Genomic DNA, 138,520 nt, shown 5'->3' with positions numbered 1-138,520 from the left:
ATTTGACATCACAACACAAAGCAGAGGTTTGTAACAGCAGTAGTGTGTTTGAACTTGGGGCTTTGCGTAAAAGATGTATTTTGTTGGGTTTTTTTCTTTTAAAAGATGTAATTTAATAAATTATGTTAGGAAAGCTGATTAGCAATCTGAAAAAACAGTTCGACACTGGTGGATTTAAAAAGACTAAAGAAAATTATTTTTTAAAATACAAGTGAATGTTCTCACATCATCAAAGAGAAAGTAACATTCTAAACTCAAATTGCTAACAGCGACAAATTTTGTAAAGCTAAAAACTTTGGGGAAACGTGAATGAATAAGCGTGATGACAATTCATTCTAAATAGTCCGCACAAGTTAACGGGAAATATGGAAGGTCATTATATGTACGTTTCTGAAGGACAGGATTTGACAGTTCACCTCATGTGAGGAAGATTTTTCCATATTATTTTTAATCAAGTAAATGCAAAAGGAAGAACCGTTTCGCCTCATTACTACCTAGAAAAATGGAAAAAAACACAGATTGCTGATGAACACAAACAAGACTGTGAACCTAACACCCTCATACAATGCTGCTGCCATTCTAGGTTGCTAATCACTGTAATTTGTCCCAAGCAACAAAAATTTTCATGGCCTCTGGCCTACACAAGGGCATGTATAATATGAAAGAGTATGTAAGAAGAAAAGTATTTATTAAAAATTACTATAACAGCAAAAAATACATACATGAAGAATAACATGAAATGTGAAAAAAATTTTCAAGGATAATGGGATTACAAGTATATTTTTTTAAACAAACGAAGTTTTTTACTTTTGAAAACATCCTTAACTGGGTGAAAGAAATTCACCTGGGGTTGAGGCAACAGGTCTGGGGTGACTTTTACATTCTGTAATGTGATTATACGGCCTTTATAATGAAAAAGGCAAATGTGGTTTTCAAAAAATCTCCCCAAAGATTATTTGTATAGAAAAAAAATTATTATTTGGGGGGGAAAATTGTAACACCTTAAATATATCCTGTAAGGGGCAGAAATAAACCTACTCCTGAGGTGATCACCCCCAGATACATGAAATCCCAAGGGCAGGGCAAGCCTGACTCACATAACAGTCAGACAGACCCTGGGTTCCAGCAGAGGGCAGACAGGAGGCCATGAGGAGACTGTGGGGCTGGGATCAGAGAAGGCTCCGGAGGTCAGACAGTGGCCAGCTTAGCTGGTAAAGATGAATGTTCAAGCAGACTTGTTTACAGTCCTGTGGGGGGCTCCCCTTGAAGGGCAGAAGAGAGAGTAGTGGTGAGTTGGCCTTGATCACCAAAACCAGGCTGGGCACTCCAGGCGGCCAGGCCCAGGGCAGCGTCTCTGGCTCCAGCCTTCGCAGCTTTCTCCCCTCCAGACAAGTGAGACCCACTGTGCCCGGCCCCAGCAGACACAAACCGTCTGTCTGGCACAGACTTCCCTTGGGTATTGAGACCACAGCTCAGAAGCAAGAATCTGTGTTTTTAAAATAAACAACCTACTTCTACTTCCCCTCCCCCCCCTCACCGCTATGACCACCCACCCCATTCTTTTCACCTGATGGTTTCTTTGCTGCTTATCTGGAGCATTCAGGATCACTCATGCTCTCTGAGCCCGAGGGGAAGTGATGTCCGGGGGTAGGCACTGGAGCTGACCCTGACTGGCCAGCCTCCGTCCTGCTGGCCTTTAGGGGAAGGAGGCTACAGCCTGCAAGGCCACCCACGATGTGGACACCATGCACCATCAATCATGTGATCAGACATTAGAAAAACTGCTGAGAACTCCAACACTCCTCAGGTGTCCATCCTGGGGACGGGGATGGGGATGGGGATGGGGATGGCCGCCTGTCTTGCCTGCTTTCCCCAGCATGTAATTGATTTGGGAGACAAATTCTTGACAGGAACGGCCCAGACATACGCATACCTGACTGTCCACAACCCATACCCATTTTCCAGCTCCCTGGGGATCTCCATACCAAGGCAGCAATTCGTCCATTTTCTCAGAACGATCCTGGCTAATTATGATAGTATCTCTTTGACGCCCTAAAGCATCCTGTTATGGATCATAAATTATTTCATCATCCTACCTCAAAGAGCATCAAGCTGATTACATATTCATGTCCTCCTCTGTTCCTGACTTCAAGGTCACAGTACTCACACAGTTTAGTCCCTAAGCAGAGAAACCCCTATCTTCAGCTCCTCTCTGCTGACATCTGTGATGTTACAATTTTACTTAAAGCCAGGTTCAGTAGCACACACCTGTAAACCCAGCACTCAGGAGGCTGAGGCAGGAAAATCATGACTTTGAGGCCAGCTTGGACTATACAGTGAGTTTAAGGCCAGGTTGGGATGGATATACAGTGAGACCCTATCTCAAAACAAAACAAAATTACCACTTGAATAAATCCTCTCCTTTCTTTCCCACTATCAATAATCTTATTTCAGAAACAAACAATTAGAACAGTCTCCTATGGGGTCTCCCTATCTTGAGCCTCCCCCCTCTCCAATCCACTGGGATTTCCAAACATAGGCTGATGTCTGGTGTCTTCACCACCCCACCACGCCACTGCACACTACCTACAGAATGAAATCCAAACCGGTCATGATCTGGTCCAACCACCTTGCCTGTTTCAGTCCTTCCACCCTCCTCCTCCTCTAAGCTAAGCTCACGTTCCTCCCTGTCTCAGCATCCTTGCTCCTTTTACTCCCTCCTAGTCCCACCTGTCCTCTCTATTCTGCCACCATTTTTGACTTTTGGGGAGAGGTTTTTTTTTTTTTTTTTTTTTGTCTTTTCTTTTTTTGGTGCTGGGATCGAACCCAGGGCCTCACGCATGCTAGGCAAGCACTGTACCACCGAGCTACATCCCAGCCCCATTTTTGACTTTTGGCTCTGCCCTAGCACTGACCCAGTGTCACCCCCTGGGCAGCCTTTTCTGGTGCACTCCTCCCATGAGAAGTAAGCTCTAAGTGCACTGTGTTTTCAACATGCATGACTGTTTGGCTGCAGGCATGATAGCCACTGCACATGCTCAGTGTGGCGCTCTCCTGCCTCGGCCATGGACCTGGAAGGTCATCTCTTGCAACGCCTCCAACAGTGCCAGCTACAAGGAGGTCGCCATTCATAAAATTGACAATACACATCCAATTTTCAACACATTCACCCAACACACCAGTTGCTCAGTCCTGGTGACAGCTGGAGTGACTGTGGGAGGATGCATCACTGTCACATTAGCTCCAACACAGCATGGGGGGGCAATTCCCTAAGAGGAATTCAAGTGTAACGGGAGTGCAGCTCTCCTGGAAGAGAAGGAAGACGCTGTCCCTCCCCCCTCCTCCAGCCCCACCGCCCCATTCAAGGTCAGACTTAAGGAACACTGGTCTCCATGACTTGGTTCATGAAGGCTCTCGCCCCGCTCTAAGCTCCTGACTCTCATTTAGGACAAGTTTGCTGCTTCATTAGATGTCATCTTGTGTGATCCATGTTCCACGTTCTGGGTAGGTTTGCAAGATGGGCACAACAGGGAAAAGCAAGATTTGAATCCCAGGCTCTTGTCCCTTTCAGCAGGATAATCCCACTACACCCCTTGCTCTCTGGCTTAAAACCCTCTCACAGGGCTCCATGAGGACCAGATTTGGACAGAAAAGCCACGTAGGAGTAAGACATTTAGCCCTCGGTCTCAGGAGGCCAAAAGTGGGTGAAGAGCTCTGGGGGCCAAAATCCGATCAGAAGGCAGACCCCCAGGGCTGGCTCCCCACCCCTCCTGACCCCGGAGGGCTCCAGAAAGCAGAGCTCCTCTTTCTTGAAGAACAGGTGAATGGAGGGAGGTTGAGGCACAGAGCCCTCCCTCCTCCCCAAACGGCTTCATCCCAGGTTCTGTCCCCTTGCCTCTAAGAAAAAAACAGCAAGGTGGAAACTGAGAACAGACTGGGGATCCCAGGCACCACCATATCTTGCGTGCGACCTGACATCAGAGCCTCCCCCAACCCCAACCCGATAATATAACAGATCAGTAAAAGGAGGCGACAGGCCAGGCTCGCCCTGGAGGCAGAGCGCTCTGAAGACTTTTCCTCGAGGGCCCAGTTGTGAAATCCCCTGTGTCCCTCCCTTAGGACCATTCTCACCCCCCCGAGCCTGCCCCTCCCGCCCGCCCTTCCTGCCCACCCCTTGCCCTGGGCGGGTGGCGGTGGCAGGAAGGGAGGTGGCTGGGCACTTGCGTGAGCAGCAAGCCCCCTCCCTGCTCAGAGCCGCTCCGCCTGCAGCGTCCGCACAGGCCTGGTGGCCGGGCCATGACCCCCAGCGAGCCCTGCAGCCCCAGCCCGGGGCCGATGTGGTGGGACTACTCGGGCTCGGGCGCCCTGGAGGAGCTGGAGCCGTGCCCATCGTGGGAGCTGCCCTATGGCTACGCCTACATCCCCGCGCTCTACCTGGTGGCCTTCGCCGTGGGCCTGCTGGGCAACGGCTTCGTGCTGTGGCTGCTGCGCCGGCGGCGCGGGCCGCGGCGGCTGGTGGATACGTTCGTGCTGCACCTGGCGGCCGCGGACCTGGGCTTCGTGCTCACGCTGCCGCTGTGGGCCGCGGCGGCGGCGCGCGGGGGTCGCTGGCCCTTCGGCGAGGCCCTGTGCAAGCTGAGCAGCTTCGCGCTGGCGGGCACGCGCTGCGCAGGCGCACTGCTGCTGGCCGGCATGAGCGTGGACCGCTACCTGGCCGTGGTGAAGCTGCTCGAGGCGCGGCCGCTGCGCACCCCGCGCTGCGTGCTGGCCGCGTGCTGCGGCGTCTGGGCCGTGGCGCTGCTGGCCGGCCTGCCCTCCCTGCTCTACCGGCGGCTGCAGCCCGGGCCCGGGGGCGCGGGCAGCCAGTGCGGGGAGGAGCCGTCGGACGCCTTCCAGGGCCTCAGCCTGCTGCTGCTGCTGCTCACCTTCGTGCTACCGCTGCTCGTCACCGTCTTCTGCTACTGGCGCATCTCGCGCCGCCTGCGCAGGCCGCCGCACGTGGGCCGCGCGCGGAGGAACACGCTGCGCATCATCTTCGCCGTGGAGGGCAGCTTCGTGGGCTCCTGGCTGCCCTTCAGCGTCCTGCGGGCCGTCTTCCACCTGGCGCGGCTCCGGGCGCTGCCGCTGGCCTGCCCTCTGCTGCTGGCGCTGCGCTGGGGTCTCACCATCGCCACCTGTCTGGCTTTCGTCAACAGCTGTGCCAACCCGGTCATCTACCTCCTGCTGGACCGCTCGTTCCGCGCGCAGGCCCGGCACGGGGTCTGCCGGCGCGCGCGTCGCCAGGTGCGCAGGATCAGCTCGGCCTCGTCGCTCTCCAGGGACGACAGCTCAGTGTTCTGGGGCCGGACCAAGACGGCGAGCACTACCTCGGCCTCCTGGTAGCCTCCCCAGGGCGACGGAGGTGGGCAGCAGTGGGATAGAGGTCACAGGGAGGGGGATTGTGCCCCTCCCCCATGTGCCTGTGCCCCTAGGGTCTCCTCCAGCAGCCTTCATTCTGTAACCTCCAGAGCCCTTCGAGCTCCCAACCCGGCTGCTAAGACTGTTATCTTAGCCTGTGTGCACCTGAGTTGATTTTTCTCTAGTTCATTCGAGAAAGATCTTGGCAGGCTGCTGGTGGCTCGCGTCTGTAATCCCAGCTGCTGTGGTGGCAGAGATCGGGAGGATCGCCGTTGAAGGCCAGCCCCAGCAAAAACCAAGACCCTATCTCAAAAAATACCCAACACAAAAAAAGGGCTGGTCAAGAGGTTCAAGCAGTAGAGCACCTGCCTAGCCAATGTGAGACCCTGAATTCAACCCCCATACTGCCAAAACCAAAAGAAAAAGAAAAAGATCCTATGAGGTTCTTTTTCACCAACCAGAATACCCAGCCCAGACTCCCAAAGGCCACACTCTTGACTCTGTCTATGTTTTCTCTGGTCTCCTTCAAAGCCTCTGGCCTCTTAAGAAATTCCTTCTCTAAATCAGACCTTGCAGCCCTCTCACTCTCCAGAAAATTCTGTAGAACATGAGAACCAGCAGCTCTTGTGTACTGGGTTCTAGCACCAGAAAATTCTGTAGAACATGAGAACCAGCAGCTCTTGTGTACTGGGTTCTAGCACCAACCAGAATACCCAGCCCAGACTCCCAAAGGCCACACTCTTGACTCTGTCTATGTTTTCTCTGGTCTCCTTCAAAGCCTCTGGCCTCTTAAGAAATTCCTTCTCTAAATCAGACCTTGCAGCCCTCTCACTCTCCAGAAAATTCTGTAGAACATGAGAACCAGCAGCTCTTGTGTACTGGGTCATCTTTGCAGCGTTGTTGGCTGGATGGTTAGTCACCAGCAAGTCAAAGCTTACCAAGGACATGGAAACTAGCCCTGGTGTGAGTCACCCAATTTGCTCCTTCTGACAGGTCCCCAGAAGTGGTGCCTGCCTTGGTTTTGTATCTGGTAACCCTCTCCCCTCTGTGGCAGAGCTGCAGGACTCACCCTGGTAGTTGTTCTGGCCTTTCCTCTGGATCCAGGAATCCAAAATCTCCCAGCAGGTGTTCAGATTCCCCATCATTCAGCCAGGGACCCCAGATTCTCTTGTGAGCTCACCTTTTTCAATAAACATTTTCGCTAGCCCTGGCTTGACAACTGTGTCATTACTTGAGTAGTGAGAGTGAAATGAGTGTCAGGAGGCGGTTGGCACCCTCAGCCAGACAAAACTCAACTTGGTAGTGGAGGCAGACTTCAGGATGATGGGGGTTTGTGTGATGTGGGGACTGTGACAGCCAGCTGCATTTGAGTGGGCACCATAATTCCTCAGAAGGGCAGGAAATTGCTTATTCTTACTCTTTTTAAGGGTATTTCACACTTTGAATGTCATAGAATGAGACTAAAACAAAAAAGGTGCATGTCACCCTGCCAGGTGTCACTTCAATGAGGAGATGTATCATTTTGATTTTCAAATGTGCATTGGAACTTTTCCTACCATTTGAGAGAACGAGTGTTTGGGATTAGCTATTTCAGATTCTGATTTATCCTTTGAGGTTTCTCGAAGGCTTGGAAATTCTCTGCTTGTACTTTTGATTTGAGAAGATTTGGCCTACGGAGATTTCAGTCAGTGCAGGAAGGAACGCAGTGTTTCTACTGTTCTTCAGAAGGAGGGCCTAGCCAGATCCCGGTAAGGCCATTCTAGAAGCTCGGGCTCCAGGGAAGTATCCACACATATCAGTGCTTTGATGCTAGGTTGGTCTGAATCCTGGCTTGCTTTCTCAGGCTGTTTAACCCCACCACACACACACACACACACACACACACACACACACACACACACAACTTACACACACACACACACACACACACACACACACACACACACACACACACACACCTTACACCACCGCCTTCTCTCCAGCATTTGGGGCCGTTGAGTTGGAGCAGATTGACCATCACAGTCCACCTTGACCCTGCCTGTCAAAAAGTGAAGCTATGCACTCTCCTCCCACACACCCTGCAAGCGGCAAGCCTTGCAGCCTGTGGGTCACCTGGGCCAGCAGGATGTATTTCAGACACTTTTGTATGTGAGAGCTCAGTTACATCACGGCCCTTCCTATCCTCACCATGTGCTCCCTAAGGTAGGAGCTGCTCTGTTTGCTATGGCTGAGGCCCTGGAGCCTTCAGGATAGGAAGGTTGGCCCTCATCCCGGCATGCCTGGCAAGATCCGGGTTTCCAGAGCAGGTGCGTTTCTTGGCTATTGGGACCACCACCACCACCACCACCATCACCACCACCAAGTTCTCCTGCTTTCCTAATTGAGCTCCCTGAAGACAGATAGGCTTCTCCAGGCCTGGAGGCTTTCCCTCTCCTTTCCTGCAGGAGGTACTGAAGCTCAGCTTTTCTTTCCCTTTGAGCAGAGTACTGAACTGGTCTCCCATGTGTTGTCCCTTGGAAATGCCTTCCCATATTCAGGCCAGCGAGGAAGATGGGGCACAGATGTAGGAGCCGGCTAAGTCAGCACTCCCTTGGATGTTCCTGGGGCGGGAGGGGGGCAGGGGGGGATGGTAACAGGCTGTAGGTTCCTTAAAAAGCAATTGTCCATCTATATCGAGAGCTTTAACAATGTCCATATCTGTCCCTCCAAGATGTCTGTACCTTTGACCCTCAGTCACTCTTCTAGTGCAGTAACACTAGATAATAAAATTTCGATGCACTGAGTTAGAGAAGTTTTTAAAGACTTAAATCTGGAAGGAAACAATCTAAATGTCCAAGAATAGGGTTATGCCTTCATGAGTATGCCTATTATGCAAATTTGAAAACGTCACTTGATACTTGATGTTGAAAAAAGGTAAAATTGCAGAAGTTAAATGCACTCTCACACTTCAAGCCTGGAAGTTTTGTTTAAGGAAACCATTACATGTCTCCTAGTCCTTTTGATAAAAGCTACATTTTGCTCTTTTCTTTTTCATCTCCCAATTTTTTTCTTTTTTTTTTTTTTTTGGCAGCACTAGCACTGGGGTTTGAACTCAGGGCCTCACGATGGCTAAGCAGGTACTCTTACCACTTGATCCACTCCACCAGCCCTTTTTTTGTGATGGATTTTTTTGAGATAGCATCTTGAGAACTGTTTGCCCAGGCTGGCTTCAAACCATGATCCTCCTTATCTCTGCCTCCTGAGTAGCTAGGATTACAGGCGTGAGCCACCAGTGCCCGGCTCATCTTCCGAGTTTTAAACATTATAGGTGTGACTCTTTTCTCTCCGTACTCACTAATAGAACATCACATATTTCTTTGTTTATTGTTTGTCTCTCCTGCCCCCCCCCAAATCAGAATATAAGCTCCATGATTGCAGGGAGTTTTGTCATTTGATTCTATGCTTTGTCCCCAGTGCCTGGAGCAGGGACCGTCAGGACTCTGTCTTCATGTGAATAACGTGGTATCGTGTGAAGAGTAAAAGGAAGGATGATATATTTTATGTATGATACAATAGCTGCATCTTATTAACAGGCACAAGAGAAAGACTAGAAGTGTGAACAACGGTCACATTAGAGCAAGAGGATTATGGAGCCTTTTCCTCCTCCATTTTTTATTTTCAAATTTTTCTATAAGCATTTCTTTTTTTCCTTTTTTTTCTTTTTTGGGGTACCTGGGTTTGAACACGGGGCTTTGCACTTGCTAAGCAGGCACTTTCCAGTTGAGTCACACATCCAGTTATGAGCACTTTTTTCTTTTCTTTTTTTTTGTGGGAATTGGGTTTGAACTCAGGGCCTACACCTTGAGCCACTCCACCAGCCCTTTTTGGTGATGGGATTTTTCAAGATACGGTCTCTTGAACAATTTGCCCTGACTGGCTCCAAACTGAGATCCTCCTGATCTCTGCCTCCTGAGTAGCTAGGATTACAGGCGTGAGCCACCAGTGTCCAGCAGTTTTAAGCATTTTTAAGGGCAGTTAACAAATAGCAAAGTTGCCAACACACAAATCTAAGATCACACCTGGGTCCTGGCTCCCACTGCCACAACCAGCTGCCTGTCCCCAGGCACGTCACTCACGCTCCTGAGTCTTCTAGTGTCTTCCTCTAAAGATGGAGCTGATAATATCTGCAGAGGCTGCCTCACAGATCAGAGGAAATCGTGGTCTTAAAAGTACTTTGTAAGCGTGGTGTTGTACACCAACCCACCACAGAGCCACCTTCAGACTAGTGTTCCAGGCCTGCTCCCCATCTCCTCACCTCAGCGAGAAGGCAGGGCGGCCCTGGGGTTTTGAAAGGTCAGCATCTGGCAAAGCCTGGCCCGTGGGTCCTGTGTGGTTCCGATTTGCTTCTTGTGACTAATTCTGAACTTTCTCCTCACCTCCCTCGACCCCGTGAGTCTGTTCTCAGGGCACAGGATGGGAACCAGGCCCGACTGATGAGTGATCTGGGGAGTTCAGAAGGCTGGCAGACCAGGGGCACCCGGCACTTGCTGATGTGTGATATGACTCAGCCTCTCTCTCCCCACTCTGGGGGCAGAATGAGGACCCTGGACACTTGTGAGGACATCTCACTTCTTAGAGCTTCTCAGATCTAAGGCCCTGTTCTTCCTTGGCTGAGTGGCCTGCAGGAAGCTACTTATACTCCCCCAGCCCCTCCAGCCTCAGTCAAATGGGCAAATGAAGAGAAGCCCAGGAAACACCATAACTAAGAGGGAAGGAGGAAGCAAAGATAGGAAATCACTCCTCCCCTCTGTTATCTTCAGAATCAAAAAGCACTTACCGAGTCTGTAAATAGCCTGAGATTTGTTTTTATATATGTCATGAATCTTTAGAGCTACGCACTCACTTTGTCCCTTCTAAGAATGAGGACACTGAGGATCAGAGATGGAAAGTCACCTGCTTCCGGTACTAATAACAAACACCTCTATCTGTGCAGCCCATGGCGGACTTTTAAAACGCACGTGGTAAAACAAGCCAGGCACACCTTCCTGGGAGCCCCACGCCGGATCCTAGGAAGAGGAAGTCACGCAGGTGGTTAGGCTTACCTGAATTCTTTCTTTTCTAACAAAATATAAAGCCTATTGCCCAAGATTTCCTCAGGTCTCCACTTCTGAAATTGTTTTTACCACAAAAACGGAAAATACAATATCAAGAGTGAAATAACTCGAGATTCTCCACTGCCTTGGAATAATTTTCATTTTTTATGCATCTTCTTTCTCTGTCGAGTTCACATGATGCAGTGCAGCTATGCTGGGTTCTGCCTTTTTAGTTTGGAGAACATTGGAGACACTTTTCTATGCCTCAATAAAGAGTTCAGAGTAGTTACTCTGGAGGTAGAGACAGAAGGATCACGAGTCCAAGGCCAACCCAGGCAAAGTTAGTGAGACCCTATCTCAAAAAACAAAATAAAAAACCCAAAAGGACTGGGGCATGACTCAAATGGAAGAGTGCTTGCCTAGCATGCATGAGGCCCTGGGTTCAATCCCCAGTGCCACACAAATCAAAATTGTCATTTTTGAAGCCTTCACTCAGTAGATAGGACACAGGGAAACTAATAACCATTCTCCTGTTATTAGATATTTAAGTCGCTCAGGAGGTTTTGCTGTTATAAATATGCCAGAGTGAATAACTATCTGATTCAGACAGTTTTGACTCTGTTTCAAGCTGAATAAAAACCCTGTTGTGGCCCCCCACCCTCCTTCAGGCTCTTCTGTGTAATTCCATCACCCCCTGAAAAAATTAAAACCTCTTCAGCACTTGCCTTGGCCTTGTGAAAATTCATTGAAAAGCACTTTGAAAAGTAGCATAGCACACCAATGAAAGTAAGTGCTTGTTAAGAGTCCTCCAGAGGAGTTAAGTGCATAGGCTCTAGGGTCACTACCTGGGTTCAGGTTCCCACTGTACTTCTCACTGTCTCAGTGACTTTGGGTAGTCACCTCTTCCACTTCAGAAACCTCATCTGTAAAATGGAACTAAAACTTCTAACTCATAGAGTATGTGAGAGAGTTGCTATATGAAGTGTTTAGAATTATCTCACACATATTATCAGGAGTAAAACAAACAATAAAAATACTTTCTGAATGAAATTGAATTTGACCATGGTTTTGAATTTCTCTTCTAGGATTGGTGGAGTAGCTCAAGTGATAGAGCACCTGCCCAGCAAGTGTGAGACCCTGAGTTCAAATCCCAGTACCACCAAAATAAAATAAAATAAAAAGTTTGAATTTCTCTTCTCATTCATTCATTCAACAAATTTTATTTGCATTACTATGTCTCATGGCCTTCCAGTATGTTAGGCCATGGGGAAAATAGACTCCCAATTCTATAAAAATGACAATTGATAGATAATTTGAGTCTCCATACGTCACAAAAAAGATGGAAAACGTGTGCTTATTATATAAAAGAGAGAAATAAAAGCCATGTGGACCTTAGTTTGGGGTTAGATGTTCTTTTTCTCTTTCCATGTCTTATTCTTGAACTCAAACATTGTGTAAGGGACTCTGTGAGGTGAATCAGTCACTTCATGTGTAACTGATTTCCAGAGAATCAGTTGGTCCGTGTGTCCCAGAGGGGAAGACTTTGGGTAGACCAAGGACACTGACTCTCTAGGCTGGGAATTTCCTGTCAGAGCCCAGAGTGAGCCCTGAGATCAGGAAACCGAGCACCTTCCCCACAGTGACCCTTCTGCAGAGGTGCTGTGTCCAGTGCTGGACCGTCTGTCTGCTGCCCACAAGGTCCCAGGCACTGGGTAAAGGGTGGATGAAGAGACCTCTCTGATCCCATCAGCTCATAGAGTCCAAAATCCCATGATAGCAGACCAGCCTATTCTCCACAGACTTATCTAGCATATTGTTTTTCTTTAAAAAAATTATAAAATGTACCCATGGAAAGGCTGCACACAGCCATCAATTTAACATTAAACAATCCTCCACCCCTTGCCAAAAGAGAGAATTCACCCACTACTGTGCAGAAGATCATCAACAGGAGGCCAAGGAGAGAACTCACATCACTTATGCAAATAAAATATGTTCATCAGTGTGCTTAATAAATACCTTCAGTTAGGACCCCGTGTCGTGTGGTCCTGCACCAAGAGAGCTTTGCACACACATCCTTCAAGACACTCTGTCTGAGGGAAAGAACTGAGCAAGTCTACCAAGGGCTCCCTACATGCTGGACTAAAAGGGAAACCATTCTAAAATATAGTAAAACAATAGGGATGTCTTGATGGGGTTTTCTCATATCATGGGCTGAATTTGGAAGATAGATTAAGACAGGTATAGTGGTGTATGCCTCTAATCCCAGAATTAGGGAAGCTGAGGTAGGAGGATTGGGACCCTGCCTCAAAAAGAAAACAAAACAAGATAGATCAATAAGAAGGTGATTGATAATGTCATATGAAGTTTATTGCTTATTAACACTACAATTATTCCAGTAGAAATAGAAAAATCACCTTTTGCAATCTCTAAAAACAATAACTGAGGCAGGCAACAATCGTCGGTGACTGCAAATACCACTGGTCCAGGCTCATGGGGAGCTGGGCGAGATGCCACATGTCACCCCAGAATATTTCCTGGTGCTGAGAGGGGAAATGCAAGCTGATGCTGGAACCGTCAAGCTGTGGCCACCTCAACCAGCTGCTCAACTTAATAACACTATTCAGGACAGCCAGACGTTACCTGCTTCCAGCAGAGGAGCGGGATGGTGCTCAAGGTATTCTTGCCCAAAACAACGACCCTGAATATATACGAGCCTTTGGTGGTGACTTCCAGGTGACAGGAAATACCCAGGCTTGTAGCAAGTTAAATGACAACACAGGGACGAAAGCAGATAAGATACCGAATGAAGGACATCTCATGGGAGAACAGACCTAATTTCAAGTCACAGACATGGTTACAAAATGTGCAGGAGACCCTGCTCAAGATTAAAAGAGCCAGCCGGGCACCTGGTGGCTCACACCTGCAATCCTATCTACTCAGGAGGCAGAGATCAGGAAGATTGCAATTCGAAGCCAGCCCAGGCAAATAGTTTGCAAGACTCTATCTCAAAAAAAAAACCCTTCCCCCAAATAGAAAGGCTGGTGGAGTGGAGCTAGACTTAGGCCCTAAGTTCAAACCTCAATACCACTAAAAAACCCCCAAAATTAAAAGAGCCAAATGCCATGTGTACACCTTACTTGGGTCTTGGATCTATATATAAAGAAGACAACGTTAAAAGACAGTATGGGGACACTTAGGAACTTGATATTAAGAAGTTATTATGGGGGACTGGAGTCATGGCTCAAGTGGTAGAGCACCTGCTTTGCAAGCACGAAGTCCTGAGTTCAAACCCCAGTGCCACCAAAATAAAAAAAATGTTATTGTGGAGGTGGGGGTGGGTGTGGGGCTCAAGTGGTAGAGCATCTGTCTAGCAAGTGCAAGGAGCTGAGTTCAAACTCAATATCACCAAAAAAAGTTATTTTGATAATAACAATCACATGATCTCCTAAGAAAAATGTCCACTTATTTTCTGAGATACATTTAGAAGTGATATGCACTGTGCCTGGGATTTGTTTAAGGTATTTCACCAATGGCAAACATAAACAAGGACATATAGGGACAAGTTAGTGATTACTAAGTGTGGGTGACGAGTAAAGGGGAGTGCCTTCCACAGGCAGAGCTCTCCCACTGAGCTCCACCACCATCCTCCAGTAGAACACTTCCAGGAATGCATTTATAAACAAACAAGTGCAAGTGTCCTGACCTCAGTGAGCCAATCACAGAGAAGTGGGGACAGGCCTGGGCTGGGGTCAGAGCTCTGAGGGAAAGGGAGGAGGTCACACATGGCCAGGTTAGGGGCCGTTTCCATTGAAGTAGACAGCTGTCTGACCTCGATTAAACCCACCTCCCCTCAAAACACACTCTTTCTTATCATGCTGAGTATCTCCAAGAGAAGCTGAAGGTGTAAGGTACTAATTTGTTTCTGGTTAACCCAGCATGGCCAAGGCCCAGGCCAATACGGTAGAAGTTTGGCCTTTGAAGCTTCTAGTCCTTGAACCACAGGAAGTAGAACTTGGTCACTGGTAAGCAGGTTTGGATCATCAAAGAGGTTAAGTCAGAAATCTTATTATTGTTTACCTAGGGGTTAGATGTGAGGAAGAAGAAAAACCTTATTTTTTTTAAGCCTAAAAATATAAGAAAACATTTTTTAAAAAATCTAGCCAGGGGCTGACAGAGTGGCTCAAGTGGTAGAGTGCCTGCCTAGCAAGAGTGAGGCCCTGAGTTCAACCCCCAGTACTGCCAAAAAAAAAAAAGAAAGAAAGAAAAGAAAAATCTAGCCAGGAACAGTGGCTCACACCTGTAATCCCAGCTTCTTGGGAGGTGGCAATCCGGGGGGACCTTGGTCCCAGGCCAGACTGGGTAAATAGTTAGCATGACAGAATGTCAACAAAGAAGCAGGGCGTGAGAGAGCACATGAGTAGTCCCAGCTACACGGGAAGCAGAGGTAGGAGGATCACTGTCTAAGGCCGGGCACTGGCAAACATTTGAGAGCCTATCTGAAATATAACTACAAGGAAAAAACAGGTTGAGGGCATGGTTCGAGTGGTACAGTACCTGCCTAGCAAGCAGAAGACCCTGAGTTCAAACACTTGTACCACCAAAAAAACCCCAAATCACTACAATTTGGTTTTTTTTAATTTTTATTTTATTCATTTGTGCATACATTGTTTGGGTCATTTCTCCCCCTTCCCCCCAAACCCCCTCCCTCACCGCCCCCACTCCCCCCCTTATCCCTCGCTACCCGGCAGAAACTATTTTGCCCTTATCTCTAATTTTGTTGAAGAGAGAGTATGAGCCATAATAGGAAGGAACAAGGGTTTTTGCTGGTTGAGATAAGGATAGCTATACAGGGAGTTGACTCACATTGATTTCCTGTGCATGTGTGTGTTACCTTCTAGGTTAAATCTTTTTGATCTAACCTTTTCTCTAGTTCCTGATCCCCTTCTCCTATTGGCCTCAGTTGCTTTTAAGGTATCTGCTTTAGTTTCTCTGCGTTAAGGGCAACAAATGCTAGCTAATTTTTTGGTGTCTTACCTATCCTCACCCCTCCCTTGTGTGCTCTCACTTTTATCATGTGCTCAAAGTCCAATTCCTTTGTTGCAAATCACTACAATTTGTTGAGTGAGCATGACACTTTGTGTGAACCACACTCCTGCCCTGCTTTGCCTTTTATCTGCATGATTTCATCATCCTCACCACAGCCAGAGGAAGAGGGGGTTCTCAGAGCCCCATTTTACAGATGAAGAAACCAAGCTCTCTGACTCCATATTCCTTTTGGTTTTGCAGGGCTGGGGATCCAACCTCGGGCCTTATGCATGTTCGGTAAGTGCTCTGCCACGGAGCTAAACTCCCAGCCCCCAAACGAATATTTTTAATGTCTCTCCTAAATCATGTGCTGAGCTACTTAACATCATAATGTGCAGTGATTGAAAGCCTCAGTGGGGTCAGGTGCTATCTTCCAGGGACCTTAGCCTCAGGCCTTTGAAAAGTGCAATTGTTATAAATGATATTTTAAAAATTATAGAAAGATACTGATAAGACTGAGCTCCCACACTGGGCCCAACAGATCAACCCAAAATGGAGTCACTCATACTAAAGTTCAAAGCCACCAAACCAAAAACTCAGTTGTTCATCTGCTCTGAAAAATCAAGAGATAGAGACAAGAGCCACACCCCCAAATAGGCCAGTTTAGTTGGCTTGATAAGGAAGTCCTGTAAACTCTAAGAGAAGTAAGCAAAGTGGCCTGGCGTTAACTACTTGCTTTCTGTCTCCTTTCTGTCCTCTTCAGCACTTTTCTGCTGTGCTATCCCTGTCCTCTGCTCAGCTCCTGGGGAGGGCATTTTCTATTGTGTAGAGGAGATTCTGCCCTGCTCATGAGTCACAAATAAGAGTGAGCTAGATCATTTAAATTTGTCATGTTTTGTCTTCTGGAAGTAACCCAATAAACAACCCAGCCCTCAGTGGGAGCCAGTGGCCTCTCTGCATCTGTTGCAAGTCTTGTCTTCAGCCTGTAGCCCTGATGTGGCACAAGCTCCAGGATCTGTCCCAGAGACCAGGGAATTCTCAGGGAGGAAAGGGCAGGGCCAGACTGGCCATCTACTGTGTGCCACCTGACTTCAAGCAGGTGTGGACTTGAAGGAGGATGCTGGTGGAGGGCTTGGAGCAGAGTATGCCCCAGAGCCTGGAAGTCTGTCTGGATGCAGCCCCAGGACAATGTCTGCCTCCCCACTCCTGTATTTAGCTTTATCTTTGTACTGGTATTGTTTTTCACTCAATTCACTTTCTGTCCATAAAGTTCCAAATTCTCTTTGGGTGTCCAGAAACAAAAGAGAGGATGCTGAGAGCCCAGTAGAGCTTGCTGGGCAGGTGTCCCAGAGGGGATGGAAGGTAGGCAGGTGGCTTGGGTTGAGAGGAGTCAGCTTTTGCCCTCTCAAGATGAGGAGTCTGAGTCTTCACCAGCAAGGACACAAGAAGCAGGAAGGGTCCCAGGCTGCATTAAGAGCCTCTAGAGCACTTCCTTCTCCCCCACCATCCCCAAGGTTATCCTCCAGGGCACACAGAAGACCACTGATCCAGACCAAAGGGCAGACCACTGGTGATTGTCACCCCCTGGTGGTACCCAGGGGAGAACAAGCTGCAACTGGAGTTTGTATAGGTAGGGCCAGTGACCTATCTGGACACCCGCTTGAGGTCCCTGATGTTCTAGAACAGCCTAGGTAGCCAGGATAGAGGGGCTAGAGAGAAAGAAAGAGAGAAGGTGAAGGAAAAATGAAAAAAAAAGGATGGGGAAATGTGAGGAGTGGATCTCTTAACCTTTTGGACAAGACCTAGAAACATCTAGAAAGCAGCCCAAAACTGCTGACCAGAGGGTGCTGGTGTGTCCCGGGGGAGACCTCCTTTCCCACCTCATGGAACTCAGGGACTGGCCTGAGCTTGCCCTCCAGGACTCAGCGTCCTGGGCCACAGTCTGGGAGCTCTCTTCCCTTGTAGCAACTGAGCAAGGCCACCTCGCTTGGCCTCCTAAAGTCATTTGTCTGTGTTTTGTGGAGCTACTCACTGGCCTGCAGCCCAGCCTGCACCTCCGAGAGGGTTCTGATCCAGATGCAGAAGCCGCAGGGCAGTGCCCCTCCTGCACCTGCCCGGCTGAGAGCTGCAGGATGCGGTCAGGAGAGGAAGCAGGGCCTTGGCCCAGTCATTCTGGGGTTTTCAGAGAGTTCTAACCAGGGAATCCACAGGGCACTGTCTGGGTTGCATGGCCTCTCTCCGCCCATCTCCCCATCAGTCCCTGGAGCCAGGGAGTGAGAAAGGACAGGGGTAGGCATGCGCCCTTGCCAGGCCTGAGGACAGGGAGGGACAGCAGGCCCAGGAGAGCTTCTGCAGGGCAGGGCAGGGCAGGGTAGGGCAGGGCAGGGCAGGGCAGGGCAGGGCAGGCAGAGGTCTGGTAAATTCCTCCACCTTGTGCATCGGAAACCCATTCAGGCGCAAACAGAAGCTGCCCAGCTGCCTTGCAGCTTGCAGAGGCTCAACTGTGAGATCCCACTCTGCCCCTTGTTTCCTGATGCCAGGAGCTCAAACTTTTCCCACTACTCCTCCCCTTCCTGGGAACCCCAGTTGATAGGGGATGGCCCTTGTCCCCTTCAGCCAAAGGAGAGAAAGCTGATGGGACTTAGCAGTACTCCCAAATGGCACCTCCTGCCCCGTCTTCTCCAGGCTGAACCAGTCCCTTCACAGTGAGGGCTTTGGTTTCTGCTTCCAAGATACCTACTTCTCCAGCCAGCTTCTTTCTGTGTCCGGTTCCCAGCGCTCTACTGCTGGATGGAGCAGCACCCCAAACTCCAAGCCTAAAGGTTGTCAAAAACACATTTTATTGACTCTTTGGAGTTCTTAGTAAAATAATCAAACATGTCCAAATTAGATTTTACCTAAAAATTTAGATTTCCAGCTTTTGTTTTTAAAATGGAAGCATCTTTCTTGTAACTGACCCCTTAAGACAGAGCCTGCATTTTCTAATCTACCGTATTCCCCATCATGCCGTTTTCTACTCACTTTCCCCCATCACACACTCACTCACACCCACCCACACCCACACTCACATCCACACCCCCCCAAGCTCAGGTATGAATTGCAGAGCTGCAAACAAAGTCGGATGATATTCAAATACCAGAGTTCTTAAAACCTTACCTACTTCATTCCTTAGCCTGATAGGGTCCTTTGGTATTTGAAGCTTTTCAACCACAAGAATAGAATCAGAAAGACCTGTCTTCAAATCCCACATCAGTTACTGACTAGTTGTGTGGCTTTAACCCAGTTATTCAGCACCACTGGGCCTCAATTTCCTTATTTGTAAATGATGATATTAGTGCTACAAATGTCAACCTACAAACTCAGGTTTGTCTTAGATCCACCCCCCTCCCCCCGCCGCTTTTTTTTCTGTACAGGGAGGCCTTTTTTTGTGACAGGATTTTTTGAGATAGGGTTTCGCAAACTATTTAATCTTAGTCCATTTTGACTTTTGCAACAGAAATACCCAAGACTGAGTAATTTATAAAGAGCAGAGACTTATTTCTTACAGCCTTGGAGCATGGCAGAGAACATTTCATGGTGAGGCAGAGCAAGCCAGCTAGCCAGGGCCCCTCTTCCTCTTCTTATAAAGCCACTAATGCCATCGTGGGGGCTCCACCCTCATGATTTCATCTAATCCCAATGCCCTGCCAATGACCCCACCTCTAGTGGCCATCAACATATGGATTGGGGGATTAAGTTTCTAATACATGAACTTTTGGGGGAACATATTCATACTATAACACAAACTGGGCCCCAACCTGCTGGGATGTCAAAACATTCCAGTTTCTTATGCAGAATCCTGAAGGCTGCCAGCACTGGTGGTTCACGCCTGTAATGCTAGCTACTCAGGAGGCAGAGATCAGGAGGATTATGGAGACAGCAGGGCAAATTGTTTGGGAAGCCCTATCTCGAAAATATCCAAAACAAAAAAATGGCTGATGGAGTGGCTCAAGTGGTAGCATGACTGCTTAAAAAGCAGTGAGTCCCTGAGTTCAAACCCCAATATTGCAAAAAAAAAAAAAAAAGAATCCTGAAGGCTTAGGGGATCCAGGAAGTAGGATGGGGAGCTGACAGCTTAGTTGCTGTAGCCTGCAGGGGTCTTTTACAGACTGTGGAGTTGGGCGTGGAGGGCAATGGAGGGTGGTGTTACTGCTTCCTAGAAATGTCAGAACCCGTTGGGGCAGGAGATCTGGAGCCCAAAGTTCCAATTCCCATTCCTGCTGAGTCCTGTCATCTCCCAGGGGAACTGTCATGACATGGTGCTCAGGGCACACACCATTTTCTTTCCCATTTCCAGCCTATCCCACCTCTTCCCCAGCTCTCAGACACACATCCCTGCCTCTGTCCATCAGCAACCCAGCATTGTCTCAGTAACCTTCAGGAAGATTCTGTCTCCCATCAAGAGAAAAGGTAGAGGTGAGTGGAGAGGAGGAATAGGAAACAGGTCAGGATTCCAAAAACCTTCCCTATCCCATAAATAGTAATAATACGTCCTTTCAAAGGCACTTTACCCTGTGTCCACTCCTGCCTTAGATGTTCCCAGAATGCCGTTCCTGTGTTCTTTTCTCATTTTATACATGCTTCTATTAATAGCAAACGGTGTTTCCAGAAGGTCTTGGTTCTTGTGCTCTGGCATGGAATAATCCAAGCAGAACACATGGGTGGAAATGGGGTTTATTAAATATTAGGGAAAGGGAAATACAAGGGCAGTATGGTAGGGTGCAGGTGGAGTCTGCTGGCAGAGACAGTGTGCTTTTCTTCTCCAGGTGCTTTTAAAACTTACACTAACCAATGGGAAAGGCAGACTCACAAGATTCCCATCCAATAATCAGTGAGTTGGGAGGGGCATGGGTGGTTCCCATGTGAGTGGTCTGGGCTGTACCTAAGCAAGCTACATATGAGTCCCAAATTTTCCCTACTTTTAGCCTGTCTCATTCTCATGCAATCTTACCCAGCCCCAGAAATGCATCTCTGTAAAGGCTTCCCATGGCAGAAAGCAGGGAGAGGGGAGAGAGATAATGAGTGATAATAGAGACAGTGAGTGCTACAGTGAAACAAAGAAAAACCAGATTTGGGGAATGTCTTCTCGGGTAAGAGAAGGGTCACCTCACCTCAGAGGTTAAAGTGGCCAATGAAATAGCATGTGACCATGTATGGGACAAGCTGTACCCCTCCATTTCTGTAACCTGCTCTAGACGGTATATAAGAAAGGCCTCCTTTGTTCTCAGGACTCAGCCTTTGCATGCAAATCTGCAGAGTCGCTGCTGGCCTGCTTAATAAACTTGCTTCTTGAAAGCTTTGCTGTCCCATCTTTCTGTCTGAGCCATCCTGCAACATTCTTGGGGCTCATAGCCAGGATTTGGAGGGTGGTATTTTCACCTACTTGTCGCTGGTTCAGCATCCCTGGCCCTCCAGGAGAGCGGCCACTGCCAGCCACCACTGGACATGTTGATCCAAAGGGAAGGAGCCTCTCTCCTGGCAAACTAGGGAGGCGAGTTCTGGTTGCACAAAGAAACCTGGAAAAGATCAGGAACCAATTTGGGAGCCCTCCTGATGATTGGTAAGAACCTGATTTCCACTTCAGAAGACAGAAGGGGAGTCTGATCAACTCCCAAATATACTCAAGTGACCACCTTTTTGACGTGAAACCGTGTCTGTGAGGTTCAGGGAGCAGAGTGGAAGTACTGTGCTGTGTGAGAGTGTGTGAAAGTGCGAGCCTGAGACACAGCCCAGCTGCAAAGCAAGTGCAGAGTCCCAATCCGAAGGTCTGTGGCTAACTCATGGTCTGGGGTGAGCCCTAACAGAGCCTCTGGTCCAGGGTTTATATGAACTTACTACAGCTAAGAGATGCCTAAATCCCCTCAAGGAGAGTGGCCAGAGACAGACAAAGCGAGTGGTATTATGTGTTTTCCACTGTGTGTTCCACTTTGTTCCCCTCACCTCCTCCCCACAGCACTCATCCCTTCCGTTTCTGTTTCTGTCTTGACGTATGGTAATGGGAGGAATGGGAAGAGGTCAGAGTAAGAGCATCCCCCTCGAGTGCATGCTTAAGGAGCTCAAGAGGGGATTTAGTGGAGATTACAGAGTCAAGTTGACTCCTGGCAAGCTTAGGACTTCTGTGAAATAAACTGGTCTGCTTTTGGTGTAGGATAGCCTTGAAGGGGTTACTAGATAAGGTCATAGTCAACAGAGTTTTTGAAGTGGTTGTAGGGGATCCTGGACATCCAGATCAATTTCCTTGTATTGATTGCTGACAGGCTGCAGTCCTCAGTTGGCCCACGTGGCTAAAGCTCCACCTTAGGAAGCATGTAGGGTCATGGTAGCCAGGGTGGCCAGAGCTTCCAAGTGCAGGGAAAAATGTAAAAAGCCAGAAAAACTCCCAGAGGAGACCCTGCCCCCTCCATGTGCCACTGTACCCACCTTTGCCACTGCCATCTGCCCTTCACCTCCACCCTCAGAGGGGAAGCAGCATCTGATCAGGAAGCCCCAGCAGCAAATATTCCTTCAAGGACAGACCCAGGAGTCCTTGAGACTGTAACAACTCCACCTTTCTCATGCCTACTCCAAGCCCACCAGTCCTCACTCTGCAGCTCCCTGCAAGAGTGGCCCCTAGGCTCAACCAGGAGCAGTTGAACAGTCCCACTATGGGCCTAGCCTCTCCCCCAGGACCCACCACCCAGCAGATGCTACTGAGAGAGGTTCAGGACCTAATATATCATGACAAGCACAATCAGATACAAGGAGGAAGGCGGACATTTGTCTACCAGCCCTTTATCACCACAGACTTCCTAAATTGGAAGCACCATATCCCCTCCTTTGCAGAAAAGCCTCAGGCTCTGATTGATCCAATGCAGCCCACCATCCAAGCTCATAAGCCCACCTGGCCAACAGCTTCTTCTGACTCTATTTAATATTGAGGAGTGACACCATACGTATAACCTTGGTGGCTTTAAAGTGGCAGGAAGATCATGCCCCTATGGACACTTTAAATGTCCAAGCCAATGCCCAGGGCCAGTTCCCTGAGGAGGACTCCCACTGGGACCCTAATGATGACCAACCAAGATTACCAGGAGCTTGAACATTGTCAGGAGGCATTATTAAGGGATATAAAGGAAGGGGGGTGAAGGCCATGAGCCTGACTAAGACAACAGACACCCTCCAAGGGCCAGATGAGCGCCCCAGCCAGTTTTTGAAGGGCTATGTGAGGGCTTCCACTTGTACACCTCTTCCAACACCCACAGAGGATGATTAATGCAGCTTTGTCAGCCAGGCCCAGGGGGACATAAAGTGAAAACTGCAAAAACTTGAGGGTTTGCTGGTATGAATGCCAGACAGCTTCTAGAGGTGGCCACAAAAGTCTTTGTCAATCAAGATCAGGAGGCCAAACGAGAGGCTGATAGAAAGATGAAAAGGAAGGTGGACTTCCTTGCTGTGGATTTATCCAAACAGTCAGGTGGGCCCCAGCATGCAGGCCGTGGCAGAGGAAGATGCAATCCCTGTGGACGGCAGTCAGTGCCCCTGGAACAGCCTCACCCTAGAGAGGAACTAAGGCAGGACCAGTGTGCTTACTGCCATCAAGAAGGACACGGGAAAAATGAATGTTCCCAATGGCCCAGGGACCCTCAGAAGGCCCCCCAGACCAGAGGTAGAGGCCAAGTTATTGAAGGAAAGTATCAGCCTGCTCAGGGGAGAAGCAGCTCCTGGGAGGAAGAATTCATTGGACTGGCCACTTTTGAGGATTATGAGGAGGACTAGGATGGACTGGGCTCCATTCTACTGGGCTGTCATGAGCATATGGTCCGTATGAAAATAGGGGACCATACCATTGACCTAATGGTGGACACTGGTGTGACCCATTTGTTTGTAACCCAACCCACAGGCCCTCTCTCACAGACACATGCAACCATTGTCAGGGCCACAGGAGATCAGACTCGCCACCCCTTCCTTGTATCTAGAAAATGCAATCTTGGAAAACATGAAGAAAGGCATGAGTTCCTTTACCATCCTGATTGCCCTGTGGCCTTGGTGGGCAGAGATTTGTTGTGCAAACTAACGGCACAGATAACCTTTGACTCTAATGGCTCGGCAGCTTTAAAGCTTAGAGGACCTGAAGCCAAGCTTCTAACCCTCACGGTTGTATAGGAGGAGGAATGCGCCAAGATTCTAACCCTCACGGTTGTATAGGAGGAGGAATGGTGACTCTATGCCTCTAGGAAAGAAATTCCTGAGATGCCTGAGCTTCCCTTTAAGATCCCAGGAGTACGAGCTGAGGACACCCTCCAGACTGGCTTGGAACATACCTCCAGCAGTGGTAGAATTAAAGCCGGGAGACATTTCTGTTAGTCAGAGGCAATACTACATTCCTCACAAGGTGCAAATTGGGATCCAAATCTTGACAAACTCCTGAAGTATGGGATCCTTTGGTCTTGTCAGTCTCCCTGGAACAACCCCTACTGCCTGTCCAAAAACCAGGGACTGAAGACTTTAGGCCAATTCAGGACCTCCATGCAGTCAATTCAGCAACTCTTAACTTACACCTTGTAGTCCCAAACCCATACACACTTTTGGGCCTTATTCCAGCTGAGGCAAAATTCTTTACTTGCCTGGACCTTAAATACGCATTTTTCTGCATCTGCCTGTCCCCACAGAGCCAACCCATCTTTTCCTTCCAATGGGAATATTCTAATATTGGATAAAAGGGACAATTGACTGGGACTCAGTTACCACAAGGCTTCAAAAACTCTCCTACTATCTTTGGGACTGCCTTGGCATCTGACCTAAAGGCTTTCTTGGCCAACCAGCATGGCTGCACACTCCTCTGGTACATAGATGACCTTCTGTTGGCTGGACTAACTCAGGAGGATTGTATGGAAGGAACTCACCTCCTTCTCTCCCTTTTGTGGAAGGCAGGATATAAGGTTTCCTGAAAGAAAGCTCAGATTTGCCAGGATACTGTCAAATGCCTCAGGTTTCACTTGTCACAAGGGCAACATAGACTGGGCCCTGAGAGGAAACAGGCTGTCAGTTCTATTCCGGCCCCGAGACCCGTGGACAGATTAGCAAATTTCTAGGAGCCACAGGTTTCTGCCTGATCTGGATCCTCAATTACTCTCTTGGCAAAACTCCTTTATGAAGTCACAAAGTGTGGAAAACAGGAACCCATGATATGGGGAGAGGAGCAAGAAAAGGCCTCAAAAGAGATTAAGGGGGCACTCACAAATACCCCTGCTCTGGGGTTGCCAGATGTTTTGAAACCCTTCTTCTATATGTACATGAGAGATTGGGAGCTGTAGGAGTCTTGACCCAGCTGCTCGGTTCCTGCCACTGCCTGGTGGCCTATTTATCAAAGCAACTTGATGCAGTTTCCCAAGGCTGGCCACCCTGTCTGCTCACCCTGGCAGCCACTGCTGTCTTGGTGGCTGAAGCAGACAACATACTTTGGGACAAGAGCTCACAGTCCGAGTTCCCCATTCTGTTTTGACTCTTATGGAATATAAAGAAATTATTGGCTGACAAACTCCTGAATGGTCAGATATCAAAGCATGTTAATGTGAAAACCCGTGTATCGGACTAGAGGTTGTCAAGTCTCTAAACCCAGCCACCCCATTGTCAGTTGATTCAGGCCCCCCAGCCAGACTGTTTAGAGGTTATGGAGAGGTGTTCTCCAGCTGGCTGGACTTGACTGACCAGCCTATCACTTATCTGGATATTGAGTATTTCACGGGTGGCAGCAGCTTAGTCTGCGATGGCATATGTTTTGCTGGACATGCAGCAGTGACTCTGGACACTGTCATTGAAGCACATCTGCTGCCAGGTCAGGACCACTGCACAAAAGACTGAGCTCATTGCTCTCACACAGGCACTCCAGCTCGCTGTAGGAGTGCAAGCAAACATCTATACTGACTCTAAATGTGCCTTTTCTACCATTCATGTCCATGGAGCCCTATATAAAGAAAAGGGGCTCATTAACTCGGGAGGAGAAAGTGTCAAGTATGGACAAGAAATTCTGGAATTGCTGAAAGCTGTATGGGCCCCTAAGGAAGTAGCAGTCATGCACAGTGGAGGGCACCAGAAGGGGGAGGCAATAGCTGTCAGAGGGAACTGAAAAGCTAATAGGGAAGCCAAGCGAGCAGCCCTCACAGGAGGACAAACCTTAGCCCCAATGAAGGCTGGCTTGTTCCCGTGCCCCTTACCTGAATGGGACCCATGGTATACTTCACAAGAACAGGCTTGGTTTGAGACTGAAGGAGGAAGTTTCTTGCCTGGTGGGCTGGTGGGTGGTGGAAATTTGCCGGTGGCCGTATTGCAATTCCAAAGTCAGTGGCTCCCACATTTGTCAAGCAGTTCCACAAAGGAACTCATTCAGGGTGAACAGCTCTCAAGACCACCTTGGCCCAGTATTTTTATGTCCCCAAGCTCTCCAGCATAAGTAAAGAGAGTATGTGAGAGGTGCAGTCTGTGAGCCAAAACAATCCCTGACAAAGGCCAAGAGTGCCACCCCAGGTGTGAAGTGTTAGGAACTCCTTTTGAAAACCTGATTGTGGACTTTACTGAGATGCCATGGGCCAGAGGATGTAAGTATTTGCTGGTGTTTGTCTGCACCTTCTCAGGATGGGTGGAAGCCTTCCCTACTTGGACTGAGAAAGCCTGGGAAGTGGCCAGATGTCTGTTAAAGGAAATCATCCCTCAGTTCAGAATACCTGTGTCTATTGGATTGGACAATGGGCTGGCTTTTGTGGTTGAGGTGGTACAGTTGGTGGCTAAGGGCTTAGGAATAACTTGGAAGCTACACAACACCTAATGCCCCCGGAGTTCAGGGAAAGTAAAATGTATAAACAGGACTCTAAAATTGCAATTGGGAAAACTATGCCAGGAGACCCACCTACAATGGGATCAGTTACTGCCCATAGCCTTGCTCAGGATTAGGTCCAGCCCCACCAAGTGGACGGGTCTCTCCCCTTTTGAAATTCTTTTTAGGCATCCACCCTCTTTAGCTAAGGGTCTGCGAGGGGACCTTAAGGAAATAGGTGACCTCACTCTGAGACAGCAGATTCAGGCCCTCCATTGACTCACTCAAAAATCAATGATTAGGTAAGAGAGAGGCTCCCTGTTAGCCTGACAATTTCCACACCCTTATAAACCAGGGGATGCTGTCTGGGTAGAGGAATGGAATATTCAACTGCTGAAGCTCCACTGGAGGGGCCCTTTTGTTGTTTTTTGTCCATCCTCACTGCAGTTAAGGTAGCAGAGATTGTTCCCTGGATCCACCACAGCCGAGTGAAGCCAGCTTCCCTCGAGTGGGAATGTATCCCTGATCCAGGCTCACCATACACTGCCTGTGCCCTCCCCCAAGAGGACCCTGCTTCCCAGGAGAAAACAGGAGACCATGGCTCTAGTCACTCTGGACACTGACTAGTCTATGCACAGCAGAAGCTTGAGGAGTTGCCCATCTCACCTTTGAGGATGAGTCCCCTCCATGTTTTCTTCTTGCTAATCCTGGTCAGCTCTCTACCTGGGGACTCACGCATGCACACTACCTGAGTGGGAAGTGTTGTTGCCAAAACCCTGGTTTTCCATACTTATTATTCCTGTGCAAGCGCCATTGTTGGGTCATGCACCCACAGCCATACCTCCTACTCAGTGTCCTCCCATGATAACCAACAGATCTGTTTCAAACCCATCTACTGCCCTTGAGAGCAATGACTAGAGGTCCGAAGCTTCACCAGCACTGGGGAAGCTTGTTAACCGCACCCAGGTTAGTGACCCCAACAAACCTGTGTCCATATACTTTGATGTGTGTGCTGCAATAGCTGAAAACACCGGGCCTTACAGTAAATGTGAGGGGCTAGCCTGGGAAAGGACCTACAGGTTAAATGACAAGTATATATGTCCAGAAGATACCCGTGGGACATCTGGTTGTGTGTACTATGAACAACTCTACTGCCCTTATTGGAGTAGTGAAAGGTGGGCAACTTGGCTTAAAAGGGGAGGCCCATATCTCACATGGAACTGCTGCTCTTTCACAGAAAAGGGTAGCAACCTCTGACTGCACTGCTGGTGCCTGCAACCCTGTAAATTTCACTATTTTCAACTTCAATGAAACAGGCTGGGAAATTGGAAAAAAGTTTGGCACTTTAATCTATGGAAAGGGAACAGACCCTGGCACTTTGCTGCATTTTCAACTCATCATGATCACTCATGAGAGCTCCTCACACCAGGCCTTTCACTCCTTTTATGAGGAGATACAAAGTGAGTTTCCCATCTCAGTTAAAGCCAAAACCTGTTCTTCTCTCTAGCTGAGTCCATAACACAAACTCTAAATGTAACTTCGTGTTATGTTTGTGGAGGAATGAATATGGGAGACCACTGGCCATGGAGGCAAGAGAACTAAACCCACAAGAGCCCTTTAATGAAACCACTCTCCTTAGGCACGGGGAGAGCATTTGGATCCTAAAAAAATCTATTATTGGAAATTACTGTATCTCCCATCCAAAAGGCCAATTCTCCACCCCAGTAGGGGACTTGATCTGCTTGGGACAAAAGTTTTACAGTGATCCTGCTCAGAAGACTCGGTGGTGGGGGGGTTCTCAATCACATGGAGCCCCAACCTCACCCGTGGCTGGTTGGCTAGGTTCCCTAGGCTTGCAATATCCTGGAATAATCTGACCATGAACACTGAATGGCGGGCGCCTAAGGGGCTGTGTTGGATCTGGGGGGAATGAGTTTACACAATCCTGCCCAATAATTGGTTCGGATCCTGTGTGCTGGGCACATTCCAGCCTTCTTTCTTCTTCTCCCCCTAAGACAAGGTGAAAAATTAGGAGCCTTTATATATGAGGAAAGGATAAACAGGAAAAAGCGAGATGCCCTACAAATAGGGGACTGAAGAGACGATGAAAGGCCTCCAGAGCGGATCATTCATTGCTACGTAGGCCGAGGACCACACCATTCAGCTTCAGGCAGTGGTTGAGATTGTAACTATGAAACAGCAAAATCCCTTAACATATTAGCCAAACAACAAACTAAAATACACAAGGCCATCTACCAAAACCGGTTGGCTTTGGGCTATTTGGGCAGGGTATGTGGAAAGTGCAATCTGAGTGACTGCTGTTTACAGATTGATGATGATGTCCCTTTGCAGACCTAGAAGGGATGGAGTCCCAATGACCTGTTTGGGGGCTGGTTCTCAACCTTGGGTGGGTTTAAGACCTTAACAGGGTCAGTATTCCTTGTTTTAGGAGCATGCCTGGTATTACCTTGCTTAATCCCTGTGGTACTGCAGTCCTTTAGGACTGTTATGGAAGCCACTATAGAGAGGAAGACAGCTGCTCATGAAATGACACTGTGGGAATAAAAACCCCTAGATCAAGATGGTGCTCTTTGACCCAGAAGTGGGGAGCATCAAAGGGGGGAATGTGGCAGGAAGGCAGGGAGGGGGAAGAGAGATAATGACTGATAATGAGAGATAATGAGTGCTACAGTGAAACAAAGAAAAACCGGATTTAGGGAATGTCACCTGGAGTGAGACCAGAGAAGGGTCACCTCACTCTAGATGTTAAAGTGGCCAATGAAAGAGCACGTGACCATGTATGGGACAAGCTGTACCCCCCATTTCTGTAACCCGCTCTAAGTGGTATGTAAGGAAGCCCCCTTTGCTCTTGGGGCTCAGCCTTGGGATGTGAATCTGCCGAGTCACTGCTGGACTGCTTGATAAACTTGCTTCTCGAAAGCTTTGGTGCTTGTCTCTCTGAGCCATTCTGCAACATTCCAAACCCTTCTATCCAACCTTCCTTGAGCTTCAGAGGCCCAACCAGACTGCTCACTGACATTATCACTAATATCCCAAAGTAAACACACCTCAAATGAACTCTTTAGCCAGAAACCTGGGAATCCCCAACCCCTCCCTGTTCCTCACTGCTCAGGTCTTTAGTCAATCAGGTACAGATTCAGGCCAGGTCTACCCGCTAAGAAGCTCTTGACTCACCCCCTTCATCCACTTCCATCTCCCCCTACACCCCAATTGTCCCTCTGAGTTCAGACCCCATGGCTCCTTGCTTGAATTGCTGCCTCCGGGGACTTCCCTGTTTCCACCTCCTCCAAAGTCATCTTCCAAAGGTGAGTCTGCTCACCTGGATTATGATGGTTAATTTTACATATCAATTTAGCCACATCACAGGACCCAGATATTTGATCAAACATTATTATGGGTGTTTTAGTGACAGTATGATTTAGGTGAGATTACTATTTAAACCAGTGGACTGTGAGTAAAACAAACTTCCCTTCATGTGTGAGTGGGCCTCATCCAATCAGCTGAGGGTCTTCATGGAACAAAGACAGATCTCCCTGCAGTTGGAGGGAATTTTGCCAGCAGACTCTGCCTGTGGACTCCACCTGCAGCTCTTCCTGGGATCTCCACCTGCATGCACGTCCTGTCCATTCTGGACTTGCCAGCTTCCACAATCACACAACCCAATCTCTCTCTCTAAGTAGTTTCTCTTCAATTTCAGATAAGCATCTTAAATCCTTAGGTAGCCCACCAAGCTCTAGTGCCTTTGTACCTGTTAGATAAAGGCACCTGCTCTGGGCAAATGGATGAGGCCAAGAGCTAGCTGAGTGGAGCCTGGGGGAGCCTTCTGTCTTAGTATTATGCACAACTTGGACAACCACACAGTGCCACCCTGCTTCTTGATGGGCTGCCTCTTAGCCTTACCTCCCTTCATCTTGGGTCTTTCCTCCTCCTCATAACATATCTTAAATTTTCTGCAGCTTCTAGGACCAGCTATGCTGCTTTGCCATTGTGCTTCTATTCTGCCACTACCTCTTTACCTCTTTTTTTTTGAACTTGCCACCTTCCTGCCTCAGCCTGGTTCCTGGTCCTGTAAGAAGTACTTAAACTGCTTTTGCTGAAAAGCAATGACTCCTTACTTGGGCCCATAATTTAACTTAAAACAGACATTTCTGTCTCCATTTTATACTGCTGAGCTACTCTCTCCTGCAGCTACCTTGGAATCAAGGAAGGACAGGAATGATTGATAACATCTTTATGACAAGGGACTGAAACTTCCCCTAAGGCACAGTGGGAGACTTGTAGGACAAACTATCCCTCCAAATGAGGGCAATTACTTACAATGATGAGACTGTACCCTGGAGCAGCAGTAATCATGCCTTGGGAACCAGACTGCTCCCTTCAAGTGATGACAGTTATAACAACCTCTCTGGAACCCCGGGACTGAGTTAATGATCACCTGTGACTGGTCCCCTGTTGTTTTATCTCTTTAAACCTGTAAAGCTGGTGGAGTGGCTCAAGCCAGAAGAGCACCTGCCTAGCGAGCATGAGGCCCTGAGTTCAAACCCCAGTACCACCAAAAAAAAAAAAAAAAAAGCCAAAAAACCTGTAGCTCATGTTTGTACCACGAAGATGGCTGAAAATGGAATGAGTGCTTACCCTGCCTCTTCTCAGGACATGACCCAGCCATTTGACATATGGGGGCGAGTGGCTGGACCTGACACAGAATCTAAGGAGTCTGGGCCTTAGATCCCAAACTCCCGTTTCAGCCCTTCTTCACCCATACCATCCTTGCTCATCTAGGCTGCGAGGACCCTTCCTGTGAAGGAGCTTGAACTTCGATCCACAGTGGCGGACCCCAGTGGTGCTCAGTAAATGTTAGTGGGACAGATGAGACCCGGGAAGTGCGAGGGAGGGAATGAATGGACCGTGGCGGCATCGCAGGAGGGGCTCTCCCACCCCTACCCCCCCCACCCCAAGACTGCTGCTTTATTGTCACCAGCCGGCCCCCAGCAGGACCGGGCCGGGGCCGCAAGAGGGGAGGCCAGGCCATCGCGGCCCCCGCGCCCGCCACTGCGCAGCCGGCTGCGGGACACAGCAAGCGGGAAGAGGACGTGGGGCGGCGAGAGTGCGGAGGAACGCGGCCCCTTCGTGACATCTCCTTTCATCCTTCCACCCCGGGGTCTCTTGGAATGAAAACTGCCCCCCGGCCGGGCCGCAGCGCGCGGATGAAAGGCGGCACCCGGACCGCGAGCCGAGCCTCCTCCCGCCTGGGCCGCGCAAACTGGCCGCGCCGGGGGTGTCCCGCCCCGTGGGCGTCCGAAAGCGGGAGAAAGGGGACAGCTCGGCCCCCCGAGCGGCTGCTCCCACAGGACTCCCACCCTGGCTGGCACCTTCCCACCCCAACATGAGGCTCCGCCCCGACTCTTGGATCAGAATCTCAAGGTCACTCTAGCATTGTCCCCCTCTTTCCTCTGGGCTTTGGTATGCCCCAGGGGACAGATGTCTTGGGATCTTTAACATTTGGGATGCTGCAAATGCCTAAGTTAAATGAAATACCTCTGGGGAGGGAAGGCCGGGGGGAGACGCGGGGAGAGCGAGGGTGGCCAGGACCAACAGGTCCTGAAGCTGCGAGGCAGGCGCGGAGGCAGCCGGGAGGCACCAGAGCTCCATGGGACAGGTAAGGCGGCACTTAGGGGAACCTCGCGCGGGAGAATTGGGGGGTGGGGGGAATCAAGCCCCTAAACCCCTGGTCTCCATCCTTAACGGATGGGGTCTTACAGGAAATAGGATAACTTTATCGAGGGGGTAGGAATTCTGAATTCCTACGTAAAGTGCATGTTTCCAACTCCTCCACCTTTCTCCTTCGACCTTCCCCAAGCTTGTGAATCTCCTGGCCACAGGTTCCGGGAAGCCTGAAAGCAGCCAAACAAAAGGAGCAAAGTCTCAGGACGGCCTGGAAGTGGAGGGCGCGGTGGGGGAGGGGAGCGGGGTGGACAGGACAAAGGGGCTTTTTACAGAAAGCCTAGAGGTCTGATTTCAGCACTCATTCCAGGCTAATCGGAGCTCCCCGACTGAGTCCACTCCACCACGGCCTGGTGGAGGCGAACACCTTTCCCAGTGGGCAGGAAGGAGGAGCGTTGAGAAGGAAACAGTTAAGGACCGGTCTCCCTCTTGCCTGGAGGGTACCAGGCTGTTTTCCTTCTTCCTTTTACCTCTGTTAGCTCCAGCCACTGACCATTGATTTGTAAATTCACTGAGTTACATTGTAGGAGTTTCGGTGATGGTACTTGGCTGGGGTATAATTGGGATGGCTGAGGTGCTTGGTTTAAAGAACTTTGGATCCCAGCATCAGAATAAATTTAAAAGAAGGAACTCTGGAAAAAAAAAATCAAGAATAGTTGGCTACCTGGCTGTGGAAGTTTTCTGACTCACGACATATCCTTTGGGAATGAATTTCCCAAAGAAGCAGTTTTTCTTGTCCACCAAGATCAGAGTGTAAGTGCTGTAATACTGTGCAGGGAAATCCCACTTCCTCACCTGCTGGTGGGCTTGGTGATGGGGTCTTGGTCTTTGGGATTAGGGGCTGCCTTTTAGTTCCCAGGTTCCTAGACTGGTCCTGAACCACTGAGTTTCATATTCCAAGCTGGCCTCTGCAGTGCCCACTTCTCACTTGGTATTTTGAGTTGATTATCATGGCAATCAGCTAGATGAGATGTAATCTCTCAGGAGATCTTGGTGGCAGGGTTGGTTTGCCAGCCCCATTCCAAACTTTAGATTCTTCTGGATTGGGAATCGCTGGGTGCAAATTTGCAGGAGCAAGGTTTCATTTAGCACATTCTCAAGGTTCAATGCAAACAAGTTGATCTGAGGTTCTGTTACTGAGCTAAAGGCTCCATGCCAGATGTCCACAGAAGCCAGTACCATGGCAAGAACTGGGTTTTTGCAAAAAGAAAAAGCTCTATTGCATGGCTGACCTGCCTCCCTGGATCAGGTGGTAGTTGGTAAGTCGGGTAGAGGCAGGTTAAGCTGCCTGTTAGTTGCCTTGGGCTGCCTCTTCACAGGTTGCATACGTCTTTTAGGGGGAGTTGTGTTCTGTGTGGGGCGGCTCTGAGTTTGTGACATCACTGACCGCACAACATGGCTTCTTGAAAAGCTGGTTCCAAACCATAAGAATCATTAGTGAAAGGCCTGGAGTCTTTTCCTGGAAGACAAGTTGAGTAATTTCTGACCCGGTGTGTATACAGCCTTAAGCCAATTTCACTTCTCTCCCCTGAACTCAGGTGGGGGTCACCTGAGAGCAGAGGTCTTAACTGGGTCCACAGGCACCAAGGCATCTGTGGATAGCATTCAGAGGGTTTATAAACTTAGATGGGGGCGGGGAACTAAGTCTTTATTTTTCATCACTCTTTCAGTAGTTAGCATTCCCTTTAGTTGGAAGACCACAAAACACAGTAGCATTGGCAGGACCTGTCACTTTGCCATTAGTAGAATTCAGGTCCTATCCCACTGGTGCAGCCATGTGGAAATGGTCTACACTCATCACTTGTATGAAATTACCCCTTGCTGGGTCCTCTTCAATGTTAATAAAGAAGTAATATATATTGTTATGTTTTTCTGGTTCTAGAACTGTATTTCAATATAATTGGTTATTTTAGTAATTCTTTTTATTTTAATGCATTAAAAAATGTAAGTTATGAGCTGATTCTAGAAACTTCTGCCTCTCCTCCCTGGTTGGAGTTGGGGGATGGGCAAAGGCTGCTTATGCCCAGGGTTAGCCCCTCTGTTTGACATTGGAAGAAAGTGTAAATCTGTAGGGGGATGGGAAGAAACTGCTGCATTGTAGAGGACTGGGGAAGGGAAAGGAAAGGATTCAGGTTCTTTGGGCAGCCCAGAGAGCGTGCTCCCCACCATGGGGAAGGAGGACTGTCCCCTGTGAGGGCCCCTCTGCCTCAGCCTGGGGACAGGAGGTGGTCAGCCTGGAGGACTCTGAGGGTAGCATTGTTTGGAAAGAGGGTGTGTACAGGAATGTGAAGGGGTGTGTGGGGGTGGGAGGGGTGTCTGTGTATAGGAGGAATGGGTTGCTGCTGAAGGGGATGTGGTAGACTGTGACATTGCTCTGCTCCTCAGATGCTTGATGACAGCAGATCTCTCCTGTCATCCCCGCACTGGGATAAAGGGAAAGGGGATAGGAGCTGGAGGAAGGAAACCCACATGTATGTTGAGGTGCTGGGATCTGGGTTGGTCATGGTGGGAGAATCTGAGAACTCGGGGATGGGAGATAGTAGGATGAAGGTTAAGGGCAGCCTCTGTGATCTGCAGCACATCTCATGCTAGCCTCTGAGGACAGGCAACGGGCAGCCCTAGCTCTGCTTCTCCCTCCCCCACCCCACCCCCCACCCCCCGCCGGGAAATAGACTGGATCCCAAACAGAGGGCCAATGGGGTGTGAGGCCTGAAAGCTTCATTTTTTTTTAGGAAACAATTTCCATTTTGATCTCTGGTCCCTTTTTTTTTCCTTTTCTTTCCCCTTTTTCTTTAAGCCGGGTCTCACTATGTGGCCTAGAACTTCTGGGATCAAGAGATCCTCCTATCTGGGATCTCTTGTGTTCCACCACTCCCAGTTCAGCGTAAGGTCCAGATTTGGGACAGACAAATTCAGGTGGTCTCCATTTCAGTGTACAGAGGAGAACAGTGACCCTCCCAACGGTTTCTAAATTTCCAGTTAATGTTCCCCATGCACAGTGGACTTTTTACCCTATTTTTTTTGGGGGGGTACTCAACATTCCTCAATTTCTGGAAAGGGGATCTGGAGTTCAAGGAAGGCAGGAAGAGCTGGGCAAGACAGGGGACACTGATTGCGCCTTCTAGCCCAACACACTGCACCCCAGTCCTTTTGAGACCAGACCCCTCTTGCCTTCTGGGATTCCTCTGTGGGGAGCCCCTTTTCTCTGCTCCTCTCGGCCCGGAAGTGCAGAGGCCCAGGAGCTGCCTGCCGGCAACAGTCAGCTGCAGGATTAGTTCAGGGAAGGACTTGCTCACCTGCCCCTCCCCTCTGACTCAAGTCATAACAAGTAACCTGTTTCCCCTGGCCCGGCAGCCTGGGAGGGACTGCAAGCAGGCGGGAGGGACCAGCGGGCCAGCCAGAGGGGAGGCCAGCAGACAGCGCAGAGTTGGAGCTTGCTCAGAGAGAGAGCACAAAGTGGCTGTGGCCGGCCAGTGGCCTGGGAGACCCTGAGGCAACATGCGAGGCCCCTCGCTCCTTGATTTGGGAGCAGGGGGTCGTTCCTGAACTGGATTAAAGCCCAGAAGCAGGTGAGGGTGGGGCAGGGTGGAGTTGGCCGGGGAGTGGAGGGAACTCAGGAAGTAGCCATCACCTCCAGTCCCCCAGCTCATGTCTGGGACACAGGGATAAGAGAGGGTTCCTGGGCTCTCACAGGGAGCCTATCTCTGTGGCCAGGTCTCAATTTCTATCAGACGAAAAGCAAGCATACATGGGCTGCAACAGGGAAGACGTGGCTTTGGGGGCACATTTGTGGCAGGACTTCCCTGAGGGAAAGTGTGCTGGAGTTTCCCCTTCTACCTCTAGGCCTCTTGTTTTCTCTGCCTTTTTCTGGGGACACTGTTCTGCCAGGTGACTGCTTTTTTGGGCTCACTGCTAGGGCTGGATGAGATGGGCTGCGTACAGGAATTCACCCCATGCACTCCTGAGTTGGGGAAGGGGTGGGGATGTCACCTGAACTTCCTTTATCTAAAGTCATACTTTACACACCCAGGGCTCCCGTCCCTGTGGGTGGGGTGGGGCAGGTCCCTTACACTGAGGAGGACAGCCTCTGGGGTGCAGTGAGTGGGGTTTGCTCCATGGCTATGAAGATTTCCATCTTATTCTGACATTGTCCAGAAGATCCAAATTCAGACCGGGGAGCTAGAAAAGGCCTTAGGTCGTGTCCCATCTTCATTGTGCAATTGAGGAAAGGAAACTCCAGAGGCCAGGTGACTTTTTTCCCCAGTTAACACAGGTGTAGCACAACTGAGCCTTGAATCTGGACTCTGGTCCTGTGTTCTTTCTCCTACCTGGGGCAGCAAGTTAGCTCAGAGTAGACCCGGCATCAGATTGGGAACACCCAGAATGTCAGTACCTCCTTCCTTGATCTTGGCAGTGAGGACTGAGCAGGTTTGGGGAGAGAGAAGCTGGAGAAGAGAGAAGGCATGCTAAGGCACCCCTGTGTCCTGGGAGGTCCCCTTCTGGTAGTCCCTGAGAGGCAAGGGCTGAATTTTCCCAGCCTTTCAAGGCAACTTCTTAGTAGTTAATAATTAATTAGCAAGTGTGACTAATTAATGGCCTCCCCTCCCACATTACCTCCTCTCTTTGTCTAAAGCAAAGGCTTGGAGTACCAGCTAGTACTCTTCTCTTGCTCGGGTCTTGGTCTTGCTTCCTAGCTAGGGGTGAGCTGACCCTGGCTTCTGGGGACAGTGGGAGGAAGTCCAGGCTGACTGCTCCTCTGCCTTAGGAGGAATAGGGTTTGAGACAGATGGACAGAGCAGAGCTACCAGTCATCCTAACTTCCTTCGGGCTTCCAGAATAAATGGTAAATGGCCAATGCTCAATCTCTCTTTGGCATATTTGTAAAGGCTCACATGAGCCTTTTTTTTTTCCTACCATGCAGTCTCTTTCCTTCTTGGAGAACTGAAATTCCAAAGTGCAAGGTATACGTTGGTTTCAGGGCTATGGTTTTAATTGTTTCTGCCCGTGGTACCTCGATAAGCTGTGTTTGCGCAGATCTATAAAAGCTCCTTTGCTCTGCTCACTCGGGCTTCATAGATACTATCAGGTACCTGGTCAACAGCAGTCCTCTCTCCCTCTATCTCTGCTTTGCTTTGTGGTCAGTTTTCCCAAGGCCTCCCATCCTGTCCTATAACTGCCACACAGGGGTGGAGCCCACCTCCCCCAGGCTGTGGCCCTGTGCTCTGGGGAGGCAGCAGGATAAGCTCCAGACAGAAACTCAGAAGGACTTTTGGACTCTTGCTCAATGGGCTGACTCAGTGAGGAGGTGGCTGGCCTCTCCTTGCAGACCGCCGCCTGGGCTCCGCCCGCCCCTCCCTACCCTCCCGCTCTAGCCAGCAGCTGCCAGCCCTGGCCAGCTGGGACCCCAACCAGGGCTGTGGGCTTGGTGAGGAGAGAGGGAGTGGGCATGGGTTTTGTTTGGGTGACTGGTGCCTGCTGGGCTGACACACTGAGATTGCACCCACACCACCCAAGTGCTGTCTAGCCCAAGGGAGGCAGAGGAGGGGTGGTCTCCTTTCTGTCCTTGGCAGCTTCTGCTTTGTCGCTGTACCCACCACCAGGTCCCAGCATCCTCTCTGGCTATGGGGTTTAGGGGATCCGGCTGACTCCTTCTAAGGAGTCTCCTAGGTATAGTTGGTGGCTCAGGAGTAGACTAATGGATAGCTCTCTGGCCTAGTCTCTGCACATGCTTACAGGTGAACAACCTGGTCCAGAGAGCAGAGTGATCTGAGCTTTGGGCACCCCAGACTAGCCTTGCCCTAGTGTCCAGTCACTTCTTGAAGTGCGCTTGTCCACTGGGGCAGTAGGACATGCCTCTTGTCTCCTAGGCTGAGGCCAGCTGTGCCCCATGACATCTCCCCTCCTCCTTTTCCTCCTGGCTTTGTCATTCCAGCCCACCTTCCTTGCTCCTCTTCATCCTCTCCCTGCTTTTTTCCTTGTCCTTTTCTCTTGGTGACTCTTATGGCCACCACTGCATTTGGCTTCCTTTGTCCCAGAGGCCATTCTTGGAAGGAGGCCCAGCAGGGTGCTAGACTGGCCCCCTCCCCCTGAAAGCCCTCTACCCCAAGTCATTCCAGAAGCACAGTCCACATGTCCACTTCCTGGCCCTCTGTTTGGAACCAAAGGGGTTTACATGGAGTTTTTTGGTCATTGTTCTCTTTTCTCTCACAGCTGGGGAAGCACCGAGCTACCTACACATCCTGGCCCAGGCTGGGACCCTTGCTGCCCCTCCCTCTTCTGTGCCCCCTCCTCCCAGAAATCCACTATGGAGAGTAAGGATGAGGTCAGCGACACCGACAGTGGCATCATCCTGCAGTCTGGTGAGTGGGTTGGGGAAATCCCACTGCCCCAGCCCCTGGCCCAGCTCTGACTCCTGAGTGAGTCCCCAGGCCCCAGGCTAAGACTCCCAAGGGCTGTGTGGGGGTTGGGGGGAGGCCTCTGCTCAGGAAGGGGGAAAACTGAAAGGGCTGGAGCCCCAGGGACCCTTGCAGACTTCCTGGAGCAGTCCGGCCTAGAGTTTTAGCCCTATCTGGAACAGGAATCAGCCATGTCCAGCATTAGCCCTGGTGATTAACTAAGAAGTTGAAAACTCTTATCTGGCCAGTGTTAAGGTCCTGTTGCTCTGGACGGCCCAAGCCTGTGTGTCTAGTCTGGCCTAATCGTGATAGGACAGGAGACGTGTGTGTATATATGGGAGGGGGGAGGGGGGAAGATAAGGAGACCCAGGTGTTCCGACCACACAGTCTGTCCCCCACTGCAGGTCACCTGGTGGGACAGCCCTCCCTCTGAGCTGTAACATTGCCACTGTTGAGCAGCCAGGAAACATGGTGTTTTGTGGTCATTACACAGGCCACAACAGCTAGCCTGTAATTTGTGGGCAGGCATAAGGCTTTGTGTGTGCGTAAGTGTGTGTGAGTGTGTGTAGTGTGAATGTGTGCTCAGCAAGCATCTAAGAGAGGACTTCTGCCCAGGTTCCCTGAGTAAGTGCCCCTCACCCTCCCACAGGCCCAGACAGCCCAGTGTCCCCGATGAAGGAGCTGACCCATGCTGTGCGCAAGCAGCAGAAGGCCTTGGAGGCCCGGCTGGAGGCCTGCCTCGAGGAGCTTCGGAGACTCTGCCTAAGGGAGGCGGTGAGGGCCTAGGCCAGCCCCTGACCTGCACACACAAACTTGGGGTTAATCTGAGGAGCCCTATGGCCACATTTTGGGATACTGGGGCCAAGTGAGGAATTCTGGAAATCAGACCAGGGTCTGGGCCCAGAGTCTAGGTGGAGGAGAGTTAGACCTGGGCCAAGGTCCAGACACAGGGAAGGAAGGGTGTGAGAGGCTGCAGAGGGGTGGAGAAGATGTAAGTGAATCTGAGACTTGTACCCAGGGTATATGCGTAGCCCTCTGGAGGAAGCAATCAGAAGATGTGAAGGAAAAGGGGAGCCCGTGCAGCATGCCCCAAGTTTGGGAACATGAAGACAACTGTGGGTGATAGAATGAGGTGGGGAGAGGTGCAAGTGGCCGTGTTGTCCTGGGGGCCTCTGTGGAAGAGCAGGTGCATGCTTGTGTGGGCCAGTGGACAAGCTTCCAATGGTTGGCCATGGCCTGGGCAACTGGAGAGGAGCCTGGCTTAACTTTGCTTCCCCCCAGGAGTTGACAGGCGCCTTGCCAGCAGAGTATCCCCTCAAGCCAGGGGAAAAGGCCCCCAGGGTCCACCGTAGGATTGGAGCAGCTTACAAGCTCGATGAGTGGGCCCTGCACAGAGAGGTGAGAAGCTTTGGAGGTGGTTGCTGTCCCTTATTTCCCAAAGGCTGGCCACAGAGGTTCAGGGTGTCAGTCCAGCACCATGGCAGTCTTCTCCATCCCTACACACCCCACAAGGGAGCTTGGCTTTACACTGATGAGGGGCACCCCCTTATTAGGGTAGCCTGAATGGCTAGGGAAGTGTGCCACCTGGAGAGCTAGGACACTGGGTTTGGCTCCAGTGGGCAGAGGATCAGTTAAGAGCTTCAACCACCAACCCAGAGAGTCAGTCACCTGTACAGACAGGTTACTCTAGCTTTAGGGCCGTCCTCTGTCTCAGTCTATGAAGGAAGGGGGCAGAGGTGGCTTTGGTCCTAGGCGCCCTTCCCTGTGGTGAGAATGGCCCTGGTTTTCCATAGGGCTGACTGCCCAACCCTTTGGGGTCAGGAGGGAAAGTATCCCACTTGGGTTCCACCCAGCCAGGCTCTGCAGGTAGCTTCTCATGGGGACAATTGGCTCTCGGTCCTTCCCACCACTCCACCCTCTGTCACGTGTCCCTGGATGCTGCTGCCCAATTCCCCACGGTCCTCCAGCTTCGGGCCATGGGTCAGGGCTGCTGTGTGTCCTCGGCCTCACTCCTGCCCTGTCCCTCAGGACCCCCTGAGCAGCCTGGAGCGCCAGCTGGCCCTGCAGCTCCAGATCACCGAGGCAGCCCGGCGGCTGTGCGCGGAGCAGAACCTCAGCCGGCAGGTGCGTCGGCAGCGGAAGCACGCAGCCCTGCAGGAGGAGAAGAAGCTGCGGGAGCTGCAGCGCTGCCTGGGCGAGCGGCGCCGCAACAGCGAGCCCCTGCCCCCCACCGCGCACTCTCTGGGCCGAGGTGAGCCTGCTGCCCTCCGAGTGCCCCAGCTCGGGCCGCACGCGCCCTACACGGCGTATGTGGGGTGATGGGTAGCACGGCTCTGTACCACAGAGTTTGCATTTGGTTAGCATCATCTTGCATGCCTGGCATCAGCTCCATGGGCACCCCTGCTTCCTGGGTCCACCTGGACCCCATCCCTCCCCTCTGCAGCCTCAACAAGACTTCTCCATCCTAAGAAACCTCCCCACCTCCTTAGAAAGCATCCCACGCCTTCTGCATTCTTCACACAATACACCCCCTTCCAGAAGTCTTCCTAAACAGAAGGCATTTGGGGATGACCCTGAGTTTACTCCTAGTGTTGGTTGAACTGAGATGGCCCAGGCCCATAGGGCAACAGCTTGAGTTAGGCAGCACAGCCACTGACCCTTGCAGCGTGAGACTGGTCAGTGAATTGTTTCAGGGCTGGTGTTTAGGCTGAAATCCAGCCCCATTGGTGCTGCACCTCCCAATCCCTTCTGTAGCTGCGAGTGCCCTGGTCAGGAGTGTGAGCCTTCCAGCTCTGTGCTCTGCTTTACTTGCCTGTAGCTCAGTTCCTGAGTCCTGCCCAGGAGACCTATAGTTGTGGGCACCTAGTGAATCGTTAATGCCAGGAGCCAGCCTCGTGACGCCAGTGTGTCCCAGCTGGGTAGCTTCCAGTAGGTGGTTTGGAACTCTGAGGTGGGACTGTTTTCCTTTGTCCTGTCCCAAATCCAGCTTGTCAGGTCAGATCTTGCAGCCCTTCATTCCTCCATTCCAATCCCCACCACATGGAGCCTGGGGCTCAGTCCTGCCACTGGTCTTGCCTGCGTCCCTTCCTGCATCTGAGGGAAGTGGAACCTGGATGGGCAGTGGCCCAGGGTAGAGTTGGATCCGAGGCATCAGGTTCAGCTTAGACAGCAGTGAAATTCTTCACTGTCAGTCTCCTATCCATGCCCATTGACTTGGCTTCTTGCAGGACAGCTGTCCTCTCTCCCCTGGTGGGACACTCATAGAAGCCTGAAGGCCACTGTGATCCCTGTGTCCCATGGCCCATGCCTCAGGCTGGTGTTTATCTCAGCACCTGCTCCAACCTGTGGCCTCTAATTTAGGATAGGAAGTGTGTGACCAGACACCAATCACCTCCAGCTGCCGGGAATAGATGGCAGAGAAGAAGGGACACGTCACCAGTAAACCCAGAAAGCCACTGTGCTGACCCAGGGCCAAGTGACCAGACCTCTCTCTGGTTCCAGTGGCTCTGGCCTGCCCTGACTGCAGGACAGTATCTCTAAGGCTCTAAGGGAAAAGAGTTTTCCACCCCTCCTTCATTCCGCACGGGTATCTGGGAGTGGACCTTCCCATGAAAGATAGCTGATGACCTAGGCATGGAAGTCCCCAAGGACCACTTGCTCTGTATTTGTAGGGAGCCACTGGGGTGGTGAGATGCCATCCCTGATGGTCTCAGCCCCTCTTGTCCCCCTCCAGCCTCACACTGCCCAGAAGCCTTTCCACCCTTGAGTGCTTTGGTTACTTGTGGCTCTTATGTCCAGGATGTGTCTGGTGATGGGATGTCACTCTGTTGCCACCATTGTGACTGATGATGCTTCTTGCTGGGAGTGAGGAGCAGGCCAGGACATGCCTAGGACTCTGGCTTAACCCTGTGTAGGAGGTGGGAGGCTGAAGTTCTCAGGGCCTCAGCCCAGGAAAAGATAGAGATAGTGCAGAGGAAGAGCTGGCACAGTTGCCAACTTACCCAGCTCTGGTACGGAGACGTTGATCTCTGGGTTCTGAGTTCTAATGCCCTCCCTTGGGAGCTCAGAGGAGGTGGTTCTAGGCAAATAATTCCTGTTTTGTGGCTCCTCTGCCACACTCCTCCTCACTTTGAAAGGAGGAAATAGAGAAAGGTTAAGAATTAGTTAGAGGCTGAAAGCTGTTTTGAATTAAAAAGGAAAAAATAAGCAGACAAAAAATTCAAAACAAAACTCCACCTCACTCTCTTAGTCTCCACACAGGTAATTCAGTTTTGGGAAAGTAATTATGCCAGGAGAGAGTAATTAGCTAGCACTCTGCAGGTGGTGGAGCGTGGTCAAGTCAGTCAGGTGTTGAACTGATTTACTCTTGGTGAACCTGATGAGAGCCACCCCTGCATACACCTCTGCAATGTAATAGGTACCCAGTATGGGTTTGTTGATTGATTGCCAGACTTGAACAACACACTCTAGAAGAATTTCTGAGATGATGAAAGTGTTCTGTATTTGAACTGTCCAATATGGTAGCCACTAGCCACATATAGCTATTGAGCATTTGAACTATGCCTAGTGTGACTGATGAACTGAACTTTCAATTTTATTTAATTTTAATGAATGTAAAAATTTGTTTATATGCAGATTAGTTTAGTTTGTTGGACAGTGGTAGCTTTGAAAATGCCAAGGTTGTAAGTATGATTTTCATGGTTATCGCTCAACCTGGGGTGCCCCTGTGCTGCTACTATGAGGGAGAGTCATGCTGGATGGAGGGTAGGACAAGGTGAGCCAGGGCTGGGTTGGGACAGAGACTGAGACAGTGAGCAGCCTCAAGGGCCAGTTGTTTGGCAGGTCCCTGTGTTCTCCCAGCTCCCACCTCCAAAAGTCAGTGTGTCCAGACACCCTTCTTTGCATTCTTCCAGATCTGCTTGTTTACATGAAGATCAGGGGTGATGGGATTGTTATCTTTCTTCCCAGATCTTATATTTAGCCAAAACACACTACATTAGGGTCTGGCCCAGAAAGCCCTAAGGAAGGCTCTTCAGTTAGTGATATGGCACATGTCCTGCAGGAAATGAAGTGTGACATTTTTGTGTGAAAAAGCAGCAGCTGTCACCCAGGAAGACCATACTTACAAACTTAGATTTGGGATCTTTCAGTTATATTTGTGATTCAAACCTGGGTTGTACTGCTAGACCACAAGAGTAATAGTTCCATAATTTCTTCAACTTAACATTTGCAAAAAATAAAAATCCTTCTCCAGGTTTTTGTAAGACCAGAGGCAGAGAACCAAAACTCCGTAACTGAACCCCAAAGCTAAGGCTACCTGAGAGCCAAGCAAAGCAAGAGTTAGCTGGAGACAGTCCCAGCTCCTTGACCATGTTCCCTGCAGATTTAAGAACTGCTCTAGGTAAAGTTCTTTATCATCAGATAAAGGAACCCATACCTGTGTTCCAGTAACACTGACTGGTAAACACAGCCAGTGAACTAGACTTGATCCATGGGCTGCGGTTTGCCAGAGTCTGTTATAAAGGGGTAACTATTTACTTTTCTTAGAACTTCTGGTAATGACCTACGCAATAAGTGATAACTAACAACGGAGTGAGTAAAGGACTGTCTCGGTGTGAATTCTGACTCAACCAGCTTTTGGCCAATTGACCCAAACCTCATTACTCCTGAGACTGTTTCCTGTTGTTACATGGAGATGATCTGCCTTATGTGGTTGTTATGAAATACACAGGAAATGTGTATTGTAATAATATACTTAGAAAAGTATGGGCACAGTAGAAATAGTAGCCACCATTCAATTTTCCTTGTCTTCATTGTCAGAGTCAAGTGGAAATGCTTTGCGAGGCTGTGCCACAAGAATGCCCAAGTACTAACCAGGCCCGACCCTGCTTAGCTTACGAGATGAGACAAGAGCGGGCGAGTTCAGGGTGGGCTGGCTGTAGACTCGAATGCTTATTCTGAAGATCTGAATCATGGGGAAAATAAGTTCCCCATGATTTCCTGGGTGACAGCTGCTGCTGTCCCATGCAGAAATGGGACTCTATTTCCTTCAGGTGGCGTGCCCTATCACCAACTGTAGAACCTTCCTTAGGGCTGGCTAGCCATACCCTAATTTAAATTGGCCTCTTGTTGGTAATACAGGAGTTCTTAGGTTTGGGACCCTTGAGTTGAGTTGTATTTGTGATGTTAGAAGACTGTAGAAACACTGGCAAAATTCTCTTCATGCTGAGGGTCTTCCAAAATGGGTCTTTGCCCTTTTGCTTCCATTACCAGGAAGCCCTAGGTTTTGTTGACAGATGGAGGAACTGAGGTCTAGAGCTTATTCAAGGTTGCATAGCCAGTGAGAGAGCCAGGATTAAAATCAGGTTTCCTGTCTCCTAGCCCCTGACTCCTGAATCTTTTTCCCACTTCCAGTACTAAGTTTGCAGTATCGCATTTAGCACACTGGGTATTTCCTGGCGATGGGGGCTGTCCTGGGAGAGGGGCGGGCCAGCCAGGGTTGCTCACTATGGCTAGTTGCTCCTATCTACAGGTTAATTTCCTCACTCCTGTTCTCTTCCCTTTGATCTCCCCAGAGCTCAGTGCCTCGGATGACAGCTCCCTGTCTGATGGGCTACTCCTGGAGGAAGGTGAGAGGAATAATCTGGGAACATGGTCAAGGTTGGACACAGTCAAGGCTCCTACTGCAAGACTGTAGGGCTTTGGCAGGGTTTGCTAGTGGGGACTTCAAATGGGGAGCTGGTGAAGGCAGGGTGCCAGCGCAGGGCCTCACTCGGTCCTGACGTCAGTTTTCCTGTGTCGGGCACTTGCTTAGCTGAGGATGGCGAATTGCTGATTACCTCCCAATCTGGAAGCTCAGTCACTCCAGGAGGAAGGGAAAGGCAAATTCCAGCAGCACCTTTTTGGCCCTAGGTGTCCCTCCTTCACCCTGGGGCTGTATTCCAGGTGGAACCAGTCAGAGCCCATGAGTGATCTGCCCACAATCATTGGCAGTTTTGGGAGGAAGGGAACACCGGGGATGAAACACAATTCTATGCATTATGAACCTTACTTACAAACACTGAGCATGTCAGGGTCAAGGTGGATCGACAGAGTGGTGTAGTCAGCCCTATGCAGGGGAGTGCCCAGGCCAACAAGGAAATAGGGCACTTGGGCAAGGCAGGAACCAGAAGAATGGGTAAACAGCTGGCTAGCCTCCAGCCTGTGGCTGCTGGAGCCTGCCTGTGATCATGGCCCCCGTCCACACTAGGAGCATATGTTGGAGAGTGGAGGAATGAGAGCCAACAAGTCAAACTGGGGAGGTTTCTTGAAGGAGACAGGTGTACAACAGGGCTGTGGCAGGAAGGGAGGCAGAAGAAAACAATTTAAGTACTGGGGCTGGAGCCTTGGCCTGGAGTAGTTGGACAATCCAGACATGGGAGGGAGAGCAAGGCTCTGTGGATGTTCTTGTTGGGCCAGTTTCCCCAGCCTCTGACCTTACCCGGTTTCTTTTACCCCTGCAGAGGACTCACAAGTGCCAAAACCTCCCCCAGAGTCCCCGGCCCCACCTTCCCGGGCTCTCCCACCCCAGAGCCTTGAGGGGCTGCAGCCAGCAGGACCTGAGCCTGGGGGCCTGGATCGGGCCCCAATCCAGAACAGTCCTTGGAAGGAGACCAGCCTTGACCACCCCTATGAGAGGCCAAGGAAGTCTTCTGAGCCCAATAGCGAGTCCAGGTCAGGATGGGAGGAAGGGACGGCCGGGAGTAGGTGGAAACTGCCAGGGATGGCCCAGGCTGGGTAGCCGGAAGAGGGGAAAGGCCACAGGTGATCACCCCTTCTTAGTGGTGTGATGGCAGAGGTGTGAGACTTCAAAGCTCCGGCTAGCAATTTGCACCACTAACTTTGGGGCTTCCTTCCACTGCACCGCCATTCTTCTGCACTTGTTGAGTCCCTTCATGGAGACATTCATGTCACTGATTTATCTCCAATCCCTTTGCAGCAGCCCGGCCACCACACCGCAGGATGGACCCAGTAACTCCAGCCTGTGGCTGCTGGAGCCTGCCTCCTACCACATGGTTCCCATCCGCAGTGTTCCTGGCCAGCGGCAGGGCCGCACAAGTGCCCCAGCCACCCCTGAGATGCAGGGCAGGAGGGGCCAGTCACAGTCTTTGAGGTAAGAGAGCCCAGAGATCTGAGGGGCACCACCATCCAGATCTTTAGTTAGAGGTGAAGGTTTCTGATACACAGATGGGACACAGGGCCAGCACCTTGGCTTCTCCTTAGGATCCTTTTTGAGTCACCTCTCCAAAGAAGCTGCACTACAACCAGCAGAGCTGAAGTTTGCCTAACTTGATTCAAGGTTTCTCCCCTTGCCATGTTTTCTTGTGCTTGTTCATATTTTTTAATTATTATTGGTCCTCAACAATGGACAGTTTTCTTTCCCAATTAATGTACAACCAATTCTCATTATTCATGGTAGTTAAATTCTATCAAGTCGTGGCAAACACAAAATTAGCAAATACCAAACTATAGCCTGTAGGGGAAGTATAGAGTTAGGTTCCCTGTAAGCGATTGGGCACAACATGGTCAGCTGGTAACATATATTACAAAGTTTTATGGGAGTCTCTGTTTAAATTCACCTTATTTTTGCTTCATTAACATTGAACTCACAGCCTGTGACACTGAACGAAGCTTATTCAACACTCACTTTCTCTACAACTTGCATCACAGGCTTTTTGTGCTTTGAAACTGTAGGAGGTACTTTACTTGTGCAGGAGGTGACATGGGTTGTAGTGAAGTCATCAACCAAAAGCACAAAAATGCAAAAAAGTGCACTAAATAGTGTCTCAGAAAGGACCGCGGTTTACATACAGTCTGAGAGCTGAAACAAGGCCGCACATTTTTGTTTTCCTCTGTTTGGGAGTTTGGGGGAGCACAGTCTGCTTTCCACATGATAGGCAAGCTTTCTACCTGACCTTTGTCCTCCAGCCCTTTACTTTTTGTAACAGGGGCTCACTATATAGCCCAGGCTGGCCTTGAACTCTCTATCCCCCTGCCTCACCTTCCCTCTTGCTGGGATTTCACACTCAAGTTAGATACCCGAAAATACCTACCTCAGTAGATTCTGTGAATGAAATTCCGGGACATAGTGTTCCTCAGCTGGCTGAAAATATGTAACACGTAGTGTTGACGCCCCATTGAACCTGCCATTCCACATTGTGGGTTGAACCAACTGAAGGTCAAAAATATTTTTTAGGCCTGGTGGAGTGGTTCAAGTGGTAAGGCACCTGCCTAGCAAGAAGGAGGCCCAGAGTTCAGACCCTAGTAGTGCCATGAAAAAAAAAAAAAATCCTGTTGTACAGTCTTTTTTTTTTTTGGTGCAGTGCTGGGATCTAACTCAGGGGTCTTGCGCATGCTAGGGAAGGCTCTCTGCCACTGAACTGCACCCCCAGCTCATCACACTTTCTTTTCCTTGTCCTTATGCCCTACACAATACCGTTTCCATAGCATTTACACTGTATTAGGTATTATAAGTACTCTAGTAACGATTTAAAGCCAACAGGAGGATTCTGGTAGGTGATATGCAAATCCAAATACATACACACGCCATTGTATGTAAGGGACCTGTGCATCCCTGGGTTTTAAGATCCTGGGTGGTCCTGGAATGCTGGGCAGATACTAGGGACAGCTGTATTGTATGTTTGTCCTGATGTGAAGGAGGCAGGAAGGCACTCGTCTTTAAACCAACACAGATGTGTGAGTGCATGAGTGAGGGAAGTGCAGATTGAGACCAGAGGGCCTTGCCTCATTTGCTATGGGGAGGTTTGACCGAGAGCATCCACTCCCAGGGTTTGAACTCCTGCCTCCATTGTAGGCCCTCCACCCCAGCTCAGTTTTCCTTGCTTTCCCTCTTTAGAGTGGACTCCTTCCGTGTGGGTGCAGAAGGCCGAGGCCGCAGCGCCTTTCCCCGCCGCCGCCCCACGCACTACACGGTGACAGTCCCCGACTCCTGCTTCCCTGCGAGCAAGCCCCCGCTGCCCCACCCTGCCTGTCACTCCTGCTCGGAAGACAGCGGCTCCGATGTCTCCAGCATCTCCCACCCCACCTCGCCCGGCAGCAGCAGCCCTGACATCTCCTTCCTGCGGCCTCCCTGTCCACCTGAGCCACCTCGCCACCGTGGGGCCTGGGGTCCAGCCTGCGGCTGGGAGCTGACCACCTACTATCCCAAGCTGCTGATGCCTGCTGGGTACTTCCCGGCAGGGCGGTACGTGGTGGTGACTGAGAGCCACCTGCCACCTGGCGAGTGGGAGCTGTGCCGGGCGCGGGGTCCCGCCTACGAGGAGGAGGGCGCGCCCCTGCGCTACCAGCGGCTGGTGCCCTCGCACAGCCGCATCGTGCGGACGCCCTCCCTGAAGGACAGCCCCGCGGGCCGGGCGCTCAGCAAGGCCGCCGTCTCCGAGGAGCTCAAGTGGTGGCACGAGCGAGCCCGTCTCCGGAGCAGCCGTCCCCACTCGCTTGATCGCCAAGGGGCTTTCCGTGTCAGGAGCCTGCCCCTTGGGAGAGAGGGCTTCGGGAGAGCTCCGGGCCCCCGACCGCAGGTATGCCTGCTCTGGAGGGACCCCTGGGACCAGACAGGAAGGGGCTAACCGCTGGGGAAGGCCCGTGTCCTAGCCCGGGACCAGGGACCTAGTGACCACGTAATAATCTCCAGCTAGGAAGATTAGGCCAGAAAAACATTTCCTGCTGGCTTTGGAAGAAGGCACTTTTTCACTTCCCTGGGGCACCTCCTCATTTTGCCTGCAGTGGTCACATACCCTGGTGGAGATGATCCTCAGAGATAACTGAGACTTTTTTTTTTTTTTTCCCTCCTAATGGCTCCACAGATGATCCACCAAACAGATAAGCTTGAGAATCAAATTAACCCCTGAAGTTTCCTGAGTTGAGAGCCCAGGGCAAAGGGAAAAATAGGTTTGCAGAAACCAGAACCTATGATTGCTTGTGAGTCAAGTCAAGTTCCTTCTGACACCCCTTACCCTACAGCACCAAGCTGAGAAGCAGGTGGCAGCACAGTTACAAACACTGACCCTCAAGCTAGACTTCAAGGTTCAAATTCCGGTCCCACTACTTGTCAGATACAGAATTTGGTCAGGTTACTCAACTCCTTTGGGCCTCTCTTTTTCCCGTCCTAAAGATAGGACCTATGTCACAGGGTGGATAAGAGGCTAAAATGATTAGAGCAATGCATGGTAAGTGCCAGATAAGTGATAGTATTTTCACCCAAGTCCCCAAATGCCAGGGACTAGGTTAATACTGCGCCTGTAAGATTTAGAGCACTCTAATGCCTGGTAGGGGTACAGCCCTAGTTCCTGTGGACCCAGTTTCTTCCTTTTGGAAGTGGTGATAGCACACACGAATCCTTTATTTCCCTCCCTGGTACAGAGGGCTCTGCAGAGGACATGCTCCAGATGTTACCAACAGGCTCCTTCTTTGAGATTCCACACTCCCGACAGCCCAGCTGCATGCCCTCCCCTCCACCAGTTCTTTGGGCTGCAGCTGCCATCCTCGGCTGGGCAGTACCCTGGCTCCATCCCAGGCTGCACCCTGTAGCTGACGTGCTTTTCCCTTCCTACTAGCTTGGACCTGTCCTTGGACCAGGCCCAGCCCATCCCAGCCTGCCAGACAGGGAGGGTGACAAGATGTGAGCCCAGGGAAGGTGGTGAAGGAAGAGGTCAGGGTGTCAGTCACACCCCAAAGAACCTGGAGTGGCAAATGGACAAAGGGTGGTCCCTGGGAACATAGGCTTCCTAGGGAGGGCATGAGCTGAGTGTCAGGGCCCTGCTGTCTTTAAGGGATAAGGATGGTGTAACTGGGCTTACTGTCCTGACATTTCTACCTGGTTTGCTCACCCACCTCTCCTTTCTCCCCACCCCTGGCAGGTACCCACAGTGTGTGTGCTCCGGAGATCACCTGAGGGGACCCCTGTGCAAGTCTTTGTTCCTGAGAACGGGGAAATCATCAGCCAGGTTTAACTGTGCCTCTGCCACCGCTGGAAAAGACTGTTTCCTAGTGGGACTGGGGCTGAGACCCCTCACCTTTTGAGTGCTTCCTTCAGCTCCCTCACCCCATCGCAGGCCGATGACCTGGAGCTGAAACTTTTTTTGTTTTTTGATCCTATACCAACACTCAACCTTTCTTTCTTTTTTTTTTTAACACATATGTTTTCAGAAGCCCTGACCTGAGGATTTATATCTGTGATTTGTCTTCAAGGTCCCTATAATATGATTTGGATTTATCCCCCAGAGTTTGGACTCTTGGACTTAAGGCCCGGCTGGTCTGACTGACAGCATTTGTCTCCTTATGCAAGACAAGTGGCAGAGAGGGCCACCTTGGGATTCCTCAGACACTGTACTCTGTTTCGGAGAAAGAGAAACTCTTGACCCTCCTGGTCCCTTATTGCTGGGGTTGGACATGTCACACACTTGTGCATAGGACTTGTCCCCCTTTCCCAGGTCTCTGGGTACCACAGGGTGGGGGAGACTCTCCCTCCCCTTTCTATGTGCTCTGTGATGCACACCAAGTAGTAGGGTAAGGTTCAGTGTATCCTGGTGGAGTCTTACCTTCCTGGACCCTGCTGTTTTCCAGATCCCAGAAATCCCTTTAGGGACCCCAAACACTATTCTCTCTCCATGCCCTTGTGCTCCCAGACCCCTGAGCCTAGAGTGTAGGGCTGCAGTAGATTGTCACCTGGGGTTCTGGGCGGAGGGCTGGCCTGCCAAGGGTGGGGAGAAACTCACCCTTGGACAACCACCTTTGGGCAATGTGAGGGTGGCCAGCTGGCCTACCCCTCCTTCTAAATCTTTGCATCTTGGTCCTAAAAAACATTACTTTGCAAATATTTTTGGAAAGGCAACACTTTTGTGGCATGTGGAAGAGGCAGTTCCTTCTCCTTCTGTTCCCTGTCCAACCATGCTTCTGCTGAGAAAGCCCTTATTTGTATACACCAGTGAATGTGCCCTCCTGAGCCCTGCAGAAATGCCAGGTTGTTTTAGAGGCACTCAAGAATTGTCCCAGCTGCTAGGATGGGGCAAGCTGAGACACTGATCAGCCTTGGCTGCTGGTCCTAAGGCCTCTATGCTTCCAGATCATATGCCCAAGTAGGGGTCTTGCCTCAATGAGGAAGCAAGTCAGAGGGGTAGGGAGAGCTGCATTCCGATTTTGCCTGGACAGAACTCTCCCCTTCAGGATCCCTGGACTGGAATAGAGACTGCTATGACTATAGCATATGGTTCCAAGAATTGATGCCTGATCAAATGGTGCAGCTCTCCCACCTGGAAGAAAGTGCTGTGGCCTATTGCAGAAGGTGGGAGGGATCTAGGGGAGAAGAGGGAAGCCTGAAGGGATGCATGTGGTGTTTCTCTCGAGGTGCACTTACCACATCCTGCAGTACCCCCACTCTGGGCTCCACTCTCCCCCATTATGCTTGAACATTCTACTTCGGTTTGTCTCTGAGCTCCTTCCCCAGCATACAACTCCCACTCCCCATGTCTTCCCTGGAGCCCAGAGCTCCTGGTGGAGCTGGGCTGGGAGACTTCTGAGCATCGTCACCTCCCTGACACCTGAGTATTCTTCACATTAACTTATTGGTCCTACATAACACTGGCTGCAGTTGCAGAGTGGCTGGCCCGCAGCTGCAGGACTGGAACTGTGCATCTGTCCCAATAAAGCCTGTTCTTTGTGATTGACCTAGCTGAGGATGAAGGGTGTTTTGTGCCAAGTTTTCTGAATAGAGACTGCCCAGCCCCTCAGGGTGTCCATCCAAGGTGACCAAGTTGCCTGGCCTTTCCAGCTGGTCTGATAAGGTCTCTGGAGAGTGGGTGGGATGGGTGGGGTGGCAGAGGGAGGCTCTTTGGCTGCTTCCCTGACAGGAGGGAAGCCAGCACCACTCCTGTGAAGCTCCCTGAGATTTCTTGGGAAGGCAGCTCTGGGCTTTCCATGTCACTTCCCCAAGGATGGGACTTTGCAGCAGCCTCAGCTATGGCTCCAGCTAAGCCATTGCTAGGCAGGGATTAGAGATGGGCACGGCTAAGTCTTCAGCTCATCAAGCCTCTCCTGGAGCTCTTGGCTGCCCAGAGCAGGGGCTTATGGGAAGCCAGCCCTTCCCCATGGCTGGAAAACAGGCCTTCCTCTGGTGATGGGGAGGGGCTCTCCACAAGGCCCCTCCCTCCACCAGGGGTCGGGGTGGTAGCTCTAACTGGAGCAGTTCTGTGGTTGCCCTGTAGGGGGTGCTCAGGGCCCAGGAGCACAGCGCCCCCTGGAGCCATCGGGAGAGGCCTGTAGCCTAGGTCTGAGGCAAGCAGGCCAGGTGTCAGGTAAAGGAGTCTCTGCCTGACTGTCCCTCTCCACAGCCAAGGAAGGGTCAGAGGTGGGGGTTCTGTGTGAGGGTGACCCCTCAGGGGCCTGGCCACACAGGCCTGGGGTGCTTCATGCTGGGGCGGGGTGTGGGGTTGGGCGGGGACGGGAGATAGGTCCAGGACCCTGAACTCAGACTCGAGCATCTTTGACTTCACAATGGATTGTGGGTAGTGAGGTGCTTGGTTTTGTATTTTAGACAGTTGTTACGAGTTAGGCCTAGGGAAGTCTTGACCAGGTATCTGCCAGTTCCCAGGGGATGGCCTGTCTGAGGAGACAGTGCTCCAGCAACAGCCCAGAAACAAGCTGAACTGAAGGGGAGACCAAGGGAGACAGGGGAAGTTCTTCTAAGAATAGCCAGCAGTGGGTTGTGCCCATCTGGGGACCGGATTGGGCAGCAGTTTCTGGTCCACGAGCACATTTCCCTGGACCACGTCCAGGAGGAACAGATGTGGGGTGCTTAGCTCCACTACCCTGGGGCAGAAGTAGGACTATGAATTAAGGCATGAGGACAGAAGCCTCTGGAAAAAGTAACCTCAGGATTTAAACTGAAGACTTCCAGAAGCAGAGAGATGGACACTGTGTCCTAAAAGTCAGCTGGAGCCTGAGGTGTCCCTACACAGGGAGATCTGTGATGGAAGTCTCCTGGACAAGTCAGGAGGAATCAGGGTCCTTCAGAGGGTCCTGCATCTTCCCACGGGGAGGAAGTGGGAAGTTGACTGCGGGGCCCAGCACAGGCACTGCTAAGCCCATTGCTTTTCTTGTAGTTTTTTTGTTTTATTTTCATTTTTTTTCCAATGCTGGGATCAACCCCAGGACCTTGACCCATGCTAGGCAAGTGCTACCACTGAGCTACATCCCACGCCCCCTTTCCTCCTGCAGCCTCCCCATTTGAGTGCAGAAACTGCATTCCTAGGAAGGCCCATCTCCCGGCAGGCCCGGCTGCTGTTCTCATCACAAGCTGCAGGCTGGTGCTCAGCACATACAGATGAACCCACATCCTAAGGAGCAAAAAGGAAACAGAGTAACCTTCGAGCCATCCACTGAACGTGACTCTTGGAAGCCAAACTTAATGGGTGAGCAGTTGGCCTTGGGTCGGGCCGTCTTTCTAACAGCAGTGGCTCAGAAGTGGTGCTGATGGCCTGGCCTTTGTGAGACAGGTCACTCAGCACAAAGTCTGCTCACTTCTGACTGTCCCTTCCACAGCTCTAGTTTCTGCAGGCCCGTCCCTTTTGCAGGCTTGCTCCCTGAGTGACCTGGAGCAGGGCTGGGGACAGGACATTGTCTAAGATTTTGGTGAAAGCTCACCTAGCTGACCACTAGCTGCTCAGGAGAATCACAGCTAATCTTTAGACACCATCTATGTGCCTAAGTGATGCCCATTGTCCAGATATGCAGGCCCTGAATTTCAGGTTCTCAAGTCCAGCTTATTAATATTTGCTCCTTGATGCTCAGCAGATAATCTCAAAATGTTCAAAACTGAACCTGCCTTTATTACCAACCTCAGATCTGCTCCCCAAGTCAACGAGCGACGACTCAATCTTTCTAGTTTCTCAGGCCCTAAACTCTTGACTCTGTCATTCTCCCAAACTCTCATTTAGTCTGTCAGCTATTCCCGTTTATCTTCAAAATAGGTACAGAATCTGACCACTTGTAACTAACCCCTCCCTGGTGTGAGACACCGCCTATCGCTCTAGTTTATGGTCACGGTCTCCTCCTAATTGGTCCCTGTGGGGGAATTCAATTTGTTCATGATTATTTCCTACATGTGTTAATTCATTTAACCAAAAACAAGAGTTGGTACTATCACCTTCCCCTGTACAGATGAGGAAACCAAAGTTGGGAGGCTTTAACTGTCTGAAGGTTGCAGAACTAATGAAAGAGAACTGCTGAGCTCTGATATGTCAAAGCAGTCTGATGACAGAGCTGTCGGCTTAAGCCCTGTGCCTTGGCTGCAAGCCCTGTTTTGGGGGTGCTAGGTGTGCTGGACATTGCAGAAGGCCAGCAGCAACCTAAACTCAGGCCCATTGCCTATGTCACTTCAGGGGCCCAGTGCTGCCAGCGTCTTCATTCTCTTATCCCCTCAGGACTCCACTTGCAGCAGGCAGGCTCTTTTCCTACCATTTCTGTGTTTGCCTGGGTTGCTTTTCAGGGAGATGGACCCTGAAAGCTATACCACCCCAGGTGACCAGGGAGGCTCCAAGGCCTACTTGGAGTTTCTAATCCATACACAACCAGGAATTTTAAAGCCAGTGTAGGACAGCTGTCAAAAATCTGCAGCCACTGGGAGTGACTTGAAGGTCTCTTTCTTCCTAATTGTTCTTCTGTCTCTGGCCATGTTCGATGCTGCAAACCTCTTCATTAAGACTCACCTCACTGCCTTCCACTGTGGCTTCAGGGGCCACACAAATGGAGCTTTGCATGCCCACACCCAAAACAGCTGCTTCTGGAAACCCAGACACCCACACTGCTCCTGATGGTTTCTGAGCCTTCTTGATAGAGGGTTGAGGGGAGGAGGAGAGCTCCCCTTACTAGGCTATCTGATAATCAGCTAAACTCCTTTCAACAACATCCGGTTTCAGGATTGCGGCAATCAGAAAAAGAAGCCTATGGGTTAATTCTGGAATTAATAGAACAAGAACACATGGTAAGGGAATTCTTCTGGACTTTTTCAAGAAGTGAGGAGGAAATAGAAAATAATGAGGGTGCATAATTCCTTGGGTTTTAAGGACTAGCCCTGGCTTAGGAGCCACCTGCAATTCAGCTTGTCATTGACTCTCAATCTGGGGAAATCTTGGTGGCCAGGCCACCAGACAGGGTGGCTGGGGTTCATGTCTTTCTGTCTGAAGAATCTTCCTCCTAGACTCCTAGCCCCATTGTCCCCAGAGAGCTACAGAGAGGGACAGGACATTAGGGAGCACTGTCCTGGGCACTGGTGCTGAGGAGCTCAAGTGTTTCCTCTATCCTTTGGCCTAGATGCCCTGAGTCTGGGCTGGGTGTGAGAGGCAGAGAGAGAGGGCAAGTCTCAGGTGCTGCTTGAGGACCGGCTCAGGTTTGGGGACCAGTTTATGTGCAGCAGTCTATGTTTTCTCTCCTAGTCCAAGGTGGACAAGATGAATTTCCTCAGGGCACTGGAGACATTGAGTGGTGCTGTGCGTGCCCAGACAAATGGAGACATGAATGATTACTATCCTAAAACCATTCTTGCCAAGAAAATTGAGGTAGGAAAGACCCGAGCTCTTCTGGGAGTTGGTCATCTAGGAATAAGGGTGACAGTCTTAGACCTAAGGGCTGGCATCTCTTTCTGAGGAAAATTCTTGTGTCTTCCTGGCCCTTCTAGACATTTCTCCTGGAAGAATCCACTGAGATTTTGGACAACAACGTGCGTCAGCAAGCCATGCTCTGCACCGTAGCGCTAAGGTTCCTTTCCTGCTGTGACCTTCTCACAGTCTCTGGGGCTCTGATTCTGGGGACATTTGGGCTGGGGGGAAGGGCACAGCTTGGGAACTTGATTTGGGGGCTGTGGGCGTCAGGGCCTTCTGGTTTCCATTTCACCTACGTGCACCCTGGGATGGTGAGGTTGTTCTCCAATTTCACCATTAGAAGTCTTTAGGACATTCAGGGTAGGGAGGCCTCCCCAAGAATCAGGGCACACCTTCTCTGGCAAAGGACCACTGGAATAAGTGGTCCTCTGCTTCCTGTAACTCAGGAAGCAAGTAGCAGAGCAAGTTCCCCCAGAGGGTTCTGGAAACATAGCCTGGCCTCTCACAGGACCCTGTGTCCCTTGTCATCTGCACTTCTCCCCCCAGCCAGGTGAAACCACCTTTCCACTTGTCTCAGAAGCTGGACCTGGTCACTGCTGGCATCTCCAGTGTGTTCTCTCTGCCCCTCATCGTGCCCAGTCTAGACCGAAGGGACAGTGCTAGTCTTTACCTTCAGGTAATCCCCACCATTACCTCCTTCTGCAGCTCTCCATGGGGGAGGACTCTATCTTGGGGGTCACCTCCGTCCCCTTAGCTCCCTGACCTCCCTCCTCCCGTCTTCACAGGCGCCCATGGCCCCTGTGCTGCTCAGTCCAATTGTGGGCTACTTGATCCTCGCCCATCTTCCCTGAAAATGACCTGGGCCCTCGCACGACTCATGTTTTTTCTCATTGAGGCTGACATGACAGCCTCAGGCCTGGGAAGAGACAGATTCTATGGAATAACTGACCCAGACACTGCCAAATCTTCCCAAGGGTATTTGAGCTTAAATTTAGAAGTGTCCTTGGACTTGGGGTGTAGCTTAGTGGTAAAGCGCTTGCCTAGAATGTGTGAGGCTCTGGATTGCATCTCTGTAGGATCTCCAGAACTGAAAACAAAAACAAAAACAAAAAACCCCCACAACTACACACCTCCAGAAGTAGCCTTAATCTGGCAGAACAACTCTCTAATGGTAAGGACCCCGTGGGGGCTCTCTTTGTGGGAGAGAAGTGCTCAGTGCCTACATTTCACTATTTGGCTACCATTTGAGCTGGACCTGGTCCTGTCCTCAGTGATGCTAAGAAAGGTCAGCACTAGGGAGGACCACATGCGGAGGTACCAGGGGCAATAGAGCTGGGCTGGCTCCCCTTTCCTTCATCCTGTAGAGAGGTGTAAGGGGATGGAGGGCGTGTCCCCAGGGAGCCAAGATAGTGCTATGTAGTCGTCCTCCTGTACACCCCATGTCTCTTCACTTATCAGACTGCCCAAGCCTTAGATGACATGTTACAAGCTCTCACGATGGACGATTTGTGCCCCAACATGCTAATACTGGAAAAATTCATAGAGGTAAGCAGCTGTAGAAACCATGAACCTGAACTCCTCTGCTGTTTCTTGGACTGTATGTGTTTCTTGGACTGAATATGACAACGGTCTAAGTGTCACTCTTAGTTCAAAGACCATTGGTTCTCAGACCTCAGCATGCACAAGCTTGTTTGTAGACAGATTCCCGCGTCTCCCCCAAGATGCTGTTCTGAGAGTGGTGTTTTGAGAAGCACGGAAGTCGGGCACGTTGGGGCTATAATAGGAATAATATTTATATTCATGTCAGAGTTTAATCTTCAAAGCATTTTCACCGGGCAGTGTGTGTTATTGCTGTATCATGAAGACTTCAGAACTCGCCCATCTAGGCTACTCTTATATTCCTTGGAGTGCTCCCTTAATTGCCTCCAGCTCCTTTCAAAGATTCTTAGTTATGACAAATTTCCATCTCCTGATGATGAGTTTGAGTTGGGGAAATAGCTAAGAGTCCATTGAATCCATCTTTCACAAACACAATGGTAATGTATTAAGGCAATATAATTTTGCATAAAGCATTATGTGTGACTACAAATAAAGCGACAAGATTGCCCAAGTGTCCTCTAAAATGATCTCAACAAGGAGTGTATCCAGAGGGGACATTTATCCATATTTGGATGAGTGGCATACTTCTTTGGAATGTGTCCTTTCCAGCATGTTTGTTGAGAATTTTTGTGCTTTTTTGGCTGCCTCACTGTGTCATAAGAAATGCTCTGCTACACTCATTCTTGTGGGATTGGAAATACTGGCTCTAGTCCCAGTCAGGCCCTCAAGGGGTTCATTACTGGGGTTCATTATCTTCTTCAAAGATAAATGATAACCAAAAGCACCACAGTTCATAGAACCTAGTGGAGAAAGCTGGGTTTGGCTGTAATCCTAGCTACTTGGGAGGCAGAGATCACTAGGCTCACAGTTCAAAGCCAGCCTGGGAAAAAAGTTTGTGAGAGCCCATCTCAACCAATGGCAGGGTGCAGTGGCACACACCTGTCATCCCACACTATGTGGGGAAGCATAAATAGGAAGACTGTGGTCCAGAGCAGCCAAAGCATAAAGTGAGACCCTATCTCAAAAAAAAAATCAATGATAAAAAGGCTGGCAGAAGGGCTCAAGGGGTAAAGCACTTGCCTAGCAAGCACAAGGCCTTGCGTTCAAATCCCAGCACAGGAAAAAAAGAATAGCAGAGGAAATTGACTTATCTTGATAAATTAAATTAAAATATTGCTTTCATATGCAAATGAATTTGGATTATATTCACTACTTTGAGGTAACCTAAAAATTTAGTGTGTATCTTTTAGGCATAATTTTTATTATAAGATTACATGAAAGCATGCTATAACATCACTTATTTTATTTTTGACTTTGCACTGTAGGATCAGAAAGAAGATAATTTTTTTTATTTTATTATTTTTACATTTACTTACATGTATATACATTGTTTGGGCCACCTCCCCCCAACCACTGGCACTGGAAGCTTGGTGCCAGTGGCTCATGCCTATAATCCTAGCTACTTGAGAGGACTTTTTGCCTTACTGGGGTTTGAACTCAGGGCCTTACACTTGTTGGGCAAGCTCTCGACCACTGGAGCCACTCTGCCAGCCCTAGGAAGATCATTTTTCGCAAAAAAATTTGAGAACTACATAGTTTTCCTAAGGACCTTCCTTTTTTATTTCATTTTAGAACTGAAGGTATAATTTACATACAGGTATCATTCATCCTGTTTACTGTATAGTTCTGTAGGTTTTGACGAATACATACTGTCAGAGAACCGCAGCAACAGTCACACTGTAAAGCAGTTCTCCTGCCTCCCCAGAGTCCCTCATAACCCCCAGCTCCTAGCATTGGCCCACTTGATTTTTATTCCTAGAGTTTCTAAATCTAAACAGAATTCTATGCAGCCTCTTGAGTCTATCTTCTCTTCACTTAGCATAATGGGTTTGACAGTCATCCATACTGTTATAGGTATTAGGAGTTTGTTTCTTTTTATTTTATCATTGTTTGGATGGACCACAGTTCACGTAGTCATTTTTCAGTTGAGGAACATTTGAGTTGTATGCAGTTTGGGATGATTACAAATAAAGCTGCCATAAATCTATGTGCCTGAGTTCTTGTATGAACAAGGTTTTGATCTCTTGGGTAAATGTTTAGGAGAGGGATGACTGTGTTGTATGTCATATGTGTATCTAACTTTATAGGACACCTCTAAAGGGTTTGACCAGCAATGCAAGAGAGTTCCAGTTGCTCTGCACCCTGTTAGTGCATGGAGTTGTTAAGGTTTTATTTGTGTTATTTTGGTACTGGGGTTTGAACTCAGGGCTTCATGCTTGTAAAGTAGGCATTCTACAGCTTGAACCACATCTCCAGTCCATTTTGCTCTGGTAATTTTGGAGATGGGGGGAGTCTCACGAAGTATTTGCCTTGCTAGCCTCAGACCTTTATACTCCCAATCTCAACCTCCCAAGTGTCTAGGCTAGGATTACAGGCATGAGCCACTGGTGCCTGACACCAGAGACTCTTCAACATACCCTTGCTTTGCTAAGGGTATGTTTTCATGGGGCCTCCACACATTCCAACACCTCAGAGCTCCCTCCTATTTGTCTGGGATGTGGAATCAAGACAAGGAAGAAAGGGAGCCATGCTCCCACAGGAGTGCTGATGGGTCTCTTTGCTCCCTGTCCAGATCATCTTACCCTGGCTAACCCTGTCAGACAAAGTGTATGAGAAGACCCGGGCCTTGGGTACTATCTCCAGGCTTCTGAGATTTGCTTGCAATTTTCCCGAGCTGTCGGTGAGTGCTTGGGGAAAGAAGGGTACAAGACTGACCTGGCACCTGCTTCTCTGCACAAGGGGTTGAGCCTGGGGGCTCTGCTGGGGCAGCTGGAGGGTGGGTGACTGGAGCACCTGCCCCTTTTTCTGTTCCTGTAGGACAAGAGGCTTGACTTGTCTGTTTGGTTTGCCTTGGGCTCAGTGAACTCCAATTAGCCAGATACCTCTCAGCCTTGTTGGGATCCCAGCCTAACTAGCTGGGCTGGAGACCTAGCCACCATGTTTCCGGGGTCTGATTAGGACTTCTCTTGGCCAGGATGGAGTGTGGAGCTAGGGAGGGAGGGGACCCATACAGGCGAATGATTTAGAGGGGAGGAGAGCCTGGGGGTTGGGGAGGAGGACAGTGTCCTTTGGGATGGTGAGACAGTAACCTTCTCCTTTTCCTGGTAGAATATGATGCTTTTCTCTTTGAGTGGGAAGTTGATGGGCATCTTGGGCCTCTTCTGCGTGCACTCTAATGCTGAGATCAGCACAGGGGCATCCGAGGCTCTGCATTACCTGTTCAAAATACTTGTTCTTCAGAGAAGTAAGTGTTCTGATCCTGGTGGCCACCCGGCTGCTGCTGCGGGACCCACTGAATAACAAGAGCAAGCAAGTACCATTCCTTGATGCGTGTGTTGTGTCAGACACACACCAAAGGGCCGTTTCCTATCATGGGCACTGGGGTAAATCTGTCCTATTGCCCTGAGACTAGGCAGACCAGTTGATCAATTACAACCAGATCTAAATTTTTATCTGGGCTAGCACCAAACCCATCCCTGATACAACGTTTTTTAATAAAAAAGATTTTGGGGGATAAAGAGAGAGCTAAGCTTGCAGCCACCTATGGGACCAATTGGATCCTCAGTATTTCCCAGATGTCCCATACCTACTGCTAGACATAAACTTGGGGAAATGAGTGTCCCTTCTCAGAGGGAAAATTTGGGGATCCTTAATTTAGTCCCTCTCTGCCCCAGGAAAACCAAACATACAGACAGACCCACACAGAAAGTTTCTAGGGGACTTTGTGAATATCCCCTAAAGAAAGTTTCAGGAACCCTAGCTTTTTTTTTTTTTTTCCAGTACTGGAACTTGAACTCAGGGCCTTCACCTTGAGCCACTCCACCAGTCCTATTTTTGTGAAGAGTTTTTTTGAGATAGGCTCTCGTGAACTATTTGCCTGGGCTGGCTTCGAACTGCTATCTTCCCGATTTCTGCCTCCTGAGTAACTAGGATTACAAGCGTGAGCCACCCACGCCCAGCAGCCCTGGCTTCTTGAGGTTCAATAGGGGTGCACTTTGCCCAGTATGCAGGGGTGCAGTCAGTCTGCACTCTGGCATGGTGCAGGAATAGTGGCTGAGAGTGGTCAGGCTGAGTCCCCAACCACATGCTCCCTTCCCCGTTGGCCCTGTCTCCACTCTGTTGAGCTAATGTAGTTTCATCCATTTAACTCTGTTGGCCTCTCTGTGGTTCAGAGGGGAGCCAGCAAAGTGTCAGGGAGGCATGTGTTCCCTTTTCTCTGTTAAGGCTCTGCCCCCTAATTGTCATTTTTGGATTGGAGGTTCGAAACATAAGACAGAGATCATGCTGAAGGAGTTACAGAAGCATTTCCGCAGGGAATGGTTCGCCAGCATGCAGGATCTCACGCTGGTAACCTGCTCTTCACAGTACCTGGGATGCCTGGGGCAGGGTGGGGGGATTATAGAGGGCCTGGGTGGGGCCACAGACAAGGGTCTCCAAAGTTTAAGGTCAAAGTGAAGTAGGCTGGATGGGTTAGGTGCATTTTCCCAGCAGCATTTGAGTTGATTGAAGTTTGAGAGAGTTTTTAGGAAGTACAGACAACCCTATTCTCCATGTGCAGCTGGTGCTAGGTACCCAGATGCCTTTACTTGTGGCCCGGCTCTAACTTAACCCACTCAGCAAGAGTGTATGGGATATCTTAGGTATGGTGTCCCCAGCCCCATCTGCCCAAATCACTCCAGTCAGAAATCCAGAACTCATCCTGCGTCCCTTCCTCTCCCCCCTCTCCATGTCTAATGTAGTATCTTGTCTGTCCACCCTTCCCCACAAGCCGCCTTCCGATCTATCTATCCCACTCCAGCCCCAACCTCGCCATTCCCAATCAGTCCACCATCGTCTCTTTCCCAAGGCCTGTCACAGCCTCTTTGTTAAGATTGTCCTGTTTCCTGACATGCCTCCATTCCACCATTTTCGATGTTATAGTCAGAAAACTATTTTTAAAACACAAACCTCATTGTTGTATCCCCTCAGCCTGTGTGTTAACTCTTTTTTTTTTTTTTTTTTGTGGTACTGGGGTTTGAACTCGGGGCCTATACCTTGAGCTGCTCCACCAGCCTTTTTTGTGAAGGGTTTGTTCAAGGTAGTGAGATAGTGTCTCACAAACTATTTTCCCAGGGATGACTTTGAACCATGATTCTCTTCATCTCTGCCTCCTGAGTAGCTAGGATTACAGGTGTGAGCCACTGGCACCCGGCGGCAGGCTCCCTGTTATTCTTAAGTCTGAGCTTCCTCACCTGGCCCACGAGGCCCTTCATGATCTGACTCATGCTTTAACTGTCCTGCCTTATCTTTCCTCAGTTCTCCTTTTCCACCGGCCCAGGTCTCCCGAGCAGGACACAGGAGTCAGAAGGAGTGGCCACTTCTGGCCTTTACACCTTCTGCCCTTTGCCTGGAATTCTTTCCCCTTTCCCTTTTTCACTCCAGGGAGCCATCTCTAATCTGACTATTGTGGTTTCAGTACCTATTCACGGGCCTTAGCAGCATTTCTCACACTGCACTAGCTCTGCCCCTTCACTATCCCCATTGGTGGGAAGTCCCTTGGGGGCAAACGCATCTGGTGTCATGATCACAGTCTGCCCCAGCTCTCACCAATGGAACCAGGCACAGAGCTGGCACCAATATTGTCTGAACACATGAGCTTCACATGGATGTGCAGCTCTGCTTTACAAAGCAGAAATGGGCTTGCCTAATGGCACTCCAAGTTCAAAACAGAAACACCTTTGGCATTGTTCTCTGTGTCATTTTGTCTGAACCATTGCTCCTTTATGGGTCTCAGAGTTGGTGGCACTCTGGAGCTTGGCCATAGGATAGCAACATGCTTTCCTGGGACCTGCCTCCATGGGACCCTGGTTGATTGGTCTTTCTGGGGGCCAGAGGTTTTGGGGTAACCCCAGAGTGGGATGCTGGAATTAGGAAGACAGATCTTCTTTTCTTCCTTAGTTCTTCAGGAAGTACCTGACCCCCACAGAGAGAGCCGATGTGATCATGTTAGCCATGGAGGCCATGACCAGTTCCAATAGTCATAACATTCGTGCAGCCTCCAAGGTGTTAAGGATGATCCTGAAGTCAGCAATTCCAGAAATCAGCAAGGTAGCCTCTCGGGGACTTCCAGGCCTATTTAAGGGTTCTTCCTTTCCATTCTGTCTTGGGGTCTTGTTCTGTTTTATTTCCAACCAGCTTTAAGCAATTCAAATCTTTTAACCCAGAAGAAAAAAAGGCTAAATGAAGAGTTTTTGTAGCTGTCTAAAAGCATTTCCATGCATGGAATGAGGTGGAGAAATTGAGTCAAAGTTATAGCAGCAAGTTGCTAGGAGCTCCAGGACCAGGAGAGACCTCAGGCGCCCTCCTGTTTCCAGACAGTGTGCACAGATTAAGTGTGTAAGCACCTTCTTTATCCACCTGGGGGAAGTCACGATCAAAGACAGGGTGCATATAGACCCAGATGATGTAGACACAGATGCAGAGACAGTGACAAGGACATGGACGTGGATAAGGACACAGACACCGATACAGATGTAGATGTAGGTAGACATAGACAGATGCTTCTAGACTTACAGTAGGGAAATGTCCCAATACTGTGAGCTGAAAATCTTGCACATGGAAAAGGCACTTCAAACACTTAGCCTGTGGAATGTCCTTGTTTTGCCACACAGCACATCGCAGTGTCAGCCATTTTCCCTGGGGTCAAGGCTGACTTGAGCTGCAGCTTGTTGCCACCACCCAGCAGCAGGAGAGGGTATAGTACCACTTATCACACATGTCACTTTCCCAGGAAAAGAGGACAGCTCAGAATTTGAAGTAGGGACTGGCTGTGTGTTCGTGTGTGTGCACATTTACGAGACACTGACCTCATAAGTGGAATGCAGACTCCGTGTCACAGGTGGAACTGGTCCTCAGGAAAATGAAGACAGCATAGCTTCTCATCTCTTCTACTATCACATTTAAAAAGATCCTTTGGCACTGTAATGGTGGCTTAATCCACTCTTCAGCTTTATCCTCATCCTGGTCTTATCCTCATCCACCTCCTGATGAGCTCTGCCTCAGAGCAGACAAGTGATGGCCCCAGAGTTGAAGATACTCAGGAGTGAACTACTCCAGCCTCCCCCGGGTGCCTGGGATTCTATCTAGAGCCTCCCTCCCCACCACGGTCAGCCAGACAATGCCACAGCAATACTGAGGGGCTCATTACCTAAAACCACAGCTCGTTTTCTATTTGTGAACCCCTTACTTTGAAAAATTAAATGCATTGTTATGGGCCGGCGGAGTGGCTCAAGCAGTAAGAGCACCTGCCTAGCAAGTGTGAGGCTCTGAGTTCAAAGCCCAGTGCTGTCAAAAAAATTAATGTATTTTAATTGATAAATAAAAATTATATATACTTATGGTATACAATGTGTTTTTATATATATTGTGAAATGGCTAAGTCAAGCCACTAACTTAGATACTTATTTTTTGGTGTGGTGAGAATATTTAAAATCTATTCTCTTAGCAGTTTTCTAGCATATAATATATTGTCATCAATTAGAGCCCCTGCTAACACTGTTCTGCTCTCTTCAATGGGTTTGCCATTTTTTTTTCCTTTTTTTCAGTATTGGGGTTTGAACTCAGGTCTTCCTGATTGCTAGGCAGGCTCTTTACCACTTGACCAAGTACCCCAGCCCTTTTTTGCTGTAGTTATTTTTCAGATAGGGTCTTGGACCACAATCCTTCTGATCTCTGCCTCCTGAGTATCTGAGATTACAGTTGTGCACCACCATACCTAGCCCTAGGTTTCCTTCTTTTTTAAGGCTGAGTATTACTCCATTATGTTTGTATACCACATTTTCTTTATTCATCTGTTGAACACGTAGGCCGTTTTCATTTCTTGGCTGTGTGTGAACAGTGAATGAACATGGGAGAGCAGATGCCTCTGTACTACGCTGACTTCATTTCCTTTGGTATAGTGGTGGGATGGCTGGGTCATCTGTAGTCTAGTTTTGTGTTTTTGAAACACTTCTGCACTGGTTTCCATGACACCTTTACCAGTTTACACTCCCACCCACATGGTGCAAGGGTGAGACATTTTCAGCCTCAGGGAGTTCTAAGCTGGGATCTGCGCCTCCTAATTCCCTCTGGCTGGCCCAGGCTTGCCCTCTGGGGGTCATAGAATTCAGCTAACATTCAGGTTTTGCTAACACTAGGTGTGAAGCCTTGTGCTAGGCTCATTTACATGCTACTTTATTTAGTTCTTACAACAGGTCTGTGAGGAAGTACTTATTTTCTTTTTAGAACTAGAATGGACTGGAGGAATGGCTCCAGTGGTAGAGCACCTAACCAGTAAGCCCGAGGCCCTGAGTTCAAACCCTAGTACTGCCAAAAGAAATAAAGAAAGAAAAAGAAAAGAAATGGGGAAAGGTTCAGAGGCCATGAGCCTTGACAAGAGAAGTTTTTTCAGCACTAGGAGACTGCCTCTGGTCCATAGCCCAGTGAACAGCAAGGACGAACCCTGCCCTCCCTCCATCGTAGTCTTAAGATTTGAAGGAGCTGCAGTCCGATGTTCCATCCTCCTTTTTCTGAGTCACCCATCCTCAGCTTCTGCCTTCATCCTTCATGGTTTCTGGACGTGGCTCTGGTCATTTCTTCCTGGCTGCTCTCTATTTGCCCCTCTTCAAGAATAGAGACCACGGTGGCCCATGGTCCTGTGGGAGCGGCTGGCCAAGGCAAAGTGCAGCGGGACAGTGACATCCTTGGCCCAGACACATTACGTGTGTGGTGATTGAAGCCTGGCACCCTACCTGCGTGCCTGCTGCACTGTGTCAAGAGTTAGGAAAAAGCCTCTCTCCCCGTCGTTTCAGGTGTCGGAAATCATCCAGTACATTTACACTCACCTGAGCTACATCAGGGACACCACGGCCCAGAGCACTGTGAAGAAGGTCTTCTACCTGCTGATCCAGAGCTACCCTGACGAGGTTATCCTGACGCTCTTTAAGATGCAGGACCAGTCGCAGAAGTAAGCCACCCTGCCGGCTGCAGGTTCGCCAGCCCCAAGCTCTTTATTTGCTTTGCCTTAAAGTGCATTCAACTTTAATAGTTTCTTACTTGTTGTGGGGTGCAGGGGTTCTAAGGGTGGTAAAATGTGTTGCAGAAAAACTGGAAAGCGTATAAAATTTAGAAAAACCAAACCCAAAAGATTAAATCTCACCCAAATGCACCTTCTGCTGTCACAGAAGATAATTTATAATTATCACAGGCATATAAATTTATAATTTCTCCACCTCTTAACACTGGTGTTTAGACATGTACAGGCAAGTTCATACTGTAGCTACCAATTTGGATGTTCTTTCATTTAACATTTTATTATAGCATTTTCCAAGCTAACATCATTTGAAAGCATAATTTTAACAGCTTCCTGATATTATATTGCATGGATATATTACACTGCAATTTGCTTTTGGTGTGTATGTTGTGTGCTGATTATTTTTGAGATTGGGTCTTGCTTTATTCCTGAGCCAGCCTGGAACACAACTCTATCTGTGCTTCCCTGCATAGCTGGAGATAATAGGCATGTACCACCATGCCCAACCCTTGGTTGAGATGGGGCCTTGGAACTTTTTGCCTGGGCTGACCTTGAGCTACAGTCCTCCCCAGTAGCTAGGATTATAGGCTTGAGCCACTGCACCCAGCTTTCTTTCGTTTTGTTTTGTTTTGTTTTTTAAATTAAACGTTAATGTAATGCTGTAAAATCCATCCTTTTGATGTACAGGTATGTGAGTTTTCTCCAATGGATGGTCACGATCACCAATACCACAGCAAGGTGACTTTCCTTTACCCCCACAGTGCCCTCGTGCTGCTATTCTGGAGTCAACCCCTCTCCCACTCCGGCCTCTGGCAACCCCTGCTCTGTTCTCTGACCTGTCATTGGCTGTTCCAGAATGTCACACACTTGCAATCATATCATATGTACACTTTGAACCTGGTTTCACTTATTTAGCATGACAGTTTGGGACTCACCTTGGGTTGTGTCAGGTCATTCCTTTCATTGCTCAAAAGTACTCCATCCGTACCCATTGTGCAGCTCCACCACAACCTATCGTTTGGCTTGTTTCTGTGTTTTGGTAATTACTAATTACGCTGCTATAAGCATGTCTATATGGTCTTCTGTATAAATGTAACTTTTCATTTCTCTTGGGTAAATTCCTAGGAAGGGGATTGCAGGACAATATGGGGAGTGTATGTTTAACTTTAAAAGCAACTGCCAATTTTTTTAAAAAAACAGTATCTGTAGCATTTTGCATTTTCACCAGAAATAAATAATTTCTAGCTGTGTCCATTCTTGCTCTACTTGATACTGTTATTTTAAAAAGTTGACCACCCTAACAAGTGTGCAATAGACTCTCATTGTGGTTTAATTTGCATTTTCCTTGTTTAATTACAACTAATGATGATGGGCATCCTTTCATGTGTTTGCCATTTGTATAGCTTCTGATTTTTTTTTTTCTGGAGGTAACGGGATTCAAACTCAGGGCTTTGTGCTTGCTAGGCAGGTGCTCTATTGCTCAAGCCTCACTCTAGCTCATCTATCTTCTTTAGTTAAGTATTCAAATATTTACCCATTTCTTAATTGGGTTGTTTCTCTTTTGATGAGTTTTGAGAGTTCTTTTCATATTTTAGACACAAGTCTTTTGTCAGATATATGATTTTCAAATCTTTCTCCTGTTTGTAGATTTTCTTTTCATTTTCTTGAGTATAAAAATTTTAATTTGATGAAGTCCAATTTATCTTGTTTTTCCTTATGGATCATGTCTAAGGTCACAGAGGTTTCCCCCATGTTTTCCTATAGAAGCTTTGTACTTTTACACACACATGCACACACACACACACACACACACACAAATATTTTGCAGTACTGGGGTTTGAACTCAGGGCCTCTTGCTTGCTAGGCAGGCACTCTGCCACTTGAGCCGCACCTCCAGAAATAGTAATTTTTGTATATCAATTTTATATCCTGCAATGTGCTAAGCTTGCTTTATTAGTTCTTGGAGCTTTTTTGTAGTTTCATTGGAATTTTCTGCATAGATAACCATGTCATTTATAGGGATAATGTTTAGTTCTTTCTTCCTAATTTGTATTTCTTTTTCTTGCTTTATTGCAATGGATAGGACTCCTAGTACAATGTTGAGGAAGAGTGGTGAGAGTGAACATCTTTGGTTTGTTCCCAGTCTTAGAGGAAAAATTTTAATCTTTCACAATTAAGTATGATGCTAGCTGATAGGTATTCTCCCACTCCCCAGAAGCCAGGTTTTTATAAAATGTTCTTTGAAAGTTCCTTTTTATTTTTAGTTTGTTGAGAGTGATTATCATGAATGAAAATTGACTTTAGTCAATTTTTTTTACTTCATCTTTTGAAAGGAACACATGGTTTTCCTTTTTCATCCTGTTAATACGATAAATTACATTTTTGGACTAAGGAGTCACTTGCATTCTTGGGGTGAAACCCATTTGGTGGTGACATATCTTTTTTAGATATTTCTGGGTTCAATGTACTACTTTGTTGAGAACTTTTTCATGGAAGATCTTGGTCTGTAGTTTTTCCTTCATTATTTCTTTTTTCCTGTACTGCCTTTATCTGGTTTTGGTGTCATGGGAATGTTGAACTCCGAATGTTGTGTTAGAAGTGTTCTCTTATCTTCTGTATTTTGGATGAGTTTATAGAAAATTGGTATTAATTTTTTTTCTAAACATTTAGTAGAATTCCCTAGTGAAACCATCTAAGTCCAAGAACTTTATTTGTTGAAAGTTTTTAGTCTACAGCTTGAACTTAGAAGTTAAGTCCATTCAGATTACCTATTAGGTTGCTCATTTTTTTTCTTTTCCTTGAACTTGCAATCTTCCTGCCACAACCACTATACCTGGCTAATTTGCTCATTTTTTGAAGGTTGAAAGTAAATGTAGACTACTGATTTGAAAGCTTTTTTTTTTTTTGTGGAACTGGGGATCAAACTCAGGATGTCATGCATGCTAGGCAAATACTAAACCATGAGCTACATCCCCAGCCCTTGACTTGAGAACTTTTTTAAAAATAAGCATTTTAATATATGAATTTTCTTTTGAACATAACTTCAGCCACATACAACAATTTTGAATGTGTTGTATTTTTATTTCCATTTAGTTAGAAAGTATTTTCTAACTTCCCTTGATGCTTTCTCTCTGACCTCTGAGTTATTTAGAAGTGTTTAATTTCCAAATATTTGAGTGGCTTTACAGATATCATTCTGTTACTGTTTGTAGTTTAAAGCCATTATAGCCAGATAACATACTTTATATGATTTCTGTTCTTTAAAATTTGTTCAGGTTTGTTTTACAGCCTAGAACGTGACATATCATGGTGAGTGTTCCATATGCTCCCTGCAGAAATGTGTATTCTACTACTCTCTGTAGTGTTTTATGAATGAGGTAAGATACTTGGTTGTGCTGTTCAAGACTTCTATATCCTTGCTGATGTCCTGCTTATGTATTCTGTCAATTACTGAGCAAAGAATGTTGAGGTCTCCAAGTATAGTGATAGATTCATCTCTCCCTTCGTTCTACCACTTTCTGCTTCATGTCGATTGTTGGGAGCATAAACACTTAGGACTGCTACATCTTCCTGGCAAGTTGGCTGTCTTATTAGTTAATGTCTCTCTTCATCCCTGGTAATATTCTTTGTCTTGAAGTTTATTTTGTATAATCTTGATATCACCATTTTTTTCTTTTGATTAATATTTGCATGCCATATCTTTGTCCATTGTTTTATTCTAATTTATCTGTACTAATATATTTAAAATGAGTTCTTATATATGGCAGATAGTTGAATCTTGTATGTTTCTCCAAACTGAAATCTCTGCCTTTTGGTTGGTATATTTAGACTATTTACAATTAATGTAATTAGTGATATGTTTGGATTTATGTATAATTTTATTATTTGTTTTCCATTTGTATCTCTGATTTTCATCTCTTACATTCCCCTTTCCTGCATCCTCTTGAATTATTCGAAATGTTTTAGAAATCCATTGAATTTTGACTCCTCATATCAATTTTTATTAGATTATTAGGAATTTACATACCTAAACTTTCACAGTCTACTCATAGTTAATATTTTACAACTTAAGAAAAGTTCCAATGTACAGCTTCCTTCACTTTTCCCTGCTTTATGTTATAGTTGTCATTTGTATTAAATATACACATATTAAAGAAACTCTGTCAAAAGTTATAATTTTTGCTTTCAGTAGTCATGGGTGTGTGTGTGTGTGTGTGTGTTATGGGTTAGGATTGAGAAAGGCAGCCTGGAACTCACTATGTAGCCCAGCTGGTCTCAAACTTATGATTCTCCTGCCTCCACCTCTTGTGTGCTGGGTTTACAGGTATGCACCAGCATGCCTGGCAGTCACAAATATTTTTTAAAATTAAGAGGAGAGGGCAGGGCTTGTGGCTCAAATGGTAGACTATCTACTTGCAAGTGTAAGGTCCTGAATTCAAACCCCACTATTGCCCAAAAGAAAATAAAATATAGAAGAGAAAAGTGATTCATTGCATTTACCCAAATATTTATAATTTCTGTTGCTTTTTATTATTGAAGTTCCACCTTTCCTCTTTAACTTGAATTTTGTGTGTGTGTGTGTGTGTGCTGGCAATTGAACCCAGAGCCTCATACATGCTAGGCTAACACTCAACCACTGAGCTACATCCCCAGCCTTAGCTTGAAATTTTTCACTGAGAGCAGGTTTTTGGGTGACAAATTGTCTTAGTTTCCTTTCATATGGGAATGTTTAGTAATTTATTCATTTCCAAGGATTGTCTTCACTGAGTGGAATTGCAGGTTGATGGATTCTCTCCTTTCACCACATGGTGCCCATTGTTGCAGGGTGTTTGGGCTGTTTCCTGTGCATGTGCCACTCAAGGGTGATGGCAGGCCCATGCTGGCTCACACCAAATGCAGGTCCCTTTCCCCACGGTGTCCTCTCTGAGAGTTTGCTAGCTTTCTCACTCCCAGGCATCCTTCCCATTCCTCATCTGGAAAGTTGGATTTCCTCTTGGAGTTTTAGCTGCATTTGCATAGACAGCTTCAGGAAGAAAAGAGAGAAAAAGAAACAATGGAGAGGCTAGGTGTCTCAGTAGTACAGCTCTTGCCTGGCCTGTGCAAGGACCTGAGGTTTGATCCCTGTTAAGACACCCCCCCCACCCTCACACTCTCACTCTCACACACTCATTCACACACATTTGTACACTCACTCACACATACCCACTCACACCCTCTCAATACACACTCTCATGTGTGTGTATACAAGCATACAGTCTATAAAACACAAACAAAACCCCCAACAAAAATAGCGCTCTTCCCCTCACCCCTGCTTGCTGGGTCACAAGTCCCTGAGTTAAGTCATTGTGTCACCATCCCTGCCAGCACTATTTCTGCTCTGCAGCTCTGCAACTGGAGTCACCGCAGATGGGCTGGGAGAAAAAAGAGACAAAGAAACAAAGGTTCCGCTCATTCTGCCTAACTCACAGGGTCCCATTTTCCCATTGCTCTGGTCAGGAAGAAAGAGTTTCACTCAGATCCTGCTGCCTGCCACTCTATAGCTTAGCACTGGGGCCATGTTCAGGTCAAAGTCAGGAGTAAAGAGAAAAAAAATCTGGGAAACTTAATAGGGTTTTTTTTTTTCCAAGTTTTGTCTTCCTTCTCCAATCTGCTTGCTTATTGTTAATTTTTCACAGTCTAACCTAATTTATAAATGAAATATACTTTATTTCATAATGTATTTTATACATTAGGTTAAGAAAGCTGATAGTGTTCAAGTCTCCTATGTTCTGGCTGACTTTCTGTCTACATATCTATGAATTGCCCAGCAAGGAGAAAGGCTTTTTTTCCCCAGTGTTTTTCTCCCCAGTGGGAGAGAGGCTAGAGTGGGCTTGCTCAGTCTTGACAACAAGGGAAATTAAGACTGCTTGTTAATTTTGAAAAAGTATTTCTTCTCATGTTCAGGAAGTTTCGTTCTATTAGGTATTTGATGATTTTTTTTAAATCAAGAATTAACTTGGAATTTTACCAAATGCCATTACAACATCCAGTGACATACTTACACAAATTTATACAGTCTCTAAGTGTTAGCTATTTTGGCCATTGTTTTCTTTGTTTTGAAAGATAACTGGAGAGCGTGATCTTAAAGTTGTCTCCTTTTTAGAATGTATGAAGATTTTTTTTTCTTTTGGCAGCACTGGGGTTTGAACTTATGGCTTCACACTTGCTTACACTTGCTAGACAGGTTCTCTACCACTTGAGCCACTTGGCCTGCCCTGAGATTTTCTTTTCATTTTTTGTGAGTGTGTATGAACTAGGAAGATTATATTTATCAATTTCTTTATGTTTAGTGGATATTTAAAATAAAATTTGTACTCTCTATTACATGCAAACTTCATTAAATGGGTTGGCAAATCATATCTGAATCTACTTTGTATTTGATCCATCAAATTGTTGATATTTTGTTGCCAGGTTTCATCCAGTTTGTTGTTAGAGCAGGAGATCAACCATTTAAGTTGGTTTGCAATATTGCATTGTGTGATTGTTCCATACTTCATCTTACCCATTCTTTATTCATATCGGGTTTATTCATAACAGTGGTATTACAAACATTCTTTACGCTAATTGTGTTTAGATTTACAGGCCTAGTACCATTTTATCTGTGTACCATCCTTCTTGCATTTCATGCTTTCCTTAGAAATTCTTTTCCTTCTTCCTTGAAGTCTGTCCTTCAGGAGTTTATCCTCTATTGAGGGTTGGTTGACCGTTCATCCATTTTTCCATAAATGAAGCAAGTCTGCCTTAAATGCTAGATCGCTGGAAACTTGTAGGTTGACATTTATTTTTGTTCAATTCTTGGAAGGTTTAACTTCTTGTCTTCTGCTTTCCACTGTTGCTGTTGAGAAGTTGCTGTCAGTCTAACTGCCCATCCCTTTGTTGATGACCATTCTGTCTCTTTGTCTTTGTCCCTAAAGCACCCAGTGCATGCTGCCAGCCGTGAAAATTTTGTGCCTGTGTGTCTGCACCTCTACTTCACTTCCTCATTGTTCTTTCCCGCTGTTTCCAAAAGGCCAGGGCTTTTGTGTGAGTGTGTGTGTGTGTGTGTGTGTGTGTGTGTGTGTGTGTGTGTGTGTGTGTACTGGGGAGTTTGAACTCAGGGCTTCACTTGCTAGGCAGGTGTTCTACCACTTGAACTATTCCTCCAACCCTTTGTGCTCTGGTGATTTTGGAGCTAGGGTCTCTCTTTTTGCTTAGGTCAGCCTGGACCATGATCCTTCTAATTTTAGGCTTCCCACTATCACTGCGATGACAGGTGCACACCCAGTTTTTTTCCATTGAGATGGAGTCTCACAAACTCTTTGCCCAAGCTGGCCTCAAATTATGATCCTTCCAATCTCAGCCTCCCAAGTAGCTAGGATTATAGACATGAACCACTGATTCCTGGCTGGCCAGGACTTCTTGAGGATATTAAACAAATTTGCTTATAAATTTATTATGCTATTTGCAGAGAATAGTTTTCAGTCTGCCTGAGGTTTTTCAGGTCTAGATGAGGTCAGCTATACTAGGCATAGGGAAAGACACCTATAAAAGTTCAGAGGAAAGAGAGTGAGTTAGGCCAAGGCTGCATGGGTGTTGTGAAGGGATGGCACCAGATGTGGACTGCAGAGTGATGTGGTTGCAATGGGCATTACAGACTGGAGGGGGAGTCTGGAAGACAGATGCAGGATTGAGGGGGTGGGTTGGTAAGGAGAACTTGGACAGGATCACAGGGATGGAACTTGATCTGCTGCCCTCAAGTGTGGCCAACAGGCTTTGTTCTCAGATGTTTTCTTGAATCAGGCTCATGAGCCAAGTGAACATTTTCCAGTTTACCTCTGTGCAGGTGACAGAGAACAGGGAGGTCTGCAGTGATGCAATGGTAAACAGAACGAAGGGAGGAAGAGGAGACAATATGGACACAGGGAGGGATGAACAAGAAGAACTCAAGCAGGGGGCTGTCCTGGAGGACTGGGCAAAGGAGCACGGTGGACCCTGTAGAAAGCAGGTCACCTAAGGAGTAACATGTTGGTGGCTTCTGATTCTGCAGGGGGATATGCAAACCCTGGGAGATCCTGGCATCATTCCCAAAAGGCTACGAAGTGGTCATGGAGTATTTGCTGCAGAGGCTGACTCCACACCTTGCACCCAAGGAGCAGAAGCCCAGCCACGGGACAGAGCTCTCCCCGCTGATTGTATGAGGGGCCTGCAGAGGGGCTGGGGCTGGGAAGGGGACTTGCTGGTGTGTTGTGCTGGGCCATTTTGACCTCTGTGGGCTTTTACCTTTTAGTGGCCAGTGTTTAATGGGACATTCTAGTAGTGGACTGGGGGTTAGGCTGGAGGGGGATGTTCCAGCTAGCTGCCTTACCAGGGGACAGAGGACTGGATTCTGGTTCCCACTGGGTGCGTTGAGGTGAGGTAAAAACCCCAGCTCCTCCTTAACTGTCATGGATGGTGACAAACTAAAGCAACTTCCATGATGATAGAGTACTTTAAAACAATGCCATTCTAGAAACAGCCTTTTATCCTTCTGGCTCCCACTCATTTAGTTTTCACTTGCTGTAAGCAATATGGGTATCACTAGGTAACCCTGTTATGGTGATCACTTGTGGGAAGGGACTTCCTGGTGATAGGGCCTGTGAGTGATGATAAAGACAATGACACCTCCCACTTTCTTCCTTACCCTAGGCCACTAGAGCCATCTATGAGTTGCTGCTGGAGCCAAGCCGGAGGTTGGAGGTCCAGACCTTCTTCGCCTCCCTCTTTATAGGGCTGCTGTTCCGGCTCTCCTCCCTCATGGTTGAAGAGAGAGCTGAAACCACTCAGGATCGGCCACGCTTAACTGAATGGGTGGAACCTGTCAGGTACCCTGGGCCTTGGGCCAGTGTGTTCTAGGCTCAAAACCCTCACCTGACCGGGTTCCAGCCTGCTGGACACAACACCTTTTTCACACCTTCCTGAACATAGCATGTCACTCACAGGTCATCTCGAGATGTGCTGAACTTTTTACAAAAGATTCTTTATGGAACCTGGCTCACTAGGCCCATGCAGAGATTCTGTAGCAAAATGAAGTCAAAATAAGATGTCTGCACACAGTCCTGGATTCCCTTCCCTCCCACTCAGTAGGCTTCCTGTGTCACCTTGGGACCCCACAGCCTTCTGGGTCTTGATTGCATCATTTTTAGATGTTACCCTGGATGTCTGAGGATTGTTCCACGAGCAGTAGTGCAGAATTCCCAGAGAGGGCAGGAGTCCTTGGGGTAGCATGAAGGGAGAGAAGCACAGGTGAGAGTTGACTTCCTGTCTGCCTCCTGCTCCTTCCCAGTTTTGTCATTAAGGCCCTGAAGATCTTGATGAGCCACTCTGGGTATGAGGTCCTGGAATGTTACATCCAGAAACTTGGGGCCTGGGAGCTGCTTGTCAGTCCTGAAACACACTATGAAGGAGTCAGTCTGCTTGCCAGGTGAGCTGAGCCTGAGCCCCTGGCTTGGAGTAACTGCCCTGCTCTTAGTCCTCTCCTGCAGCCTGGACTTCATCCTGAGCACTGTGTCTCATGCACTCGCAGTTGCCTGGTTACCAAAAACTGTTGGCACAACCGCCCCATCTTCAGCATCCTCATCAAGACCCTTCAGGACCTAGACTTCGCCAATCACTTGACAGCCCTGGTGTTCCTGACCGAGGTGACTGGCACCAGGAGGGAAGGGAGGGAGGAGATGCTGAATGGGAGGCAACTATACCCAGTGAACTCTTCTGGAGAGGACCCCTGGGGAGGAGTGGCCAGGTGTCTGTGGTCGCCTCATGGAAGGGTTGGGGGACATTGCTGGTGACAATTTATTAGGTTTTCTTGAATAGGTGTCAGTTCCTCCTGAATTTCTAGGCAATGTAACTCTGCCCTGACTTATCACAACACATTACTGTCCGGCAGCTGCCTCAGCCCTGATCAACCTTTTAAAATTAATCTTTGATTGGCGCCACTGAGTGATTCAATATAATTCAGTCACCTGACAGGAAAAAATGTGTAGAAAATGTGGAAAATATAAATATAAAAAGTTATAAAGCCGTTAATCATCACAACACCCAGAGGAAACCCCTTCCAAGTTTTTGCCTATGTGGAGGGTGTGTGTGTGTGTGTAAGAGCGAGAAAGAGAGAGAGGGGTCAAGGTCATTTTCTACTAATACATATTATGTTCTCTGCAAAATTTTGTTCTGATTTTGGTAGTAATATGAGTGTGTGGGTGAGGGGTGCTGAGATACACATTCAAGGCTGTAGGTCATATGGTACGAGGACTAGAAGTCTTAGTGCCGAGGGGCTCAAACATTAGTGTTCATCACATCACCTAGGAAGCTGTTCAAAATGCAGATTCCTGGGCCCTGTCCCTAGAGTCTGGGACTCAATAGGTCTGGGGTAGGACGCAGGAGTCTTTGTTTTCTAAAACCACTCCAGTGACTGTTGTAGTACAGAAAGTCCTTGGACCCAGCTTTGAGAAACAGTACCAGGTACAAGCCTAAGTGTGTAGGGGCCACAACAGGGTGGCTGCCACTCTCCTCAGGACAGTAGTTCTGAGTCCTGGCTACATGTTAGAATCCTCTGGGGAGATTTTTTAAGTTTAAGGCCAAGATGCCACCCCTCCTCCACCCTGTGCCTAGTTCCTCTATTTGAATCACTCTGGGACAGCATCCTGGCTTTGGCTTGATTTAGAAGTTACCTAGTGTGAAGCTGTGTTCTAGAAACAGCTAGGACTGAGACCCAGTCTGAAAGGTCCCCCAGATGAATGGTACCCACCTAAACAAGTGGACACAGGAAAGGGCAGTAGCTCACCTGCTACCCTTACTGGAATTTCAGCCTGGGGAAGGAGAGGGGGGTCAGCATGTTTGGGGAAAGGCAAGGGGTCACCCGACTAGGGGTGGGTGAGACCCATTCTCAGCAATGGAAGGGAGAACCAGTAAGCTTTCAGGTGGGGAAGCGTGGGCTTTAGCACCAGCTAAGACAGCGGGTTAAGATGTGAGAGGTCTCAAATATTTTACAACCCTTGTAACTCCCTGCTTGTCTTGTTATCTCCATCTACTTTCCTGGGATGGTCATGGTAGAAATACTTAAAACAGAAAGGATTGGGTGCTTTAATTCAGGGAATTAAATTCACCCAATTTAATTCAGGGAAGAATGGGGAGCCCAGACTCTGTAGTTCTCACTGTAACTCTGGAAAAGGTATTGCTGCCTCTGTTTTGTAGAGCAAAACTGAGGCTCATGGAATTTAAGAAACTCACATCCTGGTAAGTAAATTAGGGTGAATGGGAAATTACCACGATGCTCCTTTGCCATGAGAGCTGGACAGTCACATATACACCAAGATACACATTCATTCACACCCCTGTGCATGTTTGTGAAAGAAAGTGCATACATTTTTAGTGTATCTGATTAGCTTTTATCTTTTTAAGTTTTATTTTAAATAATCTATATAATACACACCCTCATATGTATTTTGGTAGGACTGGAGTTTGAACTGGGCTTTGTGCTTGCAAAGCAGGGACTCGACCACTTGAGCCACACCTTCAGTCCATTTGGCTCTGGTTACTTTGGAGATGGGGTCTTGCAAACTATTTGCCTCCCAAGTAGCTAGGATTACAGGCATGAGCCCCTGGCACCTGGCTTACATACAATATAATTTTTTACAACAATATACAGATGAAATCATGCATACTGCTTTCTTTTCTAAAAAAAAACAATTGAAGCATTTTTTTCTTTCCTACTTTTGACTTCTGATGTTTTCCACGATGTGCGTGCTGGTCACTGCTTACACAGGGGTGTACGCAGGCTGGCGCACCCAGGTTGGAGTGTGATGTAAGCCAGCTGGGCCATGCTGACTTGAGCACATCACAGTGTCCATGCTTGCTCATTTCTAACCACAACTAACTGGCACATGCATTCTCAACTGCGTCTACCTATTTGGCTGTCTGGGAGAAGTTACAAATAAACAACCCTAATGTTTGGGGAATAGTGTGGGGTCCAAGAAACAGCCAGGGCTAGCAGCCTCGGAGTCAGTGTTGCTTATGTGACATTGGCCCAAATAGTTCAAGTTGCCAGTGCTGTGGAATGATAGACAATGATCTTGTAACAATCCCCTCTTTTCTCCTCCTTTATTAAAAAGTATTATTTTGAGCTGGGGATGTAGCTCAGTGATAGAGCACATGCCTAGCATGTATAAGGACCTGACGGTATTATTCTAGGGAACTGTCTTTGACTTCTTTTTTCCAGCAAGTCAGTAATTCTGATGGATCCATGCTTTGCATAATCATCCCTACCTCGTCCCCACTGTCCTGGCCAAGTCCAGACCCTCCTTACCTGTGCCTGGAGCAACTTCAAATGATAATACACTGGTCTCTCTGCCTGGCACCTCCTCTCAGCCCTGCTAGTTCACCCATACCCAACATTTCTCACCAATGGGACGCTCCTCTCAAGCTGGGTCAGTACTTCACTGCCCTTCCCTGGGCGATGCTGCAGTACTTCCTCACATGGTATCTTTGCTTCTCTGTACCCTCCATTCCCCACTGAACTTTCAGACACAGGCACACACTCACAGTCCCCTCTGTGAATCCCTTCCTGTTCCCTTGACCCATTGTCCTATTGAATTGTTTGGCTTCTTATCTATAAGACACAGATGTGCTCATTGAACTTCTCTTTATGCTTCATGTTCAGCTCAAGTTCCACTTCCTTTCCTAGATTAATCAACATTCATTCATAATGATATTTTTTACTTGCTTTTTATTCATGCCATGTTGCTATTGCCTTGAAATTTTCTGGAGATGGTTCATGGGTGTAAGTCTTCACTCCCTAATTGAAATGAATGTTGGGATCTTTGAGAACTGAATGCAATTCTAATTTCTATCTCCCATAGTCCCCCTTATCAAAGATGCTTACAGAGAATTTGAGGGTTGAATGAATGACTACTGGAATGGTAGGGTGTGAATTTACTCTTTAACTTTGGCATTCCTACCAATGCTTCCAAAGTTATAAGAACATTCCTTTACTAAAGACAAGGAATCTAGAATCAAAGTTGTTTTCTCCTTGCCCATATTTCAGTCTTTCTTTTTCTCTTGCCAGCTGCTCCAGTGTCCAGATGTGTCAGACACCGTGGATGAAATTGCCACCCACATTTTGGCAAATTGGTTCAAGTGTGAGGAACTAGTCACCGTGAAGCTGTTGCTGCACCTGACAGAGGTCTTTGCAAAGCCCAAGAACTTGGTAAATGGGGCAGAGGTCAAGGAGATGCTCTCAAGAGACATTGTCACCTAGGGTAGGAATAGATCAGCTTGGAGGTCTGGTGTGTCCACTTATAGATGGGGTAGGATGCACTCTTGGAATCAGAGAGCAAATTCTCATGAGGCCAGTCCCCAAGGACTTCCAATAAAGGGAGGTTGTCCCATGTGTGACTTCAGAGACTAACCCAGGCAATCCCAGGATCCCAGACCTATCATCCAGGTCTGTGGAGACTGGATAACCATCAGGCATGGGGAAGGCAGTAAGCAGGGAACCTTATGGTGTAGTGGAAGTGGGGCTTCCTCTGTCTTCTCTCCTTTGCCCATGGAAGGCAGAGGGTACCTGTCCAACTATCCTCCCAGGCAGCTCACTTTGACCACCACTCACTGTCTGGACCCGTCCCAGGTCCAGGCTGAAACATCAGAGTGTGTGCGCACTGGTATCAAGTGCGGGGTGGGATTGGCCTAAATTGAGAGTGGCCAGCAGAAACGGTTCAGATCTCTGAATTTCTGAGCTGTCCCTCCACAGGTGAGGCGGCTCCACATCCTGCAGCCCCATGTGCTGAGCTGGTGTTACTCCTCCAACAGAGACGTTGTCATGGAGACCTTCCTGACGCTACATAACCTCCTCCAAGACCTAACCTGGCAGCACTCCTCTTCCTTCCTCATTCAGATCACCTTCACACTGGCATCCTTCTTTGAAGAGGTGAAGCACCCCACGGGTCAGCCACTTCCCCTAGGCAGCCGTGCAATAATGGATTTGAGCAGAGTTATTTCAAAAGACTGATTGCTCCTGCCATCTTGTCTCATGACACTAGAAGGAGTGATGTGGAGTGAGGACTGACCACAGCAGCACAGGAGCGTCATGTTGCTGAGCAGCCAAAGCAGATTGTGTGTGGGGTCAAGGGGTGGCATGCACATAGGAGCATGCAGTTGGTGGAGGTGCAGCTTGGGGGCCTCCTGTCCCTGAGTAACCAGTGGACAGACACAGAGGTGACTTCCCCATCTGTGTTGGTCTTCTTACCCAGGAGTCAGAGGATCTGCGCTTGTTGGTTTTCCAGATCTATGGAAATCTCCTGGCCAAGGTGACAAGAAGGGTATTTGTCTTTCCCTTGAGGCACCAGGTCCTTGACTTGGTAGTCATGCTTGTGCTGCACCTGAAGGATGAGAACACGGACGTGGGTCAGGTGAGAGGCCAGGCCTTGGAGCCTGTGTTCAGACTCAGTTCCCACGGGAGCTTCATGTTAGCAGGGTAAGCTTCAGGTAGGGGCTGTGGCAGGATTGCATGATACTGAAGGAGCCCACTACATCTGACCTTGGAGAGGGTCAGTAAAAGACCATACAGATGACCCGATGCTGTCCTGGAGTTGTCTCCAGCTCCTGGCTCTGTCCTGCTGAACATTGACTCAGCAGAAGATTATGGGTATGGTAACTGAGGAGGAAAACCCCATGGACACCTCCAGTTCCTCTCTCTGCTACCCTGCCTCCAGGTGGCTTTCTGCACCCTGCTTGGCCACTGAATGGAGATCGGGTGACCTGGGCAGGAAGCTCTGGGCTGGAGGCAGTGTGCTAGACACAAAGAAGCCTGGGCTGTGATGGGCTTGGAAACCAGAAATGTGTACTGTAGTTAGAAAACTTGGGAACCACTGACTTGGTGTGTAACAGGGCACTCCTTTCCCGTAGAGCTGCCACTTTGCCATTTCTGAAGCCATTTAGGTGCATTTGAAGATGCTGCTGAACAAGTGCTTGAAGGGGGAATTTTTTGTGTGTGTATGGTACTGGGGTTTGAACTCGGAGCCTTACGCTTGCTAGGTAGGTGTTCTGCCACGTGAATCACTCCATCAGTGCTGAAGGGGGAAATTATCCTTGTCTGTCTGTCCCAGTGACTCAGCAGTGATGTTTTTGACAGACCCAACCCTGATGCAGAATATTGACCACCTAGTTGGAGGAGTTAAGATTTTGGGGAAGCTGGGCATGGTGGCATATGCCTGTAATCCCTGCATTCATGAGGCGGAGGCAAGAAGATTGAGGGTTCCAGGCCAGCCTGGGCTACAGCAGCAAGACCCTGGGGGAAAAGAAAGATGGGGGAAATCTGTTTTCAGGAAGACTGTTTTTGCGGGTGGTGTGGGTGTGGCTAAGACCATGAGATACAGAGTCACATTGTTCTGGGTCTTGGTGTAGGACCACAGCAAGTAGAACAATCACTAAAGCTGAAAGTTGGACTTCTGCAGGGGAAAAAGAGCTGGTCAGCAGAGCCAGATGCCAGATGGGCCTTGCCCTGCTCCTAATCCTGCACCTCTGTCTGTTTCCTGAGTTTTCATACTACTGAGGCCAAATGGGCAGGGTCTGTTTCCCTTCTGAATCCCCCTCAGTGTCTCTGCCCAGCCCACTTGTGTGACCCTTGTCTCCCCAGATCTGCCGGCTCAGCCTCTACTACACAGCCTCCATCCTGGGCTGGTCAAAGCTCAAAGCAGTCTTCATCAAGAAGGATGTGTTCATTATCCTTGGGGCCCTGGTAAGCCAGCAGCTGACTGGCTGTTGTGCCCTGTGCAAGGGAGGGTGGCCATCCCAGCAGTTTGGGTCCTTCTCTTGCAGCTGTGGGTTTGTGGAGGTGGCAAAAGCAATGGTTCAATACTTAATGTCTTCTTTATACCAGGCACTTAGATGTGGTTTCTGCCCTTCTGTTGTTTCCTATCTAAATTGGGGAGCTAAGCACACAAGTTGATAATTTTGGAGTACTTTGGGAAGGACTGAAAGAAAAGAATGCACTTTTCAGTACAAAGGAGGGGCATTCAGCACAGACTGGGAGTGAAAGGGAAGCTCCCTGGTGGAGGTGTCATCATCAGGAGGTGTCAAGGCAGGGTAATATTTATGCAAACAAAAGGGACCAAGAGTGCAGGTGGAGGTGAGGCCAAATGTAGGGATGTGGAACCAAGCACTCACCGTGTCAGGGACTTTGCACACATTGTCATCCCTATGGGTTGGTCAATCCAGGAAAGCTTCATGGAGGGAAATAAGATGTTAGGAGCTGGGGTACAAGGACTGCAGATATAGGTTTTGAAAGAATTTTTGCACTCAGGATGACTCCAGTTTAGTGTCCAGACTGTTGGAGGGGCAGAAGAACTGGCAACAGGCCCTCACACCATCTGACCCCTGTTCTTACAGCTGCAGCAGAAGAGGAACAAAGCCCTCTGGTTTCTGAAGCAGTGTGTGGGCCTCTTCAAGAGTCCACAGGTCCACATCCGCCAGGCAGCTGTGTGGTTTGCAGGTATGGCCTTTTGCCTTCTTGAGCCTCTGTGTCTTTGATATAGAGTCTTTCAAACAGGCAGAGGACCTGGCCTAGGAGGACATAATTACAGAACCCACAGGAATTGTGCTGGACTGCCTCCGCCTGCTTCTTCCACTGCAGGGAGTCCCTGGTTCGGTCAAGCAACCTTCCTATAGTAGAATCAGCCATGTGCTAGGAGGCCAGGACAATGGGGCTCCCAAATGGTGAAGCATCAGGGCTGGGGGCATTGCCTTGTGGAGAAAAATCAGAGACAGGAGTTCACTGTGTCCTGGGGTTAAGTTTCTTCAGAGCAGAGAGGCATCTACCCTTCACCCACCTCAGCTTGCTTAGAACCCTTCAGGGAACCAGGGAAAGTTTTATGGGAAGAATCCAGACCTGATGCTGGTAGCCAAGGGAGGGGCAGACAGATAGAGGGAGAGAGGGAATGGTGAACATTTGGGAACAGGCCCAAGAGCACTTGCAGCTGGGCTCCCTTGGTCCTTTGTGGAGCCACTGAGGTACCTCCTGTGTACCCTGTAGGCCAGATCCTCCAGACCCTCAACTTGGAAGAGAGAGATGAAATTGAGGAAGCATATTTGGGTGAGTAGCAGCCCCATCACCCCTGCTTGCATCTTTTAGGGTACCAGTGTCAGTGTGAAGACTCAGAAATGAGGGAGAGCAAGCAGGACGGTTCCCAAAGATGATCATTCCAGAAGGAGTGAGGAAAAGGCTCATCTCTAAGGCATTTAGGTTTTGGGGCCCTAGCCAGAGCCTCTTCTCCTGCATTCAGTCATTCACCCTCTCAGCCATTGAGCTCAAGGTCACTCATCAGTCTTGGAGAGATAGCCAACTTCTTCTTTTAGGGACACCCCTCCTTTCGGGAGCCCCCATAATGGCTCGTGCTATAGTACACGTGCTCTCTACTGTCCCTCTGAGATGAGTCCTCCATACATTCTTCCTTTCCCTCCATCTTGCCTCTCTCCGCACTGTATCCCTCACGTGGTAGCTGCCAGGCATGGTCCTGTGCCTGTCTGCAACTCTCCTGAAGGACAGAGGACTTCACTCAAAGCTATTCTATTGGAGGTGGAGGGCAGGCAGGGAGGGGAAAGTGAGAGGACCAAAAGGGTCGGTGATAGACACAAGGTTCAGAGCAGCCTTGTGTCTCCGAGCCAAGGCAGGTTTGGAGTCTTCATTGTAAATATGCAAGTGTGGACTCTTGTTCGTATTTTATAAGTTGCCAGGTCCCCATCCCACTGCTCTCTTCCTTCCCCCTAGTAGGGTCTCGGGCCCTCCTGCTCAGCCCAGCAGACTTTCTCTATCCATAACTCCATGTACAGCAGAGTCTGTGTTCTAGCCCTCAGGTCCATGCAGAGAGACCCTGACTCCATGGTCAGCTGCCTCTCCACACAGATCTTCTACATCCTGAATGCTAGGGAGAAGCTGCTACAGGTCAAGACCCCAACCTCCTGCCTCTGCTGGAAGAGGCCCCTAAGGTGGTACTTCTGACCCTGTACCCTCAGGCCCCAGATGAAGGCCTGGTCCTGAGTCTTGACAGTGGGGTACAGGCTTTTGAGCCCAGCCCTACAAATGAGGTGTACCTGAAGAATTAGCCAATAAAAGGAGAAAGCATGTACTTTTGTGGAAATGTCAATTCTTGACGTTAGAGGATAGAGTTGCATGGGTTGTGAGTTGCCTTGTCTGTAGCATACATCTAGGTCAGGCTGGTCCTGTTCCAGATCTGCCCCTCTGTAGCATTGAGCCAAGCCATCGGAGTTTCCTTTTAAGCAACTTGAACTATGAACTAGATGTTGGAGTATATAAGGAATCTAGAATCCGGTTTTATCAGCCACTGTTTGTGTGTGTGTGTGTGTGTGTGTGTGTGTGACAGGATCTCAAACCTGGAACTCATCTTCTCCCTGCCTCAGTCTCGTCTTGAGTGTTGGGATTATAGGTGTGTGCCTATGGGTTTTTGTTGTTATTTTGTTTTGTGTTTTGAGACAGGGGCTTGCTAAGAAGTCTAAGCCGAGCAGTGTTTCTGATGATAAGCAACAGAATCCTTTGTGGCTAGCTGAAGTGGGAAAGTGATTGATAAAGGGTTGTTAGTGAGCTCACAGGATATACCAGATCAGAGTTTGGATCCACAGAGACAGGGCTGTTCTATAAAAGCAGCACTGTGGCTTCTCCTGGCACAGCCCAAACCACAGCCCAAGGGACCAAACTCATCCCTGAATATAAGAAGTTTGGTAACTGTTCCTCCAAAGAGCCAGAAGTGTCCTCCCCCATGCCAAAGGGCTGGGTCTGCAACCGGACTCTCCCTGTGCCCCTGTGGAAATCAGTCTCACCTAGGTCTGGTTGATAGCAAGGCCCTGGAGTGTCTCAGTCTACATAGGATCGTTTTGTACTCCCACAGCCACCAATCCTGCCCCTCTGCCAGTCCTCTTCCCCCAGCTAGGGAGTCTCCTTTTATTCCTGACGTTTTGTCACTAGGCCCTAGGCAAAGTTAATAGAACAATAATCTAAAACAAAAAGCTCTGCCATGGGCAAGCATGCTCTGACTTGCCTGGAGCTCTGTCCAGCTGTGAGTCAGGGCCTCGTGCCCTGCAGTGCCCGGCCTCCCTCCCCTGCACTGAAGCCCTTGGGAACACACTGAGCCCCAGCTCGCTCATACCCTCCCTATGCAACTTCCTGTAGCATTATCTTGGCCTGGCCTAGGAGCTGGAGTCCCTCAGCCGTGCGTGCGAACAACCCCAAAGGTGGCATCAAAGGCCACACTAGTCTCTGTATTGGCCAGAATGCTCTTCTCACTCCTCCCTTTGGTCTGTTCCCTGGCTCCTACATCAGCTGCCACCAGCTGTCACTAGGAACCTTATGAGTGGAACATTTCATACACGGAGCCAAATGGAAATACCGTAAGACTGGGCATCATACTCATCCCCTTCCTTGCCCCAAAGGACGGTCTTTGGAAGCAAGATCTACATGGTAGATCTTATTAAAAACCTATTAACAGGTCAAGCAAGGGCTTCAGGAGAAGATCACTTCCAAGACCATTCTGATGCCTCCATAGGTCACCCCTCTCACCTTAGTCAAACCAAAGTAAGAGGCACAAGATAATGGGTTCTTGGGCTGTTCTATCCCAGTTTGACCTTGGCTAATTCTGTTGGTTTCTCTGGACCTCAGTTCCCTTCATCTGTAAATTGAGAGGATTGGAAAAATTATCTTTTAAGATGCCACCCAGCTCAGACAATGAATGGTTGTCATCAAATTCTGAGAAGGACCATTTCCTTGGATCTGGGAAAGCTGCCCTGTAGCTTAGATCCTAAATGAGAGTTTTGGCTCTTTTGTTTTCTAAACTTTCTAAAGCAAGCCGATATTATTCTTATAATCCGGGGGGAGAACACTCCACAATAAAAAAAAAATTAAAGAGTCCCTTAATCATGTGCCCTCTCCCAAGGGTGTTGGCATCCTTAAGACACAGGGTGACCTGAATTTTTGAAAAAACTTTGCTACCAACTCTGTAGGGGGAGAAGCGGAGGAGCCAACCCATGGAGGACTCAACCACAGAAGGCCCCAGACCCTCACCAATGCCTGGCCTCCAGGTTTCCTCCCAACCAGCCAGGCAGTAGCTGGCCACACCTGGTTGTTACTTCCTGCAGTTCACAGTGGGCTGTGTCCCATGGCGCAGGATCCTATGAAATATGGCCCTGTGTAGAGCAAGGTTGGGGTAGAAGACTGGCGTGGGGGTTAGAATCAGCCAGCAAGTTCCAAACAACCATCCTTGGGAAGTCACCCTGCTCCCCAGGGCAGAGGGCTCTGTGCCCGCTGGACTCCGGGGATACTCTGCCATTATGTCTCCTTCCAGGGCTCAGAGGTCTCTCCCACTCAGCAAGACACTGCCGCTTCAGGACCAGAAGCCTCTTGGAGGAATCCTCCCTCAGAATCCCTCCCCACTCCCTTTTGGAACTCACTAATGCTGGATCCTATCACAGCCGTGGGTCCAGACAAGCAGCAGGGACCTGTGTAGCTTGGAAAAGACACTTGGATTTATATTTGGGAAAGAAAGCAAAGAAGAACCCGACTTTCCTCCTCGTGTGAAAGACAGAAAGCAGAGTTTTCAAAGTGTCTCAGGTGGTAGTGACAATGTGGCAATCCCAAGGGTCTCTACCCAGGTCTGGGCTAGAATCCCCCAGAGCTGATGAAGTGATTGATAGGTATAAAAAGGGCTGGGGATGTAACTCGGTGGTAGCCCTGGGTTTGATCTCCAGCACAAAAAAGAAAAAAACAAAAGGGAAGATAGCTTTTTGAAGTCTGAAAAGCACTGATCCAGAAATAAAATACAACCATTGTAGAACTGTTTTCAATATAGGAACTTTTTATATTTCTGTCTTCTCTCTGTACGTAGTAAGGGAACAAGACACGTTCCTTGTGCATCACACACGGTGAGCTCCAGGCCCTAGGGAAGGCATGCAGTACGTTAGTGAAAATAAACAGGGATAGTGGCTGGTCAAATCCTGCCTCTGCTCTTGCTAGCTGTGAATCTGGACAATCACTTCCTTTCTAAGACCTTCCTCAGTTCACCTGTCACACTGGGTAGAGACGATTCAATAAAAATGCCCTGAATAATGCCCTAGCAGGTGCTCTGTAAATGCTGGTGCCCACGCTTCCAGCTACCATACTGCCCTGGCCCCAGGAGGCAACACCGAGTCTAGAGCATGGGATAGTCTCCAACCTCTGCTCCCTACTCAGCAAGGCCCTAGGAAATTGTCCTCTGACTGGGCCCAGTCCCAGAGGCCATGTTCCACCCATCCACCACCCCCACCAACTTCCCAAAGAAGGGACACCAGCCACAGGTCAGCAGTTGGGGGTCATACCTCCACAGACAGTGGTAATTTGGGTTTTATTTATGACAATTTCCTAGAACACACATCCAATCTAGGAACAGAAATGTACAGCATGAGGCTTAAATAACTTTCCTACACTATGTACAGTCATCAGCAGAGATACAAAACATATGTACACCTTGTGCTACCACACTACAGAGGGGCACATGAGCTCAATGTCGCCCTGCAGCTTGGGCAGGGGGTGACAGCTAGTAAAGAGCACAATTCACACCAGGGGTCCTTTTTGACCCTTGGCTCTCCATCGAGCAGTGTCTACTTCCCACTTTCTGGCAAGGCTCTCGGACCCACATTTGAAGGACTGAACTAAGGTGTGGTGGGGGTCGTGGGATCATCCAAGTGCTGGAGAGGGGTGGACTTAGGGGACAGAATAAAGATACCAAAGAAATAGAACTTTCCCTGCAGATTCTGTTCTTGCACATAAGAGGGCCATGAAGATATGGGAACCTAGAGGGGAGGGCCAGGCTCAGGCAGGTTTTGGAGGGCACTGGCCACTGACCAGTAGGAGGCTGTGTCCAGCAAAGAAAGCAGCAAGCAGTTTCCTGTTTGAGATGGCAAAGGGACAGATGCCACAGGTGTGGGCCAGGCAGTGGGAAGGAATTCACCACTCCAGCAGGGCAGGCCCTGCCCATGTGAACATATCGGGCACAGTCAGGGTCTGAACAACCCAGGGGGAGTGCCTGCACCCAGCCCAAACTCCACCAGTACCCCTCCCCCCAGAGCTGGGAGAGGGTAGGGCAGAGAGACATCATGTCCTGACTTCACAGTGGCTGCCTGCCTGTGTTTCCACCATATGGGTGGCAGGAGAAAGTTCCAGCAACTCAGTGTCTTCCCTACGTGGTTTTGTGCTTTAGATTGTCCTTTACTCAAGCCACAGTAATGGGGTGGGCAAAGGGCCAGACAGCTGAGGGCAGAGAGGTTCCAAGGCTGCAGCTGGGTAAGGATGGGTGGGTGGAGACCACTCCCAGATCCATGAATGTCCCTTCCCAAACAGCTGCTGGTGCCCTCTGACTACTTCCAGGGAGCGCTCTGCCAGTCTCAGCCTCTCTGCCTTGCCTCTTTTCTTGGCAGTCTTCAAAGACAAGTCTTCAAGAATCTTGGTTGTCATGAGGAGTCAAGTCACTCAAACAGAAGCAAACACTGAACTGGTTAATACTGAGGTGGGGTTCTGACCCAGGACTGTGCTGAAAAGGACCGAGGCCAGCGAGGATGGAAGATGCCTTGTGTCCAGGTAGAAGCCAATTTGGAAGCCTGGACAGGGGCTTGGTCCAGGAGACAGGGAGCCTGGGTCCAAGCTCTTCAGGCTCAGGGTGACTGGGATCCAGCCCGTGGTCAAGCATTTAAAGGCCTGGGGTGTGGGGCCTAGGAAGGGTTCTACCCTCCGGCTCACAGCATACAGATGTGGCCTGGGCCTCAAGTCTCAGGATGACACAGAAGTTAATACAGTGAGTCCCAGAAGTACAGGCACAAGCCACAGGCCAAGGCCTGGTCTGAGCAAGGGCAGCAGCCACCCCCAGACACAGGAATCCCTAGTCTAATTGGGACATGGTACACCAGGGAAGGGCCTCTTGATCCCAGGTCTGCCCACACTGCCTGCCAGGAGCCCTGCCACTGTGCTCAAATCACAACCAGTTTGTGCTTCCAACACTCAGGATGCTTGTGCAATGAGTGGAGCTGGGGGCCTGCCCCTGACTATGTACCTCAGATGTCCTGGAACAGCGGGCAGGGCCGCCAGTGCTCGAGTGCAGCTCAGAGTGGCTCAGGGAGGATGGCCGCAGGGCTCCCAAGGGACTTCAAGTTTAGTCAATGACACCGGCCAGGACAGCAGAGCCAGTCCTGCCGTGAGGTAGTGACCCATTAGAAACGGCAGAAAGGGGCAATGACAATGAGCACCTCTCCCGGGGTCCTAAGCCCACACTTTGTGCAAGAACAGGCCTTGTAGCTACAGTACAGATGCCCCAAGCTGGGGCAGCCCTGGCCCTGGGGCCAGGGAACAAGTCTCATGTGTTTCTGAAGTCTGTAAACAGTCATGCAGACAGGTTCTTTCTTACAGGTTGCAAGGTCAAAGCTTTCCTTTCAGGTGTGGCGGGGGATGGACGAAGAGGGTGAGAGTTGTAATCACTTCTGAGTGCTGGGAGTTTCCCAGCACCCGCGGGATGGGCAGAGGAAGAAGGACTTCCAGTCATCGCAGGCAGACTGTCCAGGTTCCAGGGGACCAGCTTTCAAGCCGCATCATCCTTCTTGGCTCACCCAGACTTAACATCACATCCAGCAAGGGCCACCAATAAGCAGGACAATGTCCTTGGCCATGGGACAGCTCCGGGGAGGGCACAGGAAGAAAGAAGGCAGGCCTTACCCAGCCTTAGCTAGGGCCTGACCCTCCCACACCCGGGGCCACATGGACAGGCCCTGGTCACAGAGGATGAGGAGCAGAAGGCAGAAGCACTGCACCAGCTCTGCAGTCCACAAGTCACCATGTCCTCCAAACAGAGCTGGGGTTCTGAACTCCCAGACTGAGGCTTGGAAGCACAAGTCCCGTAAAGCAATGGAAAAACAGTATGGACAGGTTTGGGGGGTAGCTGGGGATGAAGGATACAGCTGCCTTCCCCCAAAGGCCCATTCCTGTAAATTCAGACTTGTTTGAACAGGGGGCACAAGAACACTGATTCAGTCCCATCCCTGGAGCTGAGTCCACAGCTGGTGGACTGCTTTTCCATGCTAACCTACCTAAAAGGGAGGGTTGTGCCCCAGGCTGATTTTAAGGCTTGAAAACCTGTTTCCAGAATAACCAGAGAGAACGAAGCTGAAAAGACTCCCTGTCTTGGTGGGGATGAAAACAAGGATGGCTGGGAGGGCGGGGCAAAGTACAGGGCAGTCTGACCACCTGAGGCTTTCTAGTAGACCGTCCAGCTAGCTGCTTCCTACGGGACCAGGCAGGGCTCCCCCACCTTCTGGGGGTGGTGGTCACAAGACCCGCGAATAGAAGACAACGTGTGCTGCAGGCATGGCTGGCAGAAGACTGCCCAGCATGGTGCCAGGCCCCAGGATGGAGGAAGGCACTGAGGCATCGGGCAGCGGAGAGGCCAGGGCTGCACGGAAAGGTCCCCAGGGACAGAGCTGGGGCGAGGCTGGAGCTGCAAAGATTGGACGGGGCATTTCCCACCCCTGCAGGAAGTGGTACTGGAGCACTGGGGAGCAGACCGCCACCCCACCAAAAGCCGAGGGAAAGAACACATGGGAAGAAACTTCAAGTCAGCTTCCAGGAGGCAACAGTAAAACATAAAAATAAAACAATAAATTAAATAATTGAAGTATCCGGACTGTGTCCCCAAAGGAACCTTCCTAGTAGCTCTACCATGACCACATCAGAAGTGACCCCATGGAATCGTTGGGGCCCACTGGGAATTGGAGGCCCACATGGAATTGTTGGTGGCCGCAAGGCCCAGCTGCCTACAGCTGGTTTCCATGGTTACCTGAGGACTACCTTGTTGGGCTCAGAGGCAGATGTAGTGGCTCCAGAGGTGGGGCTGGGAGAGTGGATGGGACTGGGGTTAGCTTCTCCTCCACTGCCAGGCCTCACCCTGGGCTGAGAGCCTGGAGGAAGGGGCCAGGCGGGCTCAGAAGGAGACAACGTGGCCTGGAAGGGGTGGCTGAGGTACTAATGGGGGAGAGAGAAGAGCGGATAATGCTCTTTGGCTTCACAGCTTAATTCCCTCCCCAACCTCTCTCTCACCAGAGGCTCCCAAGAGGCAGGGTAGGGGAGAAGGGGATGATATCCTGCGGGAAGGCCAAGGGAGCAGAAGCAAAGCAGGAGAGGGGTCACACCCTCTTGTCCCCAGTGCAGCTGGCCTATCTCCCTTCCATGCTGTGCAGGCTGCCAGGTGGAGGGGTAGCATCCCTCTGACCTAACTCCTAGGGTTGGCCACTGGTAGTCGCCGTATGCTCCAGAACTTCACTGTCAGGTCACTGGAGGAAGGACAGAGAGGGCTGCTTAGCTCTACCACGTGGGCCCAGCTGCCTGCACCCAAAAGTAAAGGATGGGCTGATTTCCCCACCTCCCCACATGGGGCTGGGCTGAGGCAGGCACTGCATAGCAGGAGGGCAGACATAGGGTGGCAGGCACTGAGCAAAGGGCGGGCCTCTGGCCTCCGAGGCCCCACAGGATCCTCTGGCCTTTCCTGTTTGCTGTTGGGTTTATCCAGGCCTGAATGTCCCCCGCCCCAACCATGCCCTCTGCTACCTGGCACCCCTCTCCTGGGCTCTGTCCCACTGCTCATGCTCAAAAGAGGGGCGGGTGGAAGAGGGTTGGGCGGGGCAGTCTCTCTGGGCCAGGCAGGACAGGAAGGGACAGTAGGAAGAAAGAGTAAAATAATCTCATACCGTGAAGAAGCAGCTCAGATCGAAGTGGGGAAAGACAGGGAAAAGGAAAGAGGGGAAGAACGAGAGAGGAAAACAGAGAGATGGGGAGAGTCAGGGCAGGGTGGTGGCGCGGCCCTTTATGGCCAGGACTCGGCGTGGAAGGCAGGGAGTGAGTCCAGGGACGTAATTCCACAACTTTACCCGGCAGTCACTGTTAGGGGGAGAGAAGTGGAGAGGCAGAGAGGAGAGGCGAGAGGACACGGGAAGGGGGATAGGGAGAGAAGGGACATGGTCGGAACAAGAAGGAAAAAGAAGAAACCCGTCTAAGTAGCACCCCTGGGATAGTGGGCCTAGGTGCTGCTGCACAGGGGACCAGAGCTGAGGCTGGAGGAGTGGTAGCCTGGGGATGGCAGGGCTATTCTGCAGCAGGACTGCTGTATGAGGGGCAGGAAGGGCATGGAGACAGGCAGGCAAGTCCTGGCCTGGGGCCCAATGACTCCCTGCAACCTTGCCCAGTGCAGTACCCAGCTCAATGGGCACTCAGTATGGTGGGCACTGGTGAGGTATAGAAAGGACGCTGCTGGGTTCTGCTGTAAACCCGGCCTGTGGGGACACGGGCATGGTCCTAAGCCTCTCAGCTGTCCTACCTACACTAGGGAGAGGGTTGGGTGCACAGGTGACCTGTCTGTTCCGTACCCACCTGGAGGCTGTGAAGATGTGCTTGCTGTTGGCACAGATGGCATTGATGGGGCTGTCGTGGCCCTTGATCTCACCGATGGGGGTGAAGTTGTCCACGTTCCAGACTTTGATGACGCCTGCCCGGCAGGCGCTCAGTAGCATGGGGCGGCCCGGGACAAAGGCCAGGGCACACACCCAGTCCTTGTGTGCATTAGGGATTTGCTGTGGGAGGACCAGGGTTGGTAAAGTGAGGAGGAGGGTGAGGAGGAGGCAAGGGCCCCAGGAGCACGTATGTTCCTCTCACTAGTGGTGGAGGGCTGCTACCAGGCTTGCCAGGCCTCAGAGCTGCCATGCAGGGAGGCCTCTTTGGTTCTAGGAGCCAGGCTGGACTGGCCTGTGTTGGGGACTTCAGGGGCCCAGAGATGGGTCTTCTGCCCCCATATCCCAGGTTCAAACCTCAGACTGTGCACTGGCGAGAAGCCTTCAGGCCTTGGAGGGGCCAGGCTAAAAAGAAAACACTGCCAGGAAAAAGAATCTAGTGCCTTATAGTCCAGTCCAAGGGCTGGAAGCCAAGCATGTACTGAAAGCAGGGTGGTAAGGGGCAACCGTGCAACTGCCAAAGGTAGTGGGAAGCCTGGACAGCAGGGCAGAGAGTGGAGAGCAGGCAGCCGTGGGGAGCTCAGCCAACCACATGCCTGGGACTCGCCCTGGCCCTCCCTCCCCTCCCCCACCCGCACCTGGATGAGCTCCTGTTGCTCGAGGTCCCACTTCTTGATACCATTGTCCCGGGAGCCACTGAACAGGATGTCTCCCTGGATAGCCAGGCACTCGATGCCATCATAGTGTGGGGGCTCAAAGTTGTGGGTTGGGCCAATGGTGCCCATCACACACTCACCCAGCTGGAACACCTGCAAGAGGAAGGCCAGGTGGGGGGTGGGGAGGAGTGGGCAGGCCCCGGCCTGTGGTAAAATATCAGTACTGTCCAACCACTCCCATTTCATGTTTTTATTTAAATTTTTTTTAATGGTTCTGGGATTTGAACCCCAGCCCTTTATACTTTCTTTGTTTTTTAGGTAAGGTCTCTCACTTTTAGCTTCAGACCGTGATCATCCTATCTCTGCTAGGATTACAGGCATACACCATCACACCTGGCTTGTTTTTGAGGTAGGGTCTTGCTAGCTTTTTTTGCCTGGGCTGGCTTCAAACCATGATCCTTCCATTCCCACCTCCCAAGTAGCTGGGATTACAGGTGTGTACCATCACACTCAATCCTATTTTCCTTTTGTATGGTTCCTTCCGGGTTTTCTGACCACATACAGTTTCCAACTATGTAATCAGGGAGCAAACCAAGTTAATGTTGTTTGTACACTTTATGGGTTTTTCTTTTTTGGTAATTACCATTTTAATAATCGCACCATCTCCCATTCAGTGGATTTTCCGTCTAGTCTTAGACACTTAGACTGTTTTTAATTTTTCACCATTTACAAAATGTCTCTGCCCTCTCTAAACTGCCTGCACATGCTCTCCTGCCTTTTTGGGATACTTCCTGCAGCATGAATTCCCAGAATTCTCAGCATTTTTCACAAGTGCTCCCAAGGCAACAGCAGGCAAAGATGGAAGAGAATGGAGGAAACACTGAGAACGGCCCTAGACAGGCCTCAGAGTGGAGGCAGCCTCGGGTACCTTAACGTAGTGGTCCTTGGAGCCAGTCACCACCAGGTCATGCTGGCTGGCAGTCTGAGTAACAGTTAGGCACATCACGGGGCCAATGTGTCCAGTCAGCTTGCCGATTGGCTGGAACCTGCAGCAGGGAGAGGTCCGGCCAGGGGTAGAGGGTTAGAGGGGCTTTTGGGTCAGCAGGGAACTTGCCTTGGAACTGACAGGCCTGGCTATGGTGCTTTCTCTTCCTTGCAGCAAGATCAAGAGCTAGACAGAAACTGCCCTGTCTCTGGAAGGGCACACGCTCACCACACAGGGGTACTAGAGGCACAGCTGAGGTCCCGCCCACCCTGGGCTGGGTCATCCCGAACTAGGACCTGGGAGCCCCCTCAGAGCCTTCTCCTCAGACATCTCACTGACCTGCTGAGTTCCCAGATGCGGACGGCATTGCCTGAGGCAACATACAACATGGTGCCCGAGGGGCTGAGGGCCATCTGGTTGATCTGGTGCTCTCCCTGGGCACTGGTGATTGCGCGTGTGGATGTGGCAGCACAGGCATCACCCGAGATCACCTGGCCTGAGGACCTGCCCACGAGGAAGAGAGGCAAGACCAGAAGTCAGGACGGTCCATTTCAGTGGGCCAGGAAACTAATAAAACCTCACTCAGACCAGTCCTGATAAACTATTTCTTTCAGGAACCCTTCCCTAACTACTGGAGATCAACACTTTCCATAGCAGTGGGGTCAAGAGGAGAGCTCCACTCCGCCTCCAACAATACAAGTCTCAGTGTGACCTGCCAGTGTGCCTGGGCTGGCTTGAATGGACCGAGTCAGGAGACTGGCTTTGAACCTGGACCTTGTGAAAATCACTTAACCTTTCAGAGCCTCAGTTTCTTCATCCACTGACTTTTTTTCCCAAGATGTCATTTTTTTTTAAAGCATATTTAGGCTCACAGCAAAACTGAGAAGGTACAGAGGACTCCCATGTACCTCCTTTTGTCATGAGGCAGTGTTCCCCATTATCAACACCAGAATTGTGCCTTTGTTACAGTGGATGAACCTACATGGATGCATCCCACTCACCCACGCCATTCGTCTGCATTGGGTTCATTCTTGGTTTTGTACATTCTATGGGTTCAAACAAATATATAATGATATTCTCTACCTTTGCAGTATCAGAATAATTTTGCTACCCTACAAAGATCTCTTGCTTTTAAAGGATCAAATTAAATAACAGGTGTAACAAATAAAGACTGTGTAAGGCCGAAGCATGACTTTTGGAGGGGTCCCTGTGTGGTTCTGTCTCCCCTGGGCCTGCCTGAGGTGGTCAGTCTGGGGCTCAGAACCACAGACTCATCTGGGTCATTGGTGATTCATCTGTGCAGGCAGGTAGCCGTCCTGGCTTTGGAGGCTGCTGCCACCTGCTGGTGTCACCATGCTTCCCGGCCCCCACTTTTGGTGTCCTAGGATTACATTCAGCTCATCTCAAAGGGCAGAATTTAGAGCACAGGAACGAAGGTCAGAGCCATGCAGACCAAAGGCTCACCAAACAGCCGCCCCAGATACTGACCCCAAACCAAGGGAACTCACCTTGCCCCTCAGAGTCAAGCCAAACCCATCAGCCAGGAAGGGCCTTTGTGCCCATGTAGCCAGGTTATGCTGTGCTTAATCTGGGCTGGGAAGCATTTGTCCCCAACCCAGACTGCTGCAGCCCACCACCGTGAGGCATGTAGGGGTACTTACGTGAGGGTCCGAATGCACTTAGCTGAGTCCCGGATGTCCCAAACCTTGATGTAAGAGGTGGACACGGAGAACACAAGCCCCGAGTGGCTGCAGTACTTGATGGAGACCACGTTGTTGGGGTGGCCCTTCAGAGCTGCAATCTCCTGCCCCGTAACCAAATTCCACATTTTACAGCTTCGATCTGTGGGAGACGGGGAGGGAGCCGCAAGGAAAAGCATGATGACAGTCACCCTGGGGCCAGGCAGCTGGGGGTGGGGAGGAGTGTCAAGGTTAGCAGGGAGAGGTGGGCAAATTCAGAGGAAGGAATTCCAAGTCTGAGGGAGAGAAAAATATGCACGTGTGCTTATGTGTGTCCACGTGCTCACAAAAAAATTCAGGGGAGAGCAGTAGGCAAGAACTTTCGATCAATCAGTTCTGTGAGCACTGCCAAGGTGTACTGAGCTGAAATAAGATTTCTAAGGCTTCAATGTCTGTTCCCACAAATGCCAACGCTGACTAAATGAACAAGTGGCAAGCTAATCTCGTGGGAAAACTTGGAAACATTCAATCACACCTCCATTGACTGCTATCCTCCTCCTGCTGTGGAGGTGTGTGCATATGTACTTTACACACACATACACAATGTATATGAGATGTACAGTCCCTAATCCCCTCACTGCCTATATATGCTGTGTTCCTGTTACACAAGCCTCCCACAGTCCTGTTCTTTCTGCTAGTCACATTTTTTACTTCACTACTATGATTCAGTAGTAGGACTGTGGAGTCCTGCAGCCAAGGTCACAGAAACGGCATACCTGAAGCTGCTCTGGTGACGGAGGGGAGTGGAGGTGTTGGAGGACTGAGATGTTAAGCACCTGAAAAGATCCCTGAAGTTTCTAAGAGAGGTAGTGCTGGTGGAAACAGCAGGGCATGGTAGGAGGGAAGGCTCAGGCAGGGGTACATGGTGGGAGCCTAGAGACAAGGGTGGTAGGTAAGTCACCTCCCCCAAAGTTTCAACTCCTGGGGACTCTGGGTTCTGTCTCCTTCATAGCCCACTCTAGCAAAGGAAGTTGAGGTGGGTGGGAAACCCCACCCAGTCCCATGGATCTCCACATACCTTTGGACCCTGTGAAAAGCAACTCGTCTGTGGCATCCAGGCAGAGGATGGGCTTGGTGTGGCCCTCGGCCACAGAGACACACTGCAGTGGAGCTGTCCGTGCACCCTTAGCTCCTCCAACGGGGGTGATGGTGCCCCTTCCCAGGAGAGAGGGAGAGAGGACGTGCCAGTCAGCTGGGGAGGTCAAGACCAGGCTGATCGAGGCACACCGGAGAGAGGGGGCAGAGAAGGGGCGGAGGGCTGAATGACAAGAGACTCCAAGGCCTCTAGCCAAACATCAATCACCATGGGCTGAGAGCTGGGAAATACTGCACAGGATGGGGAGAAACTGTCTCACACAGTAATCTGTCACTCCTGAACACTCTTAGAGGATCGAGTCCCATGCTAGGCATGGCTGGAGTGGGCAGGAGGCATGGGGAGAGTTCCAGTCCGATGCTGCCTGGCAGGGCAGGGAAGTCTCAAGTTCTGGAATAGGCCCCTCCAGCCATCATTGGCTTCTTGCTACTTCAGTTACCAAGAGCGAGGGAGAGGGCAGCTACCATCAGACCTGGGGAGGGAAGGAAGCCCAGGCCATCGCACTCCCAGCAACCTACAGCACTTCCATTTGCTAGCCACTGCCCCAAGACTGGTAGCTCCCAAGAAGTGAGACTTAGGCACCTGTGTGCTCCCACGCACAAACACACACCCTCATCCCCAGGCTCCTGTTGGACCAGCATAGTCAGGTCTGTGGCTGTCATTTACAAAGGGATAAATCCCCTTAGGGACCCTAGCTCAGCTGGGGGTTAAGAAGCTTGGGCTACTGTGGAATGAGGTTGTCTGGACCTGGAATGGCACCAGCTTGCCTCCCATAAATAAGGCTGAGCTGAGTGAGCGTGAGGACTTTGCTATTCTGCCCTTCTAGGGTTCTGAGGATATTTTTTTTTTCTCTCTCTCAAAGGAAGGGATGAGACTCGAGTCAGTTCTTTTTCAAAGAGAATGCTGTTCGCAGCAACACTAAGGCCCAGGCTTTACTGAAGTGACACATCCCACAGTCCCAGTGGCCTCAGCCAGGCTCACCACTAGAGCCCAGCTGCCAGCCAGACACACGCACAAACAGCTTCCCAAGCTGTTCCCACTCCCCACTTGTGACATTGGTTTGAGCCTAGGTAGGCGAAGACTGCTGAGGAAATGCTGAAAGGAGTGCCCTCCCTCTGAGGAGAAGCTGGCACGTGGCCAGTCGCTCATATCTCCTGAGGTGAAAAGTCTTGCATGGTGTGCAGGAGCACACACAAATGACACCAGGACGGGAATGTGGGGAGCAGAGTGTGCGTCTGGAGAGCTGGAGAGCCCTCTGAGATTCCCTCCTTATGGTGGGTTGGCTGGGGGCACCCACATCTGTGTGCCAAGAGGTGTGTGCCCCCCTTGGTGCCCTTTCAGGGACAATGTCTGTAGGACTTGCATACTGGCACAAGCTAAGTCACAAGGACCCTGAGCACCACCACCAACACCCATCAAAGGACCAGCAGCCTGGCTGTTCCCAGCAGTACCCACACAGCCTTTCCTTGTCCTTGACTCCAGCCTCAGCCCACCCCAGGCTTCCATGCCCCACCCCACCCTGCCCAGGCCAGAAGGGAGAAGAGAACAGGGCCAGCCACAAGCAACGGCGCCCCTCCCCAAGCCCGCAGCTCCAGCTGGGCCTGGCACCATCTGAGGCAATAACCACCTTGAGAGGGAGGAACCATGGGGCAGGAAGAGGTGGCAGGAGAGAGGGTGCTAGGAAAGGAGGGGCTGCATGCTGAGGACAGGTGTGCAGGCGGTGAGGGGTGGGGAGTGGTGCAGCCAGAGGCAGAGAAGAGAGAGAGAAAAGAAAGTGAGAGTGAGAGGGGGAACCAAACACAAGAGACATTCTGTGTGTACCTCAGGACCTCCGACAAAGAGGAGTCGCTGTCATCAGACCTGGGGAGGGCAGAAAATTAGCTGGATTAGGGGAGAGAGGAACACACACAGAGGAATGGTAGAGGCGGCAGCAGTGCGGGGACATCAGAGGGCAGTTATTCTCCTTGAGGGGAGCAGAGAGAGGCAGAAGGAGGGCCTTCAAGGAGAGCAGGAGAGGAGGTGGGACAGGCTAGCCTGGGAGCTGGGAGACTCACCCAGGAGCAGGCCACCAGGGCGTCCCTCAGCTAGCAGGGTGGGAGTGAGGAGGAGGCTGCAAGAGATGTGGGACACTAGCCCACATGTGGGGAGATGATTTGGGGGCTCTTTGCTGGTTCCAAGCTCTCCAGCTGGCCCATTGTGCAAGTTGGGGGTAGCAAGCCCCATCCCAACAATGCTCATACCTGCCTGAGACCCAAGGGAGGTGGAGGGGGGCGGAGGGGGTGGGCAGCTGCTTTCAGCAGCCTCTTTCAGCCATTCCTTAGGGCTCACTTATTTACAAAGCCCAATGTCCCAGGGAGCCCAATGGGACTACACTTAGATGCTGGCTCTTCCTAAGCATGCATCCCAAGACTAGACCACTGGACAGGACCAAGGCCTGTAAGAGACCACTAGGCTGGAATGGGCAGAGTCACTTGCAAAAAAAAGGGGCCTGTCTAAGATGGACATGGTGGTGCATGTCTATAATCCCAGCACTCAGGAGGCTGAGGCAAGAGGACCATGAGTTCTAGGCCAGCTAGAACTCCACTGTGAGTTCCAGGCCAGCCTGGGCTACATGGTGAGATCTTGTCTCACAAAAAACAAAAAAAGAGCAATGAGTACAGATTATTGCAACGGCATGGGGGAGGGGCACACCATGGTAGCTTGGTCCACAGCTTCCCTGGAGAGAGCCTGAGCTGAGGTGAATTTAGGGAGAGATGTATCCAGGGTACCAGGTATGCTGGGTCTGACCTGGAAGCAGCAGTCTGACCCAGGATGGGCATTTCTGTGGGGAGGTGGGCGTGGCAGACATCTGGCACCAGGACCAAGGACAAGCACTTTCTAACCTGGGACGACCCTGAAGGACACAAAATCACTGTCCCCTGTGGTAAGGAACTTTAGGGAGCCACAAGAGGAGCCCCTTTTTTTTTTGGTGGGGGAGGCAGCTGCAGAGAGCTGCGGAAGGCAGGAGTTGGCCAGCAATTTGGGGGAGCATAGAGAAGAACACATACAGGACGGGGTCCTCCCCCTTCCCCAAGGCAGAGTCCTATTGTTAGGGACATGAGGCTGGTGGGAGTCAGAAGCTCCCAGCTCTGGGCCCTGCTTGGCTACTTTGTCTTTGGGCCTCATTCCTCTTGGGTGACACGGGGAAGACAGTTCTCAGGGCTGACATACAGCACAAATGAAATCAGAGAGGAAGAGCAGGTCATAAAGCAAGGTGAGTGCCTTCTGAACATGGATGGTTCATAACAGAAATGACACTACATCGGTTACAGTATTACAATGGGGGCTGTAAGCATGGTGGAGCTGAGCCTGCCATGTCTGTTGGGACAGTGTACAAGGACCATCAGGCCTTGCATGAAGCGTCTGAGATTGAGTAGGTCAGTAGTGAAGCTGAAGGAAGGGGCTTCAGAGAAAAGTCGAAGCAAATGAAAAGGGCAGCTCTGGGGAGCTCTTGGGTGTACCTGCCCCACTCAGTCATTCCCTCCTGACTGCCTGGGTCCCCATCCCTGTGGCTTCCTTCTTGTCCTCACCTGTGGTCCCAGCATGCTTGGGGGAAGGGAAGGCCCTTTGTCAGTACAGAATGAGTGAAGTGTCAGGGACTCATCACTCAGAAAGGCTGAAACAATAGAGCTAGGGTCTACTCAAGCTACCTCTGCCTCCAGCAAGGCCCAAAGGCTCCCATCCTCTCCCTAGCCCACCCCACAGTCCTGCTCTTACTTGTCGAGTGCTGACCCCTGGCTCTGATTGCTAGTGAGACGAGAGAAGACATTGCGGTCGTTGCGGGGGCGAGTGGGAGGGGATGATGGAGGAGTGAATCCCACGTCTGTGGACCTGGTGAGTGGGGACAGAGAGCAGCATCTGTTAGTGAGCACACTGCTGGTGCTGGGCTCTTGGTTGTAAGGCTCATGAGATAGGACCTGTTAGGCAGTAACCTCAGCGCTCCACCCCCGAGGGAGCCTTAGATGCTATTCTTAAAAACCCATCCTCCTTATTTGTAGACTCATCTACTGTTTGAAATTCATTTGCAATCCCACAATCCATCTGCCTGGTACATTTGTATTAGAACTGAAAAATTTGAGTCATTCATCATGTATGTTCCCTGTTGAGGCTGTTTTGGCTGTGATGATGGAAGCAAGGGCCCTGCTGATGGTCTAGTTTTGTTTTGTTTTTTTTTTTTATTTGTTTGGTTTTTGCATTTTTTGTACTTTTTGATGGTGATTTGTTTTTGGTAGTGAAGACTGAACTCAGGGTTTCACACATGCTAGGCAAGTGTCGTACCACTGAGCTACATCCATACCTCTTTTTACTTTTTCTATTTTGAGATAGGATCTTGCTAAGTTGTCCAGACTAGCCTCAAACTTGTTCATCCTGCCTCATCTTCCCTTGTCTGGGATTACAGGTGTGTTTCTCCATGCCCGGCTGATTACAATTTTTAGAATGGTCCCCAAGCATAGTGCCAAAGTGCTGTCTGGGTGTTTCTAAGCATAAGAAGGCTGGGATGTGCTTGTGGAGAAAATGTGTAGGTTAGGATGAGCTTTGGGTATGAGTTATAGTGCTGGGGTCGTGAGCTCAATGCTAACAATCAATGATACATGTTAACTAAGGTGTCTTTAAGAAGAAACATACATAAAGCAGGATAATATACTGGCCAATTATCAAAAATTCCACGACCAGAGGCTTGCAGGGAACAATAGCTCCTTATTCACTGATTGAGCTTTTGCAGAGACAACAGAACATAAGTACTGTGAACCATGAGAGCTGACCTTGATGACCTGCCCTTTCTAGTACTCCAAGATCCCTCTCTTTAGAAAGTCATCATTAAGTTCAGATGAAACCCTCCTTCCTCTACAGCATCATCAGGAATTTTGGCTTAAACCCTCAAACTGCACCTTAAGTATGTTCTCTCAGTTCTCAGATGAAGCCAAAGTCTATGAGACTACCAGTGTAGTCTCCTTTCAAAGCCTTCCCACCACTGCCTTAGCATCTGCTGAGGCTTTGGAGAGGAGGGAAGGCTGGGAGCTGGAGCAGGTCCTCCTCTGCCACCCACCAAGGCAGGTGGCAGGAGATCAACCTGAGCCAAGCTTCCCCAGTATTTACCTGTGTGACTTGGGGAAGGCCACCAAACATCTGAACATTAAGTGTTCAGACCTGGACCACTGGAGATCTCTACTGTTCTGTGGTGTCTTCTCTGAGTTTTGAGTTTCTATACTCCTTTCACAAGAGGAGGTCTTAAAAAGAAAAAGAGTGGAAGCTCCCAAGTACCCAAGATCATGAAGAGGGGCTGAAGTACAACAGGACAGTGACCAATCTAAGCTACTACAAAGCCTCCTATGTTGAGTACGCCTCATACAGAGTTTTTAACAGTTCCAGGTCCTGTATGAAAATGGCATTTCCTGAGCGCACACCTGACAAGGTGGGCCAGGTCTGTGGGCCAAGCTGGATGACTCAGGCTGGCTGGGTCAGATTAGAAGTGTGCATGATGACCTACAGAGTAGATTCAGAGTGTCACTCCTGCACCCACACACCAGATTGGCAGTGACCCTGGAGCAGATTCTAGAACGTGCTCTCACCTGATGGGCTGCCCTCGGTCATATGACTTCCTCCGGGTCAGAGGGGATGTCTCTGTGCCTCCTCGAGACTGCCGGGGGCTGGAACAGAATGGTCCAGTGAGGCTCAAACCCAACTCTCTGCCCACCCTGACCCACATTCCTGGATCCCCTTCTTACAAAGTGCTGCCCCGGGTGGGCAGGCTGACGGTTCGTGAGACCTTGTCCCGGTAGTAGGGATCCCGGATGGAGAAGCTCACTCCATCCTCTTTAATCTCAACCAGGGAGGCCAGGGACTTGGTGATGTTCTTAGTGGAGATGTCCAGTGGGGGCCCCAGACACTCGGCTGACACAGCCTTCATTTGGGCAGACAGCTTGGGTTCACCCTGGGAAAGAAGGACTAGGTGGACCAGTTTGCTCAAATATGGCACCCAAAGGAGGAGTCAGGTGAAATCTTTGGCCCAAGGAAGAGAAGCCAAAAAAAGGACCCAGGCATACATCACCCAGAGATGTGCTCTGTGCTGCACAGCTAAACTTTCCAGGCTTCTGGAAAATCCAGAGCAACTACAATTGTCTTCCTGTCCTTAGCAGAGTATCCAGAATGACTTCTTTGCTTCTCACCAGCTAATCAGTTCACCCCAGAACTATGCATATTTCACTGTACTCTCTCCATTCCATCTTTAATAAATCTTGAGTTTTGGTTAAGACTACTAACTGAACCAACTGTTAAGGAAACTCCCTATTGTTGACTCTCAAAGTGTTGAATCAACTATCTTGCAGGCAATAACTAGATATCTAGTTAGGCTTTGATTCAAAAAAATGGGGGAGAGTCTTGAGAGGGAGAGAGAAATTCTTTAAAGTTGTGCCTCTAGACATGATAATGTCACTAGGCAGAGTGGAAACAGAGGTCAGCAGTGGCTCTAGTTATTTCTCCCACCTTCTACCCATTAAGAATGGATTGTAACAGGATATATGTCTGGACACCCCCTAATTCCAAGCAAAATCCTTCTTGGTACCTCCATCCAATCTGGGACAATATTGGGTTGGGGCTGGAGGTTGGGGTAGACTCAGAGTAATATAAGGACCAGGCTGAGAGAGGCTGGCCCTGCCCGACCTACTGTCTGACTTTTGGTGGAGCTTACCTTAAACTTGAAGTCATCATGGCTGGTAGAGCCTTTCATGGTGAATGACTGGGAGAAGCTGAAGAAGAAGCAGAGAAAGAGTTTGGAATCCTGATATCCTATGCTGTGTTTCTCTGGATCTTAAGACCTGTGAGTCCCAAACAGCCTCCAAATCCAGGCTTAGCCCTGGGGCCCTCTGGCCATCTCTTTCTCCCAGCCCCAGGTGCAGACTGACAGCCACCCCTTATTCCTAGCTTGGACACTTACCTCCCCTCAGAGAACTCTGACACCTCCTCATCTGTGCTAGCATAGCCATTCTCTGGATGGGGGGAAGGAATAAAAGAGGGTAGAGAGACCGCATCAGAGTGAGGGGAAGATGAGGACGGCCTCCCTCCTGCATCTCACCCACCAAGATTAGACCAGGGCTTCTGGAAGGGTGGGTTTTGAGGAAGCAAAGACCCCTCTGGATTGGGGGGTTCACAATGGGGGAGTCCTGGGAGCTTCAAGACCTTCCCCACATCTATGCATACCCTGTTGGACATTGTAGATTAGGGCTTGCAGCTCAGGGTGTGCCTCGGCCTTCTCACGCAGGGCATCCAGGAGCAGGTGATTCTGGGAGGAGCTTGCCATGTCTGTCTGCCTCAGCCGTCCCTCTAGCAGCCGGATCTGGGCCTCCTTCTGTGCCACCTGCAGTCCCTGAGGGCAAGAAGCAAGGTCTGGGATTAAATTTCCTGGCCTGGGGGCAAAGGAGAGACATTCCCAGCCCCCTCAGCTCCTATACACACATTAGTGGAGGTCATCTTAGCATACTCTGCTATGGACTGTCCTGTGTCCTCCAAAACGTCATATGTGGAACCCAAACCCCCATTATATTTGAATGTGACAATATTTACAGACAGGCTCTTTCAAGAGGTAACAAGGTCATATGGGTAGTTCTTAATCCAAAACAACTGGTGTCTTCATAAGAAGACATCAGGACGCAGACTACATAGAGGGCAGGGTGTACGAGGCATCAACCAACTACAGTTACAGAGACCTCAGAGGAAACCACCCCGGCAGACACCTTGACTTTGGGCCTCCCAGTCTCCACAACTAGAGATAATAAATCCCTGCTGCTCAAGCCTCCCAGTCTGAGGCACTTTGTTATGCATGGTGGACCCAGCACACTAATACAGTCTCCTAGGAATCAAAGCTGAAATGATGGGAATCACTGGGGACAGGGCAAGGAGTCACAGAGGGCATTCTCTTGCCCTCTTTCTAGTTACTAGCATGCACACTAGGTGGTGTCTGTTCCCGAGATTTGGGCCCCAGGAGGGGAGGAAGCACATCCTGGGCCAGAAACAGGACAGTTCAAGAAAACACCATGGGACACCTGATGTCCTGGTATCAACCCTCCTGGGTGGAACATGGTCTGACTGTCTTCTGCTCCCCCACCCCAGTCTACACATACTTCTTCCACCTCAACTCAAGCTCAGCCTTGCTGTGGATGAGCCTGGGCCAGATACACAGGTCACCTTTATGTGAGACCTGCCAAGTGCCACACCACGCCCATTCCATGAATCACCTCGTGATGCCATACAGCCAGCCACAAACTCAGCATTGTCATTGCCCCAGTTTTATTGCTGCAGAACCTGAGGCTTGGGGGCTTGGCAGGCAGCAGCCTGTGAGTGAAGCAGGGGAGGAGGAGCTGGGCCTGTGGGCCTCACCACTAGGGCATGTCACCACTAGGTCCCCTGCCTGGGGGTGGAGGGGGAGGGGAGGGGCAGGATTGCTACCTCACCTTGTCAATAGACGCCTTGAGGAAATTGTCCAGCAGGAGGCGGGCTTCAGCCAAGGAGCAGGAGCTGATGACCACTGATGTGTCCGTGGAGTCCAGCTCCTCCTAGAACCAGGAGCAGAGACCCTGGTCGGTCACCTGGGGGCTGCTCCTTCCCACCCATTTCTCCCATCTCCACCCAAGCCAGGCCCAGCCCCGCAGGCACCTTGGTCTCCTCCAGCTGCACAATGGTGGCCTGGCAGTCAGTAATGCTGTCGTTGATATAATCAATGTTGGCTGCCAGCACCTCGATCTCCTCGGCCAGCTCCTGCAGCCCCTTCTCTTCTTCTGGACTCTCAGCCTGCAGCCGCTCACGCTTTCTCCGCAGTGCCTCCTGCATGAGGAACAGCTCCTCCCTTTTCTGGGGGGATGGTGACAGATGAGGTGCTTTAGGGGGCTGTCCTGTCCTGCCCATCGCAGCTCCGACCCCAGGCCCCCCACCCAGCATCTCTAGATTCCACAGCAGGTACAAGGAAGAGAGGGAGGGGTATGAGATAGGTCTGCGGAGCCAGAGAAGTCAGAGGGGGCAGAGGACGGTGGAGAGTGGGGAGGCTCGGCCACCTTGATGAGTCGCTCCATGTCGGCCTCTAGGTTGACGATGGTCATCCTCTGCATGACGATGTCGATGATCCGCCGCTCCAGGGACTGCCACTTGAGCCTGGCAGCCTTGCTAAAACTCTGGCTGGCTCCCTTCTTCTGGAACTTCTTTCTGGGAGGTAGAGGCAAAGGCAATCAGGCTGACCACCTTTTACTTCTACGGCTCCATTGCACCCCACGTGGAGCTGAAAGCCCCAGGATGGGGCATTTACAGAGCTTCGCTCTTCCTCACATTTCCACCTTTACTTCCACCTTTCTGCCCACATAAGCCAGGGCACTGTCAGTTTGCCTCACCTCGTGGGGCGGCTGCCATTGACAGTGGACGCAGGGTGGTCCCCCAAGAAGTGGTTGATTTTGCGGTTCCACTGGCGCACAATGCTGGAGACAGAGCGGGCCCCTGATTCGGCCTCAGATGAGGTGGTGCTAGCTGACACCTCAGCCCCTGAATCTAGCGTGGGTGGCTTTGGTCCTACCCGTCCTGCCACCCGCTCCGACATGGGCTTGGCCAGGCGCCTCAGTGCAGAAACCTGGGGGCAGGAGGATAAGAAAAGGGGTGGACCCAGTGAGCAGGGTAGCTTAGAGCTGCAAAGAAAGGCCAGGCTGGGAGAATAGAAGCACTCTGTGCTGGCTGGACTTGGGGCTACAGAAGGCCCAAGAGGTCTCTGTTTATGTAAAATGAACATGAAGGTAATGAGGATTGAGGTAATGAGGGTTGAACCCCAGGGTCTTGTGGTTCCTAGGCAAGCACTCTACCACTTGAGCTATACGTCCAGCACTTCTTCTTTTTTAAGTAATCTGCTCAGGCATTTGGGAACCAAGCCTGCAGCCTGCCCTATGTCCTTAGCTCTCTTGTTGAGAAAGACATTTCTAACAGGTCTGGCATATTTTGGCATGATTGTTTGTTAAATAAAAGAAGGGATAGTTGGGTGTGGAAGTGAATGTCTATAATCCCAGCACTTGGGCTGCAGAGGCAGGAGGAGACCAGCCTGGGGTACACAGAAAACCCTGTCTCAGGAAAACCAAATAAATAAAAGCAAAAGGAGAGTTAGGGTTCCAGGTAGGTCTGGTTCCCTTCTTCCTCCCCAAAGAGCAACAAGCAGGGAAAGGGGCCTCAACTCTGGCCTCCTGGAGGCTCACCTCCTGGGTTTTCCTCCTCAGTACTATTTCCTGCTGCCGCTTCTGGGACTCCAGGGCCCGGATCTGAAACTGAGAGAGGAAGGGCAGGGTCAACACTCAGACACTGATACTCTTTCTGCTTGGACAGGGCTGGGGACAGGCAGGCCAGCGCTGAAGCTGGAAACCTGGGTTTGTTTTGGGCAAGGTGAGTCTCATGCAGCCAAACTGTTGGTAAAATGGGCCCCAAAGTCAAGCTCTCCTTTCCAGAGGCTGCAGGGAAATCCCCCTGCAAAGACAATTAGTTCCCCTGGCCTCATCTCCCACCACGGCGAGGAATCTGGACTAAGAGGCTCATCCCTGTTGGGTTGCTCTGCTGGGCCTGATGCAGCATGTGTCTAGCTTGCTGGTGACCCTGGGAAAGTTCCTGAACCTCTCTGGGGCTCATGTCATCCTTCTGGGGAACATATGGGGGCTGGGTGGGAAGCCCCCACTGATTCTGCCCTTCTGACAGGTGTGCTCTACTCCCAGCATGACCCGACCATGTAGGATGGTAGGAACTGAGGCCAGCTGGGTTGGGAGGAGCAAGCAGGGACCCAGGGAGGTTGGGAGCTGGCCCCAAAGACTCCTGGGTCCCTTACCTCCTGTCGCCGCTGCTCCTTCTTGAGTTGAGCAATCTCTCGGTTCCTCTTGGTCTCCACCAGCCGCCGCCGCTGCTGTTCCTCCCGCATCTGCTTCATCAGGGCTACCTGGGATGGGCAGAGGCCATGGAAGTGAGACAGGGCTGGGTAAGGGAGTAGATGGCTAGAGGAAACTGGGCAGGGATGGAAGCCCAGCTTAGGCAGCTCAGGGCTCAGGTGCCTGGAGCAAGGGGTCCATCTTCCACTTTTCTATAGACACTGAAGCCACCTAAGCAATGTGTCAAAAGAGTGGCCATATAGCCAGCCTTGAGGTGCAGGGTCTCCCACTTGGCAATGCCCATTCTTGGCCCCTGCTCAAAGCCACCATCCTCAAGTTGGCTCTTATTGGACAGTCCAAGAGAGGACTCTCTTTCACTGATAGCCTGAGCTGTGGACAGGGTTGACGTGAAGGTCAGGGCCAGATTCCAGGGCCAGCTCATAGTGACAGTAATACAAACCACCATTATTTATTGAGAATCTGGTATATGCCAAGACACCTTCCTCATGACAATCACATGAAAGGCATTATCATGTTTTATAAGGAAGGAAATGAGCTTTAGAGAGACAGAATGACTTAAGAGTCACAGAGTTAGTAATGGATGGTCAGATTTGGAGCCCAGGTTATGTTGCCTACCAAATTCAGCTCTTCCTACGGACTGATACATGACACTGTGACAGTTCAGACCAAGGCTAGGGACCAAGCATAGACTGTCTGAATCTCAGAACTCTCAGCAGTCTGGCCAAAGGCACAGAGAACACAATCAGTGGGGCCAGAGATGATCCAATGTGCTGGGAAGCCACTGTCCTGGGGCCCTGTGGCATCTGCCTCCCCATTCCAGGTTCTTTGACACCTTTCAATGGTGGGAGCAGGAGAAATAGGAAGGGGGTAGTCCTTCCTCTGCCACTGAAGCCTCCGGCATCCCCAGGGATGCCACCAACCTGCCTCGCTCTGAGGAGACTTAGGAAAGGAAAGAGCAGGAGGAAGGCAAGCAGGCTCCATGGAGGCCAGTGGCTAGCAGGGTTGGCTTCTCCCTAGTAGGTCAGGCTCAGAAGGGGTGGATCTACAGACCAAAGAAGAGCTGGCTTCTGTAGATCTTTAGGGTCTAGAGTGAGTGTTCTATAAGGAGTCAGGCTAGGAAGGTGGACCTAAAAACTCTAGCACATCAGAAGTTGAGGCTTCTTGGGGTAGAGACTATGTCTTACTGGTCCTTGGTTCATCAGTCCAACTTGCATGTGTGGCTGAGTTCCTGGAAGGCCACTGCAGATGTGATGGTCTCAGAGCGGGTAAGCTCATTCCAGGTGCACAACAGTGCTGAAATGGGCCTCAGTGCCTGAGGCCAGTATTGCTGCACAGCTCTGAGGTAGAAGGCAAAGTGCTTTCTCTCAGGAGATCCTGCAGGCCCATCCAGTCCAGCTTTGTGAATTGCTGGACCCTGCAACTGGGAAGATTCTCAGATACTGGCTTTCACTGTATCTGGTTAGAATCCTTGGCTGCTGCTCTCTCTGTCCCTCCAATGAAAATCCTCTGGGATGACCCTAGGCTGATCTTTTCCACATCTGACCTGGGCTCACAAGAGCTGGGCCCCAGTTGAAGGGTCTCAACAATGCTGAGATTGAAATACATGTACATACGTGGATTCCTCTGTCTTTTAAATATGTCCTGGGTATTAGACTACTTTTCCAGGCTTCATGACCCTGTGAGAATGTTCTCATGAGAGTCTTTAGGACTATGCGCAGCTGAGGTAGGAGCTGGCCAGGAGAGGTATCAGCAGGAACTCCAAAGACAGAGAGTGGGACAGAGACAAGAGTGTCCAGAGCTGCCCCAGGAGCTGCTGCAGAAGGCACAGGCCACAGTGGGTATGCTGCTCCATGTGGGGACAAGGAAAGGCCACCATCCCTCTGTATCACCACAGGGCACCTGGGGTGCATGTGTGGCGGGGCGGGGAGGGGGGGGAGGCGGAGGCTGGGAGTATTTGAGTTCCAAGACCCTTCCATGTCAAGTGCATCTTGTTACAGAGAGGATACACTGAAGTAGATGGTGTAAATGGGCTCTTTGAGGACAGGCTGGTCTGAGCACTCTGCACAGGGTGACAGAGGCCTTGGACCTGTGTCCTGGACTTGGGAACAGAGCCTGCTCAAATGAGGCAGCTGGCCTCTAACACAGCTATGGGTTGACCTCCTCTAAGAATAGCCATCTTCTCTGCCCACTGGTGAGCACTGGCTAAGTCAGTGGTGAGAACACAGTTACTGGTGGCTCTAGGATACAGACACTTGTCCCATGGGCCCCTAGCACTGGAGAGCTCCCCTCTTCTGGGTCTGTGTTTCCAGCCTGCTCTGTACAACTGCTGGGGTTAACACCAGTGCCAGGATTTTCTAGGGATCCAGCCTCAGGTCCCGGCCCAGGGGCTGAAGGTCTAGGCACAGAGGCCCTGGGGCTGAAGGTCTGGGCACAGAGGCCCAGGGGGAAGGACAACATAAAGGGAGCACTGGTCTGGGAGCCCCAAGCAGGAGCCAGAACCACCTCGACACAGAGGTACAGGACCTGAGCCTAGAAGCCATGACCTCAGGGGCTGACCACAGAGACTAGAACTCTGAACCATGGCACAGTAGAAAAGGGAACAGTGTCCTACCTAGAACACACACCAGCGTGGAAGGCTGAGGACTGAGTTTGTACCCCAGCACTCCCTCTTAGTAGCTGGAATTACCTTCCCCAAGGCCTCCTCTTTCAAGAAATGGTACCATTACAATGGTAATGGGGCTTCATTCACGAGGTTCTCCTAAGCAGTGAACGTGACCATGCACATAAGACAACTAGCCACAGTTGTAATTTTTATTATGATTTGAGGCAGGGGTTGTACCAAATGAAAGGCTTTGTGCAGACAGAAGGCAACTGTAGTACAGCTTCCCACCGCAGAGGGCAGCACTGAGGGACGCAGTGCATGTGTCCTGCTCACTACCGAGCACTCAGGGATGGTCACTGCATCCTGGACAACACACTCAGCTAAGAGGGGAGTGTGCAAGGCCAGGCAGTGCTATGTGTAGAGAAGAAAAGCCATACTTGACAGCAGGGATTATTTTGAACATGGGAAAGCTTTCTAAGAGTGCGCAGCCACTCTTGGCCCTACCTTGGCCTTCTTCATCTCGGCCACCTCGGCCTGCAGCTTCTTCAACTCCCTCTCATAGCGTGACTGGTTCTTAAGCAGCCGAGCATGCTCCTTCTGTGCCGCCTGCAGCTTCTGCAGGTCCCGGTTCATCTCCCGCAGCCTCTTCTCGTAATCCGCCTTGATCTTATTGGCCTTCTCCTCTGTGTAGCACTCCATGGTGCCTGAGCAGTGAAGGTGGCCGTCAGCACCATGGGCCCAGTGCTCCTGATAAATGGGGCTCCCCAAAGGGCATGGTGTATAGTCTCACTGCCTTTCCTTGGGCAAGCCCTCCCCCACCCCAGCCTGTCTCTTCCTTTGAAAAACAAGGAGGTGGGACCAGATGCCCAAGGCCCCTTCCTGCTCTGACGTCCTATGGGAATGTGAGAGGTGTTTTCATCTTGATACCTCTGAGCCTCTGGCTCCTTGCTTCTTGGGAGAGCCTTGCAACCCACTCATGCTGGCTCTGTTCTGACCCATGATAAAGTGTGGAAGGGAGGGGCTGAGCCAGAGGAAAGGGGAGAGTTAGTAAGAGAAGACAGAGCGATGTGGGCTACAACACACCATAGACTCTCCCATCTGAACTTCCAACAGGCATCCTAAGGTTCAAAACTAACGCCTGACGTCTACCTCTCAGCGTCTCAACAAACACCCTCACCTTCCATCTAGAGGCTTACACCCTGAGGCACCCTTGGTTTTCCTCTCTCTCAGGTCACTCACCCAACATCAATAAAGCATTTGGCTCAATCTTCACAATATATCCCAAATCTGATCACTCTCATCGCCCCATCCTAAGTGGGGTCTTACTTCCATTTTCATTCCCGTACACAGCAGCCAGTGATGTTTTAAAAACACTTATAAATTTTACATCATGTATCTCTCTCAAAACCTCACACCTTCTCACCTCCCTCATAGTATAAGCCAATGTTCTTATAACAACAGACATGGCCAACTCTGGGCCTCTTGTCATCCCACCAACATGCCAGACACACACTAGCCTCAGCGCCCTGGCATCTTCTGTTCCCTCCGCCTGGAACATTCTTCCCATTGCTCATTCAGCTCTAGCACTATCTCACCAACTTCAAGTCTTTGCCTTCACCATGTAGTCTTCCATGACTATCCTTTCTCAACCCCAACCTGGTCTCCAGAGCTCCTATCTCCCTTCCTTGCTGTACTTTTTTTTAAAGTAACACCTATCAATGATTGCTAGAGACCCTGCTTATGTTTTCTTTGTCTGTCTCTCCCCACTGGAGTGTCCACTCCATGAGAGCAAGGATCTCACTCACACCAACAGCTCTAGCATCTGAAATAACCTCTGCTCAGAGATACGTTCAACTAATGCTTGCCAAATAAGTAGATGAAGAAATGAATGATGGAATGAGTGCACTGAAGAGCAGGAGAAAAGGCCAGAAGGTGTCTTATTCACATACCTAGTATATAAAGGATTAAAGGATTCTAATATGTAAGATGATAGCTTTAAAAAAAAAAGATGAATTTAAAAAGCAGCAGAGGAGCTAAGCTAGGTTAGACATAAGAACTTCTAACTGGGGGGCAGAGGCTCAGAAGTCCCTTGCGTAGAAGGCCCATATCTCCCACAGGCACCAGCTGCGGGGTGTGCTATTGCCGGGGGATGGACTGGGGCAGAGGGAGGCTGCCGGGGAGCTGGCCTCACTGAGGTTCTGCAGCACACGGTCACGCTCCAGCTGCGTGTCTCGGATCTTGTTCTGCAGCAGGATCAGCTTCTCCTCATACTGGTGCTTCAGGGTCTGCAGCCGCCGCTGGCTGTTCTCCAGCTCGTCAATCAGCTTCTGCTTGATCTCGATCTCACACGTCAGGTCGGCCAGGTCCGCCTGGAAGTTCACCTCTGCAGAGTGGTGGCAGAGCCAGGCTCAGTGCCACACCAGGGTGAGGGGCAGGTGAGGGGATACTTGCTAACTGGGGGTAGGAGGGCTTCCTCCTGGTCAGCTATGAGCAATCAGTGGGCCGGGGTGGGCAAAGTACTAGCAGAGGGGCAACACAACTAACAAACAGCCCCAGAGATGCAGAGCTGGGCTTAGGAGCTGGAAGAGGGTTTAACATCCTTCCTGCCGTTGCTGTGCCTGGACACCACGATCTAATTTTCACAGGTGACATGGCGTCCCACTTGGTTGAAGAGCCTGAGGTAACCAAGAACACCTTGCGAGGCTGTGGGCCAGAGATGGCCACAGGACGAAGCTGAAGGGACAGGGACTCTCACGTACAGGAGTGGGCCTTGGCACCAGCCGGGCCTCTTTCAATGCTGTGCTCTGCAACCGGGAGGGGCAGGAACCTCTCTGAGCCTGTTTAGTGGTGATGCAAGGAAAACTCAGCACCCGTGCCCAGGGCAGTAATGAGGACTGGAACACTCCAAGCCCTGGGTTGGGTCAAGGCTAAGTACAGCAGCAAGTACTTAGTACTTAGGTGTCTGCTGCTATTATCCCCATGACAGTTGTCGTTCTTGTTGGTTTCACATCTGTTCTGGCCCTGGACAAACGACTGTCTCTGAGAACTCCGGCAGCCCTGACCCCACCCCAGGTGCATCCCAACTTCCTGTGGGCCCAGCTCTGACCAGCAGCCCCAGCCCACGCACCCTTCTCTTCAGGGTCTGAGTCTGAGTCCACTAGGCTCTCCTCGCTGCCGGAGTCCTCGTCCTCATCCTCACGCCCTTCCTCCTCCTCACAGCCACTCTCGTCTCGCTCTTCTTCCTCCTAGGCATCAAACACCATTAGGAGTGTGCCTCCTCCAGAAAGGGCACCCAGAGGCAGAGGCCAGGTCAGACATAACAGCTCCGGGATGTCAGTGGGACAGGGGCCAGTCACACCCATTGTGTGGCTCCCACCAGTGGCCTGGGCATAGCCCTGAAGAGGAGCCTCTATCCGGCATCGTACATTTGGGATGAGGGGAAGGACTGAGGGATGGAGATCACCGTGGTAACCAGTCAGAGCTGTCAGGAAGCTCAAGAATCAACTAGAGGCGGACTCCTACCCATCTTTGACCCTGTACAAAGATGTTGATGGCACCTACCCAACCAGCAGGAACACGGGGGTAAGCAGGTGGTTAAGGAGAGGTCAGGGAGTCCTCACCTCCTCAGCCTCATTCTCGTCAGTCTCCTCACTGTTCTCCTGTTGGAGTTTTGCCCTCTTTTTGAAGGCTTCCTTCTCTGGGCTGCTGGGGAGTGAAGGGGAGGCTAGATTAGGGTGACTAATGCTGCCCTGAGTATGCAGGCAGAGGGTAGTAGGGGTGGATTAAGAGGCATAGGGACAGAGTTTCTGTTCTGAAGAGAACCAGCTGCTCTTCTCTAGCCCTCCCTCCCACCACCACCTTGAATTAATTTTGGGGGAAAAGCATGGTATAGAAGACCAGGAAGGTCTCTGCCCCAATCTGAGCAAATTCCCAAGCAGTATTGGGGAAGCCCCTGGAGATGGGGTGCCCCCTCCTGAACACAGGCAGAAGTGGTTTTCCTGGAGGGTAGGTGAGGGGCCACTTGTGAGTACCTGGGTTCTCCACTCACCTCTTCCTCCTCTGCCTGACCTCCCTCTTCTTTAGCCGCTCCAGGTCCTGCTTGGCCCTGCGAATCACCTCAGAAGCATCCTCCATGGAGCTGGCTGGGCTGCCCCCAAAGGCTGGACCAGCCGGAGATGAGCCCAGAGAGTAGGGGCTGCGAGCTGAGGCCCTTGAGAGGCTGCGACGGAGAGACTCATTCATGGCCTCACTCTCCAGGAGCTTTGTTCTGCATGTGAAGAACGAGTGGGCAGAGCCAGATCAGCTGCCATTACCCTTGGTCTGCACAGGCCAAGGACCCCCCAGCCTGCTTACACTTGCTGGGGCTCACTCACCGCAGCTCCTCGATCTCCCGGATGTAGTTCTGGATCAGGGCACCAATGGCCTCATTGCCATCGCCTGTAGGAGGAAGGCGGAAGGAGGGTACAATAAAGAAGGGAGTGAGGACTGGAGCCCATTAGCACTAAGACTGCTGGCCTTGTATCTGCCTCCAACAGGGTGGCCCACAAGGGCTTTTCCACAAAGGAACCTATACAAAGGAAATACTTGTACATGAGCACAGATGTGCCCAAGCTCTGCTGGGAACAGCATGAAATCAGAAACAATCTAGATGTTCTCCAGTAGAGGGCTGTTGGAATAAATTATTCATCATCACATATGCAATGCCATGCAGTAGTTTAAAAATTAAGTGGATTTTAATGTGGACATTTATAAAACATAATGCTAAATGAAAAAGGGAAGTCATAAAACAGTACACATGATCTCACATGTAGAAGTGGTATATATGTTCACGCACACATACATGCGCATATGCAAACACATTTATACTTGACACAAATGTCCTGAGCAAGCTAAGGGAGAGATGCAGTAAGGTGCTCATGAAGGGTCCTTCTGAGAAGGAGAAGGGACGTGGGGAAGAGATTAACCTTTCACTTTATGTTCAGCTGCATCCCTTTCATGCTTAATGAGAACAGTGTATCACTGCGTCATACTAAGTTGTCGTAAAGTCAAGTCAGCTTTAAATGCATAAATGATCGATTTGTGCATTGACTTGCTGGCTAAGCCTGCTCAATACCCAGGGGTAGGTGTGGGGGCGGGGAGTCCCGGTATGTTGGTGTTCTGAGCTGACCTGGTGCATCCCAACTCACCAGCCTTGGCCAGAAGCAGGTTGGCCTCCTGGCTCATGAGATGGGTGACACGATTGTTGATGGCGTCAATGGCCTCCTGCATGGCCTTCACCCGCAGCCGCAGCGCCCCGTTCTCCTTCTGCAGCATGGCGTTCTCCCGGAAGAGGTCGCTATAGCTCTCAGCACCATCCTCCCCAATCACTCGCTTGCCCTGGGAAGGGGCACATGGGGAGCATCAGGCACCAAATCTCACAGGAGGGGAGGGTGACAATGCTGTTCCCTCTGCCTTTGGCCTCTTCCAAGGCATGATGGCTCTGCCAGTCTCCCCACCTCAGGTTTCCTAAATCACAGCTCCTGTCTCCCAAGGCTCAAAAACCTTACATAACACTGGGCATGGTGGTACATAGCTGTAATCCCAGCACTTGGGAGGTAGGGGAGAAATGAGAATTTGAAGACAGCTTAGGCTACTAGTGAGATCCTGTCTTTTAAAAAATACAATACAAAACAAAGAAACAAAATATCCCCCAAACCTTATATAGTTTCCCTTCCAAATTCTTCTACTATCTTTCTACCTTTCACATTCATGTCTATAAATGCTAATCCAAGGGACAAAACTCTTCCTAGGCCAGGTAGTTGGCATAAGTGAGTAAGTCAGTCTGGGTGTAAGACAACAGGGAATGGTGGAGACTGGAGCTAAAAGAGTCATAGTCTGTCTAAAAGAGGTGCCATTACGATGCTCTAGCCAACTTAGTGCCAATTGTTGTGAGACTTTCAAATTTTTCCAGAAAGGCTGAAACTCTGACTTTCAGAAAGGTTGACAACTATCCTTTTTTTCTTTCTTTTCTTTTCTATTTTTTTATGGTACTGGATTTTGAATGAAGGTCATTGAGCTTGCAAAGGCAGGCACTCTACTGCTTTGAGTCATGCCTCCAGCCCACTAAATTATATTCTTGTAAAACAAGTACAAGCCAAATCCAAACCCAGATTCAGGCCATGGTCACCAATTGATGACTTCAGTCTTGGTTATGTGGAATTAGACACTTTCCTTAAAGCACCAGTTTTTCTCATTTGTCCTTTTTATATGGCTTGTTCTCTATCTAGAATGTCTGCTGCCTTTCTGCTGTTCTTCAAAATTCATACAAAGGCCCCCTCCACAAGGCCCTCCCTGATCACTCAAGTAAGTAAGGCCAACTCTCTCCTCTGTTCCCCTGCAGCACACTGGACTAGTCGTGTGGTTCCCTACTGTCAGCTATCCTGCTCCATAGTGTGGCATCTGGAGAGCATCTACCCTGGGCACAATATCCGTGTTACAAAAGCTAAGGTGCTCTTCTTCTTGGACTTAGAACCCTAAAGTCTAGAGGACTCAGAAGGTGCTGGATCACCTGGTACTGAGCCCTATGCCTGGCACACAGAGATGTCCAGGAGGCATGAGAAGTTGATGGGGAGGTGATGGGGAGGTAGAAGGCATGCTGAGGAACTCAGGAAGACTGTAGGGCAGGGATGCAGGAGAGGCTGGCAGCACCTGGGAGCACCCTCACCGCCTTGTATTCCATCAGTTCCATCTGCAGGCGTGCAATCTCTGCCCTCAGCGCGCTGATCTGCTGGCTGGTCTTGTCCTGGTTCACCACCACCTTGTTCTTGATGTTGCGAGCCCGATTGGCATATTTGAGAGTGTTGAGTGTCTCCATGAAGTCCCGATCCGAGGGGCTCACGCAGGCGATCATGATGGTCTGGCTGGGGTGCAGTCAGGCAGGGGTGAGGGCAAGGGACAGAGCCAGCACCCACAAGGCATAGAGGTCCTGCTTCCCACCCCGTACCCCATTACCCTAATACCCAGAGGATCTGGGCATTCAAGAGGGGGTACCTGGAAAGTGGGGCTTTGGACCACCTGGCCAAGAGTTTCTACCATGACAGAGGGAAACCTCGTGAAGACAGCTAACAAGGTGGGGAGGTAGTGATGCCTAACTGCAGAGCCCTCTGCTTGGTGACAAGGATGTGCCATGGCTCCTGCATTTTCCTAGCATCTCCTGGCCAGTCCCATTGGGCTGTAGGAGATCTCTCCTGCTGTGTAGATAAGGAAGCTGATCACAAGCATAAGTAACCAAAGGTCACAGGACACCTCCAGCTCTCTGCCTCCTACTCTGCAGCCTAGGATGAGAAGGCCTTCTCCACTGGCATCAGGCTCCCAGCATCACATCAGCATCCTCCAGACCCTCCCTGACTCCCTGTCCTGTTTCTGGACAGATACCTGTTGCCCCCAAGAGAGTCCTGGAGGAGCCGGGTGAGCTTGGAGTCCCGATAGGGCACGTGCACCACCTTCTTGCTCTGGTCCCCCAAGGCGCTGATCACATTGCCCAAGGCCAGCTGCAGAAGACAGACCCTGTGCTCAAGAGTTTGGCAGGAAGAGTGGGGTAGCACAAAACTGCCCCAAGTTATCTGCACCTGCTTCTCTGGCCCTAGAAGCCCTCAGGCTACTAGGTGGGTTTACAGGCAGATGTGGTAAAAATGGCCAAATCAGGGGAATTGAGGCAGATTGAGGCCTTAGGGTGAAGGAATAAAGAGCCAATAATAGTGACCATGGGTGTCCTGGCCACTGGGCAGCCATGGGGTCCAAGACCCTGTCTGAGCCTGAGCTGCTCTGGCCTCTAAGGCTGGTGACCCTCCGTGTGCCTACCAGGCCACAGTTGATGGAGATCCCCTCCTTGGCCCGCTCGCCGGTGGCCCCTGTCCGCTTCAGTCGCTCTGAGCCGGCCAGGTCCACAAAGTGAAACTTAGCAGTGAGTGTCTCATACTCGTTGGTGGGAGTTGTACCCTCAGGAAGCCCAGTCACCGCCTCATTTACCTGCAGCAGAAGCCAACGTCTGACTCACCCAGCCCTCGCCACATCTCGCTGCTCCTATTCCCACTCCCCTGCACCCACAGCATCGCCATCCAGGAGAGGCAGGCAGGCTGCGTGGTACCTCATCGGCACGCAGGTACCACCTGACGACGGCATACACAGTACTTGCGTATGCCTGATTCTTCCACTCCCCGCAATGCCAGAGGTATTGGTCCCCCATTATATAGCTGGGGTAACTGAAGCTCAAGTAAAAAAGAAAAAGAAAACCCAACAAGTAGCAGGAGCAGGAGCAATTCTGGAGTGCTAGCATGGATCTGTAACTCCTCACCTTGGGATACCCCTGGAACATGCAGTTCCTGAGCCCCCGGGGTCTCCTTACCAAGTCGGGCTGGGTGCACACACGCATCTGGCACAAGTGGATGGTGAAGATGGCGTGGGAGCGGGAGCTCTGTACATTCATCTGGGTGCTGGCTGTGGTACGTGACAGGGCGCCCTGCTTTAGGCACTGAATCAGCTAGGGACAGATGCAAGAGTTAAAACTCAGGACCACTGTGCTGCTGGTTTCTGGCCTCTCTGGATGCCCCGTGCCTGCCCTGGAGCTCCAGCGGGTGCTCACCTCCTCCTGGGAGTTGATGAGGCGAGAAGTGACTCCTGTGGTATAAATGCCACCGTTAGCGTCCTCATGGATCTTGATGTTAGACCTGCGGTGGCGGGAGTCGGGGTCACGAGTGCTATCAAACAGGTCAAGGATCTCCTCATTGTAGAGCTGTGTCGGGAGGAAACAACAGCTGGGTCCATATGGCACGCAGTATGGGTGCCCCAAGGGCCTTTCTCATGCTTACGAACCATCTCCATTTTGCAGAAGTGGAGACAGAGGCTCTGGAGGCAAACTTCTCCAATCCTGGTCCCCTCTGGGTTCTGAATTCCAGGATCATTCTCCTGGACAGCGGAAGGAGGGCACCTGGGCCTGGCAGAAGTATCCTGAGGCTGCCCCTGCTTCCCCACTCCCCAGGAAACTAGTCCCTGTAGAAGGCTTAGGACCTAAAGGGCACAAAGGGACATGAGCTCTAGATGAAGGAGATGAGGAAGGTAGGACCACAATTTTGGCAGATCTTTCTATATTACTGGGCTGGAAAAGAGGGGATAGAGATGTGATTCCCAGATGAGGGAGAGCAGAGGCAGAGCTCAGCAGACACAGTGAGCCATGCCCTGATCCCCGATCCCAGTGTCCTTGGGGGTGGTGATGACAACCTCCCAGTGCAGGGAGGCAGTGTTGTGTGTCCCAGGAGAGGAGCACAGAGAATAGCTACTGTGGTCCAGCCTCCTGGGGAGATCACTGTGGCAGGTGGCCTGGCCAGGAGCATCCACCCCTTTTCAGACAGGTCTCAGCCAAGGACAGTTCTGTGATCGGAATTATAAACAGGGAAATTCACCTGCTGAAGGGCTGGGATGTTCAACAGGCAGGGAGCTGGGACTGGGAATCAGGAAAAGGGATGGAGCAGCTGGGGCAGAAGCCAAGAGAGTCCTGTGGGTCAAAGGGGAGGGGGACTACAGCCCTCAGACATCCGAGGCTTTGATGGCCTTTAAGGCACAGAAATATCCCACAGGAAGGGGAAGAGGAAAAGGAAGGAAGAGATGGAGTGCCATAGTGTTTGTCTGTCTGTGTTAGGACAGACATATTGCATCATTTAACCCCTTGTGGTTCACCCTTTGGCCTGGATTTTCTAGGAGCTAGCTTGCTCTTTGGGGATCTCCATGGCAACAGGATGAAGAAAGGAAGAAAACAAAGAGATGAGAGAAGGCGTATAGTGATATATAAGCAGCAAGTTGCAGGTGTGCACACACCACCACACACACATACACACACATGCTCATGCACACACAGAAGCAGACAGTTTATCAGAAGCATGCCCAGCCAGGAATAACTGGGGTAGTGGGCATGGGAAAACGCAGACAGGGCTGCGACTACATCCTTCCCTAAGAGGACAACCAAGTACGATCAGAGCACCAGGGTTTGGGGATGAGAGCCTAAGGCTGGCTCTTGAAGTGGAGGATTCTAGACGCTAAGAACTGGAGCTACTCACCAAGTGTCCTGGGAGAAAGCTAGGCCTGCTTTCCTAGCAACCCTCCAGGAGGCCCTTCACAGGAGAGAGCTCCTACCTCTGAGCTTACCTAGTTGGGGCTTGGCACAGCTCAGATGTCAAGGAGCCTACAGACCCCCTTCTCCACCCCCAAAGACTCTGGTCACCACAGTTCCAGACTGACATCCTCCCAGACATGGAAGGGCCAGAGGCAAAAACCAGGTCCCTCCAGGGGGGACCTTTTTGCCATGGGGTTGGAAGAGTCAGGGGGCCAGGAAGCATCATATTCCAAAAGGGATAGGCAGGGACTTAGAGTAGAGAAGGGATCCAGTGAGGGACAGGAGGAGGAGGAAGAGCCAGAGTTCCCAATATGTGTCATGCACAGGCTTCCATCTTATGCTCACCAGCACTGCCCTCCCACCCAGGAAGAAGACAATGGCCCCCATTTTGCAGATGAGGCTCACAGGCGTGGAATGACATGCCTGAGGTCACATAGCTAATAAGTGTCAGTTAGAATCAGTAGGGGTCTAAGGAGATCATAGATCATGGACTCCACCCCATTTGATGCTGGGCCCACTTTACAGGTCCCGCCACATGTCCTCCAGCCCTGGCTTAGATACTTCTTGGCAGCAGGAAGCACATCAGATGCAGGTGCCCCCATGGCTCCCTGGACTCATTCCACTGCACAGGAGGAGGGCCCCATTTGCACAGTCTTGTGTTCCTCCCCATCCACCTCCTGCCCACCCTGTGTGGCTACAGTACCTCCAGGAACTGAGCGCTGACTTTGAACTCAGGCCCAGTCACGCCCTGCTCCTGTGCTCGCCGCTTGCGCTCGGCGATGCCCCGGAAGAGGTGCGTGATGGCTCTGGGGATGATGCCCTGCTCCTCCTCAGATGCCGCTGTGTCGAAGCCAGTGCCCATGGTGTACGTCTTCCCAGCCCCCGTCTGCATCGGCAAAGATGGAACAAGGGTGCTACCCGGAACTCTCTGGGGTACCAGCAAGCCTTGAACCTGGACTGAATCCCTGCACTGAAGTAGATGGCACCAACCGTTCCCCTGACCCTTTCTCAGCCCCAGAGCCATACCCTGTGATGCCAGCCTTCCTTCTGCTAGCCAGCATACCCAACACCCCCAGACAACACAGCCCACGCTGTGCAGCTGGGCTTCCAGTGCTCTGATGGTGGACTGCAGGTAGAAGGAGCCTGAGGTTTGGGGTGGGGTGCTGATGGAGACGAGGCAACTCACCTGCCCATAGGCCAACACTGTAGCATTGTAGCCTTCGAAGCAGCCCTCGATGAGCTTGCTCACACAGGTAGAATAGATCTGTTCTTGCCAGGTGTCCAAGTCGAAAACAAAGTCATATGTGAAGGCCTTGTCCTTCCCCAGCAGAACTTGGGGCTCCCCCGGGGTGACAGAAGTACAGATATGACAGCCCTCAATCTTCTCCTTTGACAACTGGGGCCGAATCCTGCCCAAAATGGGAAGAGCCCTGAATTAGGCCCAGCTGCAGGGTGGGCGGGGTGCAGACGCTCTCCCTCACCACACACACTACCTGCCAAGCTTCTACTTCTGCTGGGAGAGGAAGGCAGTTAGGAACCCCCAGAGGACAGCTTTGATAATAACAATAATCACAAAACCAACATCACAGAAAACAGCAGCTGTCAACATTTATTGAGCACTCAGTGTACAGTGAATCTGTGTTAAGCGTATTTCATATGAATCAATTCATCTATTCTTCCTTATAAACCCATGAGGTAGTATGCTATTATTTGTCCAAGGTCATACAATGGAAAGTGGTGGAGCCAAACTAGCTCTGTGTGATGTGAAAGTGCACGCTCCTGGCTGGACCAGGAGTCCAGGAAATCAGCATCACTGTGAACAGGGAGAGAAGACAGCTCACCCAACCTGGGGAGACAAAGTCAGAGCCATGTGGGAAAAAGAGGGACAGGTCTGGCGGCTTCCCCTGGCTCTGGATCACATTCCCCTTAGCCAGGGTCAAGTTCTGGAGGCCAGAGCCTCTGCCAAGGCCTGTGGGGGCTGCAAGGGTCCTCCAGGGCAGCAGTCCCTTTCTCAGATACCAGAGCCTGGTGATAGTGTCAGGCACAGGCTCTGGTTCCTTCTAGGAGCTGCGAAGCCAGACTACGCACAACCCTGGCAGCCCAGTCAAGTGGAAAGTTCCCTGCCAAGGTCAGGGACCTCTAGAAGAAATACCAAGTCAGTCACAGGGTGGGCCCACATCCCAGATCCTGGCCAGCTTCCTGATATAGAGGGAAAGTGGCATCAGGACAGAGTGAGGAGCCAGCTACGGGCAGAACTGTCTCTATCCAGCCTCCCCTTCCTCCCTCTTCTGAAGCAGCATTACCACTACGAGGTCCCCATGGCAACCAAGCATGAGTCAGTGAGCATGCGTGTGCAAGGATTGGCAGAAAGCACCCCCAAACATCCTCAAGCAAGGGCAGGGGGCTCTAATGCCCATGAGCTCACACAAGCCACTGGACACTCACAATGAGTTGCTTGTCAGGCCTCTCACCCTAAGCCAACATTTACCAAGAGAAGAAAGGAATGAGAGGGGCCAGACCAGCACCCACCCAGGACCCTGAGGCGCCTAGCCTCATAGGCCAGAGCCTCCCAGTCGCCATCCTGTCCCTGTCCTGGGCTGCCCTAGTCTCCAAGTCTCACTCAGAGCTGCAGGTATGGTAAGGTACCCACCTGAGTCAGTTACCTGCATTCTGCCCCAGGGAGGCAGGAAATTCTTGGGGGAGAGGTAGGAGCTACTAGGCCCCCACATAGGAATGCCAGGCTTTCTCCAGAAGTGTTTCCTCTGAGGTCCGTATGAGCAAGTGGCTCTTCCCAGAAGAAATGGAAGCCTAAGGGGGTTTCCACCTTTATCCAGCTGTTCTGGGTCATGCTGACTGAGAAGCCAGCTTTGTGACTGGGAATATTCTTGCTTGCCTTCTCTGGACCTGCAGACCAGAAACCTGACACCCCCATCACACATCAGGGCCAGCTGGATCCTACCTTGACTTCTACCTCTGTACTAATGACAGCAGCTGACACACACTGAGTTCTCACTGGATCCTGGGCAGTGCCTACACACTGACCTTATACAACCCCATGGGGTTACCATGAGTGCCCCAGTGACAGATGAGGAAACTGGAATGGTGTCATCCAGAGTCACAGATGGTGAGGAGCCAGCCTAAGTTTCTCAGACAGTCCTATACCACAGTGCCTCCAAGAACCAGGGCTCAGAGGACTGAGGAAAAGTCACATCTGTGGGGAGATGACAGGCAGCAGCGTCAGAGGAGGTATGGCCTTGCATACAGGACAGGAATCTGGAACTCTGGCCCTCAGACCTGCTCTGCCTTAGATCTGTGGGAGCAAGACACAGGTCTTCCCAGGGCATTCAGATGTTCCCAAATGGACCAAGGGTCTGGCCCGGCCAGCCTCTGAGGACCCTTGAGCTATGTGGGCATGCAAGCACAAACTCCTGAGGACCCTCCCTGCCACGTGGCTGCCTGCAATGGGATTTCTGGATCCAGTTCAAATACCATTTAATTACTGCAGGCAGATGGCAATACTGGCGATTGGAGGAAATCGAATCAGCATCCCTAGAGACAGTGAGAGCAGGGAGGGGGGAGCACAGCCCCACTGTCAGAGCCCTTCGACCTTCAATGAGAGGGCAGCAGCTTCTTCGGTCCCCAGCTCACCTGGGGAGGTTGCCTGCCAGGAGAGAGAGCAGGCAGAGGAGCAGTCTGGGAGTGGAGAGGGAAGATGGAAAGGAGGGCTCCCAGGTGTGGGCTCAGTTGGGCGTTCACCTTGGGACCCCCTTTGTTGACCCAGCATATCCCAATGTGAGGTTCTCTGTGGTCAGAGGGCCATCCAGACCCATGCTGGCTCATTCTAAGCACAAGGGGACTTTGTCAGGATGCAGGTGGATGAGCAGGGAACTGGGAACCAGAGAACAAGCGCCCTGCATGAGTCACTAATTCTTAAAGCAATTGACCTGGAAGCAGAGCATGACAGTCCCAAGAAAAGGACAGAGTGAGTGACAAAGGAGAAGGAAGAGTTCATGGAACTTTCCCTGTGCTACTGTGGGGTGGGGCAGTGGGTGCACATTACCACACTTCAGTGATGCTGTGAGCTAGGGATTTCAACCCCAATTTTCCAGAAAGGACAGTGGAGGCTTGAGGGGACATAAGTCACTCACACAGTAATACAGTGAAGCTTAGCATCAATTCCTATCCCAGTTGATTATAAGCCCTCTTCCACTTCCTGGCTGCCTCCATCGGGGGAAACAATCAGTCCACAAATCAGTAAGGAAACTTCCTTCCCAGTATCACCGGCAGAGCCACAGGCCACAGTGCCAGGCTGCCCTGGCTTCAAGGGAGCACAGTCCAGTGGCATTTGCTACTGCCTCAGTCTTCCTGGGCTCACCCTCCATCGCACTCGGCCCAGTGGAGATTTCAAACCCATGGCCCAGGGAGAGGAGATAAGAACACTGTGAGACCAGCTCAGGGTCCTTGCTCAGCCTCTGCCCTCTCTTGGCCTATGAGTCTTGGCCTCTAGCTGGGTTACTTAGATTCTCAGCAGGTTCAACTTTCTAAGAACTCCATCACTCTCTGCTCCAGCAGCCTCTTCTCCTGATCCCACCTTGGGTGAGGCCACTTCTGTGGGCTGGCCTCAAAGTGGCACCCAGTCCCACATAAGGAAGAAGTTTCTTCTTACATCAGGGTGGTAAAGATGGGAACCACTCACAGACCTATTCCTCCCTGGAGCATGGAAGATGGGGTCAGGCCTGGATCAGTCTCTGGGTCTTCCAGCTACATCATGGACCCTAGAAGTTATGGACCAGAACCAGGACCAGGGTGAGGCAAGTGAGGCATTGACCTTAAGCATAGGATTTAAGGAGTGGAGAAGAAAACTCAGTGATGAAGAGAAATTAAAACTTAATGCAATATTTAAAAGTCTAATTGGCAGTCATGACCCACAAGCCAGCCGCCTATTTTTGTCAACAAAGGTATGTGCATTTTTTAACATCTCAAGGAGGAAGGTAGATTCAGATAACCCCATAACCCCTCTGTCCTCCTGTTCTGATAACATCCAAAAGGTGGTGGTGAGAGGGAGGGGAGCTTGCTGCTTTTTTTCAGTTTACTTCCTGGTTCCAATGTAAGTCCGGCCCTTTTAATATTTATTAAAAATAATCGAATGTCCCTGTCTCCTCATCTATCTAATCTGCCTCAGCCGGCAGATTCTGTGTCCTTTTTGCCCAGGGACCTTCCGAATCACAAGCAGGGCCATCCCCCCCCCCCCCCCGCCCACCTCAGAAAGGCCCCGGAATCTCCCAGAACAGAGGGGGCCTATTCGCCACTTGGCAACCTGCAGGCTGGGCGGGTGAAAGCAAAGAGAAAAGGGCCCGCAGCTTTTCAGAGGCGGGATCTGGCACGGGCGACGAGGTCGCCGAGCTTCCAATGCTCACAATTGAGCAGGGGCTGGAGAGATGTGGGCAGCCATCCCCCACCCCAGGGAAGCGCGCATTAGGGCCCAGGGACGCCCCTCCTCCGCTCGGTGCCCGCGGCAGGGGACAAAGGCGACGAGCCGGAGCCCAGGGCTGCGAGGAGAGCTGAGCTCAGCAGTTCCTGGGCTCTTTGGGGAGCTAGGAGGACAGGGCGGAAGGGAAGGACAGAGGAAGCAGAGAGGAGGCGAGGGTGGGGGCGGGGGATGCTGAGGGACTGCCAGGGACAGAAAACTCCCGCTGCACAGGGTAACAACTGGGCACATCCGGGCACGTGCCTGGAGCCCCACACCCAACTCCACGCCTTAGGAGGGGGTTAGCCCAGCCTCACCTCCAACCCGTCCTTAGTGATGTCACACAGAGCTGGCCAATCAGCCTCCCGGGAGCTCTGCCCAGTGACCTTGGGCTCTTAAAGGTTGCCTCTGCTTAAGTGAAAGAAGTCCCATCCAATCAGCTGGTTAGGGCCCTTCTCTTGGTTCCTCACTGATCCCCCTTCCCCCCTAAAAAACCCAAATCTTTCTTGGAGACCTGCAAGGGTGCAGCCCTAGGCTGTCTGCACTCGAAGGTCTTATTTCTCACTGATGAGAGGTAGCAAGCTGTGACATTAAAATAACCAACCAAGAACTATTCCAGAACCCTAGAAAATTTTTACAGAGCATGTTTGGAACCTGATACCTTTTCTTTGCTGGGACTGTGCCTGGAATCCATTACACCTCGGAGTACTAAACTTGCTCAGTTAATCACCCCCACCACTCCCACTTAATGTGCAAGACTGCCTCTTGCCCGACACTCTGTGGGCACAAAACATTCTATTATTTTATTCTAAGGTGGGTTGTTGTTTTGTTTTGTTTTTTCGCCAGTACTGGAGTTTGAACTCAGGGCTTTGCAACACTTGCTAGACAGCTGCCTATCACTTCAGACACACCCCCTACGGTGAAATAACTTGGCTAAAGGTCTTCTGTGTATGATCTACACTTCGGTACTCTACGCTGAGGACGCCTTTCCCCAGTCCCCCATCTCAAAGGCCTTCAGAACCAGAGACCACACTAAAATCAGATGACCAAAATAAACAATGGGTCTAGATCCTTCTGAAAAAGCTCCAGGGAGCCAAAAGCCTATCTGCTCTTTAATAGGACAACTCTTGCCTTACTGGAATTCTAAAAAAGAGCCCTCACCCCAAAGCTAGTGGGACAGCAAGGGAGAGACTGCAAAGTTAGGAAGCCGTCACCCAGTCTCTGGGTGTGCCTGCAGAGGGACAGTGGGGGAAGCAAAGATGTCTCCAGCTCCCTGCCTCATAACCAGCCCAGAATTCTCCAACTGAAGGCAGCAGGGCAGATGAGAGTCAAGCCAGTGAGCTGTTGCATCCTCCATAGTGAAAGTGTGTTATCAGTGTCTCCGTGTGCATGGAAGGTGGTGGTGGGGGGTGTCAGAGGAGGGACACAAAGAGGAGCCCCATGAGCTTGTCTGCCTGGCACACAGGGTCACTTTGCTGTGTGTGATCTGCCAGGAACCAGCTCTTCCTCATCAGTAACAGGGTAAGACCAACCAGAAACTTAGTAGCAGCAGAAGGATTTAGATAAGCTAGCAAAAAGAACTTCCTGCCTGAAAAGACTGTTAAAACTCTGCAAAGGGGAGCCTAGGGTGGGGTGCGGTTCTGTGCAATCTTCTTCCTCAGAAGTCATTCTTTCCGGATAGCAGGCTGGCCTCCTTCCTGGCACCCTCCACCCTCAGTCCTCATCGAAGGAGGACAATTACTAATATCTGTTGAGAACCTGGATGCCAAGCTCACTTATGCACACGAGCATGGGTAATGTGTTGTGACAACCCTATGAAGCAGGAGACATGCACCCCACATACTGTGGTCCAGACAAAGCCCAGAGTCACACAATTCTTTTTCTAGATAACAGCAAAGTTCATTATGAAAGTGTACATTTTGAGTAGACTTCATAGGTAGCAGTCAGCCATGAGCCATGTGGATATGCAAAGCAAACTTAACTGGAGGAAGGGATCCTGAGATTTCTGAAAACAAACACTGTAATTAAAACTTCCCAACTCCCAGGTGACCAAAGATCAAAATATGCCACCCAGGTCACGGGATGTCACAGACAATTCTGAGTATCCCACCGCGTCGCACAATTTGTTATGGTGGAGATGAAATTCAAGCCAATCCTGCTTGTGCCCACCCCTGCCACAACTCCACAAGGATCCTCTCAGAGAATGTTCCAGGCTGATCCTACCAACAGCTGCCAGCTGTGACACCAGCAGCCTGCTGGGAAAGCCTTTTTCCCATTTTGTAGCTAAGGAGGCTGAGGCTGGGGCACAGCAAAGCAAAGCAGGGAGTCTGCTTCCCTGCCAGAGGAAGGCAGCGCTCCTCTGCAGCAGAGAGCAGACGTCTACACCCCCACTTTAATGAGCACCCTCTCCTCCACCTCTCCATGGCAGCCTGCCAGCCCTGGGGAAGGCGGCTGGAAGCAAAATCCCTGCTCTCTGGGGAGTCTGGCTCCCAGACACCAGGGGGCTTTTAGCTGACTTAGCCCAGACAGGCATCTTCTCAGAGAGGCTGGTGTTCTCTCCATCAGGGTGGCAAGAGCAGGTTTGGGGTGCTCACCCTTTTGGCTGTAGTGGGAAAGTAAGGGAAGAACCCAGCACTACTGGAGGCAGAGGCAGCTGTGACAGCAGAGGGGGAGAGGGACTTTGTTGCCCTCCCTCTGGACCTTCCTCTGGTCTCCCAGACTTGCCCGGGGGCCCAGTCCTCCTGTGGTTGCCCTCAAGGAGAAAACTGGGCTTGCTCTGAACCCCCAAACAAGAAGGCTTTGTATCAGGGGGTTAAGGGGCATGAGTTTATGAGGCCTTGGCAGGCTTGGTGAAAGGGGTCTGTCAACCCTCTCAGTCTGACTTCTGCCCCTGACCATGAGAGCATGGGAAGAGGACACGGCAACCCCATAAAAACCAAGAGGCCTTGGGACATTGACCCTAATGCATGGGGTTCAGGGTTCTAACCTCACACTTTCCTAAGGGGATGTCCTTGACCTTACTCTTTCAGCTCATTCCAGGGTGCTGGTCATTGACTTCTGAGTCATACCCAGGGAAGGCAAGCAAACAGGAAAGGGTGCCTGCTGTGAGACAGCTGGGTGGAGTCTCATAGTCCATGGTCCTCAGGGCAGCAGGGGTACTCTCCAGGAGGGTTGAAAGCAGGGGCAGGAGAAGAAACAGCAAGCACACTGGGTGAGACATGAGGAACCAGGGGGCAGGATGCAGAGGAGAAGCTGAGAGAAAGGGCCAGCCCCTGTCCTGAGCTGAATGAACCCCGCCAGCCTGCCATGGGCCAGGCTGGAGCTTCCTAAGCTCCCTCCACCCCCTGTCTAGATCTGACTCCTCCTTCTTTGGGGCCTGGGAAGCCCAGCTCAAGGAAGTGCCAGTCAGCTGTGCTTTCCAGTCCCACCCCCATCGCGGGGCATCTGGCAGGGGTTTCCCATGACCTCCTGGGAGACAGAAGACGCTGCAGTCAGGCTTAGCCCAGACCCAGAGCTGTGACGGCATCGGCATCTGGTAGGGGACAGCTCAGTGGGGATTGGGCCCTGGGGATTCTCCCAGGGTAAAGGAATGCAGAGCAACAGGCAGCCGGCTGTGGAGGGCAATGAGCCTCTTCCCACCACACTGGTCCTATTCCCAGCCTACACTGCAAGCCTGTGGGCACCAGCTCTCCATGGCACCTTCACTCAGGTAGGACTAGTCCAGCCTAGAGAAAAGGCAGCTTCCACCACTGCCACACTGGTAGACACCACCATGGAAGGCAGAGGCACAGGGACTCAGCATCTGGGATTAGGACCACCATGGCATGCCCTCCTTTCCACACCCCAGAGCAGCTGGAGGCCAAAGAGGGAGTCCTCTAGAGAACAGGGCACTGCGGCCAATGGGCTGCCACCTGCCCCAGGCTTCACAGGTCCCCTCTCCCCTAACTGAGCTCAGCCTCTCCTCCTCTCCCTGGGATGGAGGAATGGGTTTCCCTGGGTTGGCAGCCCAGTGCTAGCACAGCTCCCCTCTCAGTGCCCCCTCCAGCTGTCCCAAGGGGTAGGGGCAGGAAGATGCTGCTTGAGATGTCCTCAATGCTCTTGGTATGCTGCTGTCTAGAGGGCAAAATGAGAGGCCCAGGACACTTAGAGTTCTGACCTTTGGGGGAAGGGAGAGGGGCTGCAGGAGGAGACTTGGTTCTCCAAAACTTCTTTCCCTAGAGAGTGGACAGGAGACAGGTTCAGGAATCTAAGAATGGGAGGGTGAGGAGAAAGAAGCTCCCCAAACACAAAGGGGAAGAGTAGGGATTCAGCTTCTAGGACCACAGTGGTGACAGGAAGCCCTCTGCCAAACAACCCCATAAGGCAAATTGGACAGCCTCACTCCTTGCCATGCGTCTGCATCACACCATATGCTTTCCCACATCGCCTTTCACTCAACAGTGCGGTATCAAAGCATTTGAAGAAACCAAAGCACAGAGACGCAAGGCACTCAGCCAGTTAGCATTGGGTCGAGAAGTAGATTAGAGCCCTCTGAGGAGCTCGCAAGGGAGAGTACCCCAAGTTTAGATCTAGCCCCACCATCGGCAGGCTTGGTGGGATAGTGTGGGCACAATGCCTGGCACCAAGTAAATGCTCAATAAGTCATAGTACTTAGCCACTTTCTGTTCAGTCTCCATTCCATCATAGTGTGCTGCCTGCTCCAAATAAATAAATGGGCTGGAGATGAATTCATTTTATCAAACAGTTCAATGTCACTTAAACCAGAGAGGCACCTACACTTAATTTAGGGCTTGTTTCTTAAACATTTTATTCATACTTGACTCCTCAGGAATCCACCTGCATTTTGTCCCCTCACGATTATTTATATGCCTTCTACATCATTGAAACTACTGCTCTGCACAAATTAACAAACCAGGTGCTCCCATTCTCCAGTGTGTAAAACTGAGGCCTAAAAGGACAAACAGGAAAGTGGCCTCATGACCCCACCAGTAGATGCATTACATCATCTTCCAGTGCTGCCCTTTGCTCCTAGAGCTGTAAGAGTAAGGGTGCCAGGCATGTGCTACCTTTGTCACTTCTCTGGCCTAGCCCTACCCTACCTGCCTCCACGCTAAGGTTTTCAAAAGCTGAGCTCCAATGAAGCAAGCTGGCTGAGTAGTGGAGGAGGGTGGTTTCCGGGGCCTGTGGTTACTACACTCTACTTCCTTGTTATGACATATATAAGCCGTTTCTGCACCAGGAGGCCACCAAGATTCCCAGGCCTCCACACAGAACACACAAAGTCCTATCTGGACCTCAGTTTCCCAAATCTGTAAACTATACAGCACGAGACACAGCTGGCACTGAGTAGCACTGCCTGGCTTTGGGGCCCTCAAGGAACCCAATTAGTCAATCCCACAGTTTCTTTTGTCTTCTTCATTCCCTCTTCGATCCTCTCACCGCCAAAGCTCTTGATTTAAAATTGACAGTCATTGACCAAAATTTCAGAGTAGCCTAGAATTAGGGAAATAGCTACAGCTAGAGAACACAAGTGGGAGAAGAAAAGGGTCCAGTCTAACACTGTCCCTTGTGTACCTGACTGGTCCTTCCCCCAATCCCCTCCTTACCCTGCTCAACCCTGCAGCCTCAATGGATGGATGTAGGACGGGCCAAGGCACCTCCCCCTCCCCAGCAGAGGAAAGGAAGGAAGCTTAAGAGAGCCAGGCAGAGATAAGGGGCAGAAGGAGTTAGGCAACACTAAGGGCTCCCCTCGGGGTGGGGGACTCAGAGCTGGGGGTTTGAAAGGGTCTTAAATAAACACACCATGTGACTTGGCTTCCTTCCCTAATTTCAACTTTGCCAACCTGTATTTCTTAACAGCTGCCCCTTCTTCCCCCCATTTGTCAGGCCTGTACTTCTGCAGCTAGGGGCAGGTCACAGCTCAGCCTCACCTCTCTTTAATTTTGCTGTACAGCCCCCTCCCCCCATCCCCAGGTAAAGGCCAGTTCTAATCCAGCCCAGGAAGCTGAGAGTCCTTGTAGTACAAGGGGATTAATGGATCACAGGGCAGGCCCAAGGGGCCGGCCTAGAAGTCAGTAGTACAAAGCTGACTTAGCCATCAGGAGCAGATGGGCCAAGCTCCACTTGGCTCTTTTCCCCTAATCCTGAAGCCCCAGGTCCTAAAAGTTTCCTCCTTTGGACTCTCTGAGCCCAGGAGCCCAGAAGCCCAGGCCTTCCTCCAGGCACTTTGTGGATAGCCAGCTTTTATCCTCATCCCAGATTAGAGCCTGGGGCCTGGCACTTCTCACCTGTCTAACAAACAGCTTGGGCCTCTCTCCCTAAAACACATACGTCAGACTCCTCACCTCCCTTCCAAGAACTTGACTCCAGGGCACACTACAAGGTATTCTAATGGGAACTCAGAAAGTGCTTCAGGTAGATATAAGGAAGGACTTCCAGGAGGTCAGAAAGACAACTGTACCTACAGAAGGCAAAGAGCACTGAAGTTGGGGTAGGTCTAGGCAATCTCAAATCCTTAACCCTCTTGTTAAATGCTCTACCCCATCAACTACAGCCCCAAACCCAGTCCTTTGGGTGGGACAAGTGATTTCTGGGGGCAGAAGACAGAAGGAGATCCAAAAGCAAGTAGAGCTCCTCCTGCAGTACGTCATTGGCACCATCTGCCCCTCCTCCCAGCCCCAGCCCTAGCCCAGTCCTACCCTCAGCTCTCTGATTAGAAACTGGGTTCTGTCCAGGCATTGTCTGCCTTCCACGGCCGGCTGCCCATTGAGGTCTGGCGTGTGCCTGGTTGGACTAGCCCATCATGCTGAGCTGGAGCCAGAGCAGAAGGGGAGGAGTAGGCGGGGTCCTCACCTTCAACTGCTCAATCCCCACCAATGCCTCAGGGAAGATCACCCTAAAACTGGACACAGAGGGTAGGTACCATCACGTCTCTGTGGAAAGGGTCCAGGAACCTTTTGGTGGTGGCAGTGGGAAGGGAGCACCAGGTTTTCCTCACTGACTACACAGGTGCCCATGCCCTGAGGCTCCCCAACTGGGAGCTCCACATCTTACAATGCCCGGCTTAGTCTCGGAACCCTGAGCAGAGGTGGAGGGCCTTTGTTTGGCTCTCTCCTCCAAGATGGAGTCTAAAGGAAAGCCCCCATAGAAGGGGCACCCCAGCCCCTTCCTTCCCAGCCCTGATTCACACCCGGTGGGGGTTGGAGCTTCATTTCCCTTTTATGGTGATCAGCCTCTCCCCATCTGCTGAAGATGTCATATTTACATTTCTCACCCTCCCTCAACCTCCGGGGGCTCCTGATGCAATGTCAGCCCCAGTAGAAGCCTGGCCCCGCCCGCCAGCCCACCAGGCACCTGCAGGGCTTCTCTTTGTCTCGGCTGTTTCGGTGCCAAGAAGACTGCATCAAGTGATGCTCTGAGCAGTGCCTTGGGCACAAGAGTAGGGGGCCCTCAATCTCTTTGCCTCAATCCCAGAGCTGTCATAAGCCCCAGTGTGTCCTCTCTGGGCTGCTAAAGGGCTGGCCAGGTAGCTGGGATCATCTGCACTGGGTCAGGCAGGAAGAAGCTTTTCCATTGCCATATCTGACCCTGTCTCGAGGCACCTTCCAAAGACCCCTGGAATCTGGGTCACCTCTGACCCATGGGTGTCTCAGAGACCCACACTAGACCTGGAACATTCCCCTCCCCCATCACACAAGGCTAGGGCAGGGATGGAAGCTCCTCTCCATCCTGCCTTAGTGGCCAGATCCAGATGGGTACTCCCCCAATAAACCCCTCTCAAAGAGAAAACCCCCACACAAAAACGAGAGACAGTGTGGTGTGAAAGCATCTCCACCCAACACAAAGGATACAGATGGTTCAACTTTGCAGTATTTCCTGCTCCTGCACCTCTGTGTGCCCCTCCCAAATAGAACCCACCCAGCTATGTCCTCCCGGTGATGTCTGTCACATCATTTCAAGTCCCAGAGCCATTGGGAATGGAACCCCAGATAAATCTACTCAGCCCTCCTTCACTTGCTCAGTTTCACCTGAGTGCCTGAGGATGGGTATTAATGTCACACCCGCCCACCATCTCAGAGGTAGTGCCTCACATACACCTCTTCTTCCCTCCTCCTAGCCCCATCTCCTCTTGGGGCAGGACCAGTAGGGTTGCCTCCAAAAGCCAAGGCTCTCTATGGAAGGCAAAGGCACCATTCCAGCCTTTCCATGGGTCCCTCAACCGTTGATCTTTGTCTGCAGAACTGCTTCCCCGGATGGTGTGCTGCCTTAGCTAGCTGCACCAAAAGCACAGAATTAGCTGACTGGGGTAGATGAGGGGAAAAAAAAAAAATCTCCCTTCCAATACCTTGGTATGAGACAGCAGCCTCGTGGGGAGATGAAGAGGAAACACATAGACGCTCCGGCCTGGGCCAGGGCTGGGTGTGAAATACCGGATTTCCTTGTTTATTCGATTTTCTGATCATTAAGGGCTCCCAAGAGGGGCCCGAAATTACCACCCAAACAAAGCCACCCTTCCAGTAGTCTGCGGATCCGCCGCTCCCTTGCGACAGCCCCGCCAGCGCACGGCGCCCTCCAGCCTGGCGCATGCCGACCCCTCCTCCGGGACTGCGGGTTCCAGTTCGAGCTGTGCCCGTGCCCCCCGCCCCGAGCCCACGCGAGACAAAGCCCGAGCCCCCTCCTCTCACGCCTTCCTTCCCCGCCATCGGTCCCTACCTGACGGCCACCTTGACGCAGCAGTCCCCCTGGCCAGCCATGGTCCTCTGGCAATAGGGTCTGGGCGTGGATCAGGGGCGGGGGTCCGGGGGCCAGTGCCCGAGGCAGCGGCTGCGGCTGCAGCAGGCAGGGGCGCGGACACTGCTGGCGAAAGCTGCCGCGGAGGCTGGAGGTGACATGCTCACGGGCGACAAGCAGAGGAGCTCACCCGCGGCCGGCCCCACGGGGCAGGTTCCGCGCGCCTCCTCGAGCCATCGGGTGGCGGCGCAGAGCTAGCTGACAGCCGGCGGCGCGACCCGCCGCTCCCCACCGCGCGGCACACGCGCGCACACACCTCCCACCCTAGCCGCCACCTCCCGCCGCAGCGCGAACAAAGGGGGCGGGGGCCGATCCGGCTCAGGATCCGCCCCCGAGCTCCGCCGAGCCCGCGCCGGGCCCCGCCCCTCTCCGGAGCCACCAATAAAAGGCCCGAGTGAGCAGCAGGGGCGGGACTTGCGCCTTTAAAGGGACCTCTGGGCGCGCGCCGCGGGGATGCTGGGGGCGGGAGGGACTGGCGTGGTGGGTGGTGGGGGCGACAGTGGCACTCCGAACTCAAGCGGAGAAGCCGACCTCTTTAGATCCTCGACCCTTCAGAGTTGCAGAGCCTCAGCCTCAGTGGGACCTTCCTTTTATAAGTGAGGAAACAGATGCAAAGAGGGGAACAGCCCAAGGTCACACAGAGAGTTAGTGGTTAAGTATGGGTAAGAACCCTGGCCTCTGGGGCAGCTCACACTTCAAAGCATCCCACAGCGATTAGCTGTTTATGGTTTTTTAAAAAAAACCGGGAAAGCGTCTCTTCTGCATTTATTCCTGTAAATCAGTCAACTCTTATCGAAGGGGATTCTTGATCAGGTCTAAGTAAAATTTCCCCACCTCCTCCCAGCAGCGCTGAAAACTCATCTTTTGGATGATTCCTATCCAGGCTCCTAACCCAGCCGGGACACTCCCTACTGCTAGACCCCAGTCCCATTGACCTTTATGACCCATAGATGACCCACTGGGTCTGGCTCACACTCTGCTTGTTGTGGCAGTGGGGGCAGAGGGTCAGTGTGGGATGCCAGAGCTGCCCTGGGAAGAGGAGAGAACAAAGGGGGCACTCAACTCCGGGCACCTGGGTAGAGAGGCCGGCAGTGAGGTGGGTGGGAGGGGAAGGAGAAGGCGAGCAGCTGCCTGCAGGAGTGATATAAAGGACAAGGGGAGCCCTGGCAACTTCAACACAGATGCCTGATGGAGGAGGAGACCACGGCTGTGAAGTCACAATTCTCTTTCCAGTTCACCTCCCCTCCCTCTGAGCTGGAACCCTCCTCCCTGCCCCCCAACTCCCAACATTGGGGCCATTGACAGGCCCCTCACCAGCTGCCCTCCCTTCCCCTTGCTTTATCCAGCTCCCTCTCCTGGAAAGGGCCCAAGAGCAGGACCCAGCTGCAACTCCAGATGTGGATGGAGGTCCCTGGGGGAGGGGAGAAAGGGGATTCTGACTCCAAGACTCTTGCATCACCCTCGGATGATGAAATCATATCAGAGGTTTGGGCAAGTTCGTGAGATGCCATCTTCCTCTCCTTCCCTCCCCCACCTGCCCCCACAGTTGACTGCTCCATCCAGGAGCCCCATCCCTGTTTGCGATAATTCCAACAGCAAATCCACACACCCTTCCCATCTTTGTGGCAAATAGGAGCAGAGTCATCAGTAGTTCCTCAGAGTGGTGTTGGGATCCCACACCTTTTACTAGCATTTAGAACCTGGGGCCAGTGAATGACCTCTCTCAGAGCAGGAGGTCAGCAGAGTGGCGAGCAGTCGGGTCCTGCCCATTCTCTCCTCCATCTTCCAACCAAAATGAGGTGAGCAGCAGAGTAACATTTAAACATGGTGCTTGATGTGAATGTTCTCGTTTCCTATAACCTTAGGAGTTACACTCTGACCTTTTTCAATTTTGCAAGTGGGAAACTGGGTCTCACCCAGCCTGTTGGCAACAGACTCAGGAATTGAACTTGTGCTTGTGGTTTTGGACTCCTCAGGTCGCCTCAAGCAAGTGCTCATGGGGAAGGGAGTCCAGCCAGCCCAGGCTGTTCTTCAGGCTAGGCAAGCTCCAGGCTTAGCCCCTGTGTAATGATAAGGATGCATTTTGCAAAGCTTCCCCCCTCCCCTCCTTGCTGCCTGCCCACCCACGTCTGGACTTCTTTGGGGCCCAATTCTGGTTTCCTGCCTGCAGGAGGTCCACTTTGACTTCCTACAGTAGGTGACCTTTCTGACTCACAGCTCCACTGCTGGGAAATGCCGCCAGAGCTGTTGCCTGCCCCCCTCTGCATCCTTCCAGGCCACAGGGTGTGTAGCCAGCACAAGCCAAGAGGTCTCAGGCCTTCTAGAGGTCAGGTCATCAGGATTTCAGTTACCCCAGCTACCTTGGCAGCTCCCAGCTGAACACCAAGCTGCCCTGCCACTCCCTTTTGGGCTCCACTGCCCAAAAGGGAGGAGCTAACTGGGCTGAGGCCTCGTGGTGATCCAAGGTGGCAAAGAGGCTTAAACCACAGCTTGGGGGAAATTTAGGTTAGACAGGTCAGAGGAAGCCTAGAACAATCCCTGCCTTGTTCAGGCCCTGTCCAGCTTCAAGAAGCCACTGCTTCCTCTGGATTTTTCTCACCCCTCCTCCCAGCTGTATTTCTTTTTCTTTTGCCTCCTTTGCAAACCCTGAACTTTCTCAGGAACCGTCACTATATGCATATGTAGCTCCCAAATGCTTTCTGATAGAAATACACACACACACACACA

General features: G+C 50.5%; 4 protein-coding genes across 17 annotated transcripts; 3 read left to right on the top strand and 1 right to left on the bottom strand.

Moving 5' to 3' along the window:
* Nucleotides 1-4,296: 4,296 nt before the first annotated feature.
* On the top strand, nt 4,297-5,835 carry Gpr25 (G protein-coupled receptor 25). The gene has a single exon (XM_020172581.2). It carries the CDS (start codon nt 4,297-4,299, stop codon nt 5,380-5,382), a length of 1,086 nt encoding a protein of 361 aa, XP_020028170.1. The 3' UTR covers nt 5,383-5,835.
* Nucleotides 5,836-31,832: 25,997 nt separating this feature from the next.
* Inava (innate immunity activator) lies at nt 31,833-52,184 on the top strand. Of its 3 annotated transcripts, none has more exons than XM_020172565.2 (10): nt 31,833-31,999; nt 38,275-38,423; nt 39,109-39,233; nt 39,741-39,857; nt 40,488-40,710; nt 45,035-45,088; nt 45,962-46,172; nt 46,438-46,611; nt 48,355-49,036; nt 50,375-52,184. In XM_020172565.2, exons 1-10 carry the CDS (start codon nt 31,848-31,850, stop codon nt 50,465-50,467), a joined length of 1,980 nt encoding a protein of 659 aa, XP_020028154.2. In that variant the 5' UTR covers nt 31,833-31,847; the 3' UTR covers nt 50,468-52,184. The 3 variants fall into 3 exon arrangements, with proteins under 3 accessions (XP_020028154.2, XP_073904781.1, XP_073904782.1); XM_074048680.1 differs by lacking the exon at nt 31,833-31,999 and adding an exon at nt 35,246-35,633; XM_074048681.1 differs by lacking the exon at nt 31,833-31,999 and adding an exon at nt 35,645-36,907.
* A 776-nt stretch (nt 52,185-52,960) lies between these two features.
* On the top strand, nt 52,961-84,980 carry LOC109692111 (maestro heat-like repeat-containing protein family member 7). Its single transcript, XM_074048679.1, has 22 exons — nt 52,961-53,923; nt 55,430-55,494; nt 55,946-56,068; nt 56,188-56,267; nt 56,657-56,786; nt 57,569-57,655; nt 60,342-60,449; nt 60,878-61,013; nt 62,028-62,116; nt 63,707-63,856; nt 66,598-66,752; nt 74,884-75,028; nt 75,522-75,697; nt 76,159-76,296; nt 76,399-76,513; nt 79,933-80,073; nt 80,617-80,793; nt 81,116-81,274; nt 82,501-82,602; nt 83,253-83,355; nt 83,896-83,955; nt 84,710-84,980. Exons 1-22 carry the CDS (start codon nt 53,836-53,838, stop codon nt 84,859-84,861), a joined length of 2,679 nt encoding a protein of 892 aa, XP_073904780.1. The 5' UTR covers nt 52,961-53,835; the 3' UTR covers nt 84,862-84,980.
* A 2,491-nt stretch (nt 84,981-87,471) lies between these two features.
* On the bottom strand, nt 87,472-136,056 carry Kif21b (kinesin family member 21B). Of its 12 annotated transcripts, XM_074048676.1 has the most exons (37): nt 135,716-136,054; nt 122,723-122,945; nt 122,240-122,422; nt 120,013-120,162; nt 119,776-119,910; nt 119,232-119,399; nt 118,806-118,921; nt 118,096-118,291; nt 116,579-116,768; nt 115,766-115,829; nt 115,441-115,659; nt 115,013-115,097; nt 114,520-114,637; nt 113,584-113,775; nt 111,897-112,096; nt 108,733-108,840; nt 108,116-108,184; nt 107,273-107,505; nt 106,943-107,090; nt 106,548-106,742; nt 106,346-106,447; nt 105,096-105,261; nt 104,833-104,884; nt 104,587-104,644; nt 103,625-103,830; nt 103,469-103,546; nt 101,616-101,729; nt 99,681-99,719; nt 97,785-97,921; nt 96,689-96,869; nt 95,367-95,531; nt 94,971-95,088; nt 94,025-94,195; nt 93,310-93,509; nt 92,631-92,820; nt 91,984-92,216; nt 89,006-91,506 (listed from the first exon to the last, which is right to left on the bottom strand). In XM_074048676.1, the coding sequence occupies exons 1-35, from the start codon at nt 135,754-135,756 to the stop codon at nt 92,721-92,723; spliced, it is 4,920 nt and encodes a 1,639-aa protein (XP_073904777.1). In that variant the 5' UTR covers nt 135,757-136,054; the 3' UTR covers nt 89,006-91,506; nt 91,984-92,216; nt 92,631-92,720. The 12 variants fall into 12 exon arrangements, with proteins under 12 accessions (XP_073904773.1, XP_073904772.1, XP_073904775.1 ...); XM_074048675.1 differs by having other exon boundaries at nt 89,006-92,216; XM_074048677.1 differs by having other exon boundaries at nt 89,006-92,216; nt 115,013-115,094.
* Nucleotides 136,057-138,520: the final 2,464 nt, after the last annotated feature.

Source organism: Castor canadensis, chromosome 11, assembly GCF_047511655.1.
Source record: "Castor canadensis chromosome 11, mCasCan1.hap1v2, whole genome shotgun sequence".
Taxonomy (NCBI): domain Eukaryota; kingdom Metazoa; phylum Chordata; class Mammalia; order Rodentia; family Castoridae; genus Castor; species Castor canadensis.
Note: the sequence above shows the minus strand (reverse complement) of the source record. Positions and strands in the feature narration are given on the sequence as shown.

Coding starts and splice junctions, on each gene's coding strand:
- Gpr25 (XM_020172581.2), top strand. CDS start 4,297: ATGACCCCCAGCGAGCCCTGCAGCCCCAGCCCGGGGCCGATGTGGTGG.
- Inava (XM_020172565.2), top strand. CDS start 31,848: ATGCTGCAAATGCCTAAGTTAAATGAAATACCTCTGGGGAGGGAAGGC. Junction 39,234..39,740: donor GACTCTGCCTAAGGGAGGCG/GTGAGGGCCTAG, acceptor GCTTCCCCCCAG/GAGTTGACAGGCGCCTTGCC. Junction 45,089..45,961: donor TGGGCTACTCCTGGAGGAAG/GTGAGAGGAATA, acceptor TTACCCCTGCAG/AGGACTCACAAGTGCCAAAA.
- LOC109692111 (XM_074048679.1), top strand. CDS start 53,836: ATGAACCCACATCCTAAGGAGCAAAAAGGAAACAGAGTAACCTTCGAG. Junction 55,495..55,945: donor TAATAGAACAAGAACACATG/GTAAGGGAATTC, acceptor TTTCTCTCCTAG/TCCAAGGTGGACAAGATGAA. Junction 56,268..56,656: donor CTCTGCACCGTAGCGCTAAG/GTTCCTTTCCTG, acceptor TTCTCCCCCCAG/CCAGGTGAAACCACCTTTCC.
- Kif21b (XM_074048669.1), bottom strand. CDS start 135,756: ATGGCTGGCCAGGGGGACTGCTGCGTCAAGGTGGCCGTCAG. Junction 107,506..108,115: donor TGAGGAGGAAAACCCAGGAG/GTGAGCCTCCAG, acceptor TCCTGCCCCCAG/GTTTCTGCACTGAGGCGCCT. Junction 93,510..94,024: donor AGCAACAGGAGCTCATCCAG/GTGCGGGTGGGG, acceptor GTCCTCCCACAG/CAAATCCCTAATGCACACAA.